At 42.1% G+C, this 137,574-nt stretch overlaps 7 protein-coding genes across 7 annotated transcripts; 3 read left to right on the top strand and 4 right to left on the bottom strand.

Annotated features, from left to right (window-relative positions):
• Window positions 1-450: 450 nt before the first annotated feature.
• On the bottom strand, window positions 451-28,590 carry LOC139392120 (cugbp, Elav-like family member 3a). The gene is given in 18 exon segments (XM_071139841.1): window positions 451-1,130; window positions 2,407-3,125; window positions 3,345-3,443; window positions 3,446-3,488; window position 3,606; window positions 3,682-3,739; window positions 3,742-3,786; window positions 3,898-3,957; window positions 4,173-4,313; window positions 4,520-4,655; window positions 4,873-5,016; window positions 5,206-5,285; window positions 5,661-5,789; window positions 6,501-6,549; window positions 18,164-18,246; window positions 18,813-19,082; window positions 23,275-23,378; window positions 28,387-28,590. Coding segments are annotated over 15 exon segments (1,341 nt in total). The 5' UTR covers window positions 18,958-19,082; window positions 23,275-23,378; window positions 28,387-28,590; the 3' UTR covers window positions 451-1,130; window positions 2,407-2,997.
• On the bottom strand, window positions 27,647-61,490 carry LOC139392119 (regulation of nuclear pre-mRNA domain containing 2a). The gene is made up of 10 exons (XM_071139840.1): window positions 61,269-61,490; window positions 48,007-48,136; window positions 43,120-43,268; window positions 42,881-42,933; window positions 42,459-42,585; window positions 41,954-42,129; window positions 38,628-38,973; window positions 37,536-37,766; window positions 33,898-34,074; window positions 27,647-30,549 (listed from the first exon to the last, which is right to left on the bottom strand). The coding sequence occupies exons 1-10, from the start codon at window positions 61,459-61,461 to the stop codon at window positions 28,715-28,717; spliced, it is 3,417 nt and encodes a 1,138-aa protein (XP_070995941.1). The 5' UTR covers window positions 61,462-61,490; the 3' UTR covers window positions 27,647-28,714.
• An 8,928-nt stretch (window positions 61,491-70,418) lies between these two features.
• On the bottom strand, window positions 70,419-74,993 carry LOC139392357 (circadian-associated transcriptional repressor-like). The gene is made up of 5 exons (XM_071140290.1): window positions 74,766-74,993; window positions 73,512-73,873; window positions 73,243-73,397; window positions 72,983-73,127; window positions 70,419-72,858 (listed from the first exon to the last, which is right to left on the bottom strand). Exons 2-5 carry the CDS (start codon window positions 73,869-73,871, stop codon window positions 72,442-72,444), a joined length of 1,077 nt encoding a protein of 358 aa, XP_070996391.1. The 5' UTR covers window positions 73,872-73,873; window positions 74,766-74,993; the 3' UTR covers window positions 70,419-72,441.
• Window positions 74,994-83,235: 8,242 nt separating this feature from the next.
• On the bottom strand, window positions 83,236-87,931 carry LOC139392076 (mitochondrial ribosomal protein S21). The gene is made up of 2 exons (XM_071139768.1): window positions 87,806-87,931; window positions 83,236-83,654 (listed from the first exon to the last, which is right to left on the bottom strand). Exons 1-2 carry the CDS (start codon window positions 87,886-87,888, stop codon window positions 83,474-83,476), a joined length of 264 nt encoding a protein of 87 aa, XP_070995869.1. The 5' UTR covers window positions 87,889-87,931; the 3' UTR covers window positions 83,236-83,473.
• Window positions 87,932-92,378: 4,447 nt separating this feature from the next.
• Window positions 92,379-95,453, top strand: LOC139392046 (cellular retinoic acid binding protein 2, b). The gene is made up of 4 exons (XM_071139698.1): window positions 92,379-92,668; window positions 93,802-93,980; window positions 94,373-94,489; window positions 94,630-95,453. Exons 1-4 carry the CDS (start codon window positions 92,587-92,589, stop codon window positions 94,678-94,680), a joined length of 429 nt encoding a protein of 142 aa, XP_070995799.1. The 5' UTR covers window positions 92,379-92,586; the 3' UTR covers window positions 94,681-95,453.
• A 19,170-nt stretch (window positions 95,454-114,623) lies between these two features.
• LOC139391744 (secretory carrier membrane protein 3) lies at window positions 114,624-123,857 on the top strand. Its single transcript, XM_071139250.1, has 9 exons — window positions 114,624-115,240; window positions 115,993-116,073; window positions 116,341-116,466; window positions 116,746-116,869; window positions 117,040-117,168; window positions 117,691-117,850; window positions 117,966-118,067; window positions 118,265-118,382; window positions 122,215-123,857. The coding sequence occupies exons 1-9, from the start codon at window positions 115,187-115,189 to the stop codon at window positions 122,365-122,367; spliced, it is 1,047 nt and encodes a 348-aa protein (XP_070995351.1). The 5' UTR covers window positions 114,624-115,186; the 3' UTR covers window positions 122,368-123,857.
• Window positions 123,858-124,797: 940 nt separating this feature from the next.
• LOC139392115 (ring finger protein 115b) lies at window positions 124,798-135,109 on the top strand. The gene is made up of 10 exons (XM_071139832.1): window positions 124,798-124,929; window positions 125,601-125,659; window positions 125,918-125,978; window positions 126,082-126,311; window positions 132,722-132,790; window positions 132,893-132,965; window positions 133,072-133,165; window positions 133,477-133,592; window positions 133,906-134,034; window positions 134,243-135,109. The coding sequence occupies exons 1-10, from the start codon at window positions 124,852-124,854 to the stop codon at window positions 134,273-134,275; spliced, it is 942 nt and encodes a 313-aa protein (XP_070995933.1). The 5' UTR covers window positions 124,798-124,851; the 3' UTR covers window positions 134,276-135,109.
• Window positions 135,110-137,574: the final 2,465 nt, after the last annotated feature.

Below are 137,574 nucleotides of genomic sequence, written 5' to 3' on the forward strand. Positions count from 1 at the left end.
CTGAATACTTTCCGAAGGCACTGTAAAAATGGATTGTGATACTCAATGTTACTACTCAATGTTAGCATCTGAAACCAAAGCATTGGTGTCTGTATACAGGGTAAGGAAAAAAAAGAAGAAATGTGGGGTTGATTGGTTATGTTTTCATATGACAAGCAGGCTTCAGATATTTACTAACAGTGTAGTTTCCTACAGTAGTTATATTTTGGGGAATGTATTTAAAAGCCCACTGCTCTCTGTTGCACATCAATGCATATCCACATACGTACACATCCTTTTTCTAAATTGTACTTTATTTTTTCTTAAAGACATGTTTTAAAACAGCAATTGTAGGGAATAAATAATTAAACAATGATTTTTTGATAATTACATTTATGTAATTAAACATTCTACAATAAGTTTATCCATAGTCTTGTAGACCACAGGAATCTATTTTCTAAAAAAAAAAAAAAAAAAAAATGAAAAAAATAAAATAAAAATCGCCATTAACAAATAAATTAAATGTAAAAAATGTAGATACAAAAATTCCACCCAATTACCCTCCCACCCACCATTATGCCAATACCAGTAGTAGTGGTTATAATAACACATTTTCATTATTTGACTCCATTTAAAACAAAGATATGTACAGTGAGAAGAAGTTGATTTTCTTCCTGTTTAATTACCCCTTCTATCATTTACTTTTAAATAATAAACTAAATCTACATACCAAATCGACCAATGGTAATCATACAGAATATTATTTTTTCCCCCCCGATAAAGGTTACCATCCCACTTCTTCAACCCCAGACATTGCCCTTCCCCCTTACGTTATGGACCACAAACCACACTAGACAGTAAAACCCTGTTCAGTAGAATAAGTGATATGCTTTTTCATGTAGACCTTGTAGCTGACAATACAGTTTGTACATAATATGACTGAATCCAGCTGTGGAATGGTATGTGTACTCAACCACCCACCACACGTTTGTTATTTTGTTGTTACAGATTTCTTTGTTATTGTTGCAAATACATATATTTATCATATTTTTCGGAGAAGTTTTGTTGCTCCCTGTGCTATACGGTTGGCGAAACAACCAAAAAGGCTGGAACGTCCCAAGCAGTTTCTTGATAGAACTCTTATATCTTCCCTGGGGAAGAGAGAGACAGAAAGAGAGGATGAATACAAAGAAACACAAATATTAAAATCGTTTAGATGAGCATATATATGGAGTATGTTGACACTCTTTGGAAGTATGGGAAAAACATCTGCAAACACGTTGGTTACACATATCACATGGATGTCCTCATTGATAACTACACAAGCACGCCTAGTGTCCATGCAACTCATACAGTGACAACCATACTGCTGCATTGGTGTGCATTTCTTAAATATTTTGTTGTATTGTTTTGGCAGGCAAATAAATGTCAAAACATGCACAAGAGGAATTCTGGGAGGTGTGGTTTTTTGTATCTCTTCGTAATACTCTAGTCTAATGTTACATCGCATTGACCAAACAATTGAGTCAAAGGAGATTCAAAATTCTTCTGAAATCATTTTCAGAGATAAGATAACGTTTTTTTTTTGTTTTTAAAGCTGTTATGTCAAAGGTTCCACATGAGACCGTCGCCTATGGCTTTACGTTTGATTGGAAAATCGAAGTAACCCAGAATTCCTACAGATTAATGCTGTTCCTCAGTCAGCAGCACATGTGACATGTCACAACGACAACCATACAGTTTAGCCCAAAACCCTCACATGAACGGTATCTCACGTGGTACACACACAACTACACACACACACACACACACACACAACTTTATTTATGAATTAATACACACAAGTACTTTGTGTGGATCCGCACACACACATAGCATAATTATGTCAACTTGCACTGTAGGTCACAATCATTCATACCAAAAACAAACAAAGTTCAGGCACTAAGTCACTTGGATTCAATTACGACTGCACAAAAACCCTGCACTCACCAAAACTAAAACAGCGACCAACTAAACATGGGGGATATGTAAGAATGATAATCATGACAAACAACAAAAAGGAAACGAATCAAAAAACAAAATCCAAAGAAAATATTTAGATACATGTTTGATTTACGGTTAATGCTTAATATTGCTCTGTGCAATGAAATAGATATTGCAAAAAATATATAATAGCCTGTCATGATAATCAATTGCTTACAAAATCTGAGGTACAGTGACAGTAATTTATCAGTGTTTGTAAGGATAAAAACAGGACAAAATAATAGAGGAAACTCACAACGCACCAAACACAATTCATGGTCGCCACAGCAACTCGCCATGCAGTTGAGCATGGTGAATAAAGGCAACGGCCAAAAATAAAATAGCTAAATGGCAACCATCACAGGCAATATCGCCACAGCAACCAACACAGGCCAATTAACTTACAACGCTGTGAGAGGAAGGTTTTTTTTAGCGGTTGCTAGGCAACCATAGCGACGTAGTCTCCACGATATATGTATGGACAGGACAGTCTTGAGTGTGGTATGATGTTTTTTTTCTCAGGAAAATGACATATGACACAGCACAAAAACAATAAATAAAAGTAAAAAAATAAATTAATGACGTATAATAGTTATTGTCTTCAACCTAATCATACAACACTTGTTAATGAAACATTTGTCTGGACTATATTAAATCTGCTTTTGAATAATGAAACATGTTGTCAATCCATTTGTCACGGCATTGGTATGGCCTTATCTCAACAAACCAAGTAGTCCTATGATTGTGTCTAAATGTAATGTTTTAAACAATTACTGCTTTTAGTAGACTGTCACCTTACTCATGTGTGGATCTGGTTCACTTATTTTATCCCAGTTGATAAGTCATTATTTTAATACTGAGCTTCCACAAAATTTTAACAAATGATCCCATAACCTACCTTTCACAGTTTCTCATTGCCTGTCAGTCCCCCTGACCCTCCATCTCACGCCTCATTCTCATCCCCCCCTTGCTCACCTTCTCATCTCCCTTGCTCATTTAGTAGGGTCGGTTGGCATCCTTGGGCCTCTTGAGCTGCACCTTGAGCCTCTTCATGCCAATCTGGAAACCATTCATGGCCTGAATTGCCGTCTGAGCACTGGACGGGTTGTCAAAACTCACAAAACCTGAAGAGAAGCAAACAGAAGCAAAACCTTATGGCCAATTCTGTGAAAGTATTAAACTACGAGAAGGGAGTATAATCCTTCCCAGCACTGCCTCCTCCTCATAATTTACAATGTTCTCAATGTGGCACACTATTCCCTATGGGCCCCGGTCAAAGGAGTGCACCGCCTACGGTATGGGGTGCCATTTGGGACACATCCGTTGTCGTCGTCGTCACTCACCAAAGCACTTGCTCTGATTGGTGGCACGGTCAACAAAGACCTTTGCTGAGATGACGTTGCCGAAGGGGATGAACATTTGCAGCATCTCAGAGTCAGTGAACTCCTGAGGCAGGTGATAGATGAAGATGTTACACCCCTCAGGCCCTGAGAAGAAGAAGAAGAAGAAGACGACAGTGGAAGGTTAGACCATCAAGGCTCCCTGAGGGGTTCTAACGTGACTTGAGATGATCAGGATGAGGTAGTGATTTTAGACTGTCTCACTCTGTGGGGGAACCAACATTGAACATAGTCAAAATGAGAGAATGCATAGAAGGGAGGACAAGTAGGTAGAAATCACCTTCTCGTTGCTGCAGTTGCTGAGGCTGCTGATGTTGCTGTGCAACCATTGTGTGTTGGTGTGGGAATGGCTGCCCCACCATTCCATAGGCAGAAGGGTAGGTTGCTGTGGGTGTGTTTGCATAAGTAAACATTAAGGACTGTTGAGAGGGCATTTCAAACCTAAAATTCCCTCCAGGAAATTTTAAGGACTCAAATGGACTCACTACTGTCCCACCTGTGTAGTGCTGCATCCCAGCGTACGCTTGCTGAAGAGGATCCAAAACTGGAGTTTGAGCTGAGAGAGAGAAAATCAAAGAAAAACAACAGCCCGATTTATCAACTGCTATACAAACATGCTTTTTTGGGGGTGCTTACATGCTCTAAATGGCATTTGGTGCCATGCAACAGCTAACACCCTTAGTAAACAAACAAACATGCTAGATAAGGTTCATTTGCTTACATTTTCATAATGATACTCTGATGGAAGCAAAGTCAGAGTAAGTGAGATACCTTGGTAAGAATGAACTCCATTGGTGTACAGGGTTTCAGACACTGACTGTCCATTGGGTGGAGCTGGGACTGGAGGGTAGCTGAGTGGTGGAGGCAGAGCAGGCACCGGTGTGGCTGCCATGGTAGGCGGAGTGCTGGTACCTGCACAGGACGACCGTTCAGGGGACAGGCAGACACGGTTAAACAAAACGCAGGAACAAATGCAATAAAATGGACCCAAAAACAGACAAAATGGGGCCAAGACTTTAGAGAAACGAAATGTATATAAAGAGAGAAACTGAGCCAAGCAGAGAATCCCGTGGGAGGGGATGAAAAGTGGCAGAGGACGGCAGCTTGTTATTAAGTACCTGAGGAGGTAGTGAGTGATGCGATGGGCGTGGCAATGAGGCTGCTCGGGTTGAGGGCAGCCAACTGCTGCATGGTGATGGTGGACACAGGAGACAAGTACGCCGACTGGGCCACCAGAGCCTGCTGCTGCACCAGCTACAAAGAAGAAAAGAAGTGAAGGCGTCTAATTCACCGTCAAGATCACATCCCAAATGGCACCCTATCCCCTATAGTAATGCACTACTTATGACCCGTATAAGAAATATCGGGTGCCATTTTGGGGTTTAGCCATTCACCACCAGTGTGTTGGCTTGAGTATTATGCTTGGGGTTCAGTACTATAATGCTTGGGGTTCAGTACTACTAGTACTCACTGCCTGTGTGTAGGCATTGTAAGCCCCGAGGTGTAAGGTCATGGGACTGATGACCCCCAGCTGGGACGCCACCTGCTGCATGCGCCTTATCCCTCGCTCCTTCTCAGAGTCGGCAAACTTCACCACCAGGCTGGAAGAGGCTCCCTGCGGGGAGAAAGGGGGACATTACACAGTGAAAATTACACACGTCACTGTACCAAATTACCTACATCACTGTTAACACAAGGACTGAGGAGCATACATTGTCTCCACTCCTATAAACTACAGTCTCTATGTCTAAATGACTGCTTTGGAGAGTATTTGAGTGTGTGTGTGTGAGAGTGACTGACTGACCGGTAGAGTGCGGCTCCCATGCAGAGTGCTGATGGCTGCCGCAGCCTCTGCATTGTTCTGGTACTTCACAAACGCACAGCCTACAAAACATGACACATCGTCAAACCCTGGCCTCCCCCCGCATGACACGACATATCGCAGGCTACGGCCTACAAAGTGCATCTCACCATCGACACTTCATCAGTTATAGCCACGTCATGAACCGTGGTCCACAAAACATTCACTACGTCATCAATCACAACCCATAAACTGCGTTTCCGCATCATTACCTATGATCTACAAAACCTATTGCATCATCAGTCATGCCTCATACAACACAGAAAATCAAGCATTTATGCAGTGCCACGGGTTTAGATGTGACCGATTCCTGACCTTCATGGTAATATTAGTGCTGTTGACGTGGTGGTGTCGATGTAAGGCTAAATGCTGCAGCGGTCAGTAATGGTGTGAGCTACCTTTGCTAGTGCCGTCAGGGCCGCGGAGCACGGTGCACTCTTCAATGTTCCCAAACTCCTCAAACATCTTCCTCACGTCCGCGTCAGACTGCTGCTTCCCCAGCATGCCCACAAACAGCTTCCTGTCTTCTAAGGGGAAGATGAGGTGAGGGGCCAAGATAGAAACGCAGAGAAAGGAATTTGGACATAGAGTGATGGGGGGGGGGGGGGGGGGGGGGGGGGCAGAGAGAGTGGTTGGTTGAGGGCAAGAACAGGCAGAGGCAAAATCAAATGATTATAATTGAATGATGTAATTGTTTACATTGCTTCATAAGCCCAATGTGTGTTAATCGATCAGCTAAATTGTTAGGCATTCATGTAGGGTGTTACAACATACAGTATGTTGATGCCTGTGACTATTGTGCTATAACCCTGCTATATACAGAAAAGGCCACCAGAGTGCAGTATCAAGGAAACGTGCTGCATAAAAGAGCACGATCTGGCTGTGACTGGAATGCTCCTTCGTCATCCACTGTTCTGTATGCTCGGTGACATAATGAAATACGCAGTTGGTTGAAATCCTTATTATAATTACTTTCTCTAGTCAGGCACTCAAATATTAAAGTAGTAGCATTCTTGAGTTACTCGTTTTTCTAGAGGTATGGTTTAGAAGCAGGAGTTGCTCAGAAGCAGTGACGAGTGGCTATTTTTGTTGAAGCTGGGAAGAACCTGTTTCAGGCTTTTGTCTTGAGACATTGCAGTTTGTTTGAGACAGAGTGTTGTTTCAAAAAGGTAATATGTTAGACAGGTGTTTGAGAGGTGTTGTTTGAACAGGTGTTGCTATGGACGGATGTCTCTTACCCCCTCTGCCCTCGCTGTCTGCTGGCTTCACTTGAATGGGACGGTTCATCTGAAATAGAAGGCCCACATTACATGGCCAGTAAGTAAGTTGCTCTTATCCCAAGGCACATCCATAATTAAGCAGATGCTTGTTTAGTTGCATATGTACCGTACATACATGCATATTGTGCATATGTAAGTAGAACACAAGAAAAAGAGCTAGAATGTGAGCTGGCCACTCCCTGGGCTTCTGATGAAGCCCTGCCTCGACCCATCACCCTCCTGGTTTACTGCTCTCCTTCTCCTCTCATTCCCTATCAATTATATTCCCTCCCAGAGTCTGTCAGTGATACTGTTCAAGATCTTCATTCACTTTTCTTGTCCCCCTCCCTCTCATCTCTCAAACGCCCTTATCTAATCCTGTCCTCTATCGTTTTTTCTCTCCCTATCAGGCATAAAAAAAACAGGAAAAGCACACACCCACGCGGGATTGGGCAAGTGATAAGATTAAGAATGCTCGCCGGCTAATCTGGATTACCAAAGCATGCTGGATTAGAATGGTGAAAGATTCTGAGCAGAGCGAGAGGGGGAAGGAGCTGTAGAGGAATGGATAGAATCAGAATCAGACCAGAATGAGGAGAGCGCAACCAAAACAAAGTAAGAAACAGACAACCTTTCACACGTCATCAAAACCCAATCCACAAAAATGACTTCACAACAGTTGTGGACCACGAACACAATCCTTGTAATGATGTAGGCGTAGCTAGGCACTTCAATGCTCTCTCTCAAATGTTTGGTGATGCAGTGAGGAGAGCGGGTGGAGGGTGCAGAGAGGAAAGGGATTGGTGAGCAGAAAGGAGCGGGGCAGAGTGACAGTGTGTTACCGCTGGCTTAATGAAGGTCTTAATTATGGAGCTGGTGACATTTGAGCTAGTCACTGATCCCAGTCTCTGATTGATCAGTTGTGATCAGTCACTGGGAGACAGTATTGATGGCCGGGCCCTTGCCACCTGCATGCACAAACACCATCACCAGCAGGCCTGGTGTTTTCTGATGGAGAATGAGCCATTGGTAACGACAATGAATTTGATGGATTGAGAAGCATCTGTTTACCGGGAAGGAATGAAAGCAGTAATTCAAACGCATGTGAACGTGGTGAATGTTTCCGGAAGTCAGTAAATAGAATAGAACTTTCTTCTCAGAGGTGATGTTTTTCTATACGCCTCAAAATGTTCGACAAAGTCACCTTGGATAGAGTCACCTGCTAAATTAGTTAATTTAATTTGCATCGGGTTAAAGATGACTGTAATAAAAACACACAAAACCAAAAAAATCACATCTTAGCCAACACTTAGACTTTAATGACAACCTCGTGACGCAACAATTGGTTGATAGATTGTTCGTATAAACCCGTCTCAAATCAAATTTCAGGATATTATAACAGTCTGAATAGAACAGAGTATACTTCATATAAACGCTAGGTTAGTCAATCTATGACTTGAGTGCTACCACGGTTACGATAAGGAGAGTAGAAGCAGAGCAGATGGCACAAGAGACAGGAATTAAGAGTATACAAGAGCAAGGCTTGGATCAGGGGGGAGGCCATCGAGGCAGTGGCACTCGACATCGGCACGGCAACCAGCCCTGCTCCTCTGACAAAGTCTCCACCTCGCATTGCGGTCACCATGACACCCTTGTGATGAGATCCACAGCAGGTAAACAAGGTTGCCCCGAACAACGCGCGTAGGAGAGGGGAAAAAAAACGAATGACTAAAGGGTGGTACTAGGTTGAGAGACATTGGGATTATTAGGATGTGTATGTCGCGGGGGAGAAAGGATGCTTGGGGGAGAACTGGAATTTTAGGGACAAGGGGACATGGGATGGTGCCTGTTGCATTTAACTGCTGCCACAAGTGCAGATACTGTGGGGACCAAGAAAATGTCTCCACCTATTCCACTGTGCGAGCCAAGCCACTTCATACTTTTCCTCTTCTATATTTTCTCTGCAAATCAACAGGCTCATTTAAAAACAAAAAAACAAAAAAAACAGCACAGATAAAATACAGCCAAAAGGCCAAACCGGCCATATCTGTGACCCATTTTATCTCTCAATGTTCATGTTGCCGTTTTTTTTAAATCGAAAGCTACAGTGACCTTATGATTATTTCTCAAACTCTACAAACACAGTGGCACAAACACAAATGTCCACACAGGCAGTCTGTAGACAGTTTGTTCATGGCAGCCTCGTATGTATAAACACTCTTGCCTACATTGATGTGAGCACACACACAGTTAATTTTTCCCCCTGTGATGCCAAAAGGGATTTCGCTAGGATTACAGTATGAGATATTAAATCCATAGATCATCCAACCAAATCACAGCAAGACCCCTCCCCCACACCTGACCACATCCCCTCAATGCGCACACACACACACGCTCATATTTATAGAGGAGCGTGAATGTGGGATGGGAGATGATAGCAGAGACAGCGTGTGTATATCCCTGTTAATCACATTCTTCATCACATTTCTCTCCTCTCTTGCCCTCTTCCAAACCAGAGGACAGCTCATAATCTCTGTCCCCTCCACTCACTCACTGTATCAATAAGCCCCAAACAGGCTGCAGTGAAGAGGGTGACACATTTCTCTCTAATTCAAGTCCATTCTGCCCGTCTGCCAGAAAAGCAGTGACTGAAAGGTAAATATATCAGCGGAGACCATCTCTGTCTCTCTCAAGAGTGTGTACAGGGAGGGTGGGAGTGAGGGAAGGGGGGGGGCACAAAGACAATTTTCCCTTTCGCCTCCCTCCGCTCCATCACACAGCGCTGGTCATTGCATCGCGCCGGTTACCTAGCAACCTGGCATCCCTCGTCCCCACCGTCTCCTGGCAACGAGACCTGCGACTATAATCAACCCCCCCCCACCCCCATCACACACATACACCAGAACACACATCTGAACATGTACAGAGATAATTACAGAGCACAGAAAATACACAGGCGGAGACATCGGCTACATCTCTATTCGCAGATGCAAACAAAGAGAAAAAAAATCTGACATAGAAAAACACTCAGGCACACAACGAGATAAACAAAGCAACAAAGGAAATCGCAAACACAGATGGGAAATCTCCCTACGCGCACACGTCAACAATCTGTAATCAATGAGCAAGCCTGTCTTCAGTATGTCACTGCTGGTCATGCTCGGCCTGTTCACACATTCAACGCTCTCTAGGGTGGGGTCATACATTGAAATACAACCTCGCTGCTTTTCTTCGTCTGAAGATGCGGAGTATATCTCGAAAAGTGGAGATATACGGAAGTAGGTACAGTACAGTCAGAGGCGAGTTGATTCTGAATCGTCAACCATTTTCTCTGTGCATAATGTTGGAAGTATATGTTAACCATATGTTATGTTTGTCCATATTGCACAGGGGAAAAAAACTACAATTGTGGGAGCTGGACTTGTTTTCATAGAGCTGCGTCCTATTTTTTTTTTTTGGTTTAGTCAGTTTAATTCCACCTAAGTGCGATATATATATAGATGCATGTCCATCAGATTAAACGCTGGTCCTGCTCTGTGCGCCTGAGTTCACAGAGCCTGAGGAGTTTTGTCATAAGAGCCTCTTTCCACTCCACATACACGCACACACACTCGTACCCCCCACCCCCCGACAAAACACCATCGTTCTCTGTAACAGATGTCTGTATTTAAGCTGATAAACGTACTGCCTCAATGCACCCTCGTCCCACAACCCCCACTGACCCACCCCCCACCCGCTGCTCATGTCAAACTTTCATTAATTTCTTACCCCATCCCCCACCCTCCTCCCCGCCATTCATCCAATTTCTCTTCAATTCACACCCATTTACCCTCCTTGCAAATTGAATCTATTCTACATTCTTCCCTACAGTCTCCCCAAGTGACAGCTGTTGAGTCTTTCTACAGTGTGCATGACATCTGTACTATCCCTTGGCTTGCACACATTGATATCAGCCCGTAATTATATGCATACATATGCAAATGTACACACACACTTTAATAGATCAATCAGATAAGTGTGCTCAGATATGCACTCGTTATAATAATCATCCCTGGTCAGACTACTCACTGCTTTTAATGCTTACACACAGCACATAGAACAAATAGGAGACCCCACAGGCATACTGTGCGCGCGCGCACACACACACACACACACACACACACACACACACACACTGAAGTCAGAAGTTTACATACACTTAGGTTGGAGTCATTAAAACTCGTTTTTCCAACTACTCCACAAATTTCTTGTTAAACTATTGTTTGGCGAGTCGGGTTTAGGACATCTACTTTGTGTATGACAAGTAATTTTTCCAACAATTGTTTACAAACAGATTATTTCACCGTATCACAATTCCAGTGGGTCAGAAGATTATACACTAAATTGACTGTGCCTTTAAACAGCTTAGAAAATTCCAGAAAATGATGGCATGGCTTTAGAAGCTTCTGATTGGCTAATTGACATCATTTGACTCAATTGGCGGTGTAACTGTGGATGTATTTCAAGGCCTACCTTCAAGCTCAGTGCCTCTTTGCTTGACATCATGGGAAAATCAAAAGAAATCAGCCAAGACCTCAGAAAAAAAACTTGTAAACCTCCAAGGTTCATCCTTGGGAGCAATTTCCAAACGCCTGAAGGTACCACGTTCATCTGTACAAACAATAATACGCAAGTATAAACACCATGGGACCACGCAGCCATCATACCGCTCAGGAAGGAGACGCATTCTGTCTCCTAGAGATGAACGTACTTTGGTGCGAAAAGTGCAAATCAATCCCAGAACAAAAGCAAAGGACCTTGTGAAGATGCTGATACAAAAGTATCTATATTCACAGTAAAACGAGTCCTATATCGACATAATCTGAAAGGCCGCTCAGCAAGGAAGAAGCCACTGCTCCAAAACCGCCAATAAAAAGCCAGACTATGGTTTTCAACTGCACATGGGGACAAAGATCATACTTTTTGGAGAAATGACCTCAAGCATACTTCCAAAGTTGTGGCAAAATGACTTAAGGACAACAAACTCACGGTATTTGAGTGGCCATCACAAAGCCCTGACCTCAATCCTATATAACATTTGTGGGCAGAAGTGAAAAAGAGTGTGCGAGCAAGGAGGCCTACAAACCTGACTCAGTTACAGCAGCTCTGTCAGGAAGAATGGGCCAAAATTCACCCAACTTATTGTGGGAAGCTTGTGGAAGGCTACCTGAAACATTTGACCCAAGTTAAACAATTTAAAGGCAATGCTACCAAATACTAATTGAGTGTATGTACTGGGAAAGTGATGAAATAAATAAATCATTCTCTCTACCATTATTCTGACATATCACATTTTTTAAATAATGTGGTTATCCTAACTGATATGGATTTTTTACAAGCATTAAATCTCAGCCATTTAGAAAAATTGAGTTTAAATGTATTTGGCTAAGCTGTATGTAAACTTTCGACTTCACCTGTATGTATGTATGTATGTACACTGCTCAAAAAAATAAAGGGAACACTAAAATAACACATCCTAGATCTGAATGAATGAAATATTCTTATTAAATACTTTTTTCTTTACATAGTTGAATGTGCTGACAACAAAATCACACAAAAATGATCAATGGAAATCAAATTTATCAACCCTTGGAGGTCTGGATTTGGAGTCACACTCAAAATTAAAGTGGAAAACCACACTACAGGCTGATCCAACTTTGATGTAATGTCCTTAAAACAAGCCAAAATGAGGCTCAGGAGTGTGTGTGGCCTCCACGTGCCTGTATGACCTCCCTACAACGCCTGGGCATGCTCCTGCCCAGCAACAGCCCAAAAACATCACTGCTCTAGAGGAGATCTGCATGGAGGAATGGGCCAAAATACCAGCAACAGTGTGTGAGAACCTTGTGAAGACTTACAGAAAACGTTTGACCTCTGTCATTGTCAACAGAGGGTATATAACAAAGTATTGAGATAAACTTTTGTTATTGTTACTTATTTTCCACCATTATTTGCAAATAAATTCATTAAAAAACCTACAATGTGATTTTCTGGATTTTGTTTCTCATTTTGTCTGTCATAGTTGAAGTGTACCTATGATGAAAATTACAGGCCTCTCTCATCTTTTTAAGTGGGAGAACTTGCACAATTGGTGGCTGACTAAATACTTTTTTGCCCCAGTGTATGTATGTATGTATGTATGTATGTATGTATGTATGCATATAATACACACACACAGTGTGTATGCTCAATTGTTAGTCATAAATTCATTAATTTTCAGACTATTCACAAAATAATGTGTCTGACTCATGGCTGAGTAAATGTCAAGCTTAGTCAGACGTTAAAAAAAAAACATTTTTTAGGGAGAGCGTCTATTCTTTATGAAGATCTTTAAAAAAAAAAAGAAAAAAAAGAAGCTCTGGCGAAGCTAAATAAACTATTGATACTGACAAGAGCAGTGTGTACGTTCTTATTTCCTTTATGAAGACGTCAACATCTCCAGTCCACATCTCTGGATGTTTTCTTCCCTAGCACACACACTCCATCCCCCCTTCAGCAAACCATGTCAGTCTGAACACCTGCCCTCCCCCCTCCCCCACAAGACACACACAGTCACACGTAGACTCATTCCATCTCTGGAGACATGCCCCAGCAATCTGCACACCAAAAAAAATGAAGTGTATGTACAGTTCATTATTCAAAATTAGTCCTAAAATACTGGAATATCATTCACAGGCAGACTTTACTAAATCCATTGTCACCTGGTTATTTCTTGCTAATGAAGGGCAATGTCCGGTTCTGATTTCAGTGAAACATTATCATAACAAAGCACTGAAACAAGCATTTGACCCTTACCAGTGGGGATGACTATTGTGAAAGCACATACAATCTAGATCCAAAATGTAGATAAAGGGGGATCAAGGAAAGGGGATATATAGGTCATATTCAATTTGTGAGTTGGTCCATGTCGTGTCTGTATGGTCATGTTTATCCGTCTCCAGCAGCTGTACCAGTGAAGTTGACCAGACACACTGGGATGGCAACAAAACAGAATTCAGACAGCGAGAGATCGCAGCGGGGAGATGGAGAAACAGAGGAGACAGGAGGACATGAGTACAAGACGGGAGGAGAGAGAGAGACCAGCAGATTCTCCTTTTGACACTATCCTCTGCCTCCATGTCAGTGAGACGGAGTGTCTCTCACCTGAAATTAAACACAAGGCCAGGTGCCACTCAGATCAGACCATATGTTCATCCCCCCCCGCCCCTCCTTACTCCTTTTTACATCTACTTTTCGGCCGTAGTTGTGTATTGTGAGGACAGTTAAAAGCACTGACATTTCCCACCATGGCAGGCAGCGTATAGCTCACTACAGACAGAGGGATGTTGAATATAAATGCACAAGGAGAGGAGGAGAGAGATAATAACATGCTTCAGCTTTCTGTATTCAGAAGCGCATTGGTGTATTCGTGTCTTACAATTACTTTCATGTTTTTTCCTTTATAGCGTCCCTGACAAGGGGATGGTGAAGTTAATTATTCTCTGGCAGTGCAGGTGCTATTAGATAACGATTACACCACAGCTGGTAGTGGGGGTGGGGATACTACTTCTCCGGGGGTGGGGGTGGGGTAGTCAGTGTCTAGCTAATAAGGTGGTTTTCATCATTGCGGGGGTTGGGATGGGGGACACAAGGGGGAGGTTGTTCTTGGACGGTTGTACATGGCTTAGGTGAGAAGGTCTGGGAAGCGAGTCACTGGGGAGATGGACGGGGGAGACGGGGTTTAACGACGGGGAACCTGCCTGCTGATCCTCTCTGAGAGGTCAGGAAGGCCAGACTACTGTCATGCTAATAATAGGATTTACAGTATATTGCTGCTAGTGCTAACTCTACCTCTCTGGCTCCCAAATGCCCCTCACTGTCTCAGCTTGCGAGTAAGCATTTCATTGTACTGAGTACACTACGCTGTGTCCTGGGCGAATGACAAATAAAACTTTGATTTGGCCCACTACCATCTTAAAATGGGAATACTGGTAATAAAACCCAACAAAAGAATACAACTCAGTAAACCTCAATAAAAAGAGGGAGATATTGAGAGGAGGCAAGGTGAGTGGAGGAGGAAAGCAGGTTTGTCCAATAATAATTCCTAGCTGTGTTGCATATAGCCTATTTAGAGTCCCAAATGGTGGCCCCTATTCCCTGCATAGTGCACTACTTTTGACCAGAGCCCTATGGGCCCTGGTCAAAAGTAGTGCAGTACATACAGTACCTACAGAAAGTATTCATAATCCTTGACACATTTTGTTGTGTTACAGCCTGAATTCAAAATGGATTAAATAGATTCTCACCCATCTATGACAGAGAGAAAACATGTTTTTAGAAATGTTAGCTCATTTATTTATAATTAAATACAGAAATCACTCATTTAAATAAGTATTCATACCTCTTTGCTATGACACTCCAAATTGAATTTAGGTGCATACAATCTCCTTGAGATGTCACTACAACTTGGAGTCCACATGTGTCCAATTCAATTGTTTGGACATGATTTAGAAAAAAAAAAACACCTGTCTAGATAAGGTTCCACAGTTGACAGTGCATGTCAGAGTAGAAACTATACCTTATAGAGTCCAAGGAACTGTCCATAGAGCGCCGAGGTATATTGTGATAAGCCATATATCTGGGGAAGGGTATAAAACAATTTATACAGGGTTTGAATGTTTCTAAGAGCACAGTGGTGTCAATCATTGGGAAATGAAAAAAATATCAAACTTATCAGACTGCCTAGAGCTGAACGTCCAACCAAACTGAGCAACCGAGCAAGAAGGACCTTGGTCTGGGAGGTGACCAAGAACCCAATAACAACTACAGAGTTCATTGGCTGAGATGGGAGAACCTGCCAGAAGGACAGTCTCTACAGCACTTTACCAACCTGGGCTTTATGGTAGATTGGCCAAATTGACGCCACTCCTTAGAAAAAGGAACATGACAGCACACCTGGAGTTTACCAAAAGACACATAAAAGACATAAGGCAAATGATTCTGTGGTCCGATGAGACACACATTTAACTCTCTGGTCTGAATGCAAAGCGTTATGTCTGGTGAAAACCATGCAGAGCTCATCACCCATCTAACACCATCCCTACTGTAAAGTATGGTGGTGGCAGCATCATTCTATGGGGATGCTTTTCAGCAGCAGGGACTGGGAGACTAAAGATAGAAGGAACAATGAATGGAGCCAAATACAGGCAAATCCTTGATAAGAACCCGCTTCAGAGAGAAAACGACCTTAGACTAGGGGGGAAGATTTACGTTCTAACAGGACAATGACCCCAAACATACAGCCAAAGCAATGCTGGAATGGCTTCAGAACAAGAATATTCAAGTCCTTGAGTGGCCCAGCCAATCCCATTGAAAATCCGTGGAAAGGCTTGAAGATTGCTTTTCACCGCTGCTCCTTATCTAAACATAACAGAGCTTGAGAAAATCTGCAAGAAAGAATGGGAGAAAATCCCCAAATCCAGATGTGCAAAGCTGATACAGACACACCCAGGACGACTCAAAGCTGTAATCATCGCCAAAGGTACTTCTGCAAAGTATTGACTCAGGGGTGTGACTATTTACAGAACCAGTCAAAAGTTTGGACACACCTACTCATTTCAAGGGTTTTTTATTTTTTACATTGTAGAATAATAGTGAAGAGAACAAAACTATTGAATAACACATATGGAATCATGTAGAAACCCCAAAAAGTGTTATATTTGAGATTCTTCAAAGTAGCCACCCTTTGCCTTGATGACAGCTTTGCACACTCTTGGCATTCTCTCAACCAGCTTCAGAGGGAATGCTTTTCCAACAGTCTTGATGGAGTTCCCATATATGCTGAGCATTTGTTGGCTGCTTCTCCTTCACTCTGCGGTCCGACTCATCCCAAACCATCTCCATTGGGTTTAGGTTGGGTGATTGTGGAGGCCAGGTCATCTGATGCAGCACCAACACTCTCCTTCTTGGTCATATAGCCCTTACACAGCCTGGAGGTGTGTTTTGGGTCATTGTCCTGTTGAAAAACAAATGGTAGTCCCACTAAACCCAAACCATAAGGGATGGCGTATCGTTGCAGAATGCTGTGGTTGCCATGCAGATTAAGTGTGCCTTGAATTCTAAATAAATAACAGACAGTGCCATCAGCAAAGCACCCCCACACCACATCCTCCATGCTTCACGGTGGGAACCACACATGCGGAGATCATCCGTTCACCTACTCTGCGTCTCACAAGACACAGCGTTTGGAACAAAAAATGTCAAATCTGGACTCATCAGACCAAAAGACAGATTTCCACCGGTCTATTGCTCGTGTTTCTTGGCCCAAGCAAGTCTCTTCTTATTGGTGTCCTGCAGTAGTGGTTTCCATGAAGGCCTGATTCATCCAGTCTCCTCTGATCAGTTGATGTTGAGATGTGTCTGTTACTTGAACTCTGAAGAATTTATTTTCCAGATTGACTGACCTCCTTGCTTATTTGAGCTGTTCTTGCCATAATATGGACTTGGTCTTTTACCAAATAGGGCTATCTTCTGTATACCACCCCTACCTTGTCAATCAATTGTGACTCAAACGCATTAAGGAAAGAAATTCCAGAAATTAACATTTAACAAGGCCCACCTATTAATTTACTTGCATTCCAGGTGACTACCTCATGAAGCTGGTTGAGAGAATGCCAAGAGTGTGCAAAGCTGTCATCAAGGCAAAGGGTGGCTATTTTGAAGAATCTCAAAAAATATATATATATTTTGATTTGTTTAACACTTTTTTGGTTACTACATGTGTTATTTCATAGTTATGTCTTCACTATTATTCTACAATGTAGAAAATAGTAAAAATAAAGAAAAACCCTTGAATGAGTAAGTGTGTCAACTTTTGACTGGTACTGTATATAAATGAGATCTGTATTTCATTTTCAATAAATTTGTAAAAAAATACATATTAAACATGTTTTCACTTTGTCATTATGGGATATTGTGTCTAGATGGGTAACAACAAAATGTGGATTATGTCAAGGGGTATGAATACTTTCTGAAGGCGGAACGCAATACTCGTCTGTTTCTATAGAGACTGCCGAGAGAGAGTGCCTGTCATGTCACATTCTGCTCCATAAATGTCATTTGGCAGCACACCTGCTGCCTGGTTATGCTAAACAAGCTGCTCTAACTTTGATTTCGAATGTGCGGGACGCGAGAGAGGGCAAGGTAACTCCGGCATGCCCCTAAGCTGTCACTCCCAACCCACCAAGACGTAGGATGATGACTAAGACGCTGACTGGATGCGTCATGTATAGGGAAATATAGGAAAGCCGCCCCTGACCTTCCTCTTGGGCAAATCAACTCAAAGGGAAGTGGAGCTCACATGTCAGAGTGAGTTATTTTTTTCTGTGGCACACTGTTGTGTCTGTGTGTGTGTGTAGTGCAGTGAGGTAGACTGCCACTTGTTCCGCCTTGTGCTCATGGGAATGGTTGCGTCCCAAATGGGACCCGATTTTCCTACGTAGTACTAGTGCACTAATTGTGACCAGGGCCCATACGGCTCTAGCCAATAGTGCACTACATAGGGAACAGGATGCCATTTGGGACTCGACCAGTGTGTGCTGTTGAACGTCAGAGAGAGCACTCACCCCTGGTAGCGTCTTCTGCTCATGCAGTGCATTCTGGGCCTTGAGGGCAGACTCTCGTTCGCAGTATGTCAGGAAGGCACAGCCTGGTGGGAGGATTGAGGGTTCATTATACCATCAAACAAAGATCGGTGCATAACACTAGGTCTATAAGTGGAATGTATTAGTTTACTGTGATGCAACAAATGGGTAGAGAGAAAATGCAGCAGGTTGCACTGTGACTTTTAATATTCTGTTGTAGAAAATAAATGAATATAGGCTACTAAGCCTATGGACGGGAGAAGTTACATTTTCTACAATTACACCCATTCCCTATATAGAGCACTACTTTAACCAGAGCCCTATGGGCCCTTGTCAAAAGTAGTACACTACATACAGAATAGGGTGCCATTTGAGATGTAATCATTGCTTCAGCTGGTACAACCACAAAGACAAGCTGGAAGGTGCACTGATGAAACACATTTATTGCTGGCCAGAAAGGACTTAACTGCCAGTGGCCATGCACCTGTTACATAGGTCTCGTAGCCTAAATATGCTCAGTCATATAGCCTAAACAACGTCTAATCCCTGACAGCAGGACTATGTATTGTAACTAAGTATTTCCGTGCGCTCTACAGCCTAGCCTATACAGTGTTGTCCCTTCTCCCCTTACCTTTGTGCATCCCCGTGTACTTGTCCTTTATCACTGTCAACTCATAGATTTTCCCGAACTGTTCGAAGATCGGTTTCAAGTCCTTCTCCTCAAGATTTCGGGGTATCTGCCCAATGAAGAGCTTGATTGCGTCGGCCTCCTTCATTGACACGGTGTGGGAGCGGTGGATGTGCGCACGGAGGACGGACACTGGAAATGTGGTCAGGAGCGGGGAGGACCTATAGATCTTCGGACAATGTGGAGATGACGGGCAAAGGTTTCAACTCGGTCCTGTAGACGAGGAGAGCGAGGGAAGGTGTTTAGAACACAACGACAGATGAACAGATGAGAAGAGGTCTAGTCTAAATTATTCATTTATTCTTCAAATGCATAGCTACTTTCATTTTTCTTTCAATGTTTTGAATAGCAGGAGCTATCGCGGTCATCGGTTGGTATAGCCATGCAAAACATATTGGAATGTTGCAATTATAAATTAATTGCAATGGTTTTCCCTGTAATTGTTTGTAATCAGTCCCCGTACCAAAAATAAATAAATCGGGAAATTGATGAGCTGATAACCTATTATTAGGATCTGACTAACATCGTTGTTTACACGGGTAAATTAATGTAAATAAACAGACATCGAAGTACTCCTTTGTTCAACCCTCTATGGGTCTAAACTGCTTGTTTAAACCCATAGGCTATACTGTCACGTTGTGTCAACGTATGGCCTGTTTGGCCCTTTGTCAAGATGGGGTGACGATAACAATGAATTGAACATAATTGTACATACGTTAAGAGAACAAAATCCTCACCTACTATTCCTCCGTGATCCTCTCTCCTTCGTCTCGCAGTTAGTTGAGAGCAGTATCACCCGTTCTCCTCTGTCCCTTGTCAAATAGGGTTTATTTTAGGTTTCTGTCTATTCTCCTGTTCAATTAAATTTGTCTAATGTAGGACCCCTCTGAATCCGTGCCTTGACAAGTTACCCCCAAAAGAGCGCACCGAACAAATCCAAGCGACGACGTCCTTTATCCATAAACATGAGCGTGTGATGCTTTATCTCGTAGTTTTGATTTGTGTTATGTGTACAAACCCGGTTTTCCACTAAATACACACAAAATTGGATTTTCGAAAAAAATGACAACCTCTTTGGGATTTCTCAAGCGGTTTGTGGTTATAATAAAAGGCTCCCTATGATCCAACACAGGAAATGGTAGACTATTGCTGCCGCTCGCTCCCGCGTTGGCTGGCTCTGTGTACTCCGTTGCCTTTGACGTCGTAAACCGGTGTCTCCCTCCCTGTCGATCTATATGCTCCCTTAGGTTGTAACAAGCCGTGATGTCTGCCGTTAGGAAGCGTCTAAGAATTCTACCAGGACTGGTCTTAAGACGACATTTCCTCCATTCTCAATTTTTTGGACTGTGCAGAATGAGACAACATAATGATACAAAATAGATTACTTAATCATATAATACTTAACATTTACTGGACTAAATTATACTTTTATAATCTATGAGAGGGATTTTTGGTTTTGACATGTTTTCGTCCTTCATTTCAGCCATGCACTTTTTGACGGTGCCTGACATCAAGGGATGCAAATCTGTCTTTTGTTCTAGTAGTGAGAGCTGACCGCGGTGCTGAAATGGTTGTAGACGCGGTCGCTGACTGAAACTTCGATTGACAAAAAATAAATAAAAACATTAATCTCTTTAAAATTTGACATATGTCATAAGTCATTTGAATGGTTCTGCTGCACACACCCACTTTACCCTCAATGAGCGAACATGTAAACAATAGGCCCACATGACAGCATTCACTTATGCGCACATACCTAATCATGGCACTTCAAATAAACACGTACAGTACAAGATTTTCTCACAATGAAAAACAGATAGTTGTATGAGCTCTTGCCGAAACCCCCACTGGGGTTATCCCAGTTTTAAATAGCCAGTGGTGTTTTAATCTTTTTTTCCCCTCAATATTTATTGTACCCAACCCAAACCATTTCTTAAATTTGCCATCTATCATCCCTCCTTAAATCATGTCCCCACTTCCATTCCTAAGCACATGCATGGACTAAGAACTTTAGACTAAACTTTAGAGTTTATCTTACTCATCTTGATGATACAATACAATGGTTGACATTTAGAAAATAGTTGAAATTGGCAGGTGATTATTTCAGATGGTGCATGTCAATTGACAAGAAGAAGAAAAAGTTAGGCTTAGGGCTTAACTTGAGCAGGGGCTCACTTGAGCCGAGTACCTGCACCTCACATTTTCTACTGCTCGATGTCAGCGGTGACATTCTCAAGATAGAACACTTTCTGTAAAATGTAAGTGTGATCTATCCAACGAATATGAATATGATGATCCTATCAACACAGTTGGGAGTACCTAGACTGTCACTCACTGTGCCTCATAATGCATCAACAATGGACATGTCAGTTTAAGGTTTAAGCAAAAGATACAAGTAACTGAGCAATAAAAAGAGGTATGATAATAAATATTTTATTGTGTAAAGAGAAACATACATGTTATGATTGCTTTTATTTGAATCAAATCTGTTAATTAAAAATACATGGTTTAAATGTACAGAATTTACCAAAGTAGAATACTGTGTGTGTGTGTGTGTGTGTGTGTAAAACAGAGAGCTTAACCTGTCTGGTCTCATGTTTGCGGCACCAAGCTCACTCATTCTGGCTGTACTTCCTGTCCCTGGCTAAGTGACATGTCCTTTAGCCGTCTCTCAACCACTCTGCTCCCCTCTGGTTCTCCTCCTCAAGAGACATTCAAAGAGATGGGACAAAGTTACACACAGCAAATCAGTCATAACAATACAGCCAGTTGGCCAGGTGAGCTTAGCAGGTACACATTAGGCTCAATGTGTCCCCAATGGGCCCCTATTCAATTTATAGTAACCTCATTACAGGGCTATTGCGCACATCGCATATGAGCCTAGGATATCAACGATGCAAAGTGGGCTTAGCGTGAATGATCATGCAATTCTATGTGAGTGACTTATTGAGTAAAGTATCTGTCATCATTTAACTTGAGCGAATCACACGACCGCAAGGCGTTGCTCCAAATGGAGGCATGACCCGGGCAGGAACTTGCGCCAGTGTGCTAGCAAAAACAAAACTTCCAGCTTGCTAATTAGCAAAGAAAATAGCTAGCTAGCCAGCCAATGGCTTCACAGAGAAGAAAGCCTACACCATTAATATCTGTGGTCGATTTGTGTCGCATGGAGGGAGGACTATACCGATAAGAGTTACAATCTCTTTATTGCCAAGACATCAGACCGATACAACCAAAGATGGTCTATTATATTGACAAGATAGTAGATATACCACTCCAACAATGGAAATACATGGAAGGCAGGGGGGGAGGAAGCGAGATCAGGTGGAATCATTCTAGCCAATGAAAAAGGAGATAAGTGTGTGAAGAGGCCATAGAGCTAGACAGAGAACTCATCTTTGTAGCTGTGCCATTATAGCGCCATTGAGGCAATCTTTATTGGCTCAGAGGATTTCCCACCCATGGTGGAATTGTGGAAGACTTCAATGGCTGTATCCATGTTAAAACGGTGAGGGCAGTAACCATGTTAAAACGGGTTATGTCCATGATGACTCCACTAGCTCTATGACAACAGGCACTACTACGATATACAGTAAATTTTTTCAAAGTTGCCGAAATGCCATTCGTAACAACCTAACCATTACTAGACTTACATTAGATCAAACAAGCCTCAAGTAGTAAATTAGCAATAAAAAAATGTTGACCAAATTCAACACTCATTTACCTCCATACAAAAATTACTCAACATGTGGGCTTATTTTTCGTGGACAGATTTTGGGAGGATTAAAACCTTTCGCTTCGCCTCGTCCTCTCTGATACAACAGAGGTGCACAAGACACATGGGGGAAGCTGTAGGAGGAGATGATTGGTTGGTAGATTAAGCCAATGCCTATCACGCCGGGAGATTCACATCTTTCTTATTGGCTAACGAATGCTTAGTTTGACATATTGGTCCACTAGACCTTCCATGCATTTGGGCAGAAGTGTCTGGGAACGAGATTACCTATATAGTGCACTACTTTTGACCGGGGTGCCATTTGGGAAGCAGCCTTAGTAAATCATACCACCACCCTGACAATATCATTGTGGTTCTTCTCAAATAAGACACATTGCACCACTAGAGGGTGCTTGAATAACTACGTACAGTATCTTGACTTAAATTGTTTCACAAACCTGTGGAAATGATCAATAAAATTACTTTCCTCAACTAAATTATGGCCAACACAAGGCCAGTCATACATGGGAGATATCCCAGACATAGATTATGCCTAATCCTGGACTCACAAGCATTTTCAATAGAGATTCTCACTTGAGCTAGAATTATAGACCATGATTAGGATTCATCTGTGTCAGAGAAACTTCCCTGTATTTAGTTTTTCTTTGGCGGTGTTAAACGTTTCATTACCCGGGTTAGTGGACGTTGAGGAGATATCGGTCCTTGTTGTCTCATCACTCATGCCAGCAGTTTCCCACTCCTTACACAGGTCACCATATCAGTCATCCAGGTTACTGTTAACAGGAGAAAGGAAAGATGGAAAGAAAAGAGGTATTAGAACAGAGTAAGGCGAGGGGGAAAAAAATCTATAAAGCACCTAAAATAGAACAATACACAATAAATGAAGCTAACCATTATCATAGTAAGGGCAAATGCTCAGATCCAGAGCTGGACATCACTTCACAGTTGTTTTATGAAAACAAAATCCCACAAGGTTTACACCTTTTTAACAACCTGTAGGGCTACCTACACTACTGTTTCGTTTTTTGTCGAGACCATGGTAGGTTAACGCTGCAAGTCATGTTTTTAGTAATGTAATGTTGCTCTCATGGAATGACCTTCCATGAGCACTACACAAATAAAGGACTAAATGAAGGGCTACTTGAACATGAAAATGTCAGAGGGATGCATTTCATTTAGTTAAATTAAAGGTTAAGTAAAATATACAAAATGTTTTTTTTTATTTTTTTTAAACATTTTTGTTCTTTGATTATAGGCACACTTAGTGTGGCTATAACATTCAAATATCAATTGCTTTACTCCATGTTTACTCTTATCGTTTTCCATTCAACATTAGTAACAACGTCACTATTTTGTCGGATATTATCCTGTACCTATATTTGTCATATATCTTTCATCTTTGTGCGTCAATCCCTTTCCTGAATGTGCCAGCGCCTGGGCCACGTTCAGTTGCAAAACGTTCTTGAACGTTGCATATAGAAATTCAATGAATAAGGCCGACTTGATTCCTTCATCTACATGTCGGTGTAGCCATGGCTGTCCAACATAGAAATTTGCTATCTGAACGTTACGTCCTGCTGAACACGCCTCTGACCTGCACAGTTCGAAAACGCGCACACGAAAAACCTTTTTTATGCAAGGTTCTGCGCACTGATTGTACACAACTTTAAACATTCGTCAATACCTTAAAATTACAATACGGGGCTCTAAAGATGAGCAGGGAAACGTACCATGCTCTCGTCAGATAAGGAGGCACTTATGAATAGGCAACAAACAGTAAGCTACACGTAAACCAAGACCGTGCGATGCAAAGGAACAAACGCGGTGTGCTTTTTATTTCACTTTTACATTTAAAACACTATGCTGCTTGTCTCAAATTGCTCAGACGTTATCCGACCGTTCTTCCGATTAGCATATGTTCTTACTGCGAGACAAATGCCTATGAGAAACTTTACTGACATCTAGCGCCCGAGTACTGAACATTGCCCACGTTTGTTTGTATACAACATACACATCTACAGTATGTCTAATATTACCCTACACTTTGATTACCATTTTATATAGACCTACGTCATCCCGATTATTACTTATAGCAAAACGGAGAAAACCGTTTTCACATAGTGGTCAGGGACGACACACGGATGCATTTCGCAATATGTAAAATGATCACATATAGTTTGGTTGTTTTTGTGTAGCTCCCCTTACTGAAACAAAATCCACAAAATTATACAAATGATCTTGTCTATTTCCAATTAACTAAAAAAAAATACTTCAATTACATTTCAATAAATGTCTTCATAACATATTATTCAGTGGTGTAAAGTACTTAAGTAGTATTTGGGGGTATCCATACTTTACTACTTATATTTGACAACCTGTACTTTACTACATTCCTAAAGAAAATAATGTACTTTTTATTCCCTACATTTCCCTGACACTCAAAAGTACGTGTTACATTTTGAATGTTTAGCAGGACAAGAAAATGGTCAAATTCACGCATTTATCAAGAGAACATCCCTGCTGCCTCTGATCTGGCGAACTCACTAGAGATACACATGCTTCATTTGTAAATTATTTGAGTGATTGAGTGTGGCCCTGGCTATCCGTAAATAAATAAATAAATAAATAATAATGGTGGTCTGGTTTGCTTAAGACATTTTAAATTATTTATACTTTCACTTTTGATAAAATATATTTGAGCAATTAGCTACTTTTGGCACAAGTATATTTAAAACAAAATACTTTGACTTTTACTCATGTAGATTTTTACTGGGTGGCTCACTTTTACCTTGAGTAATTTTCTATTAAAAAAAAGGTCTTTACTTTTACTGAAGTATGACAATTGAGTACTTTTTACACCACAGATTATTCCCGCATTATTTATTCAATGCCTACTCAGACATATTAGCTCGGACACAATTTCAGTGTTTGGTTTATTTTGGTATTGTAAAGAATCATGTCATAGATAAAGTATTCTATTGAAGTCATGGTCAAGGCCAGAATTTAAACCAGCACTGCAGAACTGGCTGCAAGTCATTTAAATGACAAAACTGATCAAAGCTCATCTTTTTAGTAAAGCATAAGAGCACTGCAACATTACAGAGGATCTGCAAGACTCATAAAAGCGTGTCAAGAGTAGTGGTGCTAATCTAGGATCCGTTTCCCCAGGTCCATTCTTGTGATCTAAACTGATTCTAAGCTCTCCTATATATGACCCCAGGCCTATAAGTACTATTTTCCAAGGAAGCATAGTGAATCAGGCCATGGGTGATGGCCGTTCTCTAATAATAGTGAGCACAGGCAGCGAAAACTTAAACCGAAGGCAGGGCATTGTCTCGTCCTGTTTAGATAACCTTAAAAGGTCCTTCACTAACCACATTCATTATTTAACATAAGTTACTGTTCACGAACATCTAGGAACAGCAGATCCAGCTGTTTTTGGATGTAGTTTTATTTTCTAAATTGATTGAAAGACCAATTCAATCTGGGTCCATTTGTAATCAAGTGTCTCAGAGTAGGAGTACTGACCTAGGATCAGGTTAAATGTCCATATTATCTTTATTGTGATCAAAAATGGCAAAACCTATCCTAAATCCACACTCCTACTCTAAGATGCTTTATGAATAAGGCCCCCGATCTAAAAGCCAATCAACAGGTCAATCTAACCAATCGTGTATTAACATTCTGTGTCACTTGTTTTACATTGCCCTCCGTAATGTGCATTTTTTCCTTCTTTCGGCTGTATACTCAAAGTATGGATTGAAAATCAAACAATGACGATGAGGTGAAAGTGCATAATGTCAGCTTTAGTTTGAGGTTTCATCCCTATCGGGTGAACCGTTTAGAGGTTACAGCACTTTTTTTTGTACATAGTCCCCCCCCCCCATTTTAGAGTCTCAAAAGTATCTGGACAAATGTACCTATGCGTATTAAAAGTAGTCAAAAGTTCAGTATTTGGCCCCATATTCCTAGCAAGCAATGACTACGCCAAGCTGGACTCAAATTGTTGGATGATATTTGTGCGTCTAACTATCCATAATCATGGTAGCATCCACAATGTAGAAGTGTTTAGAAACATATTGTATTCTTATTTACCATTCATTTCTATTGGGCAGAAAATAATCTGAAACAACCATAACAATAATATAATGCATCCAACAAGTTTGCAGGGTCACACATTTGATGTGATCATTGTGTGCTTGGAATATGTGACCAAATACTAAAATTTACTACTTTAACACACATTTGTCCCAATACTTTTGGTCCCCTATAAGGGGAGGGGACTAGGTACAAAAAGTGCTATATTTTCTAAATGGTTCATCTGATATGGATAAAAAATAACCTCAAATTAAAGCTGACAGTCTACACTTTAACCTCAGCCATTGTATACTTTCAAATACAAAAGTGCTGGAGAACAAAGCCAAAAGTAGAACAAATTGTTCACTGTCCCAATAAATTACAGAGGGCACTATATATCTTTGTGACAGGTCAGTGAATGTTTGCACTGTGGTCACAGAATGAATCTCCTGGTGTGTCTCAACCATTTTGTATCAGGCACCAGTGGGCTACTCCTACATGGCCACGAGCTCAAATGTCATTTCTAAACCTCCCATTCTAAGTAAATGAATTACGCAGCACGTTGCATGGCAACAGATGTGAATCACTTAGGCTATTCGCTTCCTACAGTACACCAGATGACTACGCACTTACATTTTCATTTAGTGCATGGGCATCATGGTTGAGGTCAGTTAGAACAGAAACAGAAGTCAACAAACCCAGGAAATGATTTGAATTTAAATCCAAAACATATACCATCTCCCTTTCAATATAGAGAAGTCATTGAAAATAGCTTCTCAATAATGCATTTTTTATTGAATTGGAACATCAGTTTACAACTTGAATTGACCACAACCCCGAGGGGCATCAATGTTACTGTGGAAGTGGTGATGGATAGGAATCATGGAGGATGAATTAAAGGCAAACATGACTCAGGCGAGAGGCATTTCCCAAGACTGAGAAAGAAAGTAACCTCCCACTGCGGTTTTCAAACTCAGGTTTTTATTAAAGCCAGTACAAGTAAAAGATAGTTGAAGACGGAAAGTGGAGTTTCTTCATCCAGCTCCAAAATGATCTTTTCTTCTTTGTCGTTTAGGGGCAACAATCCCCCCCCCCCCCCCCCCCCCCCCCCCGTTTTACTCTATTAGCCCTGTGTCGGTGTCATCCTTCTCTGAGAAATGAGAGAAGTGATGACACAGCCAGTGAAGGGTTAAATCTTTCGCACTATGCACACTGAACAAAGTTTTGCTTAACAATTATAATATTCAAAGTCATAACATTTATGGAATTTATCATTGTCCCCCAGCTACACAAACGGATATTGTAGAACATAATATTACGTTTACGTTCTCTTTGTGTCTACTTACATAAAATGTAGTGTAAACAAAAAGAGACCACTTAGGAGCAATTCTCGGCTGTTGGGATCTCGGTTAGGTCTTTGCAAAGGGAAAGTAGACCTCAACTTTTAATTGAAAAATGACAAGAGAAACATAGCAGTAACTACCTTTCTCTGACGCTTAAGCCTACTTTGCAAAAGAACAATGTCTTAAAATGCAGTTTAAATAATGAACAGTAGTCTTAGATGTAACTCACGCTAACGCATGCACACAAGCATATATGCAAGCTTAGAGCTAATTAAGAGGGGGAAATGAACTAAAGATTTAATGCAATGTTTTATACTCAAACAAATATGAGAACAATAATCAAACTGAATTATATATCCACCTCTTATCTTCTTTTATTCCGCTGCATCTCCGTTGTTCAGGCCGACTTCTCCATTCCCTCTTGCTCCAGATCCACGTCTTCACTCATCCTCTTCCCAATCCTCCCAATTTACTCCTCCTTCAACTGTACTCATCTATTCCCCTCTTCCTCAGGACTCTTCTCCGCTCCCCTTCTTGGTTTAAAAAGTACACCTGAAGTCTTCAGCTTCTTTCCCCAACTCATTTCTTATCCGCCTCCTCTTCTACCCCTCCATGTGTCACGTCGCCTGCCTCAATGACATTCCGGTAGACTAAGCACTAATTTGATGTGAACCAAGTCAGTTGACAAGTCAGAACCGCGGAGGTAGGTGTGGTCTTTTTGGGGGAAAGAACGGACCACCTGGCCCCCCACCTCTGGGGTGTCCACCGAAAGGAGGCCCAGGTCGTTTCCCCCTGAACATGGGGCTATAGAGAGGTGGGCGTGGGGGTCCCCGCGGGAGGCCTCTCAGGTGTGGATGGCGAACTAGGTGGAGAGGATGGGGAGGCAGGGGCATGTGGTCAGGGTGGTGCAGGTTCATGTGAGGGGGAAGGGGGTGTCTGTGACCATATGGAGGGGAAGGGCTACGTGGAGGGTAGTTATAGTAGTAAGGGTCTTCTGAGGGAGAGAGGGGGGGAGTGAGGCGCTCTCTGACTCTATAAGGATAATGAGGATCGTCTACAGGTAGATGGTGGAAATCATCTGGGTGATAATAGCGATCGTCTGGGTGACAGAGATCGTGAGGGTGCCGGCGGAGGTCATCAGGATGGCGATGGAAGTCGTCAAGGTGATGCAGGTTGTCAGGCTGGCGGAGTAGATCGGAGTGGCCGTGGAGGTCATCGGGGTGATGACGGAAATCGTCAGGGTGATATGGGTCATCCGCGTGGCGATGAAGGACATCTGGGTGACGGCGAAAGTCATCAAGGTGATAGGGGTCACTGATAATCACCGGACCACCCAATGTACTGACGCCCGCCCTGTCATCCTCAATCTCAGGGTTTGGTGAAGTTGCCTCCACAGGCACCATCACAGACGCGGGCGGGCCCTGGTAGTCCTGCAGTGGGGCTGGTATCCCAGGGAAGGGCGGTGGGGGCAGCTGGGGAATGGGGGGCAGAGGGCTGTTGAGGAAGCTTGAGGGGTTGGCCCCCTGCTGGAAAGGCAGAGCATGAGGATCCCTTGTTTGGTAGGGCTGCGTCTGCCCCTCCCCCTGGTATGCATACAGTCCTGACATGGGGGTTTTGCCATCTCCTGCACCTGAGGCAGCCATGTTGTGGTTGCTGGGATGCAGGGCCTGTCCCTCTGGGTAGGGATTACCATACCATCCTCCTTCACTCACGTCAGCGTTTGGCCCTCCTGGTGTGTTACTGAGTAACCCCTCCCCAAGGGTTGGGGCTGACACCTGTGTCGTGATGGGCTGGTAACGGGCCAATCCAGACACTCTGAGAGAAGGAGCTATTCCATGCATCTCTTTCTTCCCTTCATAAGGCAACTGGTGGTACCCTTGACCATTAGGCGCTCCTGGATGTAGTCCTAAATGGCCATGAGTGTTGTTGGGATCCTGCCAAGCTTGGTTATGGCAAGCAGTTGGAGACAGAGACAGGCTGCCATCTTCTGGTTTAGGAACCCCAGAGACCTGACCTTGTTTGGCCAGGAATGGCTCTGCTCCTCCCGGAGTGTCCATGATCTCATCCAGGGTGGGGGTGCCTCCTCCGGCCTCGTCCCGTACCGGAGTGCCCCCCTGGGTCTCTGTACCCGCTAAGGGGCTGAGGGTGCTGCCTCCCGCTTGGACGGCCACACTAGCCAAACCCAGGTTAAAGGCATTAAAGCCAGGATTACCCTGCAGGAAGCTGTGGATCTTGGACTCCAGGCTGGAAGCGGAAGGCTTTTCTTCTTTCTCCTGCCCCAGGACCGGCCCTCTGTGAGGGCCGATGGCTAAAGGCAGTGTGGACTGGGGAAGGGACGCTGCCTGAGGGACGGCGGTGGTGTTCTCCACTGCAGGGGCTGATGGGTTTGGTTCGAGCGTAGGAGAGGTGAGAGGAAGGCCTCGAGAGGGTGCTGTAGGGGTGGAGGCGGAGGGAGGGAGCTTGCCTGTACTGGGGGAGTTTGAGGAGAGGTATTCCGCTGGACTGTTCAGACGAGTGGAGAGGCCTAAGAAGGAGACGTGTGTTAAAATGTGTGTTAAAATACATGACAACTATGAATAGCGAACTCCATTGTACGAATCTGAATGATTCTCACCCAATACAATAAAATTAGTGATAGCAGAATAAAGATTTACACTCCCTGTCTGTCACCACCTTTGCTACTCAAATAGCAGTCAAGAACAACAATATCCAAAATGTGCACATCACATTTCCAAATCATAAAACTTGTGATAGTGTCAACGTTTATGATCACTAGGTTTGATATACAGTTCGTTACAAGACGATATGGCGCCATAACCTGGGTTGTTCTGAGCAGAATGAGCCTGTTTGTGAAGACATTTGAAGAAGCACAAGCAACCGAATGCACTCACGACTCCTTTCTTTGTCCACTAATTACAACCTGTTTCTCTGATTTGCCTTGTGAAAGCTTAACATTAAGACAGCATTTTATCACTTAGCTAGCCATGTTGGCAATAGAACAAGCTTTCAAATGCCCACCTGACCCAGATTGCGATTTATAATGGACCGTTTTTGGATTGCGTAAATAACAACCGTAATTGTGTGATGGCAGTTATGCAAAACAACTAGAAGTGTGCTTGCTCTAGTTCCTCAACGGCAAAGCTAGAAGAGCTAACAAAAAAAAACATTAACGTTCATTGAAACTGCATAGGAACTCTGTGGCTACTTGGAGACACCAGTTAGTCCTCGCACTCAAATTCTTGTAATTTTGTTGCCTTATGTTGCACCAACCTAACATTTTGCAGGAATAGTCTTATGGTACTGAATGAATCCAGGGTATTTTCACATCTTGTTATCAACAAATGCGAGCAAAAGTACAGCAAAATCAACAGTGTAATGTTTGGCTTCAGTCTTGTGTCAGGTGAACTGTTGTGTCCTCACCTTTGGACTAATACTTTTCCCGTGGTCTCCAAACTGTTCTCTTTCAATTGCTACCATGGTTATGCCTTTCATATTTCTTCTGGAAGAAACATTTTCATGTAGTCCTATCCATATAGGCCAATTCCCACAAGGGTTAAAGAGCAACTCAATACAACGGCCAACTTTTCTGGTTGAAAATACCCTGTGTATTTTATTTAACTAGGCAAGTCAGTTAAGAACAAATTCTTATGTACAATGAGGGCCTACTCCGGCCAAACCCTAACGACACTGGGTCAATTGTGCGCCGTCCTATGGGACTCCCAATCACGGCCGGTTGTCATACAGCCTGGAATCGAGCCAGGGTATGTAGTGACTCCTCTAGCACTGAGATGCAGTGCCTCAGGGCTCCCGAGTGGCGCGGCGGTCTATGTGGCCTCAATATTGGTCAGACACATTTCTTCCAGTGCCAAAATTGACTAAAAAGTGTAAGAAGTAAGTATATTCCAAAACGGAGTTGTGAGATTTGTGTAACTGAGTTAGGCACAAATGACATGGGGTTGTACTTGGGTTTTGATTTCGATAGCCACAACAATCCCGTGTTAGTGGGCAAGGAAAATTGTCATGTATGGACAAACAGTTTTGCAGATTGTGCTGTATCCTCCCCATAAAAGACAGACTTGCCCACATTACACAGCGCCTGACTAGTTTACATAAGACAACACGTGGCCAATGTTATGTTTTTATATTTTTGTTCAGTGTAACATGTAAAGTGTTTCATGAGTTGAAATAAAATATCCCAGAAATGTTCCATGTGCACAAAAAGCTTATTTCTCTCAAATGTTGTGCACAAATTTCTTGATATCCCTGTTAGTGAGCATTTCTCCTTTGCCAAGAGAATCCAGCCACCTGACAAGTGTGGCATATCAAATAGCTTATTAAACAATGATCATTACACAGGTGCACCTTCTGCTAGGGACAATAAAAAGCCACTCTAAAATGAGCAGTTTTATCACAACACAATGCCAGATGTCTCAACTTGAGTGAGCGTGCAATTGTTATGCTGACTGCAGGAATGTTCACCAGAGCGGTTGCCAGAGAATTGAATGTTAATTTCTCTAACATAAGATGCCTCCGATGTCATTTTAGAGAATTTGGCAGTATGTCCAACCGGCCTCACAAACGCAGACGTTTAACCACAGCAGCCCAGGACCTCCACCTCTGGCTTCTTCACCTGCGGGATCTTTTGAGACCAGCCGCGGATTTGCAATACCGAAGAATTTCTGCACAAATCGTCTCAGGGAAGCTCGTCTGTGTGCTCGTCATCCTCGCCAGGGTCTTGACCTGACTGCAGTTCGGCGTCCTAACCAACTAGAGTGGGCAAATGTTCACCTTCAATGACAATTTGAATGCACAAAGATACCATGACGAGATCCTCAGGCCCATTATCGTGCCATTCATCCGCCGCCATCACCAGCATGATAATGCACGGCCCCATGTCGTAAGGATCTGTACACAATTCATGGAAGCTAAAAAAGTCCCAGTTCTTCCATTGCCTGCACACTCAGACATGTCACCACTGAGCTTGTTTGGGATGCTCTGGATCAAAAGGTGTATAAAAGCGTGTTGCAGTTTCCGCCATAAAAAAAAAAAAAGTATTTGTGACCAACATATCTGTATTCCCAGTCATGTGAAATCCATAGATTACCTAATTAATTGATTTAAATTGACATATTTCCACATACGAACTAACTCAGTAAATTCTTTGAAATTGTTGCATGGTTGCGTTTATATTTTTGTTCAGTGTATGTTTAAAGAACATTTGTCCCCTAAGCCCTTTTTGGAGTGGCCACTTAGAGGTGCAGGAACTCAAGCAGTAGAAAAGGTGAGGTGCCGGTACTGAGTTCTATGACCTGCCCAAGTCAAGCACTGAGGAGTTTAACTGTTTTGGGCAGAATGAGAATTGAGACGATGCACACTTACTTGTATCCCAACTGCCACTTCTTATTCGAAAAATTCTAAACCCATTCGCAAGCATCTTGTGTCCCGCCGTGCCCTGTTTTGTAACATGATTCGCTATGAAACAGCACCAGATAGACACATACTCTGGTCATAGATAGTAGCAGTAGACTTGATAGTCTGAAGTGCACTCTACTAGTTTTCATGCACATTTTTGTACTTGAGAAATACCAAAATCCCCAAACAACTTAGCTAGATGCAAAATTGTGCGACTAAAACATCCTCTGCAAAAAAGTCTAAATTAATAAAATTTCTTTCTTCTGACTATTCGGAGGAAGTGGTAGGCTAATAGCGGTTGCTGCTACGGTGTTTCAAGAGCGACTAACACCAGTAACTGACAGGGTACGATAACACACATCGAACCACACCACCAGGACTGATATCTAGTTTTTCTTAATGAGCTAAACGATGAGCTCAGTCGCTCTTTAAAATTTGCTCTACCACACGGTTTTCTCACCCTTCAGCCCGCTGGCCTGCCCCTGGGATTCGGACAGTGCACCGAAGAGCTCCTCAGGAGTCATGTCCACTTTGGACAGGATGCTGGTCAGAGGGCTGGCTACCTGGGGGGCTACTGGGGCAGGAGGGATGGTCTTGGCTGGAGAGGGGGAAACCAAAGAACCACCTGGACTCACTCCTAGGGGAAAGAGGAAAATAGATTTTAATTTGTTAAAACCATGACCAGAGACTGTCAAAGAATACAGTAAAAAAACTGCTGGTTTTATGAGTTCATGTAAGTTCTATTCAACACCACTACAAAACATAAACATGTGCTTCTCTCTACTTCCACTTGAGGTGCAGCTGCATTGAATGAGTAGCCAAGTGTATCGAACACCCTGCATTTTTATTATTAGCAATATTTCACTTTCTCTGGACATATGAACATGAATTTGTGCAGATGCTGTGAGACTCGAGTTTCGCCATCAGGTGGAAGACTGTTCCCTCTCTCTGGTCAGTCTCATCAGAAGAAAGGAAGGAGAGAGCAGGGACCGTGAGAGGCGGATCCTCTCCTACTCCCTCCCTCTGCTGAGAATAATACCATGTTCAAAACTGGGAACTCCGAAATCTCTGACTTCAGTGCTTTCAAGACAACTGGGAACTCGGGGGGGGGAAACGAGATCCAACTGGGAAAAATAATTTTGAACAGGCATCCAACTCGAAATTCCAAGTAGGAAACTCGGGCACCTGCCTTGAGCTGCGACTTTCCGACATGAAGATGACTGACGTCGTGATTTGACCTTGTTGTTTCCCCGAGTTCAGTTGTCTTGAAAGCACCATGACCATCAGATACAGGTACCATCAGTGCAGTAAAATAAAAAAGCAAATACTTGAACATGTCTATTTATGCTCAGATGTACCTTGCAAGTGTTACACCAACTGATCTATTTTTATTATCATAGCTCGAGTTTTGAAATGTAATATGGTCTGAGAAGAACAATATTGGCAGGCCAGGCATATAGCCAAAATACTGTGATGATGTAGGCTATTAGGCCAACTGCACAAACCTCATTCTGACAGACCGTTTTTTATTTGGTTAATGTTACATTTTAATTCATATTTATATATATAAAAAAATATTTACAAATCTGAGTCTTAGATCTCAGCTTGCTTTTTGACTGCGAAAGTGATCGACTCAGAAAAAGGTTGGTGACCACTGCTCTGAATAATGGCTTCTCATTTAAACGGACTTCAAGGTGTCGTGACAAATGCCATTTAACAATATAATAGTAAATAAGTCTAACCCTCAAGTATCTGAAATTACGTGATCAATTGAGGTTTACCGATTATGAAAAGCAGGCAGCTACTTGCTGTATAACTCTGATAGAGCTAAAGGTGTGCAATTGTTTTGCATGGAATAATCAGAAATGTATAGTTCTGACTATGCCCTTCAAGAGGATACATTTATCACTTGAAAACAGCACGCAGTCAGTCGCCCATGGTTTTAGCAGAGCTGGGGGTCTCCTTGCCCCCTAGCAGGCAAATTGAAATCTCTGCACCTTGTGGCTTTATATTGATAACCTATAGCATCTCTGAGAATAACAGTGTTGATGTCAGCGGCTAATAGGGCTGGGAATTGCCAGGGACCTCACAATAGTATCCCGATACGATATGTATTGCGATTCTAACATTTTGCTCCACATACACGGAGTGTAAGCTCTTTCCATGACTGACTGACCAGGTGAAAGCCATGATGCCTTATTGATGTCAGTTATTAAATCCACTTCAAAATCAGTGTAGATTAAAAAGGAGAACACAGGTTAAAACCCCACGAGGTCGATATCCGCACCCCATTGATATTAATTAGCATTAAAATAAATCCCCATAAAAAGGGATGGAGGGAGGCTCTTGACATAGTCGCTAAAGCCAACTGCTTGCAGATACAAGGCGGGTAAGGCTACCTACATTAGTGATTCTATTTTTTGTAATGTTTATTTAGTCACAAGATGAGACTTCAAATAGGCATATGCATGTTAAAGACACTGTAGCTTACTGTTTAGAATGGTTAAATGGATATTGAAATATGTACATAAAAAAAAAAAACAGTAGGCTATTCTGGTTAGTCAAACTCCAAAGTCCTCTGATGATACTAGTCCCAGTCCCGTGGAAATCGTCATCCCCGTGTTTTGAGAAAAAATATCTGCGTTTCACAGGTGTTGCTCACGGTTGAAGCAAGAAAACTGACTCAATAAATTGAACGAAGGGTAGCGCATAGCCTGTGTATGACGGGTCAATATGTATCACTTATTTATCATGTCACCTTTATTTAACCAGGTAGGCCAGTTCAGAACAAGCTCTCATTTACAACTATAAACTTTCACAGTGAATGCTTTCGTTTATTCGCTCTGTGCTGAACGAATATAAAGTCGACAAGGGCGTCATAAAAAAAAATATTGCGCTGATTTAATGCAGCCCTTGCTGTTAATAGATCTAAAAGCAGCATACAAAATTTGGACTTGGGAACAGGAGGGGAGATATTTGATCTTGAGAGAAGGCAATGCTCAGTTAGATACGATCTGTAGCGGTGCAGTCTTCGTCATAAAAGCTGATAGTATTTCAACCACAAAAATATGCATCGAAGCCGAACTGAAATCTTAACGGAAAACAAGTTGGGTCGTTTTTACAGCTTTCTTTTCCTTACAACCGGTCAAACTGATATCATTTGGACATTTTGAACAGAATACCTAATCCCTATATTTTTTCTTTATTGTATTCATTCTATCCATCTATTACATTATATTGAGAAATGGTTAATTTAGTATTCTAAGGCAACACATGATAAGAGAAGCTACATGTAATCTAATTAGACAACTTCACTAACAAATAGTCTTCCAAAATGTCAAAACTTAAGTAGAAACATCTCTAACATATCAGGCAAAACAAAATCCTACACCCTGTCCCAAAAATTGTTCTGCAGTCTGTGACGCCTAAAGCACGTTTCTATATTTTCCGTGTTAGGGTTGGGTGCTTCAGATTTTCATGTAGTCAGCCTATTGTGGATGGGTTGTTAGCAATTGCGGGCAGGTGCGGGTCAATAAACAGCTGAACCACGCACCACTACTGTACATGTAACAAATAGGCCTCATTGGCATGGCATATGTTATGAGGTGGAACACACTTCATTCAAACTGTTGTTATAAAAAACAATCTGTTAGAAAATACTGTGAAATTGACCAATTAAAACAGAGCCTATAGATAATTAGCAGGCAGCGTGTGTTAACTGTCCTTTTGAGAAACAATCACATGTTGGAACAGTGGGTGCATTCTGACATCACATGCATAAAACAACTCACGCTGGGGGGACCATTAAGAGATATTTGGAACCTACGTGTGAAAAGGTTAATTAAATTCTACTTCAAATTAAAATTATGCTTCCAGTCTTATTCATATTGGACATTTAAATCAAGGGTTGCATTGAATTAAATTCTGAATTGACCCTAAAATCCGGACTGCTTCCTTTATGATGCAACATCAGAATAACAGTGCTGATGATGTAATGGTGCCTTTATGATGGGCCATCAGAATAGCAGTGTTGATGATGCAACAGTGGCTGCCTGCATGTAGTACCTTAATGATGTTACAATAGCTGAAGTTTCTCACCTGGTTTTTTCATGACAGATGTGATGCTGCTGAGAATGGAGCTAATTTTACCCAGGTCCACATTGGCGAGGTTGCCTGATATGTTGGTTGTATGGGTCAAAGGGGTCACGAGAGCGGGGGAGGGTGTGGCCTGTGGAACAGACTTTGCCTCTGTGGCCAGTGGCGGTTGTGTGACAACAGGCACAGGAATGGGGACTGGAGCTGGGATGAGACTTTCAACTCGCTCCTCAACTGAAAACAGAGGAAATGTTCAATCGAAACAGCTAAGTTGCAACACAATAGAGCCGTACAGGTATAAATGAGGCACATGAAAGTACTACACTGAACAAAAACATATCCCCAACAAGTAAAGTGTTGGTTTCATGAGCTGAAAAGATCCCAGAAATTTTCCATACGCACAAAAAGCTTATTTCTCTCAAACATTGTGCACAAATGTGTTCACGTCCCTGTTAGTGAGCATTTCTCCTTTGCCAAGATAATCCATCCACCTGACAGGTGTGGCATATCAAGAAGCTAATTAAACACCATGATGATTACACAGGTGCACCTTATGCTGGGGACAATAAAAAGGCCCCTAAAATGTGCAGTTTTGTCACAACACAATGCCACAGATGTCTCAAGTTTCGGGGGAGCATGCAATTGGCATGCTGACTGCAGGAATGTCCATCAGAGCTGTTTCCAGATAATTGAATGTTGATTACTCTACCATACGCCGCCCTTAACATCATTTTAGAGAATTTGGCAGTACGTCCAACCGGCATCAGAACCACGCCAGCCCAAGGAGTATTTCAGTCATTAATAAAGCCCTTTTGTGGGGGAAAAAAATGCATTCTGATTGGCTGGGCCTGGCTCCCCAGTGGGTGGGACTATGCCCTCCCAGGCCCATCCCTGCATCCCTGCCCAGTTATTTGGAACCCATAGATTAGGGCCTAAAATATTTATTTAAATTGACTGATTTCCTTCTATGACCTGTAACTCAGTAAAAATGTTCAAATTGTTGCATGATGCATTTATATGTTTGTTCAGTATAGATCCTGTCCCTTAACCACCTGCACCCCATCTATGCTCTGCATCGCATGTCATTACCCTCACCTATGATATTGACGTTCTCTGCCTCCTCATCCGAGAGCTCCATGTCCTCCACGTCACGGTTGTCTGACTCCCCTACGGTGAAGCCCTGCTCGGGGGAGCCACCAGGGGAGGACAGGGGGCTTGGTGCTTCCCCTAAAGTGATGTCCGCCTCGTCATCCATGGCCAGGCCATCCAGGTCGGAGTCTGGGTCAGCCAGGCCATGGAACGGGGACTCTGAGCCATTGGGAGAGGGGGCGTCCATCGAGGGCGAGGGGATGGGCGACTCATCCAGGTCTGGTAAGGTGGCCTTGAGGCTGTCCAGCTTACGCTTGAGGTGGGACACCCGGTTGGCAAACGTCTTGTAGGCCTTGGGAAGTAAAAAAAAAAAAGAAAAGAAAACTTGAACACAAAAAATCTATGCAACTCAAGTCTTACTACCAAAGCCCTCCACTAAAACCAAAGAAAATCTCTTTCAACCTTTCACAACAACAGATACAAGGCATTAAGGACACCATCTCGTACACTTCATGGCGAGGCCCCAAAATGTCCTACCTGGAAGCCTGTGTTTAAGACATACGGAAGTGGATGGCGGAAAATGTTTTAGTTTTAAACTCAGACAAACAAGAAATTATAGTTCTAGAAAACAAAGCGATGTGCTATTTGATCTGACAATTAATCTTAAGTACAGTCACCTCAAATAAAACGGTTTAGGACCTTGGCATTACTCTGGACCCTGATATCTCTTTCGACAAACATTTTTCCCCCCCATCATCGTAACACTGCAAAAATCAGAAACTTGTTGTCAAAAAAGTATGCAGAAAAGCTCATCCATGCTTTTGTCACTTCTATATTAGACTACTGAAATGCTCTACTCTCCAGCTACCCAGATAGAGCACTAAATACACTTCAGGTAGTGCTAAATACAGCTGCTAGATTCTTGACTTGTTCCTCTCCGATTTGGTCCTGCGGTAAATACCTACACGTATACAAGACGCAGGCCCTAGAATTTCTAAGCAAACAGCTGGAGGCAGTGCTTTCGCCTATAGAGCTACATTTTTATGGAACTGTCTGCCTATCCATTTGAGAGACGCAGACTCGGTCTCAACCTTTAAGTCTTTATTGAAGACTCATCTCTTTAGTAGGTCCTATGATTGAGTGTAGACTGGCCCAGGGGTACGAAGGTAAACGACAAGGCACTGGAGTGACGAAACGCCCTTGCCGTCTCTGCCTGGCCAGCTCCCCTCTTCACTGGGATACTCTGCCTGACCCTATTATGGGGGCTGAGTCACTGGCTTACTAGTGCTCTTCCATGCCATCCCAGCCCTTTTTGCTATAATCTACTTGAGTGGGTTGAGTCACTGACAATCTTCCTGTCCGGTTTTGCGCTCCCTTGGGCTCGTGAGGTGGAGGAGATCTTCGTGGGCTATACTCAGCCTTGACTAAGGGTAGTAAGTTGGTGGTCTGTTGATATCCCTCAAGTGGTGTGGGGGCTGAGCTTTGGCAAAGTGGGTGGGGTTATATCCTGCCTGGTTGGCCTTGTCCGGGGGTATAGTGCTTATCTGGTGTCCTGTGTGAGCTTAAACTCTCTCTTGCTCTATCAACTAGAGGTCGACCGATTATGACTTTTCAACGCCGATACAGATTATTGGAGGACCAATACCAAGCCGATACCGATTAAAATCGGCCGATTTTTATTTATTTGTAATAATGACAATTACAACAATACTGAATGAACACTTATTTTAACTTAATATAATACACCAATAAAAATGTTGCCTCAAGTAAATAATGAAACATGTTCAATTTGGTTTCAATAATGCAAAAACAAAGTGTTGGAGAAGAAAGTAAAAGTGCAATATGTGCTACATAAGAAAGCTAACGTTTCAGTTCCTTGCTCAGAACATATGAAAGCTGGTGGTTCCTTTTATCACGAGTCTTCAATATTCCCAGGTAAGAAGTTTTAGATTGTAGTTATTATAGGAATTATAGGACTATACCATTTGTATTTCAAATGCTATTGGATGTTCTTAAAGGCACTTTAGTATTGCCAGTGTAAAAGTATAGCTTCCGTCCCTCTTCTCGCTCCTCCCTGGGCTCGAACAAGGAACACAACGACAACAGCCACACTCGAAGCAGCGTTACCCATGCAGAGCAAGGGGAACAACTACTAGAAGGCTCAGAGCGAGTGATGTTTGAAACGCTATTAGCGCGCGCTTACTAGCTAGCCATTTCACTTCGGTTACACCAGCCTCATCTCGGGAGTTGATAGGCTTGAAGTCATAAACAGCGCAATGCTTGACGCACAACGAAGAGCTGCTGGCAAAACGCACAAAAGTGCTGTTTGAAAGAATGTTTACTCACCTGTTTCTGCCTACCACCGCTCAGTCAGATACTTAGATACTTGTATGCTCAGTCACATTATATGCAACGCAGGACACGCTAGATAATATCTAGTAATATCATCAACCATGTGCAGTTAACTAGTGATTATGATTATGATTGTTTTTTATGAGATAAGTTTAATGCTAGCTAGCAACTTACCTTGGCTTACTGCATTCGCGTAACAGGCAGTCTCCTTGTGGAGTGCAACGAGAGAGAGGCAGGTCGTTATTGCGATGGACTAGTTAACTATAAGGTTGTAAGACTGGATCCCCCGGGCTGACAAGGTAAAAATCTGTCGTTCTGCCCCTGAACGAGGCAGTTAACCCACCGTTCCTAGGCCATCATTGAAAATAAGAATGTGTTCTGACTTGCCTAGTTAAATAAAGGTATATGTATATATTTTAAAAAAAAATATATATATATATATTAAAAAAAAATATATATATATATATAAATAAAAAAAAATATATATATAAATAAAATATATATATATATAAATAAATAAAATATATATAAATAAATAAATATATATATATTTTTTTTTAAATCGCTCCACCGCACCTGCTGTCTCTAACTCTGAATGCTCGGCTATGAAAAGCCAACTGAAATTGACTCTGGAGGTGCTGAACAGTTCCCACTCTTTCAACCACCGATTATTAGTTGACCCTGCTAGTCATCTATGAACATGTGTAAGAACTACCTGCCCTTAATGGCCATGTACTCTTAGAATCTCCACCTGGCACAGCCAGAAGAGGACTGGCGACCGGTCAGAGCCTGGTTCCTTTCTTTTACTAGGTTCCCGCCTTTCTCAGGAGTTTTTCCTAGCCACCGTGCTTCTACATCTGCATTGTTGCCGTTTGGAGTTTTAGTTTCTATAAGCACTTTGGGACTCCTAATGACGTAAAAAAATAAATAAAAAGGGCTTTATAAATACTTTTGATTGATTTGATCAATCGGCTACTCACATTGGCGACTATCTTGACCTCCTTATACTGCATCTCGTAGAAAATATCTGCGTTGCCAAGAGCATCCAACAGAGGGGGCCCTCCTTTGATCTGCCGGTCAAGGAAGGCAACAAACTCCTTTAACTTCGCACTGCCATCCTCAAAGTCCTTGGAGTGCCTCTTTCCTCCTGCCTTATCTGAATGGGTGGTTGATTTAGAGAGAGAAATGAAAGAAACACACACACACACACAACCTTGGTCAGTCTAAAAACGACTGTTATCTCCTCCTAGGCTAGAGTGGCCAGACAGGGGTCAAGGTTTCTTTCAGATCCGTAAGAGATGCCTCATGCCTTTTCCAGTTACTGGGCCAATGCTCATTGACAACATTTCAGGAGGATGTGGGCCCTGGTCAAAAGTTGTGCATTAAATAGGGATTAGGGTGCAATTTGGGACAAACAGCATCAATGCTCATAGATAACTTTGCAGCAGGTTGTGTGTTAACCTTAAAACCTTTGGCTATTGTTACCTTTCAGTCTCTTGAGGGCCTCAGTGCTGCAAACGTCCACCCTCATGGCTGCCAGCTGTTTCTCCTTCAGTGACACCTCCTCCACAGAGCTGTGGTACTTAGAGAGGTGATCGATGAAAGCCTGGGGCTGCATGACAGGACAGTCAGAGAGTCACACCACAATACATAGCAGTTTTGTGGCTGGCAGTTGTGTGGCCTGATTCCAGTCCGGGTCTATTTCAACTCAACATAGTAGCTTTGGCGTACAAACATTTACTTTAAGTATTTACAGTTCTCATAGTACAGTAGTTAGTTAATTTGGTATGTTTTGGTATCAAGAGGATATGCAGTTGAAATCTTCTGAATACACAATTGGATAAAAAAAATAAAACCTCAGAGCAGAAAATATAATCTATCCTGAACAGTGGGTCGTGGACACTTACGACAAATTCAGCTACAATCTTAGATTGAAGAGCAGCCTTAGGGTTGACTGGAGCTGAAATGACATACGTAATTACTATGTTAACACAACACACAAGCATTGAACTGCACAACAATAAACATAATGCCAAATTACATTTGACATTTGTGCAATTTCAAAAGATACTTCATGATATTCAAAAGAAGCAGTATATCACAATGAACTCCGCTGGTGGTACATGTTTGGCACAGATTTACTCACCTTTAGGCGTCTCCACAGCAGCAGGTGACTCTTCTTTGACAAGACTGGACCTCAGCTCAGCTATAAGCTGCTCTGTGTACACACTCCTCTCCTCCCAGATGGTTAATATCCTGTCCACCGACTTCATCACCTTAGAGTCTCCGACATTACTGCAGGACAGGAGAAGACATTGCACTGATGTGTAAAGTGTCAGTGTAGCCCTGACCAGCAGATCAAACCTTTTTTCCTATACACTCAGTGTTCAGTTTATTAGGTAGTAGGTACACCCATCTAGTACCGTGTCGGAACCACCTTTGCCTCCAGAACAGCCCAAATTCTTCGGAGGATTAACTCTACAAGGTGTAGGGAGGAATAGCATTACACAGTTGTGGCAGATCTGACTGTGGTACATCCATGCTGCAAACAGCCCGTTCCATTCTCATACCAAAGATGCTCTATTGGGATTGGTCAGCAACAATGTTGAGATATGCTGCGACGTACAGTGGGGAGAACAAGTATTTGATACACTGCCGATTTTGCAGGTTTTCCTACTTACAAAGCATGTAGAGGTCTGTAATTTTTATCATAGGTACACTTCAACTGTGAGACGGAATCTAAAACAAAGACCCAGAAAATCACATTGTATGATTTTTAAGTAATTCATTTGCATTTTATTGCACGACATAAGTATTTGATCAACTACCAACCAGTAAGAATTCCAGCTCTCACAGACCTGTTAAGTTTTTCTTTAAGAAGCCCTCCTGTTCTCCACTCATTACCTGTATTAACTGCACCTGTTTGAACTCGTTACCTGTATAAAAGACACCTGTCCACACACTCAATCAAACAGACTCCAACCTCTCCACAATGGCCAAGACCAGAGAGCTGTGTAAGGACATCAGAGTTACATTGTAGACCTGAGGAATGGGAGAAGGTCATGTGGTCTGATGAGACAAAAATATAACTTTTTGGTCTAAACTCCACTCGCCGTATTTGGAGGAAGAAGGATGAGTACAACCCCAAGAACACCATCCCAACTGTGAAGCATGGAGGTGAAAACATAATTCTTTGGGGATGCTTTTCTGCAAAGGGGACAGGACGACTGCACCGTATTGAGGGGAGGATGGATGTGGCCATGTATCGCGAGATCTTGGCCAACAACCTCCTTCCCTCAGTAAGAGCATTGAAGATGGGTCGTGGCTGGGTCTTCCAGCATGACAACGACCCGAAACACACAGCCAGGGCAACTAAGGAGTGGCTCCGTAAGAAGCATCTCAAGGTCCTGGAGTGGCCTAGCCAGTCTCCAGACCTGAACCCAGTAGAACATCTTTGGAGGGAGCTGAAAGTCCATATTGCCCAGCGACAGCCCCAAAACCTGAAGGATCTGGAGAAGGTCTGTATGGAGGAGTGGGCCAAAATCCCTGCTGCAGTGTGTGCAAACCTGGTCAAGAACTACAGGAAACGTATGATCTCTGTAATTGCAAACAAAGGTTTAAGTACCAAATATTAAGTTATGCTTGTCTGATGTATCAAATACTTATGTCATGCAATAAAATGCAAATTAATTACTTAAAAATTATAATGTGATTTTCTGGATTTTTGTTTTAGATTCTGTCTCTCACAGTTGAAGTGTACTTATGATAAAAATTACAGACCTCTACATGCTTTATAAGTAGGAAAATCTGCAAAATTGGCAATGTATCAAATACTTGTTCTCCCCACTGTATGTGTTATTCAAATTAAAAGCCCAATGAATACGCGCCTTTGTGTAATGCTTTAACTCCCACCACTTGTGGGACATTTATTTTAAAAGATGTGCAGTTGTTATTTATACGCGAGGACAGCCTGACTGACACACACGTAACAGTTACAAATAATAGCCATCTAGAAAAAGCGCGAAAATGAGTTTCTCCAAAGATTTCAAAGAAAAGGGAAGAAGACAATGAATGTAGGGTGTTCCAGCAAGAGTGGACATCAAAATATTTATTTGCGGTATCAGGGAAAGCTGTGTGCTTAGTGTATGAAGATAGCGTCGCTGTCTAGAAAGACTACAACTTGTCCAGACACCTCCAGACAAATCATGCAGAGAAATATAGGATGATGTCTTCTGAAAGGAGGGCAAGTGCATAGAAAGAGTTGCTTTCTCAGTTGCAGCAAGGACTTTTCACAAAACTGCATTCAGCAAACGATGGAATTGCGAGAGCTAGCTATGTACTGCCCCACAAAATTGCCAAACATAGCAAGCCAGTTGCTGAGCACATCGCAGAGAATATGGAACAGTTGAAAGATTTAACCTATTTCTCCTTGGCCCTTTATGAGAGCAGCGATGTAAGTGACACGGCGCAGTTGTTGATATTCTTACAAGGCATTACCGCAGGCATTGAAATGACAGAAGAGCTCGCTTTAGTGCAGTCAATGAAGAGCACAACCACAGGGAAAGATTTATTGGAGGAGGTTAATAAGTGTGTGGCAAAGCTGGGACTGAGTTTTGAAAAGTTATCAAGTGTGACCACTGATGGGTGCCCAAACTTGACAGGAAAAAACATTGGCCTTTTGAAAAGGATACAAGATCAAGTAGCTGAGCTGAAGCCAGATCACAAAATGATTTTCCTGCATTGCATTATTTCAACAGGAGGTGCTCTGTAAATGTGTTCTGAAAATGAACCATGTTGTGGATACAGTCACTAAAGTGGTAAACTTCATAAGAGCAAAATCTTTCAACCACAGGCAGTTTGACTCACTGTCTCATCCAACAGTCAGTCGGGTCATGCAGATCTCCCCTAACACAAAGGTGAGACGGCTGAGTTTGGCGAAGGTGCTTAAAAGGGTGTGGGACCTGAAGTCAGAGATTGCTGAGTTTTTGCAAATGAAAGGAAAAAGTGGTTCTCCCTCAACTGCAAGATAAAACATGGTTGGCTGATTTTGCTTTCACCGTGGACATCATGGCCCTCATGAATTAACTGAATTCAAAACTATAAGAGAAGGACCTTTTTGCACATCAGATGTACAGCCTTGTCAAAGCCTTCTAGAGAAGATTACTCCTCCTGACCCGCCAAGTAGAAACCAACAATCTCACCCAACTACTGACACTACTAGTCTGTTCACTATCAGATGACCAGCGGGAGAAGAATACATCACTGCTGCGAGCTTTGAACGGTGAGTTCTCATCGTTTTGAGGATTCCAAAGTGTTGGAAAATGACATGCTGTTGGTTTCCTCTCCCTTCACCGTGGATAACACTCCCACTGACCTGCAACTTGAGCTTATCAATCTTCAGTCTGATGCAGTGATTGGAGAACTATTCAAAACAATGTCGCTGACGAGGTTCTATGCTTCTCTCGAACAAAACTACCAAAGATTAGAAGTCATGCTCAGAGGATGTTTGTACTGTTTGGGTCAACCGATGTAAGTGAACAGACATTTTCCGTGATGAAATATAACAAGGCACAGATCATCTCTTACTGACTCTCACCTTTCAGCAATCCTGCGCATAGCGACGTCAGAAACTATACCGGACTTCACTACTCTAGTCAATGCCCATCAGAGACTGCACTCCTCACACTGATTGAGTAGTTTATATGGAATGTTGAGCGCTCTTTGTTTTTGTGCATACCCATGAACAAGAGATTTGTCCGTGGTGCTGAACGCAGTGTACCTTTCCCTTCGTGTAGTTCATTGCATGTATAATAATGAAAACACCTACCAAAAGGAGACCATGGATGTGGTTTATTTCTGTGCATGTTAAAAAAGTAAAATAAGTAGCATATCTGGACTAAATTTACAGTAGATATATCAGTCAAGTCATACACATGTATAATCCTTTAATACGATTCGGGCCAGTGATGGCAAAAATATATTCTAATGTGGTCCTCCATGGAAAACACTTGCCCAGGCCTGCCCTAGACACTGTCAATGCTCGTCTGCCTGCTTTATATAGCAAGCCACGGCCACGTGACTCACGGTCTGAAGGAGCGATTCATTTTCGTGAACGGGGTGGTGTACCTAATAAACTGCGTGTATAGTGCTCGACTTTTGATCAGAGCTAAATGGGCCCTGGTTTAGTAGTGCAAAATAAAAAGGGAATATGAAGCCATTTGGGACACAATCATTGACTTGCATGGTGGACAAACAAAAACATTGTAGACATTAGCTCTGACCACGTGGCTTGCGCCAGGCTGAAGTTTCCCATAGGTACAGGATCCGTGTTTTTATTGCAGTCATTTAAAATTATTCGAGGTGTATTCAAGTTACGACTGCCATAGGGAGGGAAACAGGTATTCTGATAAGCAGTCAAGGCACAACAATTTTTGCTGTCGCAGGGGAAACAGCTTTTCATTCCTACTTTATTTCTCAACTCCTAAATATCCTCGAACTGCACTATTTTAAAACATGGAGTTTATAGCAACAGCTTGGTTAAGCACATTATCGCTCTGCAATTCACTTCGAGTGCATAGGGGAGGGGGGGGCTAAATGTAACACGCCTGTTGTAGTGTAACTTGGGGTAAACCACCACCCTACTCCTAAATCATTTTTAGGGGAGTGACCTAAATTTTGATGAGACAGATTACATTTTTAGAAGAGCAAGAGCAGTAAAGTTTTGGGGGAATTTTATTGGACATGAAGCGCTTTCTGTGAGAAGTACGGGCAGGGGGCGTGTTACCCAGGGTGGCGGTATACCCCAAGTTACCCTTACAGGTAGGCCTACATTAGAACACTGTGTTTATGCAACTTTTCTAGAAACAGGACTCCCAAGAGATCTTTTCCCCCCCACTGCTACATGTTGCCACCTTAGAAGAAACATCTATGATCTGCTCCCTCTCCCTCAATACTAACCTTAACCATTAGTGCATAACCGACCCATGATCAGCATCTAGGGGCCACTTCAACTAACACAGTGTGGTTTACTCACTTGACCAGCTGGAAGGCCTCAGGGAGTACGTCGGCGAAGGCAGTACGGTAGACGATGGCATTTCTCCTCTTACAGTTCTGAATGACATCGTTGGCGAGGTAGAACAAATTGAGCCGATGAGAAGCCTCAGCTGCCAGGAGAAAATAGCAGGAAAAAGGGGGAGGGAGAGAGAAAATAGTTGAATTGTAAACCACACAGTGGTGGGGCTGTAAAAATTGCGAGCATGACAAGTGTTACACAAACAAAATACCATACAATTTCATGTCTAGCCTTCCAGTACCCGACACTGCCACTACTACAGCATTAGGCTTATACCGGTAACTGCCAAAATAAAAGGCAAAACCAACAGTCTCTTAATAGGGCAGTGGGCCACCACGAGCCACCAGAACAGCTTCAATGAGCCTCGTCATATTTTCTACAAGTGTCTGGAACTCAAGCAGTGCGGCTTGGCAGGGCTCTGGATCGTTGCCTCTCCCAAGTCCGTAGGGGAGTTGCAGCGATGGGACAAGACTAACTACCAATTGGATATTACGGAATTGGGGAGAAAAGGGGTAAAAGCACAAGAACAAAAAATAACACATTTTAAAAAATGGTCTGGAACTCTATTGGATGGATGCGACACAATTCTTCCATAAGAAATTCCATAATAGGAGTTTAATTGATGATGGTGGAAAACGCCGTCTCAGGCACCACTCCTCAATCTCCCATAAATGTTCAATTGGGTTGAGATCTGCTGACAGACGGCCATGGCATATGGTTTACATTGTTTTCATGCTTATCAAACCATTCAGTGACCCCCCGTGCCCTGTGGATGTGGGCATTGTCATCCTGGAAGAGATCACTCCCATCAGTGTAGAAATGCTTCACCATAAGTTGAAGATGATCCCTCAGAATGGCTGGGTATTTACTGCCGTTTACCTTGCCCTCTAAGGGTTTGAGCGGACCTAAACCTTGCCAGGACAATGCACCCCACCTGATATCAATTTACTTAATATACATCATATACTGAAGTCTTTCCTTAATTTCGTCAGTTACCTGTACATTGCCTTCTTGTAAACGAAGGGTAACTTTCCTGTGTTTCGTACCAACTAGGATACTCTTCATCCTGTCCTGCATGGATTGACGCCATGTTTTGGGAGGTTTAACTCAGATGCAGGCCTTACCTTGCACCGATTGAAAGTGGAACCCCAGTCTAAAAGGCAGTGACAAAGTTTTTCCCAAGGCCAAGTAGGCTCTGGGCAGACACCTCAAAGTGTCATTGGAGCCACTCCAAAACATAAACATTTTTGAAAAGCATAAAACAGACCTAAATATTTAAAAACGACAAAACAATGCTTATTTTCCCTGCTTTCCCCCTCGTCAAAACTAATCCCAACTTGCCAATACATTTAGCAGGTGATGACGGCATCATTGTCACCGATACTGTTATGGTTGTATAACACCAAGACAAAGCATTGCAAATACAGGACAAATCCAAACGGTCTATGATGCCAATGCCACATTTTAAAAAAAAATTTTTACACAAGAAGCAAGATTACAATTTGTTCAAGGGTCTCATTAGCCTTCAAAGATTTACTTTCATAAATATATTTAATTTTCAGGATGGGGAAAAACTCTGTTAAACTTAAAACGACAAACCAAATCTAAAGTATATAGAAAAGGATAATGGACCTATATACCTATACCCCATAATGATAAGTATTTGTAGAAGCACCTTTCTGGCTTTCTGGGAAAGAGGTTTCCACACCTGGATTGTACAACATTTGCCCATTTTTCTTTTCATGCATACCCATAACATGATGCAGCCACTACTATGCTTGAAAATATGGAGTGGTACTCCGTAATATGTTTGGGGCAAATCTAACACCACAACACTATGTATTCAGGACAGAAAGTGAATTGCTTTCCCACATTCTTTGCAGTATTACTTTAGTACCTTGTTGTAAACAGGATGCATGTTTTGGAATATTTATATTCTGTACAGGCTTCCTTTTCACGCTGCCAATTAGGTTAGAACTGTGGAGTAACTACAACGTTGTTGATCCATCCTCAGTTTTCTCCTATTACAGCCATTAAAAACTCTGTTTCAAAGTCACCATTGGCCTCATGGTGAAATTCCTGAGCGATTTCCTTCCTCTCCGGCAACTGAGTTAGGAAGGACGTCTGTATCTTTGTAATGACTGGGTGTATTGATACACCATCCAAAGTGCACACTTGGACATGGTCATTTTCGCGTTTTCATAAATTCATAGAACGTTCGGGAATTACGTAGTCAGGCATGTGAAAATTCTATAGCAATAGTGGGAAAGCAGGCGTGCGTTTGGACAATTAATACACAGCAGTAAATAAAACGTCTGTCCTGTGCAGGACTGCATTCTACCCAGACAGGTGCGCCAATCAGAGCAACAGTTAGGCCTATGCTAAAAAGCCATTTGCCACACGGGGGTGCCATCTTTCACTTTGAACTGGACTATGTTTACAGGCAGTAGCAACCGCGCGACTTTAGATCATGAGAACGCATTCTCCCTCGCCCTCCATTTGGCAAATTTCACCATAATTCTAGCCTGTCCTGCTTACAAGCAAAAACTAAAGCAGGAAGCATCAATAAAAAAAATGTAGCAAGTGCTAAGCTACAGGACTATTTTGCTAGCACAGACAGGAATATGTTACGGGATTCTCCGATGGCATTGAGGAGTACACCATATCAGTCACTGGCTTTATCAATAAGTGCATCAATGACGTCATCCCCACAGTGACAGTACATACACTACCGTTCAAACGTTTGGGGTCACTTAGAAATGTCCTTGTTTTTGAAAGAAAAAATAAAAATTGATCAGAAATACAGTGTAGACACGTTAATGTTGTAAATGACTATTGTAGCTGGAAACGGCAGATTTAATGGAATATTGACATTGGCGTACAGAGGCCGACACTCCTGTGTTCTGATGGCACGTTGTGTTAGCTAATCCAAGTATATCACTTTAAAAGGTGAATTGATCATTAGAAAACCGTTTTTCAATTATGTTAACACAGCTGAAAACTGTTGTTCTAATTAAAGAAGCAATAAAACTGACCTTCAGACCAGTTGAGTATCTGGAGCATCAGCATTTGTGGGTTCGATTACAGGCTCAAAATGGCCAGAAACAAATAACTTTATTCGGAAACTCTTCAGTCTGTTCTTGTTCTGAGAAATGAAGGCTATTCCATGCGAGATATTGGCAAGAAACTGAAGATCTCATACAACGCTGTGTACTACTCCCTTCACAGAACAGCGCAAACCGGGATGCTAGGCAGAGTTGCAAATTTTTTTTAAAAATGAACACTGGACCTCTGCCTAGAAGGCCAGCATCCCAGAGTCACCTCTTCACTGTTGAAGTTGAGACTGGTGTTTTGCAGGTACTATTTAATGAAGAAGCCAGTTGATAACTAGTGAAGCATCCGTTTCTCAAACTAGACACTAATGTACTTGTCCTCATGCTCAGGTATGCACCAGGGCATCCCACTCCTCTTTCTATTCTGGTTAGAGCTAGTTTGCGCTGTTCTGTGAAGGGAGTAGATGAGAGCTGATGTGAGTAAGACCTTTAAAGGGTCAATATTCACAAGGCCAGGAGGATTACCAGGATGTCTACTCCAAGCATGCACTGACCAACTGACATTTTCAACCTGACCGAGGTTGTAATAACATGTTTCAAGCATTCAACCATAGTCCCTGTGCCCAAGAATGCGAACGTAACCTGCCTAAATGACTACCGGCAGCGATGAAGTGCTTTGAAAGGCTGGTCATTGCTTACATCAACAGCCTCATCCTGGAAACCCTAGACCCGCTCCAATTTGCATACCGCCCTAACAGATCCACAGATGCCATCTCTATTGCACTCCACACTGCCCTTTCCCACCTGGACAAAAGGAACACCTATGTGATAATGCTATTCATTGACTACAGCTCAACACCATAGTGCCCCCAAAGCTCATCATTAAGCTAAGGACCCTGGGACTAAACACCTCCCTCTACAAATGGACCTTGGACTTCCTGTACGGGCCGCCACCAGGTGGTAAGGTTAGGCAACAACACATCCGCCACACTGATCCTCAACACGGGGGCCCTCAGGGGTGCGTGCTCAGTCCCTTCCTGTACTCCGTTCACTCATTACTGCATGGCCAGGCACGACTCCAACACCATCATTAAGTTTGTTCAGGCCTACCGTTGTAGTCATGGCACCAACAACGAGACAGTCTATAGGGAGGTCAAAGACCTTGCAGTGTAGTGCCAGGACAACAACCTCTCCCTCAAAATGATCAAGACAAAGGAGATGGTTATGGACAATAGGTAAAAGGAAGACACAGCATGCCCCCATTCTCATCAACGGGGTTGTAGTTGAGCAGGTTCAAGTTCCTTGGTGTCCACATCACCAATAAAGTAACATGGTCCAAGCACACCAAGACAGTCATGAAGAGGGCACGACAAAGCCTAATCCCCCTCAGGAGACTGAAAAGACGTGGCATGGGTCCTCAAAAGGTTCTACAGCTGCACCATCGAGAGCATGGCATCACTGCCTGGTACGGCAACTGCTCAGCCTCCAACCGCAAGGCACTACAGAGGGTAGTGCGTACAGCCCAGTACATCACTGGGGCCAAGCTTCCTGGCCATAAAAATTTTCAAAGACTCCAGCCACCCTAGTCACAGACTTCTTTGCTACTGTATTGGCAAGCAGCACCGGGGCACTAAGTCTAGGTCCAAGAGGCTTCTAAACAGCATCTACCCCCAAGCCATAAGACTCCTGAACAGATAATCAAATGGATACCCAGACTATTTGCATTGCCCCCCCCCCCCCCCCCCTTACACTGCTGCTACTCGGTTTATTAATCTATGCATAGTCACTTGACCTCTACCTACACATTACCTCATTTAACCAGAGCCCCTGCACATTTACTCTGTACCAGTACCCCCTGTATATAGCCTCGCTACTGTCATTTTACTGCTGCTCTATAATTATTTGTTAGTTTTATTTTTTTCTCATCCATTTTTTACTTAACACTTATTTTTCTCAAAACTGCATTGTTGGTTAAGGGCTTGTAAGTAAGCATTTCACTACACCTGTTGTATTCGGCGCATGTGACAAATACAATTTGATTTGCCAAAAGCTGCAAAATACAGCTGAATGGATTTATGCAAATATGTAAACACCACGGGAGCCTTACATTTGAGAAAGTCACAATCCTATAGATAAAAAAATAATTTAAAAAAGGTAGGCTCTTTCTCCATCAGTTGCCGATGCACATGAATAAGATTAGTTGTTAATGCTAGCCAGAGTGAGATGAGCTAAAAATCTAAACGAAGGGACATAAGCTACACTCTCTCAAACGTTTTCAACTAGTTGGCTGTTAAAATTGATAAACAAAATGGGGAAATAGTAGCCTGCTAGTCCTTCTGCAGCTTGCTCACTAATGCATGCTTGTCCCAACCAAAGTTGACAATGGGAACTTGCCTGCCCACCCATTTGATCGATGCCAAATACATTTGATAGACAACTAAGATATGCTAACTGTGGATAACAGTTCAAGTTCAGCATAGCTCGCTAGTTAGCTAGCAAAACGATTTACATTTCTTGCTACCTAACCAAACGGCATTTTAAAATCCTCTTATAAATGTTTGTTTTGAAGCATAAACTGGGATTTTTTTGACTGAAATGATTGTCTGTTTCATACCTGCAAAGTTGTTAAAACTGTCAGTTCCACTTTAAAACACTATTATTGCACAGAGTCCATGCAACTTGTGACTTGGTAAGCACATTTATACTCCCGGACTTACATTATTTAGGCTTGCCATAAAAGGGGTTGAATACTTATTGACTCAAGACAGAACTTTTAATTAATTTGTAAAAACATAACACTGACATTATGGGGTACTGTGTGTAGGCTAGTGACAAAAAAAAATCTCAATTGAATCCAGGCTGTAACAAAATTTGCTAAACGTCAAGGGTATGAGTAATTTCTGAAGGCACTGTATAAACAGTCAGGGGAATTGACAGTTCCTCCAGTATTCCGATCACAATTTTTGGCTAAATCAATACTTCCCTGCATATTATGTGAGTGCCTGCTCATTTGACCAATCACTGCATTATTTCCACATAAAAAAAAGTCAAATAGCAATATTACAATTTTTATATATATATATATATATATACATACACAGTGCCTTGCGAAAGTATTCGGCCCCCTTGAACTTTGCGACCTTTTGCCACATTTCAGGCTTCAAACATAAAGATATAAAACTGTATTTTCTTGTGAAGAATCAACAACAAGTGGGACACAATCATGAAGTGGAACGACATTTATTGGATATTTCAAACTTTAACAAATCAAAAACTGAACAATTGGGTGTGCAAAATTATTCAGCCCCCTTAAGTTAATACTTTGTAGCGCCACATTTTGCTGCGATTACAGCTGTAAGTCGCTTGGGGTATGTCTCTATCAGTTTTGCACATCGAGAGACTGACATTTTTTCCCATTCCTCCTTGCAAAACAGCTCGAGCTCAGTGAGGTTGGATGGAGAGCATTTGTGAACAGCAGTTTTCAGTTCTTTCCACAGATTCTCGATTGGATTCAGGTCTGGACTTTGACTTGGCCATTCTAACACCTGGATATGTTTATTTTTGAACCATTCCATTGTAGATTTTGCTTTATGTTTTGGATCATTGTCTTGTTGGAAGACAAATCTCCGTCCCAGTCTCAGGTCTTTTGCAGACTCCATTAGGTTTTCTTCCAGAATGGTCCTGTATTTGGCTCCATCCATCTTCCCATCAATTTTAACCATCTTCCCTGTCCCTGCTGAAGAAAAGCAGGCCCAAACCATGATGCTGCCACCACCATGTTTGACAGTGGGGATGGTGTGTTCAGCTGTGTTGCTTTTACGCCAAACATAACATTTTGCATTGTTGCCAAAAAGTTCAATTTTGGTTTCATCTGACCAGAGCACCTTCTTCCACATGTTTGGTGTGTCTCCCAGGTGGCTTGTGGCAAACTTTAACCAACACTTTTTATGGATATCTTTAAGAAATGGCTTTCTTCTTGCCACTCTTCCATAAAGGCCAGATTTGTGCAATATACGACTGACTGATTGTTGTCCTATGGACAGTCTCCCACCTCAGCTGTAGATCTCTGCAGTTCATCCAGAGTGATCATGGGCCTCTTGGCTGCATCTCTGATCAGACTTCTCCTTGTATGAGCTGAAAGTTTAGAGGGACGGCCAGGTCTTGGTAGATTTGCAGTGGTTTGATACTCCTTCCGTTTCAATATTATCACTTGCACAGCACTCCTTGGGATGTTTAAAGCTTGGGAAATCTTTTTGTATCCAAATCCGGCTTTAAACTTCTTCACAACAGTATCTCGGACCTGCCTGGTGTGTTCCTTGTTCTTCATGATGCTCTCTGCGCTTTTGACGGACCTCTGAGACTATCACAGTGCAGGTGCATTGATACGGAGACTTGATTACACACAGGTGGATTGTATTTATCATCATTAGTCATTTAGGTCAACATTGGATCATTCAGAGATCCTCACTGAACTTCTGGAGAGAGTTTGCTGCACTGAAAGTAAAGGGGCTGAATAATTTTGCACGCCCAATTTTTCAGTTTTTGATTTGTTAAAAAAGTTTGAAATATCCAATAAATGTCGTTCCACTTCATGATTGTGTCCCACTTGTTTATTCTTCACAAAAAAATACAGTTTTATATCTTTATGTTTGAAGCCTGAAATGTGGCAAAAGGTCGCAAAGTTCAAGGGGGCCGAATACTTTCGCAAGGCACTGTAAATATAAATAAAAGACCCATCTCCGCAGTATATAAAAAATAAATAAAAAGAGGGCTCGGAATTTGAACCAATACTGCACATTTATACTGCACAATATGGTTCAATCAAGCCACACGTCAACAAACTTATTCCCTCAGCGCCTGCATCCCTCAGCCCATGCAAAATATCAGAATTGACTCTGCAATACCAAGCATTTTCGCCCGCACATATCGCAAAAATATCCCTACGAAATCCTGGAGGAATTATTTAGAATTGTGGAAGTTGGTTCCTGTTTCAGTCATGTCTTTGGCCAAGTTCGCATTGGTCAAACAAAAACACACAAATGATTGGGAGGCACTATTTGTCAACCACAATGCAGGTCAAGGCTGCATAGTGCAATTGGCGAGAAACAGCTGAAGCGACTTGAAGGTGACTTCATCAAACTGTATGACCTTAGACCACATGGTTTTTGTAAAGCTCAGTAAAGCTGCAGTCAACATGTCGCAAGACGGACCATTTTTATAACCATATTGCAACACTTTGAAAGCTGGTGATCAACGATGGTCCGCTTGAACCCGCCCAATAACTTATATTGTGACATTATAAAGGCAGGTAGCCACTAGTGATGGGGGTCTCTCACGTCCCTCTGCAGCAGACACGCACCGAGTGTACAAAACATGAATATTGAGTTGCACCTAAGTATGGCGAGGTCCCTGGCAATTACCAGCCATATTAGCCACTATGTCATCAACACTGATTCAGACGTCACATACAGCCAGGCAAGGCACTTAGCCACGATAAGATCATCAACACAGGTGTTCTGTAGTCATATAGGCTAAAGAGGGAGGCAGTTAGCCTCTATTAGCCTACGTCAACACGTTTATTCTGTCAAGCCATAAAAGGCAGACACTATATCAAAACAATTTTTTTGCGATATTCCAAATGCCTGTATCTGCATTTATTTGTTATTAGGAGTGTTTATGTCCGCTTGCTCTCCTGTTGTATTTTTGGTCTCTTCTCCTTCGCGCACCATCCCATTTACGCCAGAGATCTGTATATAATGACGAGATGCACGTCTCCGCCCTAACAATGGGAGACAGTTGTCCAAAAGTCGGGAAGGCAGGCGACAAGCTTAGGTCCAAAATAAGCCCATAGAAACGCATGACTTATTTTGGACGACTTGTCGCCTCTTCCTCTATGGTTTACACACACAAGCCTCACGCCTGCCTCTCACTCCAACAAAGTTTAGATCACATATTTCACTCTGACAAGCGGTTTCAACTCACTATTTGAATTTGGTCCAACAGAATCTGTCATATGGATACCAAAACAGAGATTTTTTTTTACTGTGATAGAGGATAAGTTAACTTCACGATACCCTTTTTATGTCTAAACTACTCAAATTGTGCACAGAGCAGACACTACTAAAACGAGTGTATCAATGAATATTGAAAAAAATATATGCTCAGTTTATTGCGCAACGCATTGGGGTACCGCTAGCAGCATTTTAGCAAAACACTTATACTAGCTGTCTAGTCTTTCATTAAATGTGCAATGACCATAACACACAACTTGTTTTCATTCTGAAAAATAAGGTAGGCCACTTGAGTTCAACATCTGAACTAAGTGGACAGGCTAACATGCTTTGCAAACAGACAGAAGGGTGTGTTCATAATTCAACTGTTCAACCTTGTTAGTTAGCAAATAGATCCAAGTTAGCTGAACTGGAAATAAAGATTAGCTGGCTTATCACTAGCACGTGGGCTTGAGATTTCTATTGAACTAGGCAAGTCAGTTAAGAACAAATTCTTATTTACAATGACGGCCTACCCCGGTAGGAATTAAGTTAGCTAGCATGTTATGCTAGCGACGACGCTAATTGTTTAGCTAGCTCACTTCAGCAAGCTAAATACATCGCTGAGTCTGGCTTGTACTGGCAGGAGTATGGGGTAATGTTAGTTACAGTATAGTGAGGGTGAATTAAATTATTCAACATCTTGCTAGCTAGCAACATTAGTGAAGCCAGCTGCAGTCACATTTTGGCTACCTAGCAACATGACATAATTTCTAATTATCTGGAAGCAGTAGAAACAACTTGAGCTAGGCCAAGTCCAGCCCAACCTGGGTTGGTTTCAAAGTGCCAATGGAAGAACCTCTAAGGGTTTCAGGCCTACATTGTTCCTTAAGTAAAATCTCCACCACCCGGGGCACCGGGCCATGCAAAACAAACTCGCCCTTTAAGCCTACATCATACCATTTTTAAGCATTGCCAACATCAGCTTCTGGTGCTGAAAGGGCAGAAGAACCAGCAAACAGTCATGGTGGCTGAAAAACTCAGAGCTCTGCCTCCAAGGCAATCACAACAACATCCTGATATTTATCTAAACCTGGGTGAAAATACCTAATTCCCTGCTGTAGTAACAAGACCAGGCATACCAACCTAACACTGTCCTCTTCCTCAGGCAATAGGTATAAACAGGAGTAATTAGCAGGCTATTCATTTTGGAGTGAGTGAACAGTGATCACTTGCTCCTAAACTAAGTCCATGAAGGAATCACACAAAGACCCCTTCTCCAAGTTGCACGGCAATACACCTTTAGCACATATTGGCTGTGGCTTGGCCCTTCAGTGTAGCCTATGAATGATCGATCAGCGTAATAAAAGCCCATCACCGTTGATTCAGGTTCTGTCAGCATTTGTCTTTGAACAATGCACACAGAATAAGCCTAATTAAGCTTTAACACCGCAATGAACGTCAGGGAGGGGCTGCTATTCACAACTGGCATTGCAAACACAGGGCCTGCCGCCTGACTGAATATTAAATCGTTGAATTTGAGTGATGCTTGAATCTAGTGCATGTGTAGTGCTGTGAATTCATAAAAAACATAACAGCATTGACCAAGGTACAGTAAAGTGGACGAATATAAAGCACAATGAACCAATCCATCCATTGGATCCTTCACAACCACCAACATATTTAAATATTATGAGGTGTGTAATAGTCCCCCCCCCCCCAGGCTTTCACAAGCAGTACCTTGTTCACTCTCACAATCCCCTATTGCAACACAATCACATTATTTTTAAATCAAAGAAAATTACCTAAAAAGGTGCAACCTGCAGTTGCTACATCAATTTGGGGACTTATAAATCTATATTTAGACCTACCCATTGATTCTTGAATACCTATAAAAAAGCCCCAATGGGCTTAGTTCCACAGTCATACCCCATTAGAACCCAAAATATAAGCTCCCATGTTTGTAAATGTAAACCAACTATACCTCTTCAAAACTAATGGTATGATGGATGGTCAGTACTTTCATCCATAGCTTTGTCTATGAATTTGAGAGTGGTTACATTTACCCAGCCAAATCACTCATATTTTTACCGAAACATTGCCCGGGACAATTCTTGTTATTGTTTCAACTGCTTATTGCGGCTTTAAAAACTACACATGAACAGCATCAAACAGTCATTTAGAGTTACATGCTGACCAGACCAGTCACGCGAGCATGTTGATTTTGTCCACCCACAATCAGGACACTCAGGTTGAAAAGTGTCAACGAAATCTGAATCAATTATATTAATTTGGGGACAGGTTGAAAAGCATTAAACATTTAATGCAATTTAGCATGCTAGCTTGCTGTTGCTAACTAATTTGTCATGGGATAAATACATTGGGTTGTTATTTTACCTGAAATGCACAAGGTCCTCTACTCCGACAATTAATCCACAGATAAAAGGGTGAACCGAGTTAGTTTCTAGTCATCTCTCCTCCTTCAGGCTTCTTCTGACATTATATGGCGGTTGGCAACCAACTTTAAGGTGCATTACCACTACAAACTGGGCTGGAGTGTGGACCTCAGTTCATCTTTCAATTTACCCACATGGGTATATATGCTCCTAAAAAACAATGAGATGGGAGAGACGGGACTTGCAGCGCATCGCAAATAGAACCAAGTTCTATTTTAGCGCCTGGCTACGCAGATTCTTGTTGACGCGCGTGAGCAGTGGGTGCAATGATCGAATAACATGTATGGGTACATTCATTTTGCAACGCGAGCGGTGAGGTCAGTTACGTTATTAAGTCCTGCCTCTCTTATAGCCTCATTGGTTTTTAGGCACATGGGTGGGTGACGTGGGTGATGGTAAAATGAACTGAGGTCCTCACGCCAGTCAGCGATGGTAATGCACCTTAAAGTTGATTACCAACCTCCGTATAAAGTCCAAATAAGAAGCCCGAAGGAGGAGCGATTACTAGCGACTAAAATCAGTTTACCCTTTTATCTGTGTACTAATTGTCAGAGTAGAGGTCCTTGTGCATTTCAGATAAAATAACAACCCAATTTTTAATCCATGGATCTAGCAAAAGCAAGCTAGCTGTTACCATAAATGTTTGGTTATCAACCTGTCCCCAAATTAATATAGTTGGCTCAGACTTAGTGATATTTCAACCTGTTAGTCCCGATTGGAGTTGTCTGGTCTGAGCTGTCTGGTCTGCATGTTAGGCATACTTTACTAATAACTATACTCTTAAAAAAAAAAAAAAAGTTTCTAAAACACAGCACATAACATAAATATGGACTACCAAAGCTTCACTGTCACTAACAAAAAAGCAGAGGAAAGCATATAGCAAAAGCGGCACAGCATATTTCCGGTCTCCGGGAGACCTGAACAACAATACATTCAGGCATCTTCAATTATCGTACACAAGCACTACACACTCCCTATAGGCCTACAACAACTGAAGCTCCCAAAATAGTTGGTCATTTTCTGGGGTAGGCTAGTCTGCTCCTCAAAACGTACCTATTTTTATTGTGCAATAACAGGAAGTTACAGTAAACTCAATAACATTGTATATTTTATAAAGGTGTAGGCTAATTACTGAACTATTTATCTAGCTAGTTAACATGTATTTTGATTGTTACTGTTTGAAACATCTAAGTCCAATTGATTTAAGGTGTTAAACCAAGGATGGCAAAGGCGTCAAGAAATTTGACAGTCTTAACAGAATAGCTAACGTTAGCTAAAAACTAACACTAACGTTAAATTCTATGCGTAGAATTCTTGCTCAATAAAGCCATTGTTTGTCAACAACTGACCAGACACGTTATAACAAACATTTGCTAGACATCACAACTAGTAACGTTAGTGATAGCTAACTGACACTGCAAGTCAACATTAGCTAACTTTTTAACTAACTAGTTCCACATTGGCGCATTCCCGCGTTACTTAACGTTACCCAAGAAGCTAACTATAAGATACATTGCATGATTAAATTTTACATGACATTCCTGTGTTGTGCACCAATGTCACTAACTAGATACTGTTAACATTCGCTAAACATAGCTAGCTACTTACGTTAACGTATGCAGCTAACAGTTACCTAGCTAAAATTAGCTAACCTAGCAATATAACGAGCGCTAAACTAGCCAGGCAAATCAGCTATCGTTAGCTAGCTAACATTAGCAACTCACATTTCCTCAACCATTTAATCCAGTAACGCACGATAAGGCTGTGGTATTTCTTGTTCTCAATGCACCAATTTGATAGTCCTTGAATTGATTCCATTGTGTTCGACACTCCTTGAAACCGTCGGTCCAAAGTTGACTCCAGAGCCACAGGCAAACCACGACTTTGGCCGCTTGACGCGCCTGATCCTGCAGCCATCTTCGGGCCTTGCACAGCCAAGCCACACATAAAACAATGAACCAGATATTTCAGCGGATGTATAAATGTGAAGCATCCGTTTGGTGTCGATTCCACTCACTACCAAATATGGTGATGACGAGAAAGCCCAATGGCCGGCAGTAGGAAAAGATGGCGCGAAATTCTGCAAAATGTCTCTTCGATTAAACATTTCATCTCCATACAGTTTTCTATTTCCAAAACTATAATCTGTAAGAAACAGATTGGACTGCGTGTTGTAGACTTCACCCTTTGCCAAAGTGCAAGAGGGAATTTAGTAATTGCATAGAGTAGGCGTTCCCTAACGGAAATATACAAATAAATGCTAGAACGCGACAATAGGATCTCACTAGCTCGTGCTTGGCTCTGCCCACCTTCTTGCCTGTTCTGCGCACTATGATTAATTTGCTCCGGTTGGAAACGACAGGGTATTCTTCTTCGATGAGGTCCAATAAATGTTGCATTACGCCACCTACTCGACTGGAGTATAACTCCCTTATGATTTGCTTGAAAAAAAACTAAACAAATACTTTACCAAACACTACACTCAGAAAAATAAATAAATATATATATACCATACTCCACTACTTAAATATATTTAGTCCTACTTCAGGCCAACAGCCTGAAAGGAAGAGACACCACCACTTAACACACCCTGCAACTCTTATGATGTCAAGTCTTGCACACTCAAATACCTCTTTGCAGCGCCCACCACAACCTCTATTTTCTGTGACTTACATTCCCTGCAGTACAGTTGATAACCATTGCTATAAATGCCAAAAATCCAATCTTACTGAAACATATATCACTTGTTGGTTTATCCCTCTGTACTGGTACAGATCAACTACTCATACCACTCCTCTCAGGATCCCTCCCACTTGATCCCTATTCCTATACTTTCTTTCCTGGCTCAGCATGACAACTTCTGCACTAGTCTAACCCTGAAAACCTCAACCTGCCTCTCTTGCACGGCACCCCGCCCATGGAGTGGCAGGTAGCTTAGTGGATAGAGTGTTGGGCTGGAAGGTTGCGGGATTGAATCCCCGAGCTGACAAGGTAAAAATCTGTCGTTCTGCATCTGAGCAAGGCAGTTAACACACTGTTCCCCGGGCGCCGGAGACGTGGATGTCGATTAAGGCAGCCCCCGCACCTCTCTGATTCAGAGGGGTTGGGTTAAATGCGGAAGACACGTTTCAGTTGAATACATTCAGTTGGACAACTGACGAGGTATCCCCCTTTCCCAATTAACACATACCACTACTTCCCCCAACACTACACATTCCTTTGTCTCATGCCCTTCTGAACACTTCTCACACTTAGGAATCTCCCTCCTACACACTACTGTCACAAGCCCTTAAGCTCGACACCTATAACTTCGGAATTTGGGGCGACATTTTGGAAATTGGCTGCCACCCTCCGGCGCCCCTGATTGGCTATTAGACCGCCGGGGGTGAGTGGAAATCATTTTAGCTAAAAGTAAGCTACAAAGATTTTCAACCAAATTTGCTACCACATCAAAGAGACAAAAACTATCAGGAAGCGATGTCCATCAGCCGGTGTGGAGAAGAACAAGCCTCCAAGGACGTTCATTCGCAGAGACGGACGAGCCCCCGTTCGCTGGTTCTAGCAGCGAAGAGGGCGTACCAAAGCAGTCCGAGCCATCCACTTCCACCGATGATGACAGCTCTCTGGGTGGACAAGGACAGGTGGTTGCACCAGGCCTAACCACACCTCCAAACAATGCCAGCGGAGACCCTACTATCTGGACCTGGACTAAGATCTGTTGCTCCACGTCCCCGATGACATAAAAAACCAAAAGATCCCAAGGAGTGGCCAAAAGATATGAATGGATCTTTACAGTATATTTTAGTGCAGGTTGGGCCACATCAGGAAAAGGAGGGAAATTTCCCAAGAGATGAGGGGTAACAAATATTTTTGGTGGCCCACTGCAATAGGAGGATGGCGAACGGGGAGAGAGTGGAGAGACCATGGCTCGTTAATTCCAAGCAAAACGATACAGCCTTCTGGTTTTGCGGCAAACTTTTTATCGCATGAGGGCAAATCTGCGCTGGTCAGGGATGGAACCAGGAGTTGGAAGAATCTGTCCCACCTCCTCAGCTCTCATGAGAAGTCGCATGACCGCCTAGAAAGTTTCCAGAGGTGGAAGGAGCTGGAGATCAGGCTGGTGTCCAAGCAAACTATCGATACCCAAGCCCAACGGGCTATTGACGGAGAGACTCTCCACTGTCAGCAGGTGCTGCAGAGGCTCATAGCCCTGATACGCGTAAAGGCCACCCAGAACATTGCATTACGTGGGACCACTGACAGGCTGAACGAACCAAATAATGGGAACTTTCTGAAGTTTGTGGAAATTCTGGGTATCATTGATTTGATTTCAGGACCATGGACAGCTACCGAGAGAAAACATTGATGACTGTAATGCAGCACAACAGCAGAGGAAAGAGGTCACTCTAGGCGGGCCACAAAATGAAGAAATGCTGAAATGTATATTGGACAATCAAATTTGATATTTAAATAAACAAAATTCGTTAAGGCTGGGTCATTGACAGAAAGCTTATTTTTACACAGCTCCAGCGAAACTAGGCCCTACATGAATTTATGAAAGATTTTTGTCTCACCTAGGGTGGCGGAACGTCCAGGGCCCTGATAACTTACAGTTGAAGTCGGAAGTTTACATACACTTAGGTTGGACTCATTAAAACCCGTTTTTGAAACACTGCACACCTTTCTTGTTAAAAAATCTCTTGAGACTAGGGGGCAGTATTTTGATGTTTGGATGAAAAACATACCCAAATGAAACTGCGTATTTCTCAGGCCCAGAAACTAGAATATGCATATAATGGGTAGATTAGGATAGAAAACAATCTAAGGTTTCCAAAACTGTCAGAATATTGTCTGTGAGTATAACATAACTGATATTGCACGCGAAAACCTGAGGAAAATCCAACCAGGAAGTGCTGTTTTTCTGAAACCTCTCTGTTCCATTGCATGCCTTCCCTCCATTTAAAGGGATATCAACCAGATTCCTTTCCCTATGGCTTCCACATGGTAACTGAGTGAGGTTTATAGGCCTCCTTGCTCGCACACGCCTTTTCTCTCTCTTGCTCGCACAGACCTTTTCTCTCTCTCCCCTATTGAAAAAGCTACCGTCCGGTTGAAATATTATCAATAATTTATTGTAAAAACAACCTAAGGGTTTATTATAAAAAACGTTTGACATGTTTCTACGAACTTTACGGATACTATTTGGAATTTTCATCTGCGCGTCGTGACCTGCACAAGCCTGTGGATTACTCAACAAAACGCGCCAACCAAATTGAGTTTGGTCCGAAGATCATCAAAGGTAAGCGATTAATTGTATTGCTTTTCTGACTTTCGTGACCAATCTACTTTGCTGCTAGCTGTTTGTAATGTTTTGTCTGCTGAGAGAGCTGTCCTAACATAAACGCTTGGTTTGCTTTCGCTTGTTAAGCTTTTTTGAAATATGACACGCCAGGTGGATTAACAACAAGCTAAACTGTGTTATGGTATATTGCACTTGTGATTTCATGAAAATTAAATATTTTTTGTAATTTAATTTGAATTTGGCGCTCTGCAATTCAGCGGATGTTGACGAAAATGATCCTGCTAAAGGGATCGGTGCGGCAAGAAGTGTTAACAAACTATAGTTTTGGCAATCTACTTTGTGCATGACAAGTAATTTTTCCAACAAAGATTATTTCACTTATAATTCACTGTATCACAATTCCAGTGGGTCAGAAGTTTACATACACTAAGTTGACTGTGCCTTTAAACAGAAAATGATGTCATGGCTTTAGAAGCTTCTGATAGGCTAATTGACATAATTTGGTCAATAGGAGGTATACCAGTGGATGTATTTCAAGGCCTACCTTCAAACACAGTGCCTCTTTGCTTGACATCATAGGAAAATCAGAAGAAATCCGCCAAGACCTCAGAAAAAAATTTGTAGACCTCCACAAGTCTGGTTCATCCTTGGGAGCAATTTCCAAATGCCTGAAGGTACCACGTTCATCTGTACAAACAATAGTACGCAAGTATAAACACCATGGCACCACGCAGCCGTCATACCGCTCAGGAAGGAGACACGTTCTGTCTCCTAGAAATGAACGTACTTTGGTGCGAAAGGTGCAAATCAATCCCAGAACAACAGCAAAGGACTATGTGAAGATGATGGAGGAAACCTGTACAAAAGTATCTATATCCACAGTAAAACGAGTCCTATGTGGACATAACCTGAAAGGCCGCTCAGCAAGGAAGAAGCCACTGCTCCAAAACCGCCATAAAAAAGCCAGACGACGGTTTTCAACTGCACATGGGGACAAAGATTGTACTTTTTGGAGAAATGTCCTCTGGTCTGATGAAACAAAAATAGAACTGTTTGGCCATAATGAATATCGTTGTGTTTGGAGGAAAAAGGGCGATGCTTGGCAAGCCGAAGAACCCCAATCCCAACCGTGAAGCACGGGGGTTGCAGAATCAGGTTGTGGGGGTGCTTTGCGTCAGGAGGGACTGGTGCACTTCACAAAATAGATTGCATCATGAGGGAGGACAATTATGTGGATATATCGAAGCAACATCTCAACATATCAGTCAGGAAGTTAAAGCTTGGTCGCAAATGGGTCTTCCAAATGGACAATGACCCCAAGCATACTTCCAAAGTTATGGCAAAATGGCTTATGGACAACAAAGTCAAGGTATTGGAGTGGCCATCACAAAGCCCTGACCTCAATCCTATAGAAAATGTGTGGGCAGAACTGAAAAAGCGTGTGAGAGCAAGGAGGCCTACAAACCTCACTCAGTTACGCCAGCTCCGCCAGGAGGAATGGGCCAAAATTCACCCAACTTATTGTGGGAAAGCTTGTGGAAGGCTACCCAAAACTTTTGACCCAATTTAAACCATTTTAAACACAATGCTACCAAATACTAATTTAGAGTATGTAAACTTCTGACCCAATGGGAATGTGATGAAAGAAATAAAAGCTGAAATAAATCATTCTCTCTACTGTTATTCTGACATTTCACATTCTTAAAATAAAGTGGTGATCCTAACTGACCTAAGACAGGGCATTTTTACAAGGATTAAATGTCAGGAATTGTGAAAAACTGAGTATTTGGCTAAGGTTTGTAAACTTCTGACTTCAACTGTATATATCCTAACATCACTTTGTTGGGATCTCCACTCACGTCACCCTGTCTGCGTCGCACCAAACAACTAGTATCACAAACACCAGGAATCTTAACCTTCAGTTGGTCAGCATTCACATTTACCGCTACCCCAGTAATCACTCCTTTCAGTGGCACCCATTTCTTGAGAGCAAAACAATTCACATCACTTGCCCCCATTCGTTTAACGCGGAGGGCCTGCTCCCTCTGACCAGCAGAAACACAAACAGTTATCACAAGACCACTTCTGGTTACCCTCACTGATTCCACATCACCCAACTCTGTTTTTGGCCACCCTGAAACCATAAACGGATGAGCCAAAAGGCAAGGGTCCACTTTATCCAAAAACGTCACTCCTCCGGTCACAGACTCATCTATATCCTGATCCTCGGTGCAAGCCTCGGACTCCAAGAACTTCACCACACCTACTTCCTCCGATACTTCACCCTCATTCACTTCCATTTCTCCTCCTGTCTTCAATTCACTCTGATTACAATTTCTACCTTCTTCTTTAACAAACCATCTCTCCTTTTATCACCATTTGTAATCAACTCAAGCTCGTCCTCTTCCTCCCTGTCTCTCTTAGACCTCCTCTGCCTCTCATTTTCCCTTAATTCCTCCTCCGTATTCCAAGTATAAGTCTCCTTATGGTAATACTGCACTTCTCCTGACATACACTACCGGTCAAAAGTTTTAGAACCCCTACTCATTCAAGAGTTTTTATATATTTTTTTTACTATTTTCTACATTGTAGAATAATAGTGAAGACATCAAAACTACGAAATAACACATTCGGACTCATGTAGAAACCAAAAAAGTGTTAAAACAAATCAAAATATGTTTTATATTTCAGATTCTTCAAATAGCCACCCTTTGCCTTGATGACAGCTTTGCACACTCTTGGCATTCTCTCAACCAGCTTCACCTGGAATGCTTTTCCAACAGTCTTGATGGAGTTCCCACATATGCTGAGCACTTGTTGGCTGCTTTTCCTTCACTCATCCCAAATCATCTCAATTTGATTGAGGTCGGGGGATTGTGGAGGCCAGGTCATCTGATTTATCAATCCATCACTCTCCTTCTTGATAAAATAGCCCTTACAGAGCCTGGAGGTGTGTTGGGGTCATTGTCCTGTTGAAAAACAAATGATAGTCCCACTAAGCCCAAACCAGATGGGATGGCATATCGCTGCAGAATGCTGTGGTAGCCATGCTGGTTAAGTGTGCCTTGAATTCTAAATAAATAACAGTGTCACCAGCAAAGCACCCCCACACCATAACACCTCCTCCTTCATGCTTTACTGGGAAATACGTGTGTGTAGATCATCCATTCACCCACACTGCCTCACAAAGACAGCGGTTGGAACCAAAAATCTCCAATTTGGACTCAGACCAAAGGACACATTTCCACTGGTCTAATGTCCATTGCTCAATGTAAAAAAATACTACAAATAAATTAAAACCCTTGAATTAGTAGGTGTAGTAAAAATGTGAAACTGTAGTGTACATGTTCTTGCCTTGTCAAGGGATGCCATTTAACCGGCTGTCACAATCTCCGTACAATCAGCACGAACCCCCAGAAAGCAGCTGCTTCGTCTTGATGTTATTCTTTATCAATCGCTGCCGCAACGTTTTTCCATTTCAAACAAGCGCGCTCTCTTTCTCCCGAGTTCCTCGATTCGCTTGCTCAGACCCTGTGCCCCTCCAACGACAGGGTCTGGTCTATCTTCGGTTAGTTGTAAAAAAGTATGGTGCCGCGCTGGCTGTATGCATAAATCAGTTGCTATTGTTTTAACAGTACATAAAGTTATTTCAGTATTTACTAACGATAGTATTTATTATGTCCTTGCTTTTATTTAAACAAATTCAGCAACAAAGGCATTTATCGAGTTTCTTGTCTTATTATAGAGTTGGTTGGTCGTTTCAAGAAACCTAAAAACTGACTAATGTGAATGTAGCGCCACCCTATGGCTAAATAGCTACAGTCCTCCAGCTCATCATTGCATGTCACAAAACCGCACACAGGCCGCAGGGAATCTACCTTCAGGAGGCCCCACCACCCGGAAAAAAGCCAACTTCCTGCAATTCTACCCTTTTGCCATGGGCAGACAGTAAAATGTACAGTTTTGTAGCTAATCTTATGCTATTATACACATTTTGCCACATGCAATCTGGAGGGGCCCCAACCGACATGTTCATACTCTATCAGGGGGCCCACAGAGGAGAGAGAGTGGCCTGTTGCGCAAATGAGAAAAGTCTATCATCTTTGCTAAAACTCCCTTTCCTTTCCTCCTTTTCTAGCTTCCTTTAATTTCCTCCTTTCCTAGCTCCCTTTCCTTATTTTCCTCCCCTCATTTCCTTTCCTCACATCCTTTCCTAGCTCCCTTTCCTTTCCAATCTTCCTTTCCTTCCTTCCTAGCTTCCTTTCCTCCCCTTCTTGGCATTCCTAGCTACCTTTCCTCCTTTCCTTACTCCCTTTCCTTTCTGCCTATCCTAGCTTAATTTCCTCCTTTCCTATCTTCCTTTCCTCCTTTTCTTAATGTCTTTTCCTTCTTTCCACAATGGATAATAATAGTTTTTGTGTCATCGTCAATGATTTTAATGGCATTATACTGTATCCACATTTGGATGTATTTTTTTGTTGTTATCAAATCAAAAAGCTATGAAAGGAGTTAGGAAAGGAAGCTAGGAAAGGAGTTAAGGTAAGGGACCTAGAAAACAAGGAAAGGAAAGGGAGCTATGAAAGGAATGAGGAAACTGAGCTAGGAAAGGAGGTTAGGAAATGAAAGTAGGAAAGAGAACTATGAAAGAAAAGATGAAAGGGGGCTAGGAGAAGAGGAAAGGAAGCTAGGAAAGGAAATAAGAAAAAGGAAAGTAGGGAAGTAAGCTATTAAAGGAGGAAAGGGAATTTTGCTAGGAGAGGAGGAAAGGGAGTGAGGAAAGGAGGAATGGAAGGTCAGAAAGGATAGGAGGAAAGGAGCTAGGAAGGGAAAGGAAGAAAGAGAACTAGGAAAGGAGGAAAGGAAAAGTAGCTAGTTAATAGTATAGGGTTTAAGTGAAAGGACACTTTTAGTGACAGGCCATGCTGCAGGACTGCAGCTGGATACTGTAGATTGCTCAGGCTTTAAATGGCCTATCCACAGATGAAACAATATACCGGAGTAATTTACTGGAGTACAAACATTGGAGTAAACAGTAGAGTAAACATTGGTTTAAAACAAGCTTATATTTTAGGTTCTGATGGGGTGTAAAGCCCATGAGGCATTTAAAAGTTACATTCTTCAAGAATCAATGGGTATATATCATGAATTTATAAATCCCCAAATATAGCATCTGCAGATTGCCCCTTTAATCCATCGTTGAGATGGGTACAGGTGACTGACGCTTCGACGCCAAACTGATGTCTTCCTCTGAAAGAAGTAGGACGAGTACAGGTGACTGACAGCTTGACATCAGTCACCTGCACTCATCCTAACAATGGAATAAAGCTTCAGCAAATAAGAAATGTATCTCTGCATTTTTCGTTGAGTACTCCCAACTCCTTCCTGCCTCAAATTACCGGTTGTCCATTTGGAAGTTTTTCTTGGTAGGCTATTTTGTTGTATTTTTGTCATTGTTGTCGAGCACCCCTTCTACTTTCTTGCTGTAGCGCGGAGGCCTACCTGAACTCTGATTTAGCAGGGCCACAGTCAATTCTACATCAGCTCAGATGTTCAGGGAAATAATTTGAATGTATGTGTCAGACGTCAAGTTCTGATGAACCAACACGTTACTTTATTTCAGCAAAAAGGGTACAATTTATCAAAAACAATATAGGTCTCAAACAATTTTATATAAAATATTATGCACAAGTACATTGTGTGTAACCAAAAAACAATTATATTATGTCCAACCCAAAAATGTGATAGAGGGTGTTGGGTAAAAGGTAGGAAGAAAGGAGGCAAAGGAAATGGCTTGAATAAAGGAAGATAACATAAAACAGCGAAGTATCCTTCTCAGCCTAACCATTTGTCCTCTTTTGATAAACAGAGAAAATGTCCAAAACATAGGCCCTATTTATTTGGAAATGTACATTTTATTTCGATTTTTTTAATGTCACACTTTAGTCATTTAACAGACACGCTTCTCCAGGCGTTGCAAGCGCCATGCTCTACCAACTGAGCCACACGGGACACTGTTAATTAAGCAGGAGTATTAAGGGAAATATCTAAATAGACAACTCCACAATTGGCTGATGTATGACCAGCTTTTAGGAAGGGTTGTGCATTGCCTCAACACAGTTACCTGTGTTTACAACTGCAGAGATCTCTCTCCTATGCTGTCCACGACCTGGGCCTTCCTCGGCATGGTTAGGAACAATAACACATACTACCAGCTTCAGTTGTCTGTATTCGTTTTTATCCAGAAATCTTCTTTAAGTTGGTAGATCAAGTCAGTACCCAGTTATTCTTGGTTTCCTGCCTACTCCCATCGAGGTAGTTACAACTCAAGAGACTCTCTGAAAGTGGCCAGGGATAAAGTGGCATTCAACATGAATTATATTTGCTAAGCAAAAACATTGTGGTTCAAATGGCCTAATTAAATATTTTTGGGGGATTTTCTCCCAATCCAATAGAAACCTTCCTAGAAGATTAAAAATGAGGTGTTTTGCGTCATCACAATAGTAACATTTATCAATAAAGTGGAATGTCCTTTGTTATCGAAAGTAAAATACTCATGTGCAAATCACTTTTGGGCAGTGTATTCTTCAAAATATTTTTCTTTTCACACCATAGAAGAATAAACCTGACATCAAATGTATCAAAAAGTAAAGGTGCGGCAGGGTAGCCTAGTGGTTAGAGCGTTGGACTAGTAACTGGAAGGTTGCAAGTTCAAAACCCCCGAGCTGACAAGGTACAAATCTGTCATTCTGCACCTGAACAGGCAGTTAACCCACTGTTCCTAGGCCATCATTGAAAATAAGAATTTGTTCTTAACTGACTTGCCTAGTTAAATAAATGTATACTATCAAATAAAGTTATAAAGCCAATTAGAATGTAATTGGCTCTAGTCTGCGTCCAGGTTTTTCAGAACAGACCCATTCCAACAGACCTATTTTATGAGAAATACAATAAATCTAACATAGTTGTTATTTCTCCTCTTTTGTAGTTCTTAATGGTTGCCTTCATTCCAGTCGTATGCTTCTGGTGTAGTTAGTATTCACACTGAGGTGGATTTAGTCAATAGTTACATTAAACTGTGTAATAAATAAATGGTTTTGTTGCCACTGGTTGGCAGTGGTTTAGTGCCAGTTGTATGGCATGGTTTACAATCAATGAGGTGGTATAGCAAGCCTTATACATTCAGCTGCCTTTTTTCACTGTGCTGCACCAGCTAAAGGATTAACAGGTTCTTGTATTGTTTTTCATTGTATTGTCCGTGTTTTAAGATGTACTACTATTGATAACTTTATCATAACTGAGTGTTGAGGTCAATCTTTTTTTAGTGTATTTCATGTGATTGGACTGTATGTCTGTCTATTTTTGTTGACAAGTCTAAAATAAAATAAAAATGTAACAGTATATATATATATTTGTTTTATTTATTACTAAACACTGCTTTATCATATCAACCATAAAAAATATTCCCAGATAAATTTCAGTTAAAAAAAAAAAAAAAAAAAGAACTCTCCAACACAGACAAAAGTGGATGAAAGATGGTTAAAAGGTGCAATAAGTTCAGAGTTCAGTTTTATGTCCACTTTTACGTGTCTGTGCTTCTACTCCGGCTCTTGTTTCATAGACCTTAGTAATGTGGGGATAGATTGACTCCTCCTTTGGATTCCCACTGATGTAATATTGGTCTGTGTCTTCACTGTGCCAGGCCCGCTGTGGCACCTCCGTGGCTGATGTCCATGGAGGGAGAGCTGATGTGAGTGAAAGACCAGATGGGTGGAGGAGACACGGCTGTCTTGTGTGGCTGGGCTACCACATGCAGAGCAAGGTGAAATTTCAAGCCTCTTATTTCCCTTTCTTCTCCTGCTGACAGTCAGACATGACGGGCTATAAGTGTCTGTGCTCAAAAGGCTAAAGTCTTGTGAGGTCACTTCCTGGTAGTTGTCCTCACACTGCAGGCGCTTGCAGCTGGGTGGGGCGGCACTGGGGAAATCAGAGTCCAACCAGCTAAGCTTGCGCTTCTGATGGAGCAAGAGTGAAGAAAAACATAAATTAGATACAAGTCTTACATATTATAGATTGCTGTGGGAATCATTATGACAATTACATATTAAACAGTGATAGCTAGAGCAGTAAGAGACCCACTTTGACTGGCATACACAGCTGATTTTGGTGCCATCGTGGCGGAAGACTGGGTGTGGGGTTCTGGGTGGCAGCGACAGGGGTCACATGGGGGAACCACATCTTCAGCATCATCTCTACCTGCAGGAGTGTGCGGAGGAATTTTTCTCTGTGGAAAAAGAGGAGTACTGTCATTAATAACATGTTACGACATGAAACACTTAAAGTAAATGTGTGACTACACCATAAGTTCCTGCTAGCTATGCACATGATGGTTTGCTTACCCCATGTCAGGTTTCTGAAGAATACCCAGGATCCTCTGTAGTCTGTCGATGGCAACGCTCGACTGGAAACTGCTAAGACCTCTCTCAAATCTCCCCGTCTTGAGTCCATTCAGAAGCTCCAACAGGGGTCTGATAAACTTTTGTAGCTCTGAACACTAGGAGAGAGAAGGGAAACAGAAAACATCAATATCTTCTGTCTGATAATGTCCCTGGGTGAGAAAATCAGTAACAAAGTATGTTTAAATCAGTCTTTAAAAAAAAAAACTCACTTTCTGAGCGAAGGCCAGGTCTCCTTGTGTGGTCTCCTCTGTGCTTTCCTTTGTGCAGAATGCAGCACTGCAAGAGGACGCCACCATGGATGGGTAGATGTTGGTGTGGGGAAAGCATTCCGCTTGTCTACTCCCAGCCATGGACCAGTGTAACCTAGGGGCTGCCTCGCCACCCCCGGCCAGGGGGAATGTTACCGAGCAGGTCTTGCCACCCCCTGAGCTATCTCCCTCGCTTTCGGAGGTGAAGACATCAATGTCTGCCTCGTCCTCCGTCACGTCGCTCTCGCTGAGGAGGAAGCTGGGGGTGGAGGAGCGGGAGTCGTAGGACGGCCATTTGGTGGACATGCTCAACAAATGCATCCCTGGAGAGAGAGAGAACATACCAGGTCAGTCCCAAGGGATATTACAATTAGTAATAGCTGATGTAGAGTTAATGGTGACCTAGGCATTACAACAAGTCTGGCATGTAGTAAACCCCCCCTTTAACAAAATGACAGTCATAGACATACCTATATCCCAATTTAAAAAAAAAAAACGATCAATAAAAAAACAATAACAAATCAAAAACAATAACAACGCAAATTCATGGGTTTCACGTCACGTTCCAGAATACTAGTAGGTGTGTCCCCTAATAAATATTCAAGAAGGAATGCTGTTAGTCACTGATATTGGTTCAAACTCCACGAGCTGTTGCGTTGCTATCTATACATGTGATCGTGTGCTGTGTGGAGGGGTGACGCACCCTGTCCAGCGGGATTTGGCTGTATCGCTCTAGGATTTTATGTCAGCTATTAGTTACATTTCAAACATCTGACCATTTTAACATCAAACTAATTGACTACCCTGCAACAAAAGGCCAGAGGCTGCATCACACTACATTGTTTCACGCATTATAAAGTTGTCAACGTTCATTGAACGCTTCTCATAAATCCCCTATGCCCTTTCTTTAAATACTTACTGTATTCAGTTATTAAATAATATATAGATGACATACATAGAGATAACTAAAGCAATGAACTGATTCCAGGTTGGTTTGAGGCGTTAACCAAAGGAAGGTTCGGGCTAGAGCTGGAAAAGCTGATCCTGAACCAGCGCATACTTCAGGGACAACCAATAATGATTTTACTATTTGCTTAATTATTGTAACCAACAGAGCACATTTGACAGTTCTAATCGAGCTTAAATAGGACTGGGGTAAAAAATCTCTAAAGAAAAACATAAGGCACAGTAGGCTATAGCCGATATATCTCTTACCTTTTATGATGAAGCCGATATCAAAACAATCAAATAAAACAGTCAAATTGATAACTAGTTGAATATCTGCTATTTCCTTCTCCTATTGCAATTCTGATAAGATCTTTTTTCAAATATATATGACTAACACTGATGTTGATTGCGCGCTCTAGTTGTAAGAGTCCTCTATTCTCAACGTCTCCGTAATGTTTCCTCCTTTCAAATTCCGTTTACCTTTCAGTGCTCAGTACAGCGAGGGGCAACATGTGAATTGCTACCATGCGCTACACGTGCTGAAATGTGTGCACGGCCGGGATTGGTTAGCACTTGGTAAAAAAAACGCTCTCATTGGTTGAGAATTTAACCACTCAGTGACTACATAAATACTGATTGGCCCAGTAACTTACTTGTCACGCTTTTCTCTCACTGCACGTGTCAGACGTGTGGAAGGCTGTGGCTGTATCGTCAGCAAGGAAAAACACGAGGCAGTAACCACACGGTTTAAATAGTGTGGCTGAGGTGTCCTGTCCTGCATTATCATAATGTAAGGCTAGTGATTAGGCGGTACTTATGGTTTCGGACTCCACTGTGTAGAACACGGGACAACAACTGATGTCATCAGCTATGGATCAGCCTGATGATGATGCACCAGAGCTGGGGCAATAAATAATTGGATAATGGTCGAGTTAGGGTGGCTACCAACTAAACTCAGCAAAAGAAGAAATGTCCTCTCACTGTCAACTGTGTTTATTTTCAGGAAACTTAACATGTGTAAATATTTGTATGAACATAACAAGATTCAACAACTGAGACATACACTGAACAAGTTCCACAGACATGTGACTGACGTAAATGAAATAATGTGTCCCTGAACTAAGGCGGTGTCAAAATCAAAAGTGTCAGACCTGTCTCCCAGTGGCGCTGTCTTAGACGTCTCATTAGTAGACATTGCAATTTATTGCCCCAGCCACATCTTCAGTCCTCATGCCTCCTTGCAGCATGCCTAAGGCACGTTCACGCAGATGAGCAGAGACCCTGGTTATCTCTCGTTTGGTGTTTTTCAGTCAGTAGAAAGGCCTCTTTAGTGTCCTAAGTTTTCCTAACTGTGACCTTAATTGCCTACCGTCTGTAAGTTGTTAGTGTCTTAACGACTGTTCCACAGGTGCATGTTCATTCATTATTTGTGGTTCATTGAACAAGCATGGGAAACAATGTTTAAACCCTTTACAATGAAGATCTGTGAAGTTACTTGGATTTTTACAAATTATCTTTGGAAGACAGGTTCCTGAAAAAGGCACATTTCTTTTTTTGCTGAGTTTAGTAAAACTGTCATGCATGTTTACTCCCCATTTAGTTAAAGCTGCAATATGTAATGTTTTGGACAACCCAACCAAATTCACATAGACATTTTAGTTATAAATATGTCATTCTCATTGAAAGCAAGTCTAAGAAACTGTAGATCTGTTTGATGTGTTTCTTTTTCTATGCTCCCCGTTCTTAAGTTTTTAAAATTTTTATTACTTTCGGTTTTGTACACCAGCTTCAAACAGCTGAAAATACAATATTATGTTATTGAAAATATATTTCACAGCGGTTTAGACGGTACAATGATTATCTACACTCCGCTTGCTTGTTTTGTCACAAACTGAAATTATGCAACTATTACAATTTTAGCAAGAAGGATATGAGTGATTTAGTGTAGATCATGTTTTCCCAGGTAAGCACAACGCAGTCAGGGGTACGCCAAATAAAAATGTGATTCACATTTAAATATATACTGCTCAAAAAAATAAAGGGAACACTTAAACAACACAATGTAACTCCAAGTCAATCACACTTCTGTGAAATCAAAGGAAGCAACACTGATTGACAATAAATTTCACATGCTGTTGTGCAAATGGAATAGACAACAGATGGAAATTATAGGCAATTAGCAAGACACCCCCAATAAAGGAGTGGTTCTGCAGGTAGGGACCACAGACCACTTCTCAGTTCCTATGCTTCCTGACTGATGTTTTGGTCACTTTTGAATGCTGGCGATGCTTTCACTCTAGTGGTAGCATGAGACGGAGTCTACAACCCACACAGGTGGCTCAGATAGCGCAACTCATCAAGGATGGCACATCAATGCGAGCTGTGGCAAGAAGGCTTGCTGTGTCTGTCAGTGTAGTGTCCAGAGCATGGAGGCGCGACCAGGAGACAGGCAAGTACATCAGGAGACGGGGAGGAGGCCGTAGGAGGGCAACAACCCAGCAGCAGGACCGCTACCTCCGCCTTTGTGCAAGGAGGAGCACTGCCAGAGCCCTGCAAAATGACCTCCAGAAGGCCACAAATGTGCATGTGTCTGCTCAAATGTCCTGCACGGTCAGAAACAGACTCCATGAGGGTGGTATGAGGGCCCGACGTCTAGAGGTGGGGGTTGTGCTTTTTACAGCCCAACACCGTGCAGGACGTTTGGCATTTGCCAGAGAACACCAAGATTGGCAAATTCGCCACTGGCGCCCTGTGCTCTTCACAGATGAAAGCAGGTTCACACTGAGCACGTGACAGTCTGGAGACGCCGTGGAGAACGTTCTGCTGCCTGCAACATCCTCCAGCATGACAGGTTTGGCGGTGGGTCAGTCATGGTGTGGGGTGGCATTTCTTTGGGGGGGCCGCACAGCCCTCCATGTGCTCACCAGAGGTAGCCTGAATGCCATTAGGTACCGAGATGAGATCCTCAGACCCCTTGTGAGACCATATGCTGGTGTGGTTGGCCCTGGGTTCCTCCTAATGCAAGACAATGCTAGACCTCATGTGGCTGGAGTGTGTCAGCAGTTCCTGCAAGAGGAAGGCATTGATGCTATGGACTGGCCCGCCCGTTCCCCAGACCTGAATCCAACTGAGCACATCTGGGACATCATGTCTCGCTCCATCCACCAATACCACGTTACACCACAGACTGTCCAGGAGTTGGCGGATGCTTTAGTCCAGGTCTGGGAGGAGATCCCTCAGGAGACCATCCGCCACCTCATCAGGAGCATGCCCAGGCGTTGTAGGGAGGTCATACAGGCACGTGGAGGCCACACACACTACCGAGCCTCATTTTGACTTGTTTTAAGGACATTACATCAAAGTTGGATCAGCCTGTAGTGTGGTTTTCCACTTTTGTGTGATTTTGTTGTCAGCACATTCAACTATGTAAAGAAAAAAGTATTTAATAAGAATATTTCATTCATTCAGATCTAGGATGTGTTATTTTAATGTTCCCTTTATTGTTATTTGAGCAGTGTATATATTTTTTTCTTCACATTTTCAAACAGTACATTTATATTTCCAACGGGCTATACGTACATTCGGGTGAGTTTTTTTCTCGCCTGAGTATCCTTGTTTCACTGCCAAAAATGAAATTCAAACATCTTGTATTCAGCGAAATAACAACACAATGTCAAATACAGGTAGCCTAGTCAAATAATTAACATCCAATCACATTAACCGTTACTCTCTCACGGGAAACCTTCACTCTTGCGCAGACATTTAGAATCGAAACATGACAATTTGAAAAATAAGCCACTGCAGTTTTTTTGAGCAAGAATGAAGACGACTTTCGAGTAGTAAGACATGTATAAAAGCAACAGATACCATTAATAAGAAGGGGCTAGAAGCGTCTTATATTGTGAGCAACCGAGTGGCTAGGACAGGCAATCCTCATACTATTGTGGAGGACTTATTCGCATACAAGCCAGTGAATTTTGTGCGTTACAGCTGGATGAGTCAGAAGTGGCGGGCCTGGCACAGCTCCTAGTGTATGTCCGTTACGTTTATGGGGGGTCAATTAAGGAAGACATCCTCAAGATGTGTTGGTCTCTGTACTGATCGCGCAAATGCCATGACAGGGAGACACAGTGGAGTGGTAAAGCGTGTGCAAGCAGTTTTTATTTTTATTTTTTTTATTTCACCTTTATTTAACCAGGTAGGCAAGTTGAGAACAAGTTCTCATTTACAATTGCGACCTGGCCAAGATAAAGCAAAGCAGTTCGACACATACAACGACACAGAGTTACACATGGAGTAAAACAAACATACAGTCAATAATACAGTATAAACAAGTCTATATACGATGTGAGCAAATGAGGTGAGATAAGGGAGGTAAAGGCAAAAAGGCCATGGTGGCAAAGTAAATACAATATAGCAAGTAAAACACTGGAATGGTAGATTTGTAGTGGAAGAATGTGCAAAGTAGAAATAAAAATAATGGTGTGCAAAGGAGCAAAATAAATAAATAAATAAAATACAGTAGGGAAAGAGGTAGTTGTTTGCGCTAAATTATAGGTGGGCTATGTACAGGTGCAGTAATCTTGTTGCTCCCAATGCCACTTGGGTACACTGCAGCATCCACCGAGAGGCTCTTGCTGCCAAGGGAATGCCTGACAGCTTGAAAGACGTTTTGGACACTACAGTGAAAATGGTTAACTTTGTTAAAGCAAGGCCCCTGAACTCATGTATTTTCTGCATTATGCAATGGTATGGGCAGTGACCATGTAACACTTACAACATATGTGCTGGTTATCAAGGGGAAAATAATTGACACGTTTTTTAAAATTGAGAGACGAGCTTAAAGTTCTTTACTGACCATAATTCTCACTTGTCTGACCGCTTGCATGATGACGAGTTTCTCACACGACTGGCCTAACTGGGTGATGTTTTTTCTCGCCCGAATGATCTGAATCTAGGATTACAGGGAATCCGTAACTATATTCAATGTGCAGGACAACATTGAGGCTATGATTAAGAAGTTGGAGCTCTTTCCTGTCTGCATTAATAACAAGGACAACACACAGGTCTTTCCATCATTGTATGATTTTTTTTTGTGTGTAAATGAACTCAAGCTTACAGACAATGTCAAATGTGATATAGCGAAGCACCTGGGTGAGTTGGGTACGCAATTACGCAGGTTCTTTCCCAAAACAGACGACACAAACAACTGGATTCGTTATCCCTTTCATGCCCTGCCTCCAGTCCACTTAATCAGAAGCCACTATCAGATTTCTGGATTGGGCTGTGCTCAGAGTATCCTGCCTTGGCAAATCGTGCTGTTAAGACACCGATGCCCTTTCCAACCTCGTACCTATGTGAGAGTGGATTCTCGGCCCTCACTAGCATGAAAACTAAATACAGGCACAGACTGTGTGTGGAAAATGATTTAAGACTGAGACTCTCCAAAACAACCCAACATCCTTTCAAGCACACCCTTCTCATTAACCTGTGGTGAGTTATTCACCATTTTTTATGAACAAATAAGGTTTAATATGTATTAATATATTATATATTATATAATATATAATATAATATATAATATATTAATATATTAATACGGCTAAATAAAGAGCAAAATTATGAATTATTATTTGTACCCTTGGTCCTGTAAGAGCTCTATGTCACTTCCCATGAGCCGGGTTGTGACAAAAACACACATTTGTAAAACATACAAATTAATCTTATAGTGTGTGTGTGGCAGGCTTACAGTGATGGCAAAACAACAACATTTGAGAGTGCGCTGACCCTAGTGCTAGAGGGGGTACGCAGCTGGATGTTGAATGTTTGAAGGGGTAGGGACTATAGAAATTTTGGGTACCACTGGTGTAGATAAATTATACCCTATAATAGCCATTTACATTTGTTTGGATGACCCAACCATTCCTAAAATGTATCATCTGATCCAGAAATGAACAGGCCTAATTAAATCATGCAATTATATTTGGAGGGCCTTCCACAATGTTGTTATGGAGCATTTACAGATATACTCAATCTCTCTCTATCCCAGTGGGTTGTCCCCACTTGCTTCAAGATGTACACCATTGTCCCTGTACCCAAGAAAGTGAAGGTAACTGGACTAAATGACTAATCTCGCCCTGTAACACTCACTTCCGTCATAATGGAGTACTTTGAGAGGCTAGTTAAGGATCATATCACCGCCACCTTACCTGACATCCTAGACCAGGGGTGTCAAACTCATTCCATGGAGGGCCTATGCAGGTTTTTTTTCTTTTTTCTTTCAATTAAGCCCTAGACAACCAGTTGTGGACTTCCTTACTAACTATCAACTTAATTCATCAATCAAGTACAAGGGAGTAACGAAACATCGCAGACACTTGGCCCTCCACGGAATGAGTTTGACACCTGTGCCCTAAACCCCTTACAATTTTCATCATGCCCCAACAGATCCATGGATGAAGCGATCGCAATCACCATCGCACTGCCCTCTCCCACCTGGACAAGAGGAAAACCTACGTAAGAATGCTGTTCATCAACTACAGCTCAGCCTTCAACACCATAATGCCCTCCAAGCTCATCACTAAGCTCGTGGCACAGGGTTTGAACCCTGCCCTGTGCAACTCGGTTATGGACTTCCTGACGGGCCGACCCCAGATGTTAAAGGTAGGCAACACCTCCGCTACGCTGGCCCTCAACACGGGGTCCCCACAAGGGTGAGTGCGTGCCTAGCCCCCTCCTGTACTGCCTGTTCACCTATGACAGAGTGGCTACGCATGTCTCCTAATCAATAATTTTGTTCTTAGACAACACAATAGTGGTAGGCCTGATTACCAATGACGACAAGACAGCCTAGAGGGAGGACAATCTCTCCCTCAACGTCAACAAAACAAAGGAGTTGATCATGGACTTTGGGAACCAGCAGAGGGAGCATGCCCCGAAAAACATTGACTGGGCCGGAGTGGAGAGGTTGAAAAGCTTCAAGTTCCTCGGCGTCCACATCACTGACAACCTGAAATGGTCCATGCACAGACAGTGTGGTGAAGAAGGCCTAACAGTACCTCTTCAACCTCGGGACTCTGATGAAATTTGGCTTGGTCCACCGAGCCACCGCCTGTTCACCCCGCTATCTATAAGGCAGAGACAGTACAGGTGCATCAAAGCTGGGACAGAGAGACTGAAAAACAGCTTCTATCTCCAGGCCACCAGACTGTTAAAGTCACCACTAGCTGGCCTCCGCCCAGTACCCTTCCTTGAATTTAGTCCCTGTTACTAGCTGGCTACCATCCGATACTCAACCGTGCACCTTTGAGACTGCTGCCGTATGTACAAAGTTATTGACCACTGGTTACTACAAAATAATTGTACACACTGTTTTACCCACTTCATATGCATATACTCATCCTATATAATTACTGCTACACACACACCTTTTCTACTCATAATGTCCATAATGTCTATACACATATACAGTACCTTCAGAAAGTATTCAGACCCCTTGACTTTTTCCACATTTTGTTACATTACAGCCTTATTCTAAAATAGATGAAATCGTTTTTTCCCCCTCGTCAAGGCACTAGTTATATTCCGGACTCTGAGATTACTCATTCTAATATTTGTTCATTATTTTCTTTAAATGCTTTTGATTTGCGAACATAAGCATTTCGCTACACCTATGTTAACATAAGCAAAAAAATATGTATTTAACCTTTATTTAACTAGGCAAGTCATTTAAGAACAAATTCTTATTTACAATGACGGCTTACCCCAGCCAAACCTGGATGACTTTGGGCCAATTGTGCGCCGCCCTATGGGACTCCCATTCAAGGCCGGATGTGATTCAGCCTGGATTCAAACCAGGGACTGTAGTGACGCCTCTTGCACTGAGATGAAGTGCCCGAGTGGCGCTGCCTATGTAACCAATAATATTTTATTTTAAACAATAAGAATATCAGAATTTCAGGCAATTTCTTGAGACAAGTGTATCATGAGACATTGCTTGAAATGAGTGACCAACATGTTGTAGATTTACCTTTTAAACAGTCTCCACAATTTATATTATGGTCTATCTATAGCCCGCTTTCCAAAATCATTGATTCTGACTTCCGCCACTTCTCTATTGGAGGTAGGTCAGCCGCCATCCAAAAAACTTGCAAATCCATCATAGATCATGTATTGCACTACTCCACAACACCAAGATGATTTGCTCTGGCCAGCAACCTCTGCAGAGCAGCAAGTGCTTATGCTTTTATGGGCGCAAGAGCATGAGCTCACATTTGCAGGGCCCCCATTTAGAGAAACCAGTGGATGTGACAACCCGTCCGTAGTTTATGCATCTCTGGCAAGGAATGGACTTAAATGGACCGTTAAGGGGTGCACTATATAAGAAATAGGATACAATTTGGGATGAAACCAATGTCTTAGGAGACTGATATCCTGCTGTCATGCATAATTACACTGTTGTTCAAATTCTCCTTTTAAAATGTTACATGATAAAATGAATATATTGTTATCAATTTGCAACCTAATCTATAAATTATCGATAAATTGTTTGTTCATTCCACAACAAATGCCATTATTTTTTACAATACTCTAAAAAAGTTGAATCAAGGACATTTTCATTTATAGAACATGGCTTACCTCAAATAGTGCAATATGGCACAAAACTAACGAAAATAAGTGGTGGGAGCAAGCAAAATTGGTTAATTTAATCTCAGAAACAAACGTACTAGAAACAAACTTACATAATGAGAGAATTTATTTAACTTCAGTATTACCACAACTTTTGTACAGGGAAAATTACCATTCAAAACCGAAGATATCATTTCGACGATAAACAATTTTTCAAAGTGTCTGCCACAAATCCTAACCCTTTGGATTGTGGAATACAAATCTTGATCTTCCAGCTGGGTAGTGCTAACTCAGTGAGCTCTTACTCCTAACTGTCCTCTTCACACAGAAGGAACATAGCCCTCCACCTAGGAGCCGACCCAGGGGTCTTGTCTCTGCGTCCGGGAGATGAAGGAGATCTTCCTGGCCATTTCAGAATGATAGATCCTCTTGCAGTTCTCATAGTTCTCTCGCTGCCTGCGCCGACAGGGCTTCTCATAGTAGCGCTTTCGTTTCACCGTTTCGATAATTCCATCCACAGACAGCACTCTTAAGGGTGCAAAATGAGAGAGCAGAGAGAAATGGGTTAGAAGTTTGCCTATACCTGTATACCTTCCATGTCAAATGTTTTATTCTTTGATATGAGGATGTGTTAGCCATTATACGTCTCATTAAAAGGCTTATAATATAATGTCTGAGTAGTAGGAAATATTCATCCATCTCAAATGGCTGTTTTTTAGTCAGCATCACGCACAGATAAGACATAAGGGGGTTATCATAGGACTTAACTAGTCTTAAAATGCAATGCATCAGAACGTTAAAGCTACAGGCTTTAGGTAAAAATAGGAATTTCTAATATGCAAGAGGGAATGGAGAGGCTTAGGGAAAGATAGACAACCAAGCAGGAAGGGAGAGAAAGCAGTAGAAAATAGCCCCTCCCCGATGGTAGCAATTTTGGGAGATTCTTCAGTTCGCTAATTTGAGAACAGGATCTGGCAGCGCTCCGTTTTGGACTGTTTCGTTCCAGAACCCATTTGCCATAATCCGGTACCTCATATGGCATGAAAAATTATTGGGACTGTTTGCTTTTATTAAAAATGTTACATTGCAATCAGAGTTAATTCAAGTTGCCGCCTCTAATTATCATGCCCGGGAAAAAAAACAATGTGAAAACGTGCCTGATATTCAACGTTTAAAAAAAAGTGTTGTGTTGGGCCGGCACGGGTTTATGTTTGCACAACATTTCCAACGCGTGGCCGTGTCGCTCACAGAACTAGAATGAGATTCACATTATTTGACGTTGCTCCCTCTCTCTGCTCTGATAGACATGAGCCTGCAACTCTTCTCTCTCCAGCTATGCACTTAATTTTCTTCCTTATAAAAGCATAGCGTCAGGAAGGGTACCTGAGGCGCTGATGAAATGACCCCTGATGAATTGAAATTAATTTGCCAAAGAACTACTGCTGTCTGTTCAGAAACAAATTCAACAGTTCAGAACACTACACCAGGAGTAGGCCTATCATTTAGCCACAGAATCAATAGCTTTTTGTTTTCTTCAATTGCCTAGCCGTGGATTGTGTGTAGCCCAATCACAAAGCATGCCTACAGTCGGGAAAATCTTTCAGTGAACGGCATCAAATCAAATGTTATTTGTCACATGCGGAGAATACAACAGTTGTAGACGTTACAGTGGCATGCTTACTTACAAGCCCTTAACCAACAATGCTTTGAGAAGTAAAGAAAAATAAGAGTGAAGTAAAAAATGTAAAATACAAGTAACAAATAATTTAACAGCAGCAGTAAAATAACAATAGCAAGGCTATATACAGGGAGTACCGGTACAGAGTCAATGTGCGGGGGCACCGGTTAGTCGAGGTATGTACAATGTAGGTAGAGTTAAAGTGACTTTGCACAGATAATAAAAAGAGTAGCAGCAGTGTAAGAGGGGTCTGAGTTGGCCTTTGATAAGCTGTTCAGGAGTCTTATGGCTTGGGGATAGAAGCTGTTAATAAGCCTCTACGACCTAGACTTGGCACTCAGGTACCGCTTGCCGTGTGGTAGCAAAGAGAACAGTCTATGACTAGGATGGCTGGAGTCTGACAATTTTTAGGGCCTTCCTCTGACACCTCCTCGTATAGAGGTCCTGGATGGCAGGAAGCTTGGCCCCAGTGATGTACTGGGCCGTACGCACTATCCTCTGTAGTGCCTTGAGGTCGGAGGCCGAGGAGTTACCGTACCAGGCAGTGATGCAATCACACAGGATGCTCGATGGTGCAGCTCTAGAACCTTTTGAGGATCTGAGGACCTATGCCAAATCTGTTCAGTCTCCCGCGGGGGAAATAGGCATTGTTGTGCCATCTTCACGACTGTCGTGGTGTGTTTGGACCATGTTAGTTTGTTGGTGATGTGGACGCCAAGGAACTTGAAGCGCTCAACCTGCTCCACTACAGCCCCGTCGATGAGAATGGGGGCGTGCTTGGTACTCCTTTTCCTGTAGTTCACAATCATCTCCTTTGTCTTGATCCTGTTGAGGGAGAGGTTGTTGTCCTGGCACCACACGGCCAGGTCTCTGACCCCCTCCCTATAGGCTGTCTCATCGTTGTCGGTGATCAGGCCTACCACTGTTGTGTAATCAGCAAACTTAATGATGGTGTTGGAGTCATGCCTGGCCATGCAGTCATGAGTGAACAGGGAGTACAGGAGGGGACTGAGCCACACCCATGAGGGGCCCCCGTGTTGAGGATCAGCATGGCGGATATGTTGTTACCTACCCTTACCACCAGTCGCAGAAGGAGGTGTTTCATCCCAGGGTCCTTAGCTTAGTGATGAGCTTTGAGGGAACTATTGTGTTGAAAGCTGAGCTGTAGTCAATGAATAGCATTCTCACATAGGTTGGCGTGGGTTAGCGTAGAGGCAGTTCAGAGATTAAATGGGGGGGGGGTCACATTCAGGTTTCACACAATCGCGGGGAAACACAGATTGGAAAGCAAATGGCTCCTGCTGAAAAGTGAAGACAAATCTGTCAGTAGGCTAACAAATTCACTACATAAGCAAAATTATGTGGACACGTGCTTGTCAAACATCTCATTCCAAATGTATTAATATGGAGTTGATCTCCCCTTTGCTGCTAGAACAACCTCCACTCTTCTGGGAAGACTTTCCACTAGATGTTGGAACATTGCTGCAGGGACTTGCTTCCATTCAGCCACAAGAGCATTAATGAGGTCAGGCACTGATGTTGGGTGATTAGGCCTGGCTTCGCAGTCAGCGTTCCAATTCATCCCAAAGGTGTTCGATGGGGTTGAGGTCAGGGCTCTGTGCAGGTCAGTTAAGTTCTTCCACACCGATCGACAAACCATTTCTGTATGGCCCTCGCTTTGTCATGCTGAAACAGGAAGGGCCTTCCCCAAACTGTTTCCACAAAGTTGGAAGCACAGAATTGTCTAGAATGTCATTGTATGCTGCAGCGTTAAGATTTCCCTTCACTGGAACTAAGGGGCCTAGCCCGGACCATGAAAAACATCCCCATTTCATTATTCCTCCTCCACCAAACTTTACAGTTGGTACTTTGTATTCGCGCAGGTAGCGGTCTCCTGGCATCTGTCAAACCTAGAATCAGCTGTCGGACTGCCAGATGGTGAAGCGTGATTCAGAGAACAGGTTTCCACTGCTCCAGAGTCCAATGGCGGCAAGCTTCAAACCACACTCTAGCCGATACTTGGCATTGCGCGTGGTGATCTTAGGCTTCTGTGCGGCTGCTTGGCCATGGAAACCCATTTCATGATGCTCCCGGCAAGAGGTTCTTATGCTAACGTTGCTTCCAGAGGCCATTTGGGACTCCATAGTGAGTGTTGAAAGCGAGGACAGATGATTTTTACGCGCTACAAGCTTCAGCATGCGGTGGTCCCTTTCTGTGAGCTTATGTGGCTTACCACTTTGCGGCTGAGTCATTGTTGCTCCTAGACGTTTCTGAAGAACTGACTTGTTGGAAAGGTGTCATCCTATGATGGTGCCAATTTGAAAGTGACTGAGCACTTCAGTACGGGCCATTCTAGTGCCAATATTTGTCTATGGCTGTGTGCTAGATTTTATACACTTGTCAGCAACGAGTGTGGCTGAAATAGTTGAATCCACTAATTTGAAGGAGTGTCCACATAACATACCGTTGACCATGTAGTGTATCATCTTCCAAATAGGCCTATTGAGTGAAGAGCATTGTTTTTACTAAGTAAAACGAGAGAGACAGGCTTTTAGAAGGAGCTAATCGGCCATCGCAGTTGAGTGAGTTGCACATCATTGGGCGAGTCAGTGAAACTGGAAAGCTTTTTTAGGACTATAATTTCATCCTCATATTGTACAATGTGTCTCCACATACCTAAATCCAATTGTATTGGTCACGTAGACATTTTTAAGATGAGCAACTATCGTCCGTCCTTTGGTAAGTAGCCTACCGAATGGATTTTGACATTTAAGCTTGAAAAACTGGCGAACGGCAAGTTGAATGTCTACTTCCTGGGTTTAAAGGACAATGGCCAAATTCAACGTTTACCTTATGGATTCTGTCTACACCGGAAGTCATGTCGGAATGACATTGCTCAAGTTAGCTACGTTTGAACGACGATGTTCAAATAATAAGCCGACTTACAATAGCTAACATTAGTTATCTCAGTAACTTAAAAATACATGTGGATATACGATACCTATTTAGAGCCTTGTAAGCTGCATCGACATTGCCCTCTTGGACCATCACCGTCCGAGCAACGAAACGAAGGTGGTTCGCCATGTTGTGACTGATGCAGTCGTCCGGGTGGATGCAAAAGACTACAAAGTCTTATGTTCCGCACTAATATGAAATTGGAATCAGAAAATCACATTCAACACTAGATGGCGCTACATCAACATCCTATCCTGTGCTTAAGCTTGACTTTTGTCTTGAACTCAATATAAATACATTTGATTAGATTCGACAAAATAAGATTTAAGTTTCATAATCATGTAATTAAATATTGAATTACTACTAACCAGGTAGCTCTGTTTTATAAAAGCTATATCAGTATGTTGGTACTAGTCTTGTTGTTTTTATTACATTACATTTATTCAATGTTTCCACCAGTTACTAACATTTCACAACACAAAATGGCCATATGGAGTGCATAATTAATGTAGCAATATTCATTACACTCAGCTCCGTTTTAAATCATTCAGTTCAGGTCATCCAATAATTAAAATAAAATTCATGAATTCATGAAAATAATATTTGTTTAGGCTTTTTTTTTCAATTCTTGAGTAGAATTTCAATCATCACATCATCTGAATTGAAATGGAATTTGCCCTATGAAGACACAAAGACACATTCATACATTGGGAATGACTGTTACCCTCAATTGCACCTCTATGATTATGTCCTGTAAAATGAGAACGCATTCAGGGGAAACATGAACAATCAAGAGATTTGAAAGGATACTGGTCGTCATAACAACAGGGACTAGATGTCCTCACATTTTTTTCCGAGGACCTTCTCCTCTCCTTTATCTAACTCAGTCCTCAGCTGGGCCTCTTAGCCTCTTGTCCAAGTGGCACCCTATTGTCTATGTTGTGAACTCCTGCAAACAACATAGATAAATGTTTTGGGTTTAATTTTTGGGGTTGGTAGAATACACAGTATTAGGTTTCCAGGAGTATTAGTTCTGATCCAGACTTGTTGAAATGTTCTTGGCAGGAGAAAGAGGAGAGGGAGGGGGGTTGTAAGAGGATGTGGAGGAGACGGAACCAGCGTGACAGAGTTGGTTGGTAATTACCTCTTGACATTTGGAGAGAGAGAGAGGTGTACAAATACTTTAACTATTTGTACATCATTACAACACTGTATAAAGACGTAATATGACATTTGAAATGTCTTTATTCTTTTGGAACTTTTGTGATTGTAATGTTCTCTGTACATTTTTTATAGTTTATTTCACTTATGTTTATTATCTATTTCACTTGCTTTGGCAATGTAAACATATGTTTCCCATTCCAATAAAGCCCTTTGAAATTGAATTGAGAGGGTTGTTTAATTTTAAACCCTCACCCTGTCTCCTCTCTGTTGTTGGGGTCCATTTGACTTTGATCTCTATACAACACTTTTAAAGGCTGACAAATAAATATGCAACACTTTTAAACACTTTTAAAGGCTGACAAATTGTATGGTTGCAAACTCATTTGCTCATGTAACAGTATAATTTTTAACCGTCCCCTCGCCCATACTCGGGCGCGACTCATTTGCTCATGTAACAGTATAATTTTTAACCGTCCCCTTGCCCATACTCGGGCGCGAACCAGGGACCTTCTGCACACATCAACAGTCACCCTCGAAGCATCGTTACCCATCGCTCCACAAAAGCCGCGGCCCTACTTCAAGGTCTCAGAGCAAGTGACGTCACTGATTGAAACGCTATTTAGCGCCCACGCTAACTAAGCTAGCCGTTTCACATCCGTTACACTCACTTTCCCCTAGATTTTCGAATTGCAATATGAAAAGTGAGTTGCTTGAATGTCATGATTTTGGGAGAGAGGATTTTCACTAGTGCAACCAAAGGGATGGAGAGAGGTACAGTTGAAGTCGGATGTTTACATACACTTAGGTTGGAGTCATTAAAACTTGTTTTTCAACCACTCCACACATTTCTTGTTAACAAACAACTATAGTTTTGGAAAGTTGGTTAGGACATTTACTTTGTGCATGACACAAGTCATTTTTCCAACAATTGTTAACAGACAGATTATTTCACTTATAATTAATTCCCTGTATCACAATTCCAGTGGGTCAGAAATTGTACATACACTAACTTGATTGTGCCTTTAAACAGCTTGGAAAATTCCAGAAAATGATGTAATGGCTTTAGAACCTTCTGATAGGCTAATTGACATCATTTGAGTCAATTGGAGGTGCACCTGTGGATGTATTTCAAGGCCTACCTTGAAACTCAGTGCCTCTTTGCTTGACATCATGGGAAATTCAAAAGAAATCAGCCAAGACCCCAGAAAAAAAATTGTAGGCCTCCACAAGTCTGGTTTATCCTTGGTAGCAATTTCCAAACGTCTGAAGGTACCACGTTCATCTGTACAAACAATAGTATGCAAGTATAAACACCATGGGACCACGCAGCCGTCATACCGCTCAGGAGGGTGGCGCGTTCTGTTTCCTAGAGATGAAAGTACTTTTGTGCGAAAAGTGCAAATCAATCGCAGAACAACAGCAAAGGACCTTGCGAAGATGCTGGAGGAAATGGGTACAAAAGTAACTTTATCCACAGTAAAACAAGTCCTATATCGACATAACTTGAAAGGCCGCTCAGCATGGAAGAAGCCATTCCTCCAAAACCGCCATAAAAAAGCCAGACTACGGTTTGCAACTGCACATGGGGACAAAGATCATACTTTTTGGAGAAATGTCCTCTGGTCTGATGAAACAAAAATAGAACTGTTTGGCCATAATGACCATTGAGGAAAAAGGGGGAGGCTTGCAAGCCGAAGAACACCATCCCAACCGTGAAGCACGGGGGTGACAGCATCATGTTGTGGGGGTGCTTTGCGTCAGGAGGGACTGGTACACTTCACGAAATAGATGGCATCATGAGCCAGGAAAATTATGTGAATATATTCAAGCAACATCTCAAGACATCAGTAAGGAAGTTTAAAGCTTGGTCGAAAATGGGTCTTCCAAATGGACAATGACCCCAAGCATACTTCCAAAGTTGTGGCAAAATGGCTTAAGGACAACAAAGTCAAGGTATTGGAGTGGCTATCACAAAGCCCTGACCTCAACCCCATAGAAAATTTGTGGGCAGAACTGAAAAAGCGTGTGTGAGCAAGGAGACCTACAAATTTGACTCAGTTACACCAGCTCTGTCAGGAGGAATGGGCCAAAATTCACCCAATGTATTGTGGGAAGCTTGTGGAAGACTACCCAAAATGTTTGACCCAAGTTAAACAGTTTTAAAGGCAATGCTACCAAATAGTAATTGAGCGTATGTAAACTTCTGTCCCACTGGGAATGTGATGAAAGAAATTAAAGCTGAAATAAATCATTCTCTCTACTATTTTTCTGACATTTAACATTCTTAAAATAAAGTGGTGATCCTAACTGACCCAAGACAGGGATTTTTTACTAGGATGAAATGTCAGGAATTGCGAAAAACTGAGTATAAATGTACTTGGCTAAAGTGTATGTAAACTTCAAACTTCAACTGTATAAGGAGGAGATAGTGGTCTTTCTGCAGTTACTTATAATAGAGGTCTGTTGTTTTGTAAACACATAAACATGTAAAGACATGAAACTGTGTCCTGTTCCAGAGAGGTCTAGAACATATCTTGTTGAGAAGCATTTCAAGATATCTGAGGCCTATGTGTCAAACAAGAACAATTTATGTGCTTTAAGGTCGCATATTCTTGAATCAGTTGGTGAACGTAATTAGGCATGATTACAAATATATATTAACATTTATTTAATTGTATTTATATTTAAATAAATTAAAGGGAGTGAAGGACATGTACCCCATATTATGTTTTGATTGATTCATTGATATATTGTCAATATGGAATATACAATTTTCTAATGTGCTCATTGAGAAGAGCTAGCCCATGATAGGACATAGCCTCATATAGATGATTGCCATGGGTCATTGATCAGCATCACCTCACTGCCCTCTGCACTTCCTTCTCTCCTCTTTCTACAGGAGCTAACCCAACCTATCTGATTTCACATTCCAAAATCTTAATCTTCTTTACGATGGGATCCTCTTTAACAAACGTTAAGTTTTCAATAGGACCGATGATACCCCTTTCTTATCCTATCACTTATTTGCACAAAAATTCTTGTTTTGAGTTCCCCAACCTGATTTACCGCACTGGCGCCATTCAACTTCAAAGTGCAAGCATACTTTCTTAATCAGGGGTTATGTTCTTGCAGTTTGTTTGGCAATAAAATCCCACTCGATAGAACTGGCACTATATACAAGTTTACATTGTAACCTAATGAAAATGTATCTAGCCTAGTTTACAAAACGCAATATTATATATTGTAATAGTAATAGATATATCTAGGGTCTAGATATCTCAGTCGGCTATTTTACGTGAATATACAGCCACAATTCTAGATTCTTCCACAATGCTCGAGAAGAGGAACGTGTTCTTTGGTTCCATGATGGATTATTGCTATTCATTACCACCCAGGGCGCGCTCTGCACGCTTAAACCAAGCAAGACATAAGACAAAGAAGGGAGTTCGGCGACCAGATTGAATCAACCTCTGAAGGAGGGAGGGGGGATAGAGTAAACAGAGAGGACCAGGTAACGGTACCCAACCTCAGAGACGAAATGCAAAGGAAAATCAAAGTAGCTGCAAACAATTTATTTTCACAGGGTCAGCAGAGAACTGAATAGTAACGTTATCTATTTTCTTCTGTAAGTATCGACTACTATAGCAAACAGTTACATCTGAAATGGACCGTAAAATTGCAGACTTCTCTGGGACGTGGAAAATGAAAACTTCTGAAAACTTTGAAGAACTCCTGAAAGCACTGGGTGAGCATTTTCATACTGTTATGAACATGGACGTAGCCTTTTGGTTATTATAACTAACATTCCAATGTCTTAATGCACTCTATATATAAATATGTTTGTAGTAGACATGTCTGTAAATGTATCAACTCTTTGATATAGTCTCAGATTATCATAAATTCTACAAATCACTGTTGCACATATTTATGCAATTGCAATTCTGATTATTTTTATTATCTATGGAGCCCAAACCTTTTGGTCAAGCATCCCACTCTGGGCTATGGGTGAAATGTTAAACCAGCTTGGTCTGTGGCCGCACACACCCCTCAAGTGTTTCTTCTCCTCTGTGCATGTGTTTGGTTTTATGGGTAATTATGAGCTAGCCATATTATTTCTAATAAATATCTTGCTTGATCTATTGATCTATTGTTTTAAAAGTCCCTGGTTATCTTTTTTTGAGGCACCCGTCCACCTACACACTCAGTCACCTGCGCGCACACGCACATGCACACACACTGAAAGGTCACGAGGGCCAGTCAGTGGCATCCATTAAAATGTAAAGACAAATAACCTGTGGAGGAATGTTATATTTGACCTAGTTATTACCCATTCCTCATGAGATTGTAATTAAAGCCAGTGTAAACTGCTTTCAGGGGCCCCTGAAATGGGCCCCCTGAAATATATCCCTCCAAAGAGCAATTTCGCTCCAGGCAAAAAATACACTTTCAAATGAGAAGGTTTGTCAGATTTTTATTTAGGAATAAGAATGTTAATTTGAATAGGCGAGAGGAATGAAATTCAGTCAGATTATTCATTCATTTAGTTGAGTAACATCCTGTTAATTGTATGAAAGTCTATGCTAATCATCCCTTAAAGGTTGAATGAATGAGAGCTCTGTCTGAGATCAAACCCTCCCCTCTGATGTCTTTCCCACTACCCATAAAATAATGGTTATGAATGATGGCTGTGATATGACTTTTCATCAATAGATGCATCCCAAATAGCACTGTATTCCCTATATATATATATTCAAAAGCCCCATAGGGCCCTGTTCAAAAGTAGTGCACTATGTAATGAATAGGGTGCCATTTAGGATGCATTCAAGGTCTCCATTCTCCATCTACTCCTGTGATACCTTATTGGTCCCCTATGACCAGGTGTGAACGTGTTTATCAGGAAGATAGCCGTGGCTGCAGCCTCCCGGCCTGCAGTGGAGATCACCCAGCAGGGAGAGAGCCTCTCCATCCAGACCTCCACCAGCGTACGCACCACCCATGTCTCCTTCACTGTCGGACAGTCCTTCAATGAGACCACAGTGGATGGACGCCTCTGCACGGTAATACTCCATTTCCACACTCTTCATCATCTTCATCTCTACATATGTTGCATGAAATATTTTTGTTACCATATGTGCATATTTTGCCAGGACTCAGTGTATGAAATCAGGGGTCTGTATAAGCATGTGGAAATAATCTGTGTGTAACTTGATAGTTGTTCTTGGTAATGGTTTACTATTCTTATTTTTTATATGGTTTGTAGAGGGCAGCAAACATACCGTCTAACAGACTTGAGGAAGCAGTAACATGCTGCAACAGTACTGAGTACCAAATGAGAAGCCTCAGGGTCACACACAGATCTACTGTGTCTTTCTATCTAACCACTTCACTACAACATGCAGTGTCATTTATCTATTAAATCCTTGCTTGGCCTTCCTCCTATGATCTCCAGAGTACCCCTCGCTGGGAGACAGATAGCAAGATCAGCTGTGAGCAGATTTTGCAGAAAGGGGAGGGCCCTAAGACTGCATGGACCCGTGAAGTGACCAATGATGGTGAACTGATTTTGGTAAAGAGTCCATTTTTATTGCCTATAAACGGTAATCCTACTCCTGTATTTGCATGTTAGGCTTTAACTGTAAATGGGGGAAAATATATGTGTTTGATTTATCAGAGTTTTGTATTAATTTAGTTATAATTTTCTTTCAGATAATGAGCGCTGGGGATGTCGTGTGCACCAGAGTGTATCAACGAGAATGAAAACTTTCAAGACTGTCAAACGTTTTATTTTGTGCCTCTTTTTTCACTTTTCTTCATTTCTACCTGTTCTGTTTGCTTATTTAATCTTCCAGTCATTCAGATTGTGGTTAACAAGACGTCAGTGGTGTGCTTTTTGTCAGACAGAGTTTGACTGTTGTGAAAGCCTTGTGTCAGTTTATTTTGATGTTGTGTCCATTTTTATGTTCTCGTATTAGCTTGTAATGGTATCATTCTTCCTACACAACCAAAGCTGTATTCATTCTCAGTATACCGCATGAAAACCCATCCATATTTTTGTTCCATTTTTTTTTTACCAAAGCAACTGTAAACCATCCTCAAAATGTTGTTAAAACAATTACAAATTGCTCATGTATTTCCAAAACCTGATTTTATTAGCTTTCTAATTCAAACCGAGACCATATCCATCACCGCTGTTCTGACTTTCTCTCTCTCCATACCACCTCCTTTCAACTTCTCCTATCCTCTGCCTAAGATCTTTGTTTGCATCCCTCATTTGTTTTCCATCCCTCCCTGCCACTTCCATGCCACTTGGCCTCTTTGGCAAGTAGCCTAACAGTTAATTGCGCTGGGCTAGTAACCAAAAGGTTGCTGGTTCAAATCCCAGAGCCAGCAATGTGGAAAAATCAGCCATTCTGCCCTTGAGCAAGGCAGTTAACCCCCAACGACAACTGCTGCCCTTCTCTCCTACACACCCTTTTCTCTATGTGCTCTCATCCCTTACCATTTTGTTCATTAAAGTTTTTATACTCCAAGAGAGAATACATATTTTATGAACAACATATTATACTCCCCAAATGAGAGACATTTGGCAAGAACAAGGGGAAAAAACAGGAGCGGTAGGGAAAGAATGAGCGAGTGAGGGACAATAACAAAATCATTTCATATTGAGAACGGTGCTATTCCCTCCGCTCTCCTTCCCAGCTGTACCTACTTACAGTATGAGCTCAATAAAAGGTTCCCCACCCCCTCTTCCCTGGACTCGGCCGGCACCCAGTTATCAAAGGGTAAAATGACTGCCTCTGATTTGTGTGAAGACGCTTGTAGCTGCTCTCCGACTCTCCCACGCACCTCTGAACTGGACAGCCAAAACAAAATACAGTCACACTTACATTAACACATACTTGGGAGGACGGTTCAGTTCTTAGAAAATAATGGACTGAAGAATGGATTGAACAGTGCAGGATCTCTCGTGCACTTCCTGAGGAGAGAGAATGCTTACTCTGTCCATAGGCAGTGATGGTTTTTCCAGATTTGCAGACGGCGTGCCAAGGGTCCCAAATCGCAGCCTATTGCCTATATAGGGCTCTGGTCATAAGTAGTGAAGAATGTAGGGAATAGAGTCCCATTTTGAACGCTGCCAAGCCCTCTGAGGTCCTCCTCAGATTTACTCACTGTGCTGAGCCAGCATCAGGTTTCCTGGGCTTCATTTCTCCAAACTGTGTGTTTTCTTAATAAACTCACTGGGTAAGTGAGTGAGTGAATGAATGAAGTGAGAGTGAGTTATGTAACCTGAGGTGCATAGCTCCCATTTCAAACAGACAGTTCAGTCAAAAGTGTTGATGCATTCATCCAAACTTAATTAATCCATACTGTAACTGATATGCGTATATGTATATATTTTTTTTAACGGTCCTTCCGCTCTGGTCTGAAAATTAGTTTGCTTCCTTTGGCCGGGTGGCCAACTCTAGGAAGAGTCTTGGTGGTTCCAAACTTTTCTCATTTAAGAATGATAAGAGGCCACTGTGTTCTTGGGGACATTCAATGCTGCCAACATTTTTTTATACCCTTCCCCAGATCTGTGTTGAGACACAATCTTGTCTCGGAGCTCTACGGACAATTCCTTCGAACTCATGGCTTGGTTTTTGCTCTGTCAACTGTGGGACCTTATATAGACAGGTGTGTGCCATTCCAAATCACGTCCAATCAATTGAATTTACTACAGGTGGACTCCAATCAAGTTGTAGAAACATCTCAAGGATTAACAATGAAAACAGGATGCAACTGAGCTCAATTTCGAGTCTCACAACAAAGGGTCTGAATACTTATGTGAATAAGGTACTTCTGGTTTTTATTTTTAATACATTTGCAAAAATGTCAAAAAACCTGTTTTCGCTTTGTCATTATGGGTTATTGTGTGTAGAGAAATGTTGAACAATTTCAAAGATTTTACTGAGTTAAAGTTTATTTAAGGAAATCAGTCAATTGAAATAAATTCATTAGGCCCTAGTCTATAGATTTCACATGACTGGGAATACAGACATGCATCTGTTGGTCGTGGATAGCTTTAAAAAAGGTAGGGGCATGGATCAGAAAACCAGTCAGTAGCTGGTGTGACCACCATTAAAGAGCAGCAGTAAAATAACAATAGCGAGACTATATACAGAGGGGGGGGGGGACAGGGACAGGGACGGGGGGGGGGGGGGGGGGGGGGGGACACCGGTACAGGATCAATGTGCGGGGGCACAGGTTAGTTGAGGTAATATGCACATGTAGGTATGGTTATTAAAGTGACTATGCATAGATGATAACAAGATAACAATAGAGAGGAGCAACGATGTAAAAGAGGGGAGGGGCAATGCAAATAGTCTGGTAAGCCATTTGATTAGAGATGTTCAGGAGTCTTATGGCTTGGGCATAGAATCTGTTTAGAAGCCTCTTGGACCTAGACTTGGCACTCCGGTACCGCTTTCCATGCGGTAGCAGAGAGAACAGTCTATGAGTAGGGTGGCTGGAGTCTTTGACAATTTTTAGGGCCTTCCTTTGACACCACCTGTTATAGAGGTCCTGGATGGCAGGAAGCTTGGCCCCAGCTGTGTACTGGGCCGTTCACACTACCCGCTGTAGTGCCTTGCGGTCGGAGGCCGAGCAGTTGCCATACCAGGCGATGATGCTCTCGATGGTGCAGCTGTAGAACTTTTTGAGGATCTGAGGACCAATGCCAAATCTTCAGGGGTCTCTTGAGGGGGACACCAAGGAACTTGAATCCTTCAACCTACTAAATGGGTGTATATTACAAAGTGTATTTCAAATCTATATATCAATGTATGTCAAATGTAATCACAATATATATCAAAAGCATCAGAAAATGTATTTAATGTATTTCAAAATACATTCTGAAATACATTAAAGAATATATTTTCTGATTAATTTATTGATATATTTGGTAAATATATATTTCAAATACATTTAGAAATGTTTAGTGAAATCGTATTGTAACAAAATGGTCGCTGTTATCACATGCACAGTGGGGCAAAAAAGTATTTAGTCAGCCACCAATTGTGCAAGTTCTCACACTTAAAAAGATGAGAGGCCTGTAATTTTCATCATAGGTACACTTCAACTATGACAGACAAAATTAGAAAAAAAATCCAGAAAATCACATTGTAGGATTTTTAATGAATTTATTTGCAAATTATGGTGGAAAATAATATTTTCAATAATACATTTTTTTCTCATTTTGTCTGTCATAGTTGAAGTGTACCTATGATGAAAATTACAGGCCTCTCTCATCTTTTTAAGTAGGAGAACTTGCACAATTGGTGCAATACTTTTTTGCCCCACTGTATGTCAATCTTATTAAGACTGCAAAACTGACAACATACAAGCTTAACCTTTAATCACAGAACACAACATAACACATTAACTGGTATGATCATTTGTGGGAAGCCAAAAAGCACTAAGCCAAAGCCATAACCCCAACAAGCCAAGTCTTCTAATAGGCTGCTGCATTTTCATTGTACTTGAGACGTACCAAAAACATACCAAAAGCAGTAACATACATTTAAAATATTTAAATTACAACAAAAATACTACAAAACATTATACTACAAACATTACACATTATCGGTCAAGTAGTGACTCCTTTTCGTTCATGTGCTTATGCCAAATAAACAAACTAACTTGACGAGAGCGTTGCAACCAATGTCCAACGGGCAGAACTTAACGTGTATTGGGTTGTTCCATGAAATTAATGCCTTTTGTGTCACTTTGATATGTTAAGTAGAAATTATGCACCAATATTGAATTTTAAAAGCCTGTTATATTAAATAAAGTACCTTTTACTATAGACCACATGGAGAATTCAATAAATCTGATGTCCAATATGAATAAAGATTTGACATTATCACATGTCCCTCCATGCACCCTCTGTGACTTCTAGGAAGTGTTGTGTCTTTGGCTATGCCGGATTAAGTGATATGACATGCTGTTCTATAAAATAATTTATCCGTAATTAATATTACCTGATTGAGCTAATCATGTAAATGTAATTAACTAGAGAGTCGGAGGGCCAAAAAAATATTATTTATAGAGCTGTTATCTTCCGAATAAACTCTTAAAGACCTAGTAATATTTTACCTCAATAGCAGTCAATATTAATCGTCACCTTAATTCAGTCTCATCTGAAAGTTGTAAATTCTTGGTTAACAAGTTGAATCAGCAATACAAAATTGGGTTTAATTATTGATTTACTAAATACCTAACTAATCACACAGAATTACAATTACTGGTGGTCAATTGGATACGTTGTAGTAACGTCGTTTTGTGATAGACGGAATACTCTGTCTGTTCCTTCCTAATCCTAGTTTGCAGCTGATGTTGCCAACTCAACGGCTAGGAGGTATCACTTTTGTAGTGAATAAGAGTTCAAAGTTCATACCATTCGCAACCAAAGCTCACGCTGATGTTGGTTTCGTTCAGTAGTTATTATCTGAACCATTCTGACATCGGACCGTCGTCTCACATCCTCGGAACAGGAGGTTACATTTTCGTCAAGGGCTTATATAGTGGAGTGAGAAAAGGGGTGTGTTTCATAGTTTACAACCTATGTCTCTTCACGTGGGCGGGCCACTGAGTCGGGCCTAATTCACTCATGAAAACCCAATTCTCACATTTTAGAAGCTAAAATCACATTTCATCCCATCACAAATAATTTCATATTCAAACATTTAAATTGAACAACAATTCCATGTGAATCCGATAACTTTGATGTGTAGACTTTACACTGTAGAGTTTATGTCATCTTATCATTGATGAGAATGTCTCAGATGACAACCGAACTGACATCATATTCATTAAATACCACTGTATATGTTCAATTGGTCGGATTACCAGAATATAGTTCATTTACCTTCTGATGTTCCCAGAATCTCTATGTTAACCAAGGGAGTTTAAAATGTAACATCAGTAGGGTAGAGAGAGGAAAAAGGGGGGAGAGGTATTTATGACTGTCATAAACCTACCCCCAGGCCAACATCATGACAGAAGATTTTAACCCCCTCAAAGGTTTCACCATTGTAAAGACTTAGTTATTTCATTGCTTTGACATAGTTATTTCTGAAGATTATTATTTATTTATTTCATTACTGGCTAACGTTAGTATTCAGCTAACCACGGTTTGTGGTCATCAGCTATCCTTTAATCTATCGCCAGTTTAGTACAACGCAACTCAGACCAGAACATACCGGACCTATTTTTCCCTCCTTATCCCCGGATTTCAACCGCAAGCTCTAGACATTTACACCTGGATCTCGCAGCTAGCTAGCTGCTATCCGTTTAACTATTGGCTTACGTCGATCCCGGAGCAAACATCAATTATTCCGGAGCTAGCCACCTGAAGAGTTCCATCAGCCACTCCTGGGCTACAATCACCTATCCGTACCCGTTTTACTGCCAATGCGGAGCCCCACCGGGCCTTCACAACTGGACTACCGACGTTATCTGCCCGAGGGAGTTATCCAACTGGCCCCTCCATCGCGATGTTACCTGAACGCCCATCTGCGGCCCATTAATCATTAGCTGTCTTATCGGCTGCTATCTGAATAGGTCTACCGGACAATTTTTCTTGGGTCACTATAACTATATCTATTTTGCCAATTGGATTGATCCCCTCTACCACACGGAACACCATTAATCTACCGACAGAAACGCACGAGGTGGCTAAAAACAGACCTCCATCCTATGCTAGCTTGCTATCGATGGCCCGGCTAGCTGTCTGAATCGCCGTGACCCCAACCAACCTCACTACTCACTGGACCCTTATGATCACTCAACTAAGCATGCCTCTCCTTAATGTCAATATGCCATGTCCATTGCTGTTCTGGTTAGTGTTTATTGGCTTATTTCACTGTAGAGCCTCTAGCTCTGCTCACTATACCTTATCCAACCTTTCAGTTCCACCACCCACACATGCGATGACATCACCTGGTTTCAATGATGTTTCTAGAGACAATATCTCTCTCATCATCACTCAATACCTAGGTTTACCTCCACTGTATTCACATCCTACCATACCTTTGTCTGTACATTATACCTTGAAGCTATTTTATCGCACCCAGAAACCTCCTTTTAGTCTCTGTTCCAGACGTTCTAGACGACCAATTCTCATTGCTTTTAGCCATACCCTTATCCTACTCCTCCTCTGTTCCTCTGGTGATGTAGAGGTGAATCCAGGCCCTGCAGTGCCTGGCTCCACTCCTATTCCACAGGCGCTCTCTTTTGAGGACTTCTGTAACCGTAATAGCCTTGGTTTCATGCATGTTAACATTAGAAGCCTCCTCCTTAAGTTTGTTTTATTCACTGCTTTAGCACACTCTGCCAACCCGGATGTTCTAGCCGTGTCTGAATCCTGGCTTAGGAAGACCACCAAAAATTCAGAAATGTTCATCCCTAACTACAACATTTTCAAACAAGATAGAACGGCCAAAGGGGGTGGTGTTGCAATCTACTGCAAAGATAGCCTGCAGAGTTCTGTCCTACTACTATCTTCAACCAAGATCTCATCTATCACTGCCTCATTGCCTGCATCCGTAATGGGTCAGCAGTCAAACGACCTCCACTCATCACTGTCAAACGCTCCCTGAAACACTTCAGCGAGCAGGCCTTTCTAATCGACCTGGCCGGGGTATCCTGGAAGGATATTGATCTCATCCCGTCAGTAGAGGATGCCTGTTTTTTATATTTTTATGCCTTCCTCACCATCTTAAATAAGCATGCCCCATTCAAGAAATTTAGAACCAGCCCTTAACCAACACAAAAACATCCTATGGCATTCTGCATTAGCATCGAACAGCCCCCGTGATATGCAACTTTTCAGGGAAGCTAGAAACCAATATACACAGGCAGTTAGAAAAGCCAAGGCTAGCTTTTTCAAGCAGAAATTTGCTTCCTGCAACACAAACTCAAAAAAGTTCTGGGACACTGTAAAGTCCATGGAGAATAAGAACACCTCCTCCCAGCTGCCCACTGCACTGAAGATAGGAAACACTGTCACCACCGATAAATCCACTATAATTGAGAATTTCAATCAGCATTTTTCTACGGTTGGCCATGCTTTCCACCTGGCTACCCCCACCCCGGTCAACAGCACTGCACACCCCACAGCAACTCGCCCAAGCATTCCCCATTTCTCTTTCTCCCAAATCCAGTCAGCTGATGTTCTGAAAGAGCTGCAAAATCTGGACCCCTACAAATCAGCTGGGCTAGACAATATGGACCCTGTCGTTCTAAAATTATTGGTGCCACCCCTATTACTAGCCTGTTCAACCTCTCTTTCGTGTCATCTGAGATTCCCAAAGATTGGAAAGCAGCTGTGGTCATCCCCCTCTTCAAAGGGGGGGACACTCTTGACCCAAACTGCTACAGTCCTATATCTATCCTACCCTGCTTTTCTAAGGTCTTCGAAAGCCAAGTCAACAAACAGATTACCGACCATTTCGAATCCCACCATACCTTCTCCGCTATGCAATCTGGTTTCAGAGCTGGTCATGGGTGCACCTCAGCCACGCTCAAGGTCCTAAACGATATCTTAACCGCCATCGATAAGAAACAATACTGTGCAGTATTCATTGACCTGGCCAAGGCTTTCGACTCTGTCAATCACCACATCCTCATCGGCAGACTTGACAGCCTTGGTTTCTCAAATGATTGCCTCGCCTGGTTCACCAACTACTTCTCTGATAGAGTTCAGTGTGTCAAATCGAAGGGTCTGTTGTCCGGGCCTCTGGCAGTCTCTATGGTTATGCCACAGGGTTCAATTCTTGGACCGACTCTCTTCTGTATACATCAATGATGTCGCTCTTGCTGCTGGTGAGTCTCTGATCCACCTCTACGCAGACGACACCATTCTGTATACTTCTGGCCCTTCTTTGGACAGTGTTAACAACCCCCCAGGCGAGCTTCAATGCCATACAACACTCCTTCCGTGGCCTCCAATTGCTCTTAAATACAAGTAAAACTAAATGGATGCTCTTCAACCGATCGCTGCCTGCACCTGCCCGCCTGTCCAACATCACTACTCTGGACGGCTCTGAATATGTGGACAACTACAAATACCCAGATGTCTGGTTAGACTGTAAACTCTCCTTCCAGACTCACATCAAACATCTCCAATCCGAAGTTAAATATAGAATTGGCTTCCTATTTTGCAACATCCTACCAATCCTCGATTTCGGCGATGTCATTTACAAAATAGCCTCCAATACCCTACTCAATAAATTGGATGCAGTCTATCACAGTGCCATCCGTTTTGTCACCAAAGCCTCATATACTATCCACCACTGCGACCTGTACGCTCTCGTTGGCTGGCCCTCGCTTCATGCTCGTCGCCAAACCCACTGGCTCCAGGTCATCTACAAGACCTTGTTAGGTAAAGCCCCCCCCTTATCTCAGCTCGCTGGTCACCATAGCAGCACCCACCTGTAGCACACGCTCCAGCAGGTATATCTCTATGGTCACCCCCAAAACCAATTATTCCTTTGGTCGCCTCTCCTTCCTGCTGCCAATGACTTGAATAAACTACAAAAATCTCTGAAACTGGAAACACTTATCTCCCTCACTAGCTTAAAGCACCAGCTGTCAGAGCAGCTCACAGATTACTGCACCTGAACATAGCCCATCTATAATTTAGCCCAAACAAGTACCTCTTTCCCTACTTTGTTTATTTAGCTCCTTTGGACCCCATTATTTCTATCTCTAATTTGCACATTCTTCCACTGCAAATCAACCATTCCAGTGTTTTACTTGCTATATTGTATTTACTTCGCCACCATGGCCTTTTTTTTGCCTTTACCTCCCTTATCTCACCTCACTTGCTCACATTGTACATACATTTATTTTTCTACTGTATTATTGACTGTATGTTTGTTTTACTCCATGTGTAACTCTGTTGTTGTATGTGTCAAACTGCTTTGCTTTATCTTGGCCAAGTCGCAATTGTAAATGAGAACTTGTTCTCAACTTGCCTACCTGGTTAAATAAAGGTGAAATAAATAAATAAAAATGTGATTAGTGATTCATTTACATCTGTCCCTCATTTTAAGATCAGCCATGTGTCGTGACGTCACTTTCATCAACGTGATGACTGTTATTTGTCTAATAATTTTAAAATAAAGGAGAGCCGCACACCCTAGGAGCTCAGATGCAAAAATGTAATGTCCAACATCTGACCATCTGAGCTCCTAGAGTGTGCGGCTCTCCTTTATTTTCAAGTTTTCTACTCCGCTAGCCAGTACCTCGCCTAAATAGGTGTGTGTTTCTTTTTCTTCTAGATTTGTCTAATAATTACCTACCAGATTAAATTAATCATGTAACAATTAACTCATTAGGAATTTGGGGCACCACGGAAGAATTTGTTTCACGAGTTTCCATCTCCCAAATTAAACTCAAAAGATATATAGATATCTCTTACATCAATAACAGTCACTTATTAATCCTTACCTCATATCAGTCTCATTCTGATTGTTGAAGACCTCTTGAATCTGCAAGAACCCCAGCCTTTTCTGATCATTCAGTACTACACCAATTGATTTAATGATTTATTTACTATCTAAATAATAACACACAATACGCAAACACACTTACATGAGATAAAAGTCCCGAGTGGACTGACACGATATGACGGTTTGTTACACAATGGAAAGCGAGGGAGAGACGAAGAGAGACAACACTTGGATACATTTGTAAACTACCCTCAAAGTAATAATAATACTTTGCACATGAACCACCGCCCATCTGGGTAAGAAATGTAATGTATTTACTTGTAATGTCTTTGTCTGTCTTCTCTCTGTTCAACCAATCCACCCTGGGGATGGGGTACTTCTAGTTCACGCTTCGGTGTAAGACTCGGCTTTGGTGTAAGGCTCAGCTTGCCCACCAGAGGTCACCATGTCCTTCTTAGTTGTTGACATGGCATAGGCCAGACATAACAACAAATACACAAATTCATGAAAAACAAAACAAGAATGACAGCTTAGGACTCTTACCCCTCCCTTCCACATTACTTAGCTGTGCCCCCCCAGCCTCCCTCATATACTCTATATTACACGTACTCTGAGCATTTCACATAATGCTATTGCACAGCCCTATAATGTCCATGATTCCATGAGTGAGTGAGTGAGCTATATTGATATCAGAGATAGGCCTTTGCCCTACCCAGTCTGTTGGGGAGAGCTTAGGGGACTGTAACACCTTAGGTGGTGGTTCGCTCTCTGGTGCTGGTTAGGGCACAGATGATAGACAGTGGATTCACAGTTGACTTGTATTACTTTAATGATGATGAATTTCAGCACAGTGCAGAGCACAGCTTAGACGTAAGCATGGGTTGGACACTTGATAGGTATTTATTTTCTTAACAGGTTGAATTTAACGAAGTTGTGTTGACCCAGGGTGTACGTGTGTGTGTGTGTCCACTCTACAGGGTATTCTCAAGCTCTCTGCCTCATCATCACCTGGGAGATAACACATCTTTAGTAACCACCACCTAAGGAATTACAGACCCCTTTGCTGACCCCAACCAAGGCTTAATACTAGGCCTACATGACAACAACACCACATGCAAATGCAACGCAACTAATTCTTACAATTCTTACATGACTGTTCAGAATCTGCAGAATATAACGATCCACTAGGCTGATTTACTCACGAAAGCAAAAAAGAGACCATATTTGTATGCGGCTTTATCAACTAATTTTTTTAATTTTTTAACATTGTTTGCAAACTGATATGTGACACGTATTAATGCCAAAGAAACATGCAAATGACAGGTCGCCACTGGTCGAGTGTCACTTTGGTTATGCCTGCACATCATGGTTCACCAGCAGCCCCAAACATCTAAAGAATAAGCTACCAGCCAAACAACCTTGAACTTAAACTCCCCCCTCATACTCATCTCGAGGTTGAGCATTGTTTTGTCTCTATCTATGTAATCGTATATGTATTTATGTAACAAATAGGGACCAGAATGAAAATAAGTCCCCCGATGTTATTGTGCAATCCCAGTCACTTTTAAAATTCTTTGTATGTTCGTGTACTTTTTTAACTGACAAATAAAACCAATCAATCAATACAAACTGTGCAGCGGCCAATTACTGAAAGGAAAGAGAGATCTGTTACAAAACACCAAAAGGTTGAATGACTTTCGGAGATTGTCAAGCCAAGCCTTCGATACTGGGGTTAGTCTACAAGGTATGGAGGGATGTATTGTTGTCACACCCGGATCTGTTTCACCTGTCTTTGTGCTTGTTTCCACCTACCTCCGGGTATCACCCATCTTCCCCATTATCCCCTGTGTATTTATACCTGTGTTCTCTGTTTGTCTGTTGCCAGTTTGCTTTGTTTGTGAAACCTACCAGTGCTTGTTCCCCTGCTCCTGTCTGTTTCTTGCTCCTGTTTACTAGTCTTTCCCGGTTTTGACCTGCCCTGACCCTGAGCCTGCCTGCCGTTCTATACCTTGCCCCACCTCACTGGATTATTGACCCCTGCCTGCCCTGACACTGAGACTGTCTACCGTTCTGGACCTTTTGCACCTTCTCTGGATTACTGACCCCTGCCTGTCTTTAACCTGTCATTTGCCTGCCCCTGCATTAGAAATAAACGTTTGTTTCTTCGACACTGTCTCCATCTGGGTCATACCTGGAACCTGATCATATTATGTTTGTCGAGATTGACAATTTATTTATTGTGGTGTTTAAAACGCAAAGTGCCCGACGTCAGGTTGTGTGGTGCATTGGGATATAGAAACCTGTTGGTGGAAAATTTGTTGCATATATTTTATATAATCATAAATATGGCATGAAAATGTTGAAAATCTGATTTCCCTCTAGCTGATCATTGCCTGCAGCCGGCTCTGATCTTAGTGTAATGAAACAGGCAGGGATAGTGAGCTCGTCTGTGGTGGTCGGCAAACCTTCTGGCCCATAGCCCTGTGTGGCATCGACTGTGAAACAAAAGCATGCTGAAGTGGCAAAGTCTATATCCACATGTATAAACACAGGGTTGCTACAGTTATTGTTATTTTTGGTCTTAAACATTATTTTGAGTTAATTATATGAGCGGCAGGGTGTTACATTTATTTTACAGAACAAGGGGAGGGTCATGTGAAAATATTTTTAATGTTGGGGACCCAGCTAGAAAATAGGAATCGGCCCCTCCGGGTGTCGGACTCGGCCCAGAATCACAATGAACGACTGCCCAGAATCGACCCAAGTTCATCGGGACGTTTCAGTCTACCGGAATTCAGCCGACTTTGTCGGCATTTTACCAGAATCCCTCCCAGAAGCGGCTGGATTAAATAAATGTAAACAAAATTCCCAGATTTTGTCATTTTAAACATTAGTATTATACATTTCATAAATACAAATTATACCTATCCACAACTCTTTTCAATAATGGTATTTATTGTTTACCCACTTTTCGTCATATCCAATTGTCTTGTCCCATCACTGCAACTCCGGTACGGCCTCGGGAGAGGCGTGCATCCTCCAAAACACAACCACGCCAAGCCGCACTGCTTCTTGACATAATGCACACTTAATCTGGAAGCCAGCCGCACCAATGTGATTGAGGAAGCGTGCATGTGCCTGGCCCGTCAAGGGAGTCACCACAGCGTGATAGGACTAGGACATCCCGGCCAGCCAAACCCTCCCCTAACCTGGACGATGCTGGGCCAATTGTGCATCGCCTCATGGGTATCCCGGTCGGAATTGAATCAACATCTGTAGCAATGCAGTTGGCACTGCGATAGTTTTTCCCCCTCAACAATCTATACACAATACCCAATAATGACCAAGAAAAACAGGTCTTGAAAAATGTTTGCAAATTTATAAAAAATTCTAAACTGAAATATTACATTTACATACAGTTGAAGTCGGAAGTTTACAAACACTTAGGTTGGAGTTATTAAAACTTGTTTTTCAACTCCACAAATTTCTTGTTAACAAACTATAGTTTTGGCAAGTCGGTTAGTATGTCTACTTTGTGCATGACACAAGTCATTTTTTCAACAATTGTTTACAGACAGATTATTTCACTTATAATTCACTGTTTCACAATTCCAGTGGGTCAAAAGTTTACATACACTAAGTTGACTGTGCCTTTAAACAGCTTGGAAAATTCCAGAAAATGATGTCATGGCTTTGGAAGCTTCTGATAGGCTAATTGACATCATTTGAGCCAATTGGAAGTGTAAAAGAAATCAGCCAAGACCGTGGGAGCAATTTCCAAACGCCTGAAGGTACCACGTTCATCTGTACAAACAATAGTACGCAAGTATAAACACCATGGGACCACGCAGCCATCATACCGCTCAGGAAGGAGACATGTTCTGTCTCCTAGAGATGTACGTACTTTGGTGCGAAAAGTGTAAATCCATCCCAAAACAACAGCAAAGGACCTTGTGAAGATGCTGGTGGAAACAGGTACAAAAGTATCTATATCCACAGTAAAACGAGTCCTATATCGACATAGCCGGAAAGGCCGCTCAGCAAGGAAGAAGCCACTGCTCTAAAACCGCCATAAAAAAAGCCAGACTATGGTTTGCAACTGCACATGGGGACAAAGATCATACTTTTTGGAGAAATGTCCTCTGGTCTGATGAAACAAAAATAGAACTGTTAGGCCATAATGACCATTGTTATGTTTGGAGGAAAAAGGGGGAGGCTTGCAAGCTGAAGAACCCCATCCCAACCGTGAAGCACTGGGGTGGCAGCATCATGTTGTGGGGGTGCTTTGCTGCAGGAGAGACTGGTGCACGTCACAAAATAGATGGCATCATGAGGGAGGACAATTATGTGGATATATTCAAGCAACATCTCAAGACATCAGTCAGGAAGTTAAAGCTTGATCGCAAATGGGTCTTCCAAATGAACAATGAACCCAAGCATACTTCCAAAGTTGTGGCAAAATGGCTTAAGGACAACAAAGTCAAGGTATTGGAGGGGCCATCACAGAGCCCTGACCTCAATCCCATATAACATTTGTGGGAAGAGCTGAAAAAGTGTGTGCGTGCCAGGAGGCCTACAAATCTGACTCAGTTACACCAGCTCTGTCCAGAGGAATGGGCCAAAATTCACCCAACTTATTGTGGGAAGCTTGTGGAAGGCTACCCTAAATGTTTGACCCAAGTTAAACAATTTAAAGGCAATGCTACCAAATAGTAATTGAGTGTATGTAAACTTCTGACCCACTGGGACTGTGATGAAAGAAATAAAAGCTGAAATAAATCATTTTCTCTACTATTATTCTGACATTTCACATTCTTAAAATAAAGTGGTGATCCTAACTGACGTAAAACAGGGAATTTTTACTTGGATTAAATGTCAGGAATTGTGAAAAACTGAGTTTAAATGTATTTGGCTAAGGTGTATGTAAACTTCCGACTTCAACTGTACGTATTCAGACCCTTTACTCAGTACTTTGTTGAAGTACCTTTGGTGACCATCGGGTTCTTGGATGACCCGATTCCTCAGTTTTGCCAGGCAGCCAGCTCTAGGAAGAGTTCTTGGGGACCTTCAATGCTCCAGAAATATTTTGGTACCCTTCCCCAGATCTGTGCCTCGACGCAATCCTGTCTCTGAGCTCAAGGACAATTCCTTCGACCTCATGGCTTGGTTTTTGCTCTGACATGCACAATTGTGGGACCTTATGTCGACAGGTGTGTGCCATTCCAAATCATGTCCAATCAATTGAATTTACCACAGGTGGACTCCAATCAAGTTGTAGAAACATCTCAAGGGTGATCATTGAAAACAGGATGCACCTGAGCTCAATTTCGAGCTTCTTAGAAAAGGGTCTGAATACTTATGTAAATAAAGTATGTCTGTTTTTATTTGTAATAAATTTGCAAAAAAATTCAAAAAATCTGTTTTCACTTAGTCATTATGGGGAATTTTATGGAGATTGAAGAGGACATTTTTTTATTTAGTCCATTTTAGAATAACATAACAAATTGTGGAAAAAGTCAAAGGGTCTTTATACTTTCCGAATGCAGTGTACATGGAAACGACCAAAAGTAGAAACAACTACATCAATGAGATCCATATTCTGTAATTGCAACAGCCACATTTTGATAAACTGGGGGGATATACTGGAGAAACGTAACCACTCAAATTCATAAGACAGTTATGGGCAGTCTAATATCAACGAATACAGCCTTAGATCTTCGGTTATAATAGGCAGGGTTTAAATTATTCTGCATTGCTTTTCAATGGAATGGAACGTGACCCTAATAGTAGTAGTAGTAGTAGTAGTAGTAGTAGCAGAAGCAGTTTATTGATCCCAACTTGGATGATAGATTTAACACCACAAGTATCCTCAATACACAATGTTTAGAGACAGGACAAGGGTACATCAGTAATGTCTTGTTGACAACAATGAAAATAAACCCACTGAATTGACAATGGCTGTCTTTAGCGTACTTTGCATTGCATACAATTGACACATTGAAAGCATAGACGTCCTTTTATTCACCATTTTAATAAGGAAAGAGCAACAGTCGGTTTCTGATCCAGTATTAAATCGGCTCAAACATCATGTGTGGCTATAGAGGGTACAAACACTGCAAAACGCTATGGTCAGATGGCTTTCATAAAGACATCAAGGTCAGTAAAGCTGGATTCCTGAGTTTCTGAGTGTGTGTGTGTTGGGGTGGCAGCAATAAGCAGGTTGGGGGGCCAGGTGGGGTCGGGCCAGGTACATCAAGGTGTCAGGCCAGGGTGTCCTCAGCCACTGTCCTAAAGGTTGGGGGGCTCTGGCAGGGGGGGGGGAGATTTTAGGCACCTATTTCAGTCCAAGTCAAGCACTGATTACAATTCTAGGATTAGGATTAGTACTTTTATCCTACTTTCTTTCCTATTCCACTTTGACCCAAGGTGCAGGAGCCCAGCTACACCAGCTCAATTTAACCACCGAATCTGTGTGAATCGGCAGTGGTTTCCTTTTGCCCCAGGGCCAAGGCAAGAACTGGCCTAATAATTTAAGGAGCGACAGTGACACCCTGTGGTGGTCAGCCTTTTTCTTAATTTGTCCTGAATGGAAGTGGCATGGATATCATAAAATGTATTGCAGAATCTAAAAATACAGATGTGACCTGCAGCAGTCAAGAGGGGTTTTGGACAATAATTTATATATACACTAGATGACTGATAGGAGACGCTGTTTTGAAACCACCGTCTCTGCAAAAAACTCCCCCACCGTTGTAAAACATATTTTGGAAGCTAGAGAAATGCATTTATTAATGTCTACATTCGCTTTTGCCACATCATTATATTACAGACACCTTAATGCATAATTATATATTATGAGAAAAACACAAAACATATATATAAAAACATTTAGTTTAAAGTTTCATTCTTAGAGTATACTAATGTTACTGTTCTACAACAACAAAAATACTTATTGTAATATTGTCCTACAAACATTTAATTGAAATACAGTAGAATTCCATTCATTCCTATGGAGGACTGCTGCTACTGGGGAGTGCAAATAGATTTGTGTGTATTAGGTAGTTGTTGTGGAATTGTTAGATTACTTCTTAGATATTACTGCACTGTCAGAACTGGAAGCACAAGCATTTCGTTACATTCGCATTAACATCTGCTAACCCTGAGTATGTGACCGATAAAATTGTATTTCATTTTATCGCCTACCGGTGGCTTCAAAGCCTCTCAAACGCCATTAGTTAGCGTCACAATCCGGGGTTTATCGCCACTTCATTTTCGAACGTTGCTATGGGCATTGCCAAACAAAGGAAGTGATGGATTCGACTTCCGCTTTACTTCCCTACTGCAGCGAGCTGGTGGCAAACTTGCCAGAATAAATTATTTGAAATAGTAAATGTATAGAGTATACAAGTTAAGTAATGTAATTTAATATTTATTTAATTCAAGTTCGCTAACGCTAGCTAGACTTACTAGAACGCTAGTTATGTTGCGATAACGTTAACGTTAGTTGTGTTGTGTCAGAGTTGAGGTCTTGGCCATCCATCAAGCCAATAACGATAAACTATAGGCTACATAACTATGAAACGTTGGTGAGCATCCACACTAGAGTTGATCGTGTATCGTTCTACAGTCCTACACCTATAAATCAACTGATTAATGCATCTTACTGCATGCTGCCTATTATAATAAAGTGGTAACGCAACACCGTTCATGAGGTCTCTCTAGCGCACAGATTCAGACCACTCAGGATGTGTTCATTGTCATAGTGACAAATGCAGGTAATACTGTACTTCAATGTACATTGAAACTTTACCGACATGCATTTTCTATGCTGTAGGCCAGTTTTACATTAAGCAATTAGCAAGAGCAAGACTGCTTCTTTCCTCGAATAGGCTATTCCATCTTGCAATTTCCATCTTGTGTGTAATGTTTATGTCCAATGGCCGATGACCAGTGATACTTTTTATCTATAGTTTCTCTTCAAGGATTAAAAAGGACTTCCCAGTGGATTGTCGACTTGATTCATGATGATGACTGCTAGCTAAGATTTTGAAAGTATGATACTGACATGATCAGTCCAATCAAAGCTACTGGACATATAACGTGATTTGTCGACATTTTATCTGTGGCCAATGACTTTGAGCGTTCTTGGATGGGCACTTCAAATGTAACTCCAGTCAATTTACACAGTGAAAGAAAATAAAAGTTGATCAGATAACAAAATCATAGGTAGCCCATAGGCTGTAAACTGCAGTGAAAAGCCTACGTTGTTTGAATAACCGCTCAAAAGCCTGGTGTTTTGAATGCATGTTCATTTCGAAATAACTGCATCTTGCCTGATTGGGCAACCATTTGGATCAATTGTGATTTTTTCTCTCGTTAGTTTAGCATACAAGGACCAGGCACGTTAGCAAGACAGTAATATTACAGATAGAACAATCTTTGGGGATACTGTGTATTTTGCCATGATACAGTGCATTCGGAAAGTATTCCGACCCCTTGACTTTTTCCACATATTGTTACGTTACAGCCTTATTCTAAAGGCGATTATTGTTTTCCCTCATCAATCTACACACTATACCCCATAATGACAAAACAAAAACAGGTTTAGAAATGTTTGCAAATGTATAAATACATAAATAAAATAAAAACATTTACATAAATATTCAGACGCTTTACTCAGTAAAGGTGCTTTGTTTGGCAGCAATTATAGCATTGATTATTCTTGGGTGTGACACTACAAGCTTGGCAAGCCTGTATTTGGCGAATAGCTCCCATTCTTTTCTGCAGATCCTCTCAAGCTCTGTCAGGTTGAATGGGGAGAGTCGCTGTACAGCTATTTTCAGGTAATTCCAGAGATGTTTGGTCAGGTTCAAGTCCGGGCTCTGGCTGGGCCACTCAAGGACATCCAGAGACTTGTCACAAAGCCACCCCTGCATTATCTTGGCTGTATGCTTAGGGTCATTGTCCTGTTGGAAGGTGAACCTTCACTCCAGTCTGAGATCCTAAGTGCTCTGGAGCAGGTTTTCATGAAAGATCTCTCTGTGCTTTGCAGCGTTCATCTTTCCCTCGATCCTGACTAGTCTCCCAGTCCCTGCCGCTGAAAAACATCCCCACAGCATGATGCTGCCACCACCATGCTTCACCGTAGGGATGGTGCCAGGTTTCCTCCAGATGTGACGCTTGGCATTCAGGCCAAAGGGTTCAATCTTGGTTTCAACAGACCAGAGAATCTTGGCAAAATCCAAGCGGGCTGTCATGTGCCGGTTACTGACGAGCGGCTTCCGTCTGGCCACTCTACAATAAAGGCCTTACTGGTGGAGTGCTGCAGAGATGGTTGTCCTTCTGGAAGGTTCACCCATCTCCATAGAGGAACTCCAGGCGGCCAGCTTTAAGAAGAGTCTTGGTGCTTCCAAACTTCTTTGATTTAAGAATGATGGAGGACACTGTGTTCTTGGGGACCTTCAGTGCTGCAGATATGTTTTATTACCCTCCCCCAGATCTGTGCCTCAATACAATCATGTCTCTGAGCTCTACAGACAATTCCTTTGACCTTATGGTTTGGTTTTTGCTCTGACATCCACAGGTTTGTGCCTTTCCAAATTGTGTCCAATATATTGAATTTACTACAGGTGGACTCCAATCAAGTTGTAGAAACATCTCAAGGTTGATCAATGGAAACAGGATGCACCTGAGCTCATTTTCGAGTTTCATAGCAAAGGGTCTGAATACTTATGTAAATAAGGTATTTCTGTTTTGTATTTTATATAAATTTGCCAAAATAAAATAGATTGATGTAGATTGATGACGATTTTTTAAATACATTTTAGAATAAGTCTGTAACTTAACATAATGTGGAAAAAGTTAAGGGGTCCCTTACAAAAAAAAGATTGCAGTCAGAGTGCAGTATATAGCTGGAGTATGTTGCAAAAACTGCGTGTAAAAGAACACCGTTTTTTTACTGCAGTAATTTTGCAGTGTATCTGCAGTTACTTTGCAGTTATTACGTCCAAAATCCCACAGTTGACTGTAGTTACTGCACTTTCACTGCAGTTTCAAAACGGCAATCTTTTTTTGTAAGGGGTCTGAAAACTTTCCGAATGCACTGTACATCAGCTAATAGAAGCGTTCGAAAATGCGGTGGGTTTCATTTTGGCCACTCACAAAAGCACACGCCCCCTCACTTCGCACGTGCTTCTTCTGTCGCCGCAGTCACATGATATTACTTCCTGGGTCACGTTCGTTTGTACAGCGGCCAATTTTTGCAGGCAATAACAAAGGGAATCCGCCAAAAGAAATACTATTGAAGGAGAAACGGCTTTAACTGATAAACAAGGATATAGCTAGCCAAGTCAATTAAATAAATAGATACACATTTTCGACAATATCTTGATAGATTGTGGCAACGTTTTCGGTTGATAACAGAACGAGGACAGCGATCTTGCTATGATGTGAGCTTTCTAGATAGGTTACGGTTGTGTTATATTTGGCAATACATCTTAAACTGACATCTATTAATAACCGGTTAGTTAGACGATGACACTCCTGATACAGTCATAACATCTGAACTGTTATTTTGTTGTTTTAAGCTAGGGAGGGGCTGTGGCTTGCTACTGCTAGCTAGCTAGCTAACCAAGTCAGCAGAAAATAACTAGCTAGATAGCCAACAGCCTGTTTCCAGTTATTTCAGAGGCTAACTGTTAGCCTAGTGTCAGTAGATAGGTTTTACATTTGAACAGAGTAGGCAGGGCATACACAATTTCTGTAAAAAAATGTCAAAATACACAAGTTTTTCGGAACCAGGCGACGCCCACAACCCATTCCAGGTGATATTGTTTATCCCATGTGTAACTAACTCTGTGTTGTTGTTTTTGTCGCACTGCTATGCTCTATCTTGGACAGGTCGCAGTGTAAATGAGAACTTGTTCTTTAAAAATGTTTTTTATTGTAACTTTTATTTGACTAGATAATTCAGTTAAGAACAAATTCTTATTTTCAATGATGACCTAGGAACAGTGGGTTAACTGCCTTGTTCAGGGGCAGTACTGGCCTACCTGGTTAAATAAAGGTGAAATATATATATATATATGTATATGTATATATGTATATGTGTATATATATGAAATGCAAATATTTAGCTACTCTTATTTTATTCATTTAGCTACAATGTTGATGAAAAAGGTGTTTGATGTTTCGCCTGTTGCACTAATGTAATAGCAGACGTGCTGTTACTTATGACATGTGATGCTGCTTTCTCCCTGCTCTAACCCAGGCTATTTGAATAATCTATTTAGTAGCTGTACATTAAAACATGTTCCAAAGGGCTCATTGAATGAAAGCTGCCCTATTGATACTTATGTGATCAAGGCTACTTCCTAAATGAGACCCTATTCCCTACATGGTGTACTATTTTTGAAAGTACTGAACCATATAGGGTGCCATTAGGATGTAACCCATAGAATTAGCAGGTTGAATAAAATGGTATATTAATAGGAATTGAAGAGGTTCTCTATGACGTAGCCAGAGAGTGATTGCTTTTATGATGTTCTGTTGGTGATGTTTATCTTGTCTATGTCAGGACCCTGCAGTGACTCAACACAGCAGCAACACTGAGTATGCCACACTGGATCTTTACAACCCATTCGACAATAAAAATGGGGTAAGAGATGTGTAGTTATGTGTTTTTCAGAATACGACTGCTTTGGAGATTAAGTATATGCAGTAATAGTAATGCAGTATGGTTTGTGCTTCAACAGAGTAGCAGGAATACCACTACATTCCAAGCAATTGGACGTGGTAACATGCCAGGATGCACCACTCCTTTCAATTTTTTTGGGATATGCTCTAAGCCACTCTTTGTTTGTGATCATTATAAACGTTATTGGTAATGATATAGGTCGAGTTCTTATTGTCATGCACTCTCTAGCCCCCACCACCAGCCTATGCAGCCACCTCCTCATCTGCCCCCCAACCTGTTGTTCCTGCAACAACCCCACCCAGCAGGACTACGCCTACAGAGCCCCGCAACTATGGCACCTCCTTCACCCCCCAGGTACTTGTTCCATATGTATGACACAATTCTCAGGAGTCACCTGTGCAGGTTCTAGAACAGACCCTATACAGCTATTAATTATACTCATAGACAAGCAAGTCATATCTCTGTGTGATAATTCAATTTCCCCATAATTATTTACTAGCTTGACATGGAGCACCTGAACTTATCAGACTAATTTCTACTAAATCAAGTTAATCTACTGTATCTACTAAGGTATATGGAGCTATATTCAGCTCTGCATTAAAGCCTGACGTTGTCCTTTTCTCTCTCCATTAGCAGACAGCGGTCAACGCCACCACAGCAGAACTCCTGAAGAAGCAGGAAGAGCTGGAGAAGAAAGCCCGTGAGCTGGAGAGGAGGGAGAGGGAGCTGAACTCATACGCCCTTGGCCCTGGAGCCAGTAAGAGAGTGAGGTGGTGGTGATGATGGAGATTGGTTTCAGAGGAAAAAGTGGATCCAGAAGTCTGATATGAAATGATGGAGGGGGGTGGTGGTTGTGTTAATGAAGGGAAGATCTGAGGTGGGAGGATTACCCTATGCTGGTTCCTAACTGCCTCATCTCTCTGTCAGCTCGTCAGAATAACTGGCCTCCCCTGCCCACTTTCTGCCCTGTGGGACCCTGCTTCTACCAAGACATCAACATGGAGATCAGCCAGAGCTTCCAACGCACTGTCTCTATCATGTATTACTACTGGATGTGTGAGTTTCCCCGTCTGTGCCTGGCTGGCTAAGTCATCTGTAACAAGTAACACTTACATTAAATAATGATGATAGAAATGCTCAGATTAAATTATTAATGAAAATGTTTAGCAGCTAAGAATGTTACCTAATAGTTAATGACAATGTTAAAAAGTAGAGATTTCTCAAATTAATTTAGACCAATTTAAAAGTGATACATTATAATCAAAAAGTGGACCTGTGTGCAGTCAGTGTACCTTTATCCTTTTCCCTTCCAATGCAACTTTAAAGTGCTCTAGTATCCAAACTGTAGTTCTGACCTCCTTACCTTTCTCTTATTTTTCCTACATACCTATCCATCTCTGGTCTGCATCTCTATAACCTCCATTATCTCCTTTCTCTTTCCCCCCTTTTCTACTCTTCACTCCCTTTCTCCCCCTCACTTTTCATGCTCTCATTCACTCACTTGCTCTCCCTCCTCACTTCACCCATCATACGTTCTTCCGTTTGTCTTCATTCTCTCCCCCTCTCCCCCTCTCCCAGTCACTGCCTGCACACTGGCATTTAACTTAATTTCCTGCCTGAGTCTGTTCTGTGTGGACACTTCTGGTGGTGTTGGGCTGGGCCTCGCCATCCTCTGGGTCCTCCTCTTCACCCCCTGCTCCTTCGTCTGTTGGTACAGGCCTGTGTACAAAGCCTTCAGGTGCATACTATTGGACAATTTTAATTTAGGGGCGTATCATTACAAAACAGATCTATTTAGATTCCTTCTGTTTATATCAGGTTAAGTGAACCTATAAATGCATTTTTCCTTTCAGGAGTGACAGTTCCTTCAACTTCTTCGCCTTCTTCTTCATTTTTTTCATCCAAGTGATTGTCTATGTCATCATGACCATTGGCATTCCTGGATGGGGTTTCAGGTATGTGCCACGAACAAGCCAACCATTGTCTAGGACTAGCTTACGACTGTTACAATTACTATTGTAGTTTTACTTAACCTTTTCATAATGTTAAATCTCCTATACAGTACATTCCTCACACCTATCCTTCTTCACACTCCCACTATGTCTCTTCTTGTGACTGTCCCTCTCTCTCCTTCCCTCCCGGTTCTGCTCAGCGGCTGGATAGTGAGTCTGGCTGCTCTGAAGACTAGCGTGCCTGTTGGTGTGATCATGATGCTCAATGCCATCCTATTCACTGCCCAGGCTGCCATTGGGGTCGTCATGCTCAAGAGGGTAAACCTGAAATGAAGGCGTAGTAGGGAGGGGAACTTAACCTGGTTTAACCAGGCTAAAGTGTATTGTATGCTAGGGCAAATCAGGACAGTGTGGAGTAATTACAGTAGGTAGACAATGGCCTGTTATCAAGTATAACATGGTGGAGGAAGGAATAGGATGAGGGTAAAAAGGCTACAACATAGACACTCAGCTTCTCAATACTTTTTAATCTTGACCCAGTATGTCAATTAACATATTTAGAATCATCCACAGGAATGAGTCATTGTTTTGAGTTTTCAGAGTATTATTTACAGTATTGCTTTTAGATCGGTAGTGAGTATGGTGTTGAGATATGAGTAATTCCATGGTTAGAGTGATACTGAGACTCAGTTTCTTCACTTTAATTGTCAAACAAAAACCATGATTGCAAAGTTAAACAAACCATACAACTCTATGCACTTGGACTACTTTTTAACAATTTCCACTGAATAGAAAACAGTGAGGATGCTAAATTTGATAATGGAATGATGGTTTGTGCTATCATTCTGTTACCAAACATGGCATCTGCACTGTTTTTTATTCAGTGAAAATTGTTAAAAAGTAGTCCAAGTGCATAGAGTTGTATGGTTTGTTTAACTTTGCAATCATGGTTTTTGGTTTGACATATAGTTGAAGTCGGGTAGTTTACATACACTTAGGTTGGAGTCATTAACTCGTTTTTCAACCACTCCACAAATTTCTTGTTAACAAACTATAGTTTTGACAAGTCGGTTTAGGACATCTTCTTTGTGCATGGCACAAGTAATTTTCCCAACAATTGTTTACAGACAGATTATTTTGCTTATAATTCACTGTATCACAATTCCAGTGGGTCAAAAGTTTACATACACTAAGTTGACTGTGCCTTTAAAAAGCTTGGAAAATTCCAGAAAATTATGTAATGGCTTTAGAAGCTTCTGATAGGCTAATTGACATAATTTGAGTCAATTGGAGGTGTACCTGTGGATGTATTTCAAGGCCTACCTTCAAACTCAGTGCCTCTTTGCTTGACGTCATGGGAAAATCAAAAGAAATCAGCCAAGACCCCAGAAAAAACATTGTAGACCTCCACAATTCTGGTTCATCCTTGGGAGCAATTTTCAAATGTCTGAAGGTACAACATTCATCTGTACAAACAATAGTATGCAAGTATAACCACCATGGGATCACGCAGCCGTCATACCGCTCTCAGGAAGTTCTGTCTCCTAGAGATGAACGTACTTTGGTGCGAGAAGTGCAAATCAATCCCATAACAACAGCAAAGGACCTTGTGAAGATGCTGGAGGAAACAGGCACTAAAGTACAGTGCCTTGCGAAAGTATTCGGCCCCCTTGAACTTTGCGACCTTTTGCCACATTTCAGGCTTCAAACATAAAGATATAAAACTGTATTTTTTTGTGAAGAATCAACAAGTGGGACACAATCATGAAGTGGAACGACATTTATTGGATATTTCAAACTTTTTTAACAAATCAAAAACGGAAAAATTGGGCGTGCAAAATTATTCAGCCCCTTTACTTTCAGTGCAGCAAACTCTCTCCAGAAGTTCAGTGAGGATCTCTGAATGATCCAATGTTGACCTAAATGACTAATGATGATAAATACAATCCACCTGTGTGTAATCAAGTCTCCGTATAAATGCACCTGCACTGTGATAGTCTCAGAGGTCCGTCAAAAGCGCAGAGAGCATCATGAAGAACAAGGAACACACCAGGCAGGTCCGAGATACTGTTGTGAAGAAGTTTAAAGCCGGATTTGGATACAAAAAGATTTCCCAAGCTTTAAACATCCCAAGGAGCACTGTGCAAGCGATAATATTGAAATGGAAGGAGTATCAGACCACTGCAAATCTACCAAGACCTGGCCGTCCCTCTAAACTTTCAGCTCATACAAGGAGAAGACTGATCAGAGATGCAGCCAAGAGGCCCATGATCACTCTGGATGAACTGCAGAGATCTACAGCTGAGGTGGGAGAACTCTGTCCATAGGACAACAATCAGTCGTATATTGCACAAATCTGGCCTTTATGGAAGAGTGGCAAGAAGAAAGCCATTTCTTAAAGATATCCATAAAAAGTGTTGTTTAAAGTTTGCCACAAGCCACCTGGGAGACACTCCAAACATGTGGAAGAAGGTGCTCTGGTCAGATGAAACCAAAATTGAACTTTTTGGCAACAATGCAAAACGTTATGTTTGGCGTAAAAGCAACACAGCTCATCACCCTGAACACACCATCCCCACTGTCAAACATGGTGGTGGCATCATCATGGTTTGGGCCTGCTTTTCTTCAGCAGGGACAAATAAACATATCCAGGTGCTAGAATGGCCAAGTCAAAGTCCAGATCCAATCGAGAATCTGTGGAAAGAACTGAAAACTGCTGTTCACAAATGCTCTCCATCCAACCTCACTGAGCTCGAGCTGTTTTGCAAGGAGGAATGGGAAAAAATGTCAGTCTCTCGATGTGCAAAACTGATAGAGACATACCCCAAGCGACTTACAGCTGTAATCGCAGCAAAAGGTGGCGCTACAAAGTATTAACTTAAGGGGGCTGAATAATTTTGCATGCCCAATTTTTCAGTTTTTGATTTGTTAAAAAAGTTTGAAATATCCAATAAATGTCGTTCCACTTCATGATTGTGTCCCACTTGTTGTTGATTCTTCACAAAAAAATACAGTTTTATATCTTTATGTTTGAAGCCTGAAATGTGGCAAAAGGTCGCAAAGTTCAAGGGGGCCGAATACTTTCGCAAGGCACTGTATCTATATCCACAGTAAAACGAGTCCTATATCGACATAACCTGAAAGGCCGCTCAGCAAGGAAGAAGCCATTGCTCCAAAACTGCCATAAAAAAGCCAGACTACGATTTGCAACTGCACATGGGGACAAAGATTGTACTTTTTGGAGAAATGTCCTCTGGTCTGATGAAACAAAAATAGAACTGTTTGGCCATAATGACCATCGTTATGTTTGGAGGAAAAAGGGGGAGGCTTGCAAGCCGAAGAACACCATCCCAACCATGAAGCACGGGGTGGCAGCATCATGTTGTGGGGGTGCTTTGCTGCAGGAGAGACTGGTGCACTTCAAAAAATAGATTGGATCATGAGGGAGGAAAATGATGTGATGTTGCTTCAATATATCCATAAGACATCAGTGCACTTAAAGCTTGGTCGCAAATGGGTCTTCCAAATGGACAATGACCCCAAGCATGCTTCCAAAGTTGTGGCAAAATGGCTTCAGGACAACAAAGTCAAGGTATTGGAGTGGCCATCACAAAGCCCTGACCTCAATCCCATATAACATGTGTGGGCAGAACTGAAAAAGCGTGTGTGAGCAAGGAGGCCAACATACCTGATTCAGTTACACCAGCTCTGCCAGGGAGGAATGGGCCAAAATTCACCGAACTTATTGTGGGAAGCTTGTGGAAGGTTACCCGGAACGTTTGACCCAAGTTAAACAATTTTAAAGGCAATGCTACCCAATACTAATACAGTGCATGTTAACTTCTGACCCATTGGGAATGTGATGAAAGAAATAAAAGCTGAAATAAATCATTCTCTCTACTATTATTCTGAAGTTTCACATTCTTTAAATGAAGTGGTGATCCTAACTGACCTAAGACAGGGATTTTTTACTAGGATTAAATGTCAGGAATTGTGAAACTGAGTTTAAATGTACTTGGCAAATGTGTATGTAAACTTCTGACATCAACTGTACATTTTAAAGTGAAAAACTGAGTCTTGGCATCACTCTGTTACCGTGGAATTGCCCTTATGTATCATGTATCAAAGCCTGTCTTCCTCTCCCCTCCAGGTCCACTCTCTGTACAGGCAGACCGGTGCCAGCTTCGTGAAGGCTCAGGCTGAGTTTGCCACTGGAGTGATGTCCAATCAGGCTGTACGCCAGGCAGCTGCCAACGCTACTGCTTCTGCTGCCCAGGGGGCTTTTACTGGGGTGGCTCGATAGAGGGAAGGCAGGCAAGTAGAGCAAGGGAGCTGGTAGGGAGAGAGGGGTAGGTACAGTTGAAGTTGGAAGTTTACATACACCTTAGCCAAATACATTTAAACTCAGTTTTTCACGATTCCTGACATTTAATCCAAGTAAAAAATTCCCTGTTTTATGTCAGTTAGGATCACCACTTTATTTTAAGAATGTGAAATGTCAGAATAATAGTCAAATTATTTATTTCAGATTTGATTTTTTTCATCACATTCCAAGTGAGTCAGAATTTTACATACACTCAATTACTATTTGGTAGCATTGCCTTTAAAACTGTTTAACTTGGGTCAAACATTTTGGGTAGTCTTCCACAAGCTTCCCACAATAAGTTGAGTGAACTTTGGCCCATTCCTCCTGACAGAGCTGTTGTAACTGAGTCAGGTTTGTAGGCCTCCTTGCTCGCACATACTTTTTCAGTTCTGCCCACAAATGTTCTATAGGATTGAGGTGTTTTTTGATTTGCAAGCCTCCCCCTTTTTCCTCCAAACATAACAATGGTCATTATGGCCAAACAGTTCTATTTTGTTTCATCAGACCAGAGGACATTTCTCCAAAAAGTATGATCTTTGTCCCCATGTGCAGTTGCAAACCGTAGTCTGGCTTTTTTATGGCAGTTTTGGAGCAGTGGCTTCTTCCTTGCTGAGCGGCCTTTCGGGTTATGTCGATAAAGGACTCATATTACTGTGGTTATAGATACTTTAGTGCCTGTTTCCTCCAGCATCTTCACAATGTCCTTTGTTATCAGAAGCTTCTAAAGCCATGGCATCATTTTCTGGAATTTTCCAAGCAGTTTAAAGGCACAGTCAACTTAGTGTATGTAAACTTCTGACCCACTGGAATTGTGATATAGTGAATTATAAGGGAAATAATCTGTCTGTAACAATTGTTGGAAATATTACTTGTGTCATGCACAAAGTAGATGTCCTAACCGACTTCCCAAAACTATAGTTTGTTAACAAGAAATTTGCGGAGTGGTTGAAAAACAAATTTTAATGACCCCAACCTAAGTGTATGTAAACTTCCGACTTCAACTGTATGTATGAGAGTGTACAGTACAAAATAGGTATGCAAGATTTGGGTGTTTTGTTGAATTGTTACATTAAAGTATATGAAAGTTCAGGAAAGGGGTGGGACTTGAGTTTGTGATGGATGCACTGAAGTGATGCTGCATATTTAACACTAAGTTAATTAACAGCCGAACGGTTCAATTATCTCTTGCCAATGCTATCATGTTTGCTATAGTGAGCTCTAATAAGTCATTTGTTTTTGATATCCCGAATGAGAATGCCTACCTATTTACACAAACTATCTTTGCCAAAATTATAACTTTAAATGAGAAACACGTTGTTTTGGGTTGTAATATTCTTGCTATTATTATGTTATGTTGATGCTACACGTGGTTGTCATGATCGTCATTGTTGTTCTTTCTTGGTTTTAATAAAATCTATTGATATGCACCATATTTTCAACATCCCTTTGGTCACCTCACCAATAGTGTCATTAGTCATCATGTCAGTAGCCTAACCTAAAATATTGTAGACCTATTACATCTAAAAATGAATATAGACAGAGCGTGTTATTCAGCTTTGTACACAATGTACAGTTTCTGACAATGACCTCTTCACTGGACTGATTTAAGATACTGTAGTCTTTCCTATAGACTCCCGGGAAGCTACATCCATGATGCAATTCTTGCTATCCTTTTAGTCATCACTTTTGCATGATCTATTATTACTGTTACTTTAAGGGCCAGTTTACCCCCGATGCTTAATCCTGGACTAAAAAGAATGCTCAATCTCTCCATTTAAATATGTTTTTAGTCCATCACACCTAGGCTTAAATCAGTGACAGGTAAAACCATTTTTTAGATGACCAGTATATTCTGTTGTTTTGGATAGTCACCTTGTTGTTGCCTACAATTGCAGATTTTGCCTCAACTATTTATTTCTAGGTTCAGTCGTTTTGGTCATTTGCAATAACTGAAATCGGTTCAGTTTACACAGTAAGGCACTTAAACCTATTTGTGCTATTTATTTGTTACATTAGTCGTATCATGGACATTTTGACGGGGAATCACAGCCCTATTTCTCCAATTTCAACAAAGTGTTGCAATTTTAGATTATTACAGCAGTCTACTAATCAATATATTGGCTAGAAGATCGCTGCAATAATCTTAAACAGCAGCGCTTGGTTGAAATTGGAGTAGTATGCATTTATAACCTCGGCGAATTATGATTAGAGCGATAATAAATAACAATTTGTTCAATAGCAGATACATTATTTTAAAATCTGGAAAATATATTGAATACATGTTTTACTTATTTAAAGTAAAAAGTAGCCTATAGCCTATGGGGGACTGTCCTGACCCTTTTGACAAGCGCCCTTACGCCTTCCGTTGGCTTGAGCTGCTACCATACCGACGTCAGTGACTGATTGTATGCTAGGGTGAAGATGGCGGAGGCAGCTGCGGCACAACAACACCGCTTTTTCTGTCACTGCTGTAAAGGTGAAATCGACCCTAAATTCCCAGTGAGTTGGTTCAAGTGCTTTTCTTACTTACTTTCCCGTCCGGTTCTGGACCGACGTTTCTGTATCACAAGTAGGCCTAGCTAGCAACGCCTCTTGAAATACATTATAAGAAAATACAACATTTGTATCTGAAACTGAATGTGACTGATTTACTGGAATATTTTCGTTATTAGAATAAGACTTTTTATAAGTGGTATTGCATGGAGAGCGGTTAGATTCATTGTTGTGAAAAAATATGGTGATCCAAATTTCGGGTTTGCGTCTTTGCCATATTTAGAAGCACTACTTTGTCGCCAACTGCATGTGAGAAACATTATTGCCGCATTCATGTGCTTGTGGCAACACGGAAACTCGGAAAAAGTACGACTTGCTAACTGGTTGAACGCGGCACGTGTAGCCTACTTTAACCAGTTAGCAAGTCGGAAATGTCCGGGTTTCCTAGTTCCGACTGTTATGGGAACGCGGCACATGCATGAAAAGGGGATGGATGGGTGCTTTGGCAGGGTGTCTCTTGTCCGCACACCACTTGACAGTTTGACGACCAGATTATTTAATGTTTTTTTTTTTTTTACATTGACATGAACGCGCATCCTAAAGTTAGTGGACAAGTATGTTCCTTTGTATTTTCACATCATAATGATTTGAAATATACATATTTTTTCCCCCTCAAGGAATTCACTTGCCCCAGGTGTGAGTCCGATTTCATTGAGGAGTTGTCAGAAGACTCCAGGTAAAATGTTACGTTTGTTTGCATGCTGTTCTGCTTATAGTGGGCCTATATTTGAATTGCAATGCCATAACTGGAGTATTTTAGGTATATTATTATGTGCAGTTGCTGATACATCTGATATAATATACATTAGATACATTCAATTATAAGACGTTTCAATAAAAAAAATATTGTATTTGCGTTTCTCTTAATGTGTTCATTTACAATAATTCAATTGACTCTTAAGTTTATGAGATTTATTTTGTCTTTGTCCTTCAGTCTCTTGGAGAACAGCAGCACTGCAGAGGCCAATGATGATGCAGGCACACTCTTTTCAGAGGTACCTACCTATATGTCCTCCCAAGTTATCTTGGTCTTTTTCTATCCTTTTCCTCATCTTCGACTTTAATCTGAATTTACTGGTCTGTTCTCCTTCCTCCAAGCTGTGGCAGCTGTTGTTTATGGAACGCTCTGCCCTCCTCTCGGACCCCTCCGCCTATGAGTCTGACCCGAGCCAACTACAGGCTGCCCCAGCCAGTGATGCAGTGGAGGACGAACTGGAGGGCCCTTCTGTGGACCCTGTGGGCACAGAGACTTTGGAGCCTGAACCGGAACGCCCCTCTCGCCCGCGTAGCCAGGGGAGGCGACAGTCCCGCGCGCCAGCAGTGGAGGGGTTAGTGGAGATGCCCAATTTCCCATCACTGATCTTGATCTGTCTACAGTGTAACGTCATTACCTTTATCCACTCACTCTCTATTATGGTTTTGCCCCATGCTTCAAGGTCCAGGCAGGTATAGCTTATGGCTTTTATTTCAGTTGGACCTAAAGCCACCTTAGTGGCAACGACCACTGATTTTGCACAGTTATCTGCCTCTCTATGGCAGTTTTTAGGAAGCTATTCTCACTACTCAAGAGCCTGTATTGATATTGAGTCCTTGTACTGTTGCATAATAACATCACATAACACCATTTCACGAATGGTGTTATATCGTCAAAGTTGTCCAAAATGAAATCTTTCCTTTCAGTTTATCACACACTATCATTTCACATATTAACTCCAATATACTGTATTTCAAATATTAATATACTATTTTGTACAAAAATGTATTACACTGTAATAACATAAGGGGATCCCAAACTTTTTTGGCTCACAACCCCATTTTGATATCTGAAAATTCTCACAACCCCAATCGTGAAAAAATAAATGTAGTTAACAACCAATGTTTTTTAATGTGGGGCTATGGCAGTCAATTGAAAAACATTCTTACAGTATTTCTGATTGTCTTCTCAACTCACCACCACATACCTTTTAATGTGGGGCTATGACAGTCAATTGCAAATTAGTCTGACATAATAACAACACTAAACAATGCATTAATTGCACTATAACGGTGACAAACGGTACCCACAAACTGTTACACCATACATAAAGCTGTCCAAAACCGCAGAGTCCCAACACCTTACCACTGCTACACCTGGCTATCAGCGGAGCCTTGTCTGGCAGCGAAACAGTTCATTCTGCCTCATTTATTGCCTTTAAAAAAAGCATAGCTGATATGGGTGACTTGCTTAAATAAATGTGCTTTCTACTGACAATTGAGATGTTCAAACTGGCATAAGGGGACAACGAACGGATAAAGAATCCATCTGTAATTTCGATTAAGACACTAATGAGCAAGCTAGGACGGATGTAGTCAATATAACTATTTGTTCAGCACTTTTGAAATGTACAGCGACAGAATTCAGAACATGGGCCGTTCTTACAGTGTTCTCCCTAAAAAAAAACAAGTCAGAACAGTAGGATAAATAAAGGGGGCATATAAGCAGACAATGAAAGCTCTTAGAATATTCGATGATTACATTTCTCTAAAACAGGCTGTAGGCTAAATGTGCACCACCAAGTCAGAACAGTAGGCTAAGCTATGAGGGGGAAAGGGAGCAAATCTTTTGGGTGAGGCACATGGGCTACTAACATCTTACAACACAACATATTATTACATATTATTACTTTCTTAGCTACAGTATACATATATCCCTGGCATATTGCAGCATTTATGCAGCAGCATACAATACATTTTTGGACTCACCTTGTTGTGCTGTGCTCATTTGAACAGGAAGGTGTGGCATCAAAGTCTGGCATTCTCTGGTTTTATAGTGCTTTCAAGACATCTGTGAACTCTGACAAAAACAAGGTCAAATCATGACGTCAGTGATCTTCAGGTCAAAGCTCTCGAAAGAGGCCCGAGTTTCCCACTTGGAATTATGAGTTGGATGGCCGTTCAAAACTTATTTTCCCAGTCAGAGGTAGTTTTTTTCAGAGTTTCCAGTTGTCTTGAACTAACTGAAGTCTGAGATTTCCCAGTTCCGAGTTTCCAGTTGTTTCGAACGCGTCAGAAGTCATGCTGGATTGAGAGCATGGCCATTGTTGAATGTTGATCCTTTTAAGCTTGGAAAAGAGACCCTTAAACCCAAACTTGGGCACTTCAAATAAAATGTTATTCGTCACATACACATGGTTAGCAGATGGTAATGTGAGTGTAGCGAAATGCTTGTGCTTCTAGTTCACAACAGTGCAGTAATATCTAACAAGTAATCTAACAATTCCACAACAACTCCTAATACACACAAATCTGAAGGGATGGAATAAGAAAATGCACATATAAATATATGGATGAGCGATGGCCGAGCGGCATAGGCAAGATGGTATAAGATACAGTATATACATATGAGATGAGTAATGTAAAATATGTAAACATTATTAAAGCGGTATTATTTAAAGTGACTAGTGATACATTTATTGAAGTGGCTGGAGTTGAGTCAGTATGTTGGCAGCAGCCACTCAATGTTAGTGGTGGCTGTTTAACAGTCTGATGGCCTTAGATAGAAGCTGTTTTTCAGTCTCTCAGTCCCAGCTTTGATGCACCTGTACTGACCTCGCCTTCTGGATGATAGCGGGGTGAACAGGCAGTGGCTCGGGTGGTTGTTGTCCTTGATGATCTTTATGGCCTCCCTGTGACATAGGGTGGTGTAGGTGTCCTGGAGGGCAGGTAGTTTGCCCCCGGTGATGCGTTGTGCAGACCTCACTACCCTCTGGAGAGCCTTGCGGTTGTGGGCGGAGCAGTTGCCGTACCAGGCTGTGATACAGCCCGACAGGATGCTCTCGGTTGTGCTTCTGTAAAAGTTTGTGAGTGCTTTTGGTGACAAGCCGAATTTCTTCAGCCTCCTGAGGTTGAAGAGGCGCTGCTGCGCCTTCTTCACAACGCCGTCTGTGTGGGTGGACCAATTCAGCTTGTCCGTGATGTGTATGCCAAGGAACTTAACTTACTACCCTCTCCACTACTGTCCCGTCGATGTGGATAGGGGGGTGCTCCCTCTGCTGTTTCCTGAAGTCCATGATCATCTCCTTTCTTTTGTTGACGTTGAGTGAGAGGTTATTTTCTTGACACCACACTCAGAGGGACCTCACCTCCTCCCTGTAGGCCGTCTCGTCGTTGTTGGTAATCAAGCCTACCACTGTAGTGTCGTCCGCAAACTTGATGATTGAGTTGGAGGCGTGCATGGCCACGCAGTCGTGGGTGAACAGGGAGTACAGGAGAGGGCTCAGAACGCACCCTTGTGGGGCCCCAGTGTTGAGGATCAGCGGTGTGGCGATGTTGTTACCTACCCTCACCACCTGGGGGCGGCCTGTCAGGAAGTCCAGTACCCTGTTGCACAGTGCGGGGTCGAGATCCAGGGTCTCAAGCTTAATGACAAGTTTGGAGGATACTATGGTGTTAAATGCTGAGCTGTAGTCAATGAACCGCATTCTCACATAGGTGTTCCTCTTGTCCAGATGGGTTAGGGCAGTGTGGTTGCGATTGCGTCGTCTGTGGACCTATTGGGGCGGTAAGCAAATTGGAGTGGGTCTAGGGTGTCAGGTAGGGTGGAGGTGATATGGTCCTTGACTAGTCTCTCAAAGCACTTCATGATGACGGAAGTGAGTGCTACGGGGTGGTCGTCGTTTAGCTCAGTTACCTTAGCTTTCTTGGGAACAGGAACAATGGTGGCCCTCTTGAAGCATGTGGGGACAGCAGACTGGGATAAGGATTGATTGAATATGTCCGTAAACACACCAGCCAGCTGGTCTGCGCATGCTCTGAGGACGCGGCTGGGGATGCCGTCTGGGCCTGCAGCCTTGCGAGGGTTAACACGTTTAAATGTTTTACTCACGTCGGCTGCAGTGAGGAAGAGTCCGCAGGTTTTGGGCGGGCTGTGTCAGTGGCACTGTATTGTCCTCAAAGCGAGCAAAGAAGTTATTTAGTTTGTCAGAGAGCAAGACATCCTGGCCCGCGACGGGGCTGGTTTTCTTTTTGTAATCCGTGATTGACTGTAGACCCTGCCACATACCTCTTGTGTCTGAGCCGTTGAATTGCGACTCTACTTTGTCACTATACTGACGCTTAGTTTGTTTGATTGCCTTACAGAGGGAATAGCTACACTGTTTGTATTCGGTCATGTTTCAGGTCACCTTGCCCTGGTTAAAAGCAGTAGTTTGCGCTTTCAGTTTCGCACGAATGCTGCCATCAATCCACGGTTTCTGGTTTGGGAATGTTTTAATAGTTGCTGTGGGTATGACATCGCCGATGCACTTTCTAATGAACTCGCTCACCGAATCAGCGTATTCGCCAATGCCGTTGTTGGACGCAATGCGGAACATATCCCAGTCCACGTGATTCGGACATATTCCCAGTCATCTTTCCATGGTTAAATGCGGTGGTTTGCGCTTTTTTGCGCGAATACCGCCATCCATCAGCGGTTTCTGGTTAGGGTAGGTTTTAATAGTCACAGTGGGTACAACATCTGCACTGCACTTCCTTATAAACTCACTCACTGAGTCAGCGTATAAATCAATGTTATTCTGTGAGGCTGCCCTGATTATTTCCCGGTCTGCGTGATCAAAACAATCTTGAAGCCTGTATTCCGATTGGTCAGACCAGCGTTGAATGGTTCTTGTCACGGTTACACCCTGTTTGCATTTTGGAGCTGCCTTACTCAAGAAAGCAAAAAAGAGACCATGGTTGTATGTGGTTTTATTAACTCAATATTTTTTGCAAACTGATATGTGACACTTATTAATGCAAAAATAACACGCAAAACAGGAAACACCCCCCCAAAAACAGGTGGCTCTAAACAGGTGGCTCTGCCCCACCTGCCCTGAATGACAGGTTGCCACTGTTTTTTTACAATCGAAGTTGGACCTACCTGCTGCAGTATATCTCAGAGATCTGTGCTCAGCCCTTTTGCAGCCAGTTGCTCTCGGTGCATCATAGAATGCATCCATATGGCAGAGGGAGACACATTCATAACTAGAGTGCAGAGGCCTGGAGCCCCATCTATGCAAAAGCCCACCATTCAATCCCATGGAATCTGTTTTTCACTGAACATCCCCTGTGCTGTTTCATGCTCGGGAATTGTTTTCATGTATAGCATCCCCCGACATGTATAGTGAACAAAAGTCAATGCATGGCAATCTTGGACCTCACACCTCACGTTTATTTGGAGAGCATAAGCTGGGGAGTTTTTGAGTCGTTCAGTCAGTTTACACTTGATTGCTAGCAATAGCATACATTCTTTGTTTAACAGTGTTATCTGACAAAATGATTGATGTGAGTTTCTGAGCCTCTGCCTCCCCACACATTGTTTTCACCATAACAGTTGCAGTCGGTAATATCAAAGTCTCTGTAATAGTGTGGTGTTTCATAATGTAGTGGGCCTAGCAATTTACTGTGGGAATGAGTCAAGTGCAACGGTCAAGTGCAGCCTTTTCCAATGATCAAAGGGCGCACTCTGGTTGAATTTTATCTTTTAGATTTCAATAATTTTCATTTATATTTTTAAGGTTAATCACATTACAATGATTTTGAGATACAAAGGTGATATTATAACAACAACAAAAAATTCCAGGATTTTGGAAATTCTCTCATGACCCCATTTTCATATCAGGCGACCCCTAGTTTGGGAACCGCTCAACATACGTTGTTACATGATATTACATTGTTATTACACTCAAATAGGTATTCTCTGTCCGTCGTGCCTTCAGAAAGTATTCATACCCCTTGACTTATTACACATTTTGTTGTGTTTACAGCCTGAATTCAAAATGGATTCAGTATTTCTTCTCTCTCACCCATCTACACACTATACCCCATAATGACAAAGTGAAAACATGTTTTTAGAAAATTGTGCAAAATTATTGAAAATTAAATACAGAAATATCAAATTTACTTAAGCATTCACATGACTGTCTATACATGTTAGAATCACCTTTGGCAGCGATTACAGCGCTGAGTCTTTCTGGGTAAGTCTCTAAGAACTTTCTTTCTACTCCTGGATTGTACAATATTTTTTGTTGTTGATCATTGCTAGACAGCCATTTGCAATCTTGCCATAGATTTTCAAGACAGTTTAAGTCAAAACTGTAACTAGGCCACTCAGGAACATTCAATGTAGTCTTGGTAAGCAGCTCCAGTGTATATTTGGGCTTGTGTTTTTAGGTTATTGTCCTGCTGAAAGGTGAATCTGTCTCACAGTGTCTGTTGGAAAGCAGGTTTATGCCTGTGCTTAGCTCTATTTCATTTATTTTTATCCTAAAGACTCCCTAGTCCTTGCCAATGACAAGCATGATGCAGCCACCACCATGCTTGAAAATAGGAAAAGTGGTATTCAGTGATATGTTGTTGGATTTGTACAGAGTTGAGGTAGTTGTTTAAAAAAATCATGTTAAACACTATTATTGCACACACAATGAGTCCATGCAACTTATTATGTGACTTGTTAAGCACATTTTTACTTCTGGACTTATTTAGGCATGCCATAACAAAGGGGTTGAATACTTATTGACTCAAGACATTTAAGCTTTTCATTTTTTAAAATTAATTTCTAAAAATGTCTTAAAACATCATTCCCCTTTGACATTATGGGATTTTGTGTGTAGGCTAGTGACACAAAATCTCAATTTTATCAATTTTAAATGTTCAGGCTGTAACACAAATTAAAGGCACTGTAGGTGCAAAAAAGATTGAATGTCTTTATCCTTTTCTACAGTATTGTGCAGCAGTTTTTGGCTGGCCTGTTTGCCAACAATGGAAATCCAGGTGTCGCACCAGCTACACTGTAAATAAGTATATATCTTTTTAACCTCAGAATTATTTTTGTTCATTACTTTGACTCTTAAGTAATTCTAAACATCTCTCTCTCTCTCTCGCTCACTCTCAGGTCTGGCATGTTCCATTCAAATCCAGGGGACTATGCCTGGGGTCAGGGAGGTCTAGACGCAGTTATCACAGAGGTCAGTGATGTCACCAGGCACAAAATCTTAAGATTGCGACTCAGCGTGCTGGCGTGATTAAAGCCATCTCTGTTTCTTCATTTCTCAATTCCCTCCACTCCTCTAGTTGTTAGGTCAGTTTGAGAGCACAGGTCCACCTCCTGCAGAGAAGGAGATGATCTCATCCCTCCCCACAGTCAACATCTCTCAAGAACAGACAGGTGGGTTCCAACCAAGCCGCAACACCAAACCCATAGGCTACCAGTTACAGCATCTATGGGAGAAGAGGGTGTGTATCTTGCTCAGTAGTAGTGTGCGTTATACCACCTGTCAAATAGATTCTCAAATTTGTGACTATTTTGTTGCATTCTGAAAAAGAAAAGGTGATGGCTTATTTGTTTTTTTCCTAAGGGGATCTTTACCCAGATCAGGCACCAATGCCAGCACTACTAGTCAATATTCTCTCTCTTTATTCTAAAATGTACACAATGAATGAACCCCCCCCCCCCCCCCCCCCGTACCTCTTCCTCAGACACAAGACTGGAGTGTCCAGTATGTAGGGAGGAGTACTCCGTGGGAGAGTCTGTCAAACAGCTGCCCTGCCTCCATTATTTCCACAGTGACTGCATAGTGCCATGGCTCAAACTGGTAAGCAGGGGGAGTGTTGGCTGGCAGTCAATAGGGGTTACAACACCACTATTTAATTTGCCATGGAAGGTAGGTTAGTTATTTTTTAATTGGGGTCACATATCTTGACGTGAGGTAGGGTATTTGGTTATGTTGCTCTGGATGTAACTTTGCGCCACACACAGGGGCAGTTTCCTGGACACAGATTAAGCCTAATCCTGGACTAAAAAGCAAGATCAATAGAACGTTTCCATTGAAAGCACTTGTTAGTCCAGTACTAGACTTAATCTGTTAAGCATGTTTTTCCAAGTCTGTTTGTGTATATCTCCCACAGCACGATACCTGTCCTGTGTGTCGTAAAAGTCTTGACGGCGTCGACCAGAGCATCCAGCCCCCACCAGAACCCCCAGAGCCCCCCCCTCCATCAGGACAGACCCTCAGGGGGAGAGACGGGCTATTTGAGGTTTAGGTCTCCCTCGCTTCTACTTCTCTGGCATCTCTTCTTCCCTTTTTTTTCTTCTGAACGAGGCTCACCTCTCCTCATGCCTCGTCATCCATCGCTCCTTCTTTGACCACACATTTATTGAAGAGACAGATTTCAATTCAACTGTGCCTCATTATCACAATTATGCTTGCTTCGAAAAATCACCTCACAATGCTTTCACCCACAGATCACTGTACATTTCCTGGGGAACTGTGATTGAGGTGAGAAATATCCAATATGCCTGCAATATAACCTCACCTGCAAATGGTTCCAACTGTTTTCTGACAAAATGTTATGGATTCAATTTGTCCCTTCGTAGAGGCATTTCACCTGTTCTGAATGTCTATTAAAAACAAATGAACTGACATCATTGAGCCATAGGGACGTGACAAATGTGATGAAATTAGGAGAGTTTGGGAAAATCCTGAAAGGTGAGCTGAACTCACTCTCTTGCATTGTTGATCTGGATAAGAGAATTTCCCTACTCTGTTCTCTCTGACCTGCTTTCTCCTGAAGGGTGTACTTGTTCACTTCATGGATTTGAAAGGAAATTACTGGTATATGGAAACTCCTAGGCCATGCCTAAACCAATCCAAAGCTTTTACATTTGTGGAGAGTCGTGAACGAATGCAAACTTCGGGAGGAAGGAGAGGTTATTGGGAATGCAACCACAGGGAGAATCTCAATTGCATACTTGCGTCCTCTCTACTTCTCAAAATCCATTGGAGGAGAGGATCAGAGGGGCGGGATCTTTGAAACTCTTCCCCCGTCTCCCACTTCCTCATATTAGTTAATAATGTCCACCTCTCTTTATGTCCCCTATTAAAGCCTAATGCTGTGTTCTTCACACTATCCACCTCCTTCCTGTTACATTATGCACTTTCCTAATGCATTAGTCTTTTACCTCTTTCTATCATTTTGATTTTGAATGATAAGTACAAGTCACAGCAACAAAAAAAAACATGTTTTTAATATTTAATATTTAATATTGATTTGCCTATATATGTATTGGTATGTACACTGCTCAAAAAAATAAAAGGGAACACTTAAACAACACAATGTAACTCCAAGTCAATCACACTTCTGTGAAATCAAACTGTCCACTTAGGAAGCAACACTGATTGACAATACATTTCACATGCTGTTGTGCAAATGGAATAGACAACAGGTGGAAATTATAGGCAATTAGCAAGACACCCCCAATAAAGGAGTGGTTCTGCAGGTGGTGACCACAGGACCACTTCTCAGTTCCTATGCTTCCTGGCTGATGTTTTGGTCACTTTTGAATGCTGGCGGTGCTTTCACTCTAGTGGTAGCATGAGACGGAGTCTACAACCCACACAAGTGGCTCAGGTAGTGCAGCTCATCCAGGATGGCACATCAATGCGAGCTGTGGCAAGAAGGTTTGCTGTGTCTGTCAGCGTAGTGTCCAGAGCATGGAGGCGCTACCAGGAGACAGGCCAGTACATCAGGAGATGTGGAGGAGGCTGTAGGAGGGCAACAACCCAGCAGCAGGACCGCTACCTCCGCCTTTGTGCAAGGAGGAGCAGGAGGAGCACTGCCAGAGCCCTGCAAAATGACCTCCAGCAGGCCCCAAATGTGCATGTGTCTGCTCAAACAGTCAGAAACAGACTCCATGAGGGTGGTATGAGGGCCCGACGTCTAGAGGTGGGGGTTGTGCTTACAGCCCAACACCGTGCAGGACGTTTGGCATTTGCCAGAGAACACCAAGATTGGCAAATTCGCCACTGGCGCCCTGTGCTCTTCACAGATGAAAGCAGGTTCACACTGAGCACGTGACAGACGTGACAGTCTGGAGACGCAGTGGAGAACGTTCTGCTGCCTGCAACATCCTCCAGCATGACCGGTTTGGTGGTGGGTCAGTCATGGTGTGGGGTGGCATTTCTTTGGGGGGCCGCACAGCCCTCCATGTGCTCGCCAGAGGTAGCCTGACTGCCATTAGGTACCGAGATGAGATCCTCAGACCCCTTGTGAGACTATATGCTGGTGCGGTTGGCCCTGGGTTCCTCCTGGGTTCCTCCTAATGCAAGACAATGCTAGACCTCATGTGGCTGGAGTGTGTCAGTAGTTCCTGCAAGAGGAAGGCATTGATGCTATGGACTGGCCCGCCCGTTCCCCAGACCTGAATCCAATTGAGCACATCTGGGACATCATGTCTCGCTCCATCCACCAACGCCACGTTGCACCACAGACTGTCCAGGAGTTGGCGGATGCTTTAGTCCAGGTCTGGGAGGAGATCCCTCAGGAGACCATCCGCCACCTCATCAGGAGCATGCCCAGGCGTTGTAGGGAGGTCATACAGGCACGTGGAGGCCACACACACACTGCTGAGCCTCATTTTGACTTGTTTTAAGGACATTACATCAAAGTTGGATCAGCCTGTCGTGTGGTTTTCCACTTTAATTTTGAGTGTGACTCCAAATCCAGAACTCCATGGGTTGATAAATTTGATTTCCATTGATAATTTGTGTGATTTTGTTGTCAGCACATTCAACTATGTAAAGAAAAAAGTATTTAATACAAATATTTAATTCATTCAGATCTAGGATGTGTTATTTTAGTGTTCCCTTTATTTTTTTGAGCAGTGTATATACTGTGGGACAAAAAAAGTATTTAGTCAGCCACCACTTGCGCAAGTTCTCCCACTTAAAAATTACGAGAGAGGACTGTAATTTTCGTCATAGGTACACTTCAACTATGACAGACAAAATGAGAAAAAAAATCCAGTAAAATGTTAATGAATTTATTTGCAAATTATAGTGGAAAATAAGTATTTGGTCAATAACAAAAGTTTATCTCAATACTTTGTTATATACCCTTTGTTGGCAATGACAGAGGTCAAACGTTTTCAGTAAATCTTCACACACTGTTGCTGGTATTTTGGCCCATTCCTCCATGCAGATCTCCTCTAGAGCAGTGATGTTTTGGGGCTGTTGCTGAGCAACACGGACTTTCAACTCCCTCCAAAGATTTTCTATGGGGTTGAGATCTGGAGACTGGCTAGGCCACTCCAGGACCTTGAAATGCTTCTTACGAAGCCACTCCTTCGTTGCCCGGGCGGTGTGTTTAGGATCATTGTCATGCTGAAAGACCCAGCCACGTTTCATCTTCAATGCCCTTGCTGATGGAAGGAGGTTTTCACTCAAAATCTCACGATACATGGCCCCATTCATTCTTTCCTTTACACGGATCAGTCGTCCTGGGCCCTTTGCAGAAAAACAGCCCCAAAGCATGATGTTTCCACCCCCATGCTTCACAGTAGGTATGGTGTTCTTTGGATGCAACTCAGCATTCTTTGTCCTCCAAACACGACAAGTTTAGTTTTTACCAAAAAGTTATATTTTGGTTTCATCTGAGCCATATGACATTCTCCCGGATCATCCAAATGCTCTCTAGCAAACTTCAGACGGGCCTGGACATGTCCTGGCTTAAGCACGGGGACACGTCTGGCACTGCAGGATTTGAGTCCCTGGCGGCGTAGTGTGTTACTGGTGGTAG

Source organism: Oncorhynchus clarkii, chromosome 32, assembly GCF_045791955.1.
Source record: "Oncorhynchus clarkii lewisi isolate Uvic-CL-2024 chromosome 32, UVic_Ocla_1.0, whole genome shotgun sequence".
In the NCBI taxonomy this organism is placed as follows: domain Eukaryota; kingdom Metazoa; phylum Chordata; class Actinopteri; order Salmoniformes; family Salmonidae; genus Oncorhynchus; species Oncorhynchus clarkii.

Coding starts and splice junctions, on each gene's coding strand:
- LOC139392119 (XM_071139840.1), bottom strand. CDS start 61,461: ATGGCTGCAGGATCAGGCGCGTCAAGCGGCCAAAGTCGTGGTTTGCCT. Junction 43,269..48,006: donor GAGGCCTTCCAGCTGGTCAA/GTGAGTAAACCA, acceptor CCTGTCCTGCAG/TAATGTCGGAGACTCTAAGG. Junction 42,934..43,119: donor TGCTGTGGAGACGCCTAAAG/GTGAGTAAATCT, acceptor ATGTCATTTCAG/CTCCAGTCAACCCTAAGGCT.
- LOC139392357 (XM_071140290.1), bottom strand. CDS start 73,871: ATGCATTTGTTGAGCATGTCCACCAAATGGCCGTCCTACGACTCCCGC. Junction 73,128..73,242: donor CTTCAGAAACCTGACATGGG/GTAAGCAAACCA, acceptor CTTTTTCCACAG/AGAAAAATTCCTCCGCACAC. Junction 72,859..72,982: donor AGCTGTGTATGCCAGTCAAA/GTGGGTCTCTTA, acceptor TTGCTCCATCAG/AAGCGCAAGCTTAGCTGGTT.
- LOC139392115 (XM_071139832.1), top strand. CDS start 124,852: ATGGCGGAGGCAGCTGCGGCACAACAACACCGCTTTTTCTGTCACTGC. Junction 124,930..125,600: donor AAATCGACCCTAAATTCCCA/GTGAGTTGGTTC, acceptor TTCCCCCTCAAG/GAATTCACTTGCCCCAGGTG. Junction 133,166..133,476: donor CATCTCTCAAGAACAGACAG/GTGGGTTCCAAC, acceptor CCTCTTCCTCAG/ACACAAGACTGGAGTGTCCA.
- LOC139391744 (XM_071139250.1), top strand. CDS start 115,187: ATGTCAAAATACACAAGTTTTTCGGAACCAGGCGACGCCCACAACCCA. Junction 115,241..115,992: donor ACGCCCACAACCCATTCCAG/GTGATATTGTTT, acceptor TGTCTATGTCAG/GACCCTGCAGTGACTCAACA. Junction 117,169..117,690: donor CATGTATTACTACTGGATGT/GTGAGTTTCCCC, acceptor CCCCTCTCCCAG/TCACTGCCTGCACACTGGCA.
- LOC139392046 (XM_071139698.1), top strand. CDS start 92,587: ATGGACCGTAAAATTGCAGACTTCTCTGGGACGTGGAAAATGAAAACT. Junction 92,669..93,801: donor AGAACTCCTGAAAGCACTGG/GTGAGCATTTTC, acceptor CCCTATGACCAG/GTGTGAACGTGTTTATCAGG. Junction 93,981..94,372: donor TGGATGGACGCCTCTGCACG/GTAATACTCCAT, acceptor TATGATCTCCAG/AGTACCCCTCGCTGGGAGAC.
- LOC139392076 (XM_071139768.1), bottom strand. CDS start 87,888: ATGGCGAACCACCTTCGTTTCGTTGCTCGGACGGTGATGGTCCAAGAG. Junction 83,655..87,805: donor GCTTACAAGGCTCTAAATAG/GTATCGTATATC, acceptor TGCACCCTTAAG/AGTGCTGTCTGTGGATGGAA.